The sequence below is a fragment of the Lissotriton helveticus genome, chromosome 4_1, assembly GCF_964261635.1.
Source record: "Lissotriton helveticus chromosome 4_1, aLisHel1.1, whole genome shotgun sequence".
Taxonomy (NCBI): Eukaryota; Metazoa; Chordata; class Amphibia; order Caudata; family Salamandridae; genus Lissotriton; species Lissotriton helveticus.
Genome location: NC_136063.1, coordinates 1,292,989,073 through 1,293,133,251, shown reverse-complemented (window position 1 = coordinate 1,293,133,251; position 144,179 = coordinate 1,292,989,073). Strand labels below are relative to the sequence as shown.

The window sequence follows — 144,179 nt, the reverse complement described above, 5'->3', positions numbered from 1 at the left end:
GGTTGGGGTTAGGGAGAGGGGTGGGTCAGGTTTTGTGTTTTTGTTTACATAGTTTATTTTTGTTAGGGTTATTATTAAATCAATATTTCAAATTTACATACAATGTTGCAAATGTTTTGTGGATGGGGTTACTGTTTTACATCACACTGTTTCCTTGCTGTTGCAGGGCTGCCCATAGCCAGTGTTTGATTTAAATAATTGGCTGTCTTTGTAAGACACTAAAAGATAGATGCGGCACCCCTCACTGATTGAGTTGTCCTACTAGTACTGTCAGTCTCTCTCTTCTAGTCTATGCATTCTTTAACTGGACTCAAAGGGGTGTGAGAATTGATTGAAAACATGTCCATTATTAATTATGCCTCCCCCAAACTCCTCTTACCTTTGCTTGATGTTTAACTTAGGCACAGCGATGGCTGCATGGTGATGATGGTTTCCTTTCCTAACATGCCATAGTTGTGGTGGTGGTAGTAGTAGTAGACACTGGCAGGGCAGCAGCATTTGCAAAAAAAGAAAATGAGACAGTCAGTCGCCTGAGAGAGAATGTTCGAGGAGTAGTAGAATGAAGTTCAGTACAGAACTTACCGCGAAACAATAATATGCAAAAATATTTTAACACAAAACATAACGGTGGTGGGGCTAGCCTACTAAACAGTGTTACAAACTATAGTTGTGTTGAGTCACTTTACTAGGCCTAGAGTACACTCGACACAAGCATAACAGTTAGTGCTGTGTATGAGGATGACAACAAATCCTATCAATGCCGCATTGCCGGCAATTAATGTGGATGTATATGTTCCTTTGGTAAATAAAAATCACCTCTAAAATATACTGCTCATGGGTGGCCAAGCAGAAGAAGAACCTCGCTCTGCCTTGAAATTGAAGTACTGTTGCTTTTGCCACATCTGGCCCAGAGCGCATGTGATAAATTATTGGTGTACATTTAATTTAGTCACACCTCAATAAGTCACACAGCCCGGGGAAAGAGGGTTAGGGTTTGTTGAATGGATGGGAAGGGGTTTGGGGAAAGGTCGCCACTGCCTGCCTGGCAAATGTAGATTTATTGTTAAAGTAAGTGTGCATTGTAATGTTTTCCCAAGTATAGCACAAGGCCCGGCCTGTAATTGTAGATGGGAAAACAAAAAGGATATTGAGAAACAAAATTATAAAAAATGCAGAAGTTATGGTGTAGTGCAACAAGAACACTTTCCAAGGCGGCATGTATGCATCATCTCTATTGTTGTCTGTTTCCAGAATTGACCTTCAACAACAACAGGACAGAGCAGGCCCACAGTGACAGCATGTCGCTTAGCACATCCTCCATTTAGAGTACATTTTTTAAAAGAGTTGGACAAAGCACATATCCAACAACATAGAATTTTACAATTTAAGTGACTACATCATTGCACCACAGTCATTCCACCGCTACACTCGAATCCACTTCTACACAGACATTTAGGTCTGCTGTGGTTGTTGTTGACTTGTTTACCTTTTATGCCACTCATAAAACGTCTTCCTGACTTGTTATTATTCCATCAATCATCTCCTATACTTGTACTGACTGACTGTGCAGATCAGCCTGCAGTAGAAGTACAATTGTGTTATTACCCAACAAGAGTAGAAATATTATTGACTTGAGTCACTCTTTAGTGTGTACAGTAAGACTACTAGTACACTATGACTTCACTTCATGCACAATAAACAACAAAAATACAAACACCAATCACTCAGAGTCAGATGTCCATTGCATGCCATTCATTTTCATTACCATTTACCTGTTCATTCTCATCTTAAGTTAACGGGTCGTCTTTTTAGCCTTCATCATCATGGACGGTGCTGCTGTCATATTCAGTGTGCAGTGGACAGATTGAGTCCTCTTCCTGTATTCAATCAAAAGCAATGCATCAAGCTGCAGTAGAAGTACAAATTTCTTATTAAAAATAGTTGCAAGAAGGGGAAAATTGCCTTGAGTTACATTTAGTGTGAGGAATGAGGATTCGTGCACAATGAAATAACTTCATGCACAACAAACAACAACAAAATCACTCAGTCTACGTCCAATGCATGGCATCATTCATTACCTGTTCCATCTCATTTTCACTTTTCAGTTAAAGGGCAGTCTCTCTCGGCTCAGAAATGAGGATAGCTATAGTAGTCATCATGTTCCACATCTTTTGGAGGGACTAGGAAAGATTTTATTTTGTCTTCTATTTAGCATCATCCAATCATCATCTGTCTTTAGGGCAATGGATTTAGGGAGATTCAGGAGGATGGAGCGGAGGAGTTGGATTTGAAGGACTGTACTGTGAAATGCAGACAGCTGAAACTCGAATATTGAAATAAGAAGAGTAGAAGACGGTGGTGATGGATTTGTTGTGATTCAAAGTTTGTAACCGTAAAGACAGACACACAAATAAAGGAAAATAAGGGAGGAAGACAGTAAGTGCAAGCCTAATTGTCAGGGAAGTATAGCTCGTCCTCAAACTCTGGGGGTTCAACCAGTAGTAGGTAATCATGTAAAACACTACTTCCGTCACCTGAGCCGCTGTCCTCATCTTCCTCCCTTGATTCATGTATTGTGTAATTCGGTAATGAAGTGCTGATTCATTTTGATCATTGCTAACCCCTCCATGTTTTTCGGCGAGAGACTGGTCCTTCTCACTGTTACAATGGAACCAGCAGCACTGAAAACACATTTGGAAGAGACACTTGCGACAGGGCAAGCCAGATAGCTTATTGCCAGCCTGCTGAGCTGTGGCCATTCAGCCCTTTTCCTATACCAATACTGCAATAGGTTTTGATCAATGTACACCTCTGTTGGGTCGTCCAGATAGGCCTGGACCATCCGCTCAATGTTCAGGGGTGCTGCTGCTAATCTTTTTTCGGGATCTTTTCTCTGTGCATCAGCACTGTGCTTAATACCAATGCCTAACTGTAAATACCAATCGTGTAACAATTCTACTGGGCCTAATGATCCAGTTATTGTTGCTGTTGTCGATAGTGATGGTGAGTGTTCTGAGCCAAACGCACTGCCTTCATATAATTAGCAGCCGTTCATTTTCCAACTTACTCGGTGCTTCAGCGATCCAAGTTTTGTAGCGGGCAACATCAATCTCTGAAAAAGGAATTAATGTCTTCAGTGCCAATTTTGCCAGTGGATCCAGAATTGTGGCAGAAATGTAATCGTGTGACAAAATCTTATTTTGCACCCTTGTACTTTCAGCTAAGATACGGGCTAAGCTCTCCACCAAGTCATAGGCTTCTTTTTTTCCTCTACACCTTTGTATGATTCAGACACCTTCTTCAGCTGATGCTCTAGCATTTGCAATAATGGGATAGCTTGGTCCATTGTACAGTCCTCCTTGCTGACTTCACATGTGAAGACCTCAAAAGGACGAAGCATGTCAGTCAGGCATTTAACTTGGCACCATTGGTCCATCTGAAGGGTCATGCCTTTCACAGTAGCATCCAGTCTTTGCATGACATATTCATTGAGTGGCCTGTACTGCTCAAACCAACGATCAAGCATGTAATACGTTGAGTTCCAACGTGTTGCCACCTCCTGGATTAGTGCTTTGGCTGGCATGTTATAGTCACGTTGAATGATCCTCAGCTGCTTCCGAGCTTTAAGTGAATGGCTGAAATGAGTGCATATTCTTCGGAAGGTGGTCAGTGAGTTGCTGACTATGGGCTCTTTTTTCAGAAAGTCTTGAACTATAATGTTTATGCAGTGCGACAAACATGGAACCCTGAAATATGAACCAAGCTCCATGGCCTTAAGTACATTACTGCTATTATCTGTGGCAACAAAACCAATACTAAGCCCTCTTGGGATCAGCCATTCAAAAACCTTGCTGCGAAACTCTTCCAAAATGTTTATAGCAGTATGAGATTTCTCCATGGCGAACATGGCTACAGTTGCATGTTTCTGAGTAGCTTTAAAAATCTCAGCTGTGTCAACAGCACCTCGTTCAGATAGCTTATCTCTAACCCCCACAAAAGAGACCCAGTCTGCAGTGATGCACATGTAATCTGTGGTTTGGCAACTGGTCCACATGTCTGTTGTCAGGTGGATATTGTGAACAGCACTCTGCTGCAAAGCTTGTCCAACCAATTCGAGCGCATCATGATGTAGTGCCGGAACAGCAATTCTTGCGAAATAGTACTGGCTAGGAACCTTCCATTTAGGGCAGATGGCTGACACAAATTCAAGAAACCCACCCCTTCCAAATAATGAAAAAAGGAGAATGTCCAGTGCTAACATTTTAGCCAGCTTTGCATTGTACAACCTTGCCGTTGGGAAGTTGCGTTGGAACTGCTCCTCCAACCTAAGCATGCTCTCAATAGTAGGCTGGATTACTTTCCTTTGTGGTGCTGTTGTTTTCATTAACCCGCTTAGGCTCAACTACGCAGTTTGTTTCATTGCAGTACTCAGTCGCCTTGCTGTCTCAGACTGACTGAGTATGGCTCTTAATGCGGTGCCACTCAGATAATGCTGAGGAGGATGTGGGCGGTACCACCACACTACTGGGGACAGGGTAATAATATCGTCCCATGATTCTTCATGCCCAACTTCAATGGGTTGGGTTTTTTAACTTTGTTTTAAGTGAAGTAGGTGATTCTCCCACACGATAGTGTGGTGTATTCTGAGATGACTTGCTTGGCCTCCGGTACATAGTTTGTACCAAGTTTACCCCGCCGAACACCTTGTCAACAAATTGAGCATATAGCAACGTTCTCCTCCTTGGTGCTAACAGACAAGAAGTACCAAACTGGGAGGAGAAATTTCTGGCACTGCTGGATGTTCCACTTTCAATACTAGATGAACTGGAGGGTGTGCTTGGAATGTGACTCTGTGCAGCTACACTGTGACTTTTACTACCACTACCTACTGAGATGGTTGAGCTGGATGTAGGTCCCTGCCGGGCCTTTGAAAATATGGCAGCTGGAGGTCGTGGTGGTGTAACCTTTGTTGGTGGTATCCGTGCTACATCCTGCTCAGTAGCAGCCTTTCTGGATAGGGTGAGAATGTTGGTCTCCATCCGCTTTGGGGCGGGAGTGATGTGCCTGATGACTGGCTCGTCTTCGTCAACATCCTCCCACTCTTGCACATCTACCTCCATAACTCTAAGTTTTTCTAGAACCTTCCTTTTCAGAAGCATTGTCTTGTGGCATGCATCACTCTCAGACTTAGCTGGTGGCTGCCAAGTGGCATCACGATTATCAGAAGTGGGGCTTGAAGAAGAAGATGATGGACTAAGCCTACTTTTCCTTCCTGGGGGTCTGGAAGACAATAGAACTTTCAAAACAGTGGTTTGCTCCACTTTGTCTGCAGGAAGCTCGATTTCCTGAAATGCCCCTACTTCAGGAGCAACAACTACTACTGTGGACTGTTCTTGCGGCTGCGGCTGAGGCTGTTCTTGCGGCTGCTGCTGTTCTTGCGGCTGCTGCTGTTCATGCGGCTACTGCTGTTCTTGCGGCAGCTGCTGTTGTTGTTGTGGCTGCTGCTGTTCTTGCGGCTGCTGCTGCACACGTATCTGCTGAGTTTCCGCCTGCGTTGATTGTGTACTACTTTGCGATAATGACATTTCAACATCGCTGCTCGTTAGTAGACTGGCTACCTCTGTGACACTCAAGGGCTTGGGCCTAGGTTTGTGAGGTTGGACCGCTGGTGCGGAGATACTGCTCCCAGCTTGGTTCCCGGACAGCGCTGCTGCAGGTGTAATTTTTTTGGTCCCAAAAAAACATTGGCCGGCACACAAGTCGTGGTTAGTGGCACTTCCTTTTTCTGTTCCTTCTTCTCACCGGCAACTTTCTTGGTACTGGGCCTGGTACCTTTCTTTGGGGCCATCTTCATATGTCAGGCAGGACGCAGGTGCACAAGTTGTGATCACACGTGGACGTGATGCACAGCAGGACTTCTGTCTGGCTGGCAGAACAAAGGGTGATGATGTTGACACCTCCTTCTCTAGCTTTTTGTGCACTTAAAAGCAAATAAGCCAGGAGAAGAACATTAGTGAAATGTTGCATTTATTGTTGTGGTTCAGTTACAAACAAACAACAGAAGATATAGTCTAGCTATTTCTGAGACTTTGTCAACAAGGGCTATGTTATACAACTATGTACACACTACACTCTCAGGATGGATAGGAAAGAGAATAAGAACCACCAAAATACAAATGTAATGGAAGTGGGGTGGACCCTATTTGCCATTAAATTATTTGAGCATCACATCATTCATGGAGCTACTGCTGGCAAAGGGGATGGATGGATGGAAGCAGTAAGCCAATAGGAAAACCATGCAGGCCTATATGGCAAAAGCAGGGCACTAATAACTCCCACCACAAAAAACGGCCACCTGCCACATGGACACTCACAAATCACAAGCAACAAGCAGGAGGCCTGGGAAACACCACAACTGACAAAAGGCCTATAAAAGACAGGCAAAGAATGCATGCTAAAGAACACCGCTCTGCCTTTTTAATACAATAAAATGCAAAAACGAAAATACACAGGCCCAAAAAAGGTTTGCAGGGTGCATGCATTGCACATCAACACACACCAGACACACACAACAAAGGCATGTCTTTAAGACACCCAACATCAGAAAGCCCACCCCAATAAAAAACATTTCCCAACTCATTCCAATTCAGCTGTGGCTACCTTCTCTGAGGCTACTGGATGAAAGCAGACCTGTTGGCAGACAAGGCCAGACAAGCTTGCAGGCCTAGTCTTCACAATGGCCACCAGCCAAATGGGCAGGCCCAACAACAGAAAGCCCACCCCCAAAAAAACACATTCCCCAACTCATTCCAATGCCATCCATGCTCTAAATGATGTCTAAATTCAACAGACCACATAGAAACACTTGTTTAATGCAGCTGTGGCTGCCTGCTCTGAGCCTACCGGATGAAAGCAGGCCTGTTGGCAGACAAGACCAGACAAACTTGCAGACCTAGGCTTCAAAATGGCCACCAGCAACATGGCCAGGCCCAACAACAGAAAGCCCACCCCAAAAGAAAACACATTCCCCAACTCAATCCAATGCCATCCATGCTCTGAATCATTTCTAAATTCAACGGACCACACAGAAACACTTGTTTAATGCAGCTGTGGCTGCCTGCTCTGAGCCTACAGGATGAAAGCACGCCTTCAGACAGACAAGGCTAGACAAGCTTGCAGGCCTAGGCTTCAAAATGGCCACCAGCCACATGGCCAGGCCCAACAACAGAAAGCTCACCCCCAAAAAAACACATTCCCAACTCAATCCAATCCCATCCATGCCCTAAATGAAGACTAAATTCAACAGACCACATAGAAAGACTTGTTTAATGCAGCTATGGCTACCTGCTCTGAGCCTACAGGATGAAAGCACGCCTGCAGACAGACAAGGCCAGACAAGCTTGCAGGCCTAGGCTTCAAAATGGCCACCAGCCACATGGCCAGGCCCAACAACAGAAAGCCCACCCCAAACAAACACATTTCCCAACTCAATCCAATGCCAGCCATGCCCTAAATGATGTCTAAATTCAACAGACCACACAGAAACACTTGTGTAATGCAGCTGTGGCTGCCTGCTCTGAGCCTACCGGATGAAAGCAGGCCTGTTGGCAGACAAGACCAGAAAAGCTTGCAGACCTAGGCTTCAAAATGGCCGCCAGCAACATGGCCAGGCCCAACAACAGAAAGCCCACCCCCAAAAAAACACATTCCCCAACTCAATCCAATGCCATCCATGCCCTAAATGAAGACTAAAATCAACCGACCACACAGAAACACTTGTTTAATGCAGCTATGGCTACCTGCTCTGAGCCTACAGGATGAAAGCACGCCTGCAGACAGACAAGGCCAGACAAGCTTTCAGGCCCAGGCTTCAAAATGGCTACCAGCCACATGGCCAGGCCCAACAACAGGAAGCCCTACCCAAACAAACACATTTCCCAACTCAATCCAATGCCATCCATGCCTTAAATGATGTCTAAATTCAACAGACGACACAGAAACACTTGTTTAATGCAGCTGTAGCTACCTGCTCTGAGCCTACAGGATGAAAGCACGCCTGTTGGCAGACAAGGTCAGACAAGCTTGCAGGCCTAGGCTTCAAAATGGCCACCAGCCACATGGCCAGGCCCAACAACATAAAGTCCGCCCCAAAAATAGACACATTTCCCAACTCAATCCAATGCCATCCATGCCCTAAATGATGTCTAAATTTTAACAGACCGCACTGAAACACTTGTTTAATGCAGCTGTGGCTACCTGCTCTGAGCCTGCAGGATGAAAGCACGCCTGTTGGCAGACAAGGCCAGACAAGCTTGCAGGCCTAGGCTTCAAAATGGCAACCAGCCACATGGCCAGGCCCAACAACAGAAAGCCCACCCCAAAAAAACACATTTCCCAACTCAATCCAATGCCAGCCATGCCCTAAATGATGTCTAAATTCAACAGTCCACACTGAAACACTTCTTTAATGCAGCTATGGCTGCCTGCCCTGCTCTGAGCCTAGAGGATGAAAGCACGGCTGTTGGCAGACAAGGTCAGATAAGCTTGCAGGCCTAGGCTTCAAATTGGCCACCAGCCACATGGCCAGGCCCAACAACATAAAGCCCACCCCAAAAAACACACATTTCCCAACTCAATTTAATGCCATCCATGCCCTAAATGATGTCTAAATTCAACAGACCACACAGAAACTCTTGTTTAATGCAGCTGTGGCTACCTGCTCTGAGCCTACAGAATGAAAGCACGCCTGTTGGCAGACAAGGCCAGACAAGCTTGCAGGCCTAGGCTTCAAAATGGCCACCAGCCACATGGCCAGGCCCAACAACAAAAAGCCCACCCCAAAAAAACACATTTTCCAACTCAATCCAATGCCATCCATGCCCTAAATGATGTCTAAATTCAACAGACCACACGGAAACACTTGTTTAATGCAGCTGTGGCTATCTGCTCTGAGCCTACCGGTAGAGAGCAGGCCTGTTGGCAGACAAGGTCAGACAAGCTTGCAGACCTAGGCTTCTAAATGGCACCGGCCACATGGCCAGGCCCAACAACAGAAAGCCCATCCCAAAAAAACACATTTCCCAACTCAAAATGATGTCTAAATTCAACAGACCACTCAGAAACACTTGTTTAATGCAGCTGTGGCTATCTGCTCTGAGCCTACTGGATGAAAGCAGGCCTGTTGTCAGACAAGGTCAGACAAGCTTGCAGGCCTAGGCTTCTAAACGGCCACCAGCCACATGGCCAGGCTCAATAACAGAAAGCCTACCCCCAAAAAAAAACACATTTCCCAACTCAATCCAATGCCATCCATGCCCTAAATGATGTCTAAATTCAACAGACCACAAGGAAAAACTTGTTTAATGCAGCTGTGGCTATCTGCTCTGAGCCTACTGGATGAAAGCAGGCCTGTTGGCAGAGAAGGCCAGACAAGCTTGCAGGCCTAGGCTTCTAAAGGGCCACCAGCCACATGGCCAGGCCCAACAACAGAAAGTTCACACAAAAAACACATTTCCCAACTCAAAATGATGTCTAAATTCAACAGACCACATGAAAACACTTGTTTAATGCAGCTGTGGCTATATGCTTTGAGCTTACTGGATGAAAGCAGGTCTGTTGGCAGACAAAGTCAGACAAGCTTGCAGGCCTAGGCTTCTAAATGGCCACCAGCCACATGGCCAGGCCCAACAACAGAAAGCCTACCCCAAAAGTTTCACAAATAGGTTTCGCCTAGCCGTGATAATACCCTGTGAATTAACGTCTCTCTTCCTCCCCTTCCTTTCAGCCACTCCGTGTTTTCAGTTGTCCCTCTGCAGGCAGGTGAGCAGGAGGGCAGCGGCGGGAGCTTCCCGGACCCGGGCAGCGGAATTTGTTTTCCTGGTCTCCCGGCTGCCGGTTGAGCCCTAAAACTTGGCCGCAGTCTGGCGCAATTCTCCACGATTCTCCCGTGATTGGGCAGTGGCGGGAGCTTCCAGGACCCGGGCAGCGGACTCTGTTTTCCCAGTTACCTGGCTGTCGGCTGCCGGTTGAGCCCTAAACTGGTTTGCCGCAATTCTCCCGCAACTGGTGATCGGACCTTCCCGGTCCACTGAACTATGCCAACGCCAGTGGCAGGATCTTCCTGCCCTATTTTTCCCTACACAGTGGCTGAATTGGGCTGAGGCTGAGTTGTGCGTAAGGAGCGAGGAGCGAGGTGCGAGGTGCAAGGTGTCAAGGAATTCCTCCTACTTACAGCCTTACAGCCCTACACCCTGCAGCAAACTGTAACATCATGGGTGGCTAACTGCAGCACGAACCCAGGACAACGCCTGTGGGACTCTGAGAGCTTGAGGACTTTGAGGGCAGCAGCAGCGACAGGTGGCAGAGGGTAAGTGTGAGGAATCACATTCACTATTAGCGGAGTGCTTGCCCAGCGGCTGACATTGCTTGTGCCCAGCACTCTGTTTCTCCACCCTGTCACTTCACTCCTGTGGTCCTTGAGGGCTGAGAGCTCTGGACTGCATTGGGGCCACATCAGAGTGGGTGTTTGTGGTGTCTTCGGATCAAGCCCCTTCCATGGATGCGGCCCACCATAGCGAGGCTGACACTGCTGTGCCTGGCTTAGAGCAAGCTCCGGATCTGCGAGGCCGCTGCAAGGCGGTGACCTCGGGGGGGGGGGCAGGAAAATCCACAGGGAGAGTGGAAAGCGGAAGCTGGCAAACACCTCCCGCAGCGAGGGACCAAGGAGTTATGTGGCCGTAGAGAGTCATTAGAGCCACCCAGGGACCATGGTGAGGCTCCAGAGGTCATGCACTGTGCATTTTACTGAGGATATTGGGGAAAACAGACGTAAGCAGAGAGCCTATCCAGGTTCTGATAAGCTCTGAAAGTATCTGCATTAACTGTTTTTCCTGTAAGAGCTGTAATAGCTGCACTAACTGGGAGAACTGCAACAATTACAGTTGCAACTGATATTGCAACTGCAACATCTACCAACTACCTTACCTTACCTTACCTTGCCTTTGCTTTTTCCCTATCACTACCATTTAAACCCAACACAAGCTTTGTATTAGACATAGGACACCAACTGTTAGGAAACGAAATAGTTGTATTAACTGTCAGGGAACGACAAAGCCGGACAGCCTAAGAACAGTATGCGGTCAGGCCAGGTTCGAGGAGGTACAATGGCTAAAGGAGGCACAAAGAAGCGAAAGAGAACCTCCAAGATGCTGGAGGTCTCAAGGGATGAACCATCGCCCAAAATGAGGCCGGCAAAACAGAAGGATGCCTCCCTAATTGAATTAAGTGCAGAAGCAAGTATTTCAGGGATGCGAAACTGTGGGCAGCCTCCAAACTCGGAAATAATCAACAAACCAAATGTACTAAAAAAACTGCCAGTCCTCGTTCCAGCCAAAAATATATTGAAAATTCTGCTTTTTAAAGAATGCAGGGGATGCTTTCTTTTCAAACTTGAGAAAAGTACAGGGCCTTCAGTCACCACTTCTGCCAGAACAGCCAGCACAGCCAATACAGGCGATACAATTTACTGGCGCAGATAGAATTAATGATAAAAAGAGAAGTTCTAGCACGATTAATACTATGTCAGCCATCCGCGCATTACAAATTACATCAACTCCACAACATAATAAATCTCGGATGGCACATGACACTAACACCACTGATAAGGAGCAGATAATTGACACTTGATTCATCTAAGTACACAGACCTATGGAAGCGCCAGGAACATTGGGAGTATATATAGAGGAAAAACTAAACCTCAACGACACTGTGGGCAGCAGAAGGTCGACACAAACGATTAACAACACTGTAAACTGCGGCACAATTGATGTACCAATAACAATTGTATTGCAAAGCCCTGACCAAACAACGGCAAGAGAGGAATGGAGAGTATTAGAAAACTCTCAGGTACCTCTAACGCCATCTCTTCATCAGAATGAAAAAACAACAGTACCAACCCCAATGCTAAACACAGCGGGAGCCAAAGAAATAGGGGGGAAGCAAATAATTGACTCTGCTGAAATGATAGAAATCTCTTCATACCTGGGAAAAGAAGAGTGAGAAGATCTTGAGGCCGCCTATTCCTGGGATAAATGCAGGAGCGAGCCCACAGGGACTACTTCAAGAGGGTCACCTGAACGTAACCACGATCAACATAAGGAGGGGGAATGTAAAGGAGAACAAAATGCGACAAAAAATCCAGTAAACCAAGAAGAACCATTAAAATATATAAATCAGGAAAGTGCTTGGCCTAGCTTGCTAAAAACAATGCAACTCTTGGTAGAGGCTCTCCATTACCAATCTGATAAAATGGACACCCAACTGACGCTATTAAATACCTTGGCTGTCTTTGTAGTTGCCATCGATGGGAAGTTCGGTGCATTAAATACACTTCTCCAAAATTAATATGACAACTCGCAAGGTGGAAACTTAAGTTGTGGATGTTGTCCTATTATTGACAAATTGGCCTCTCTCCCAGCAACGTTGAACAACTTGAGCAACCAAATCAAAAAGTCCACGAAGGGCCCAGACGAAGAATCTTTGGAGAGATTTACAGAAGATGAAACATGTGATCCGATAAACACAGTACAACCTAAAGCTAAAAAAAATGGGAGGCCATGGGATAAAGGAAGACCAGGCTCAAACGTCTAGAGATCCAGATGCTAAAGAAATCAAAACACCGGAAGGCCAGTTGCATGAAGAGCTATTGGATGATAAAGTAGATAAACCATTGAACGCAAAACAAAGGCGAGCAAAAAAACGGAAAGGTCGTAATCAAAAAACAAACCTAAATCAAGAAGGATTCAAGCGTCTTTTTGGGACGTCAGAGCCACCAGTACAAAGCGAACTAGGGTCTGGTAAGGATATAAGCAAAGGTGGGTCCCCTGAACGAAATGCAGTAAGTACAAAAACAGTAAAACAGTCAGCCAACAAAGTGAAGGGCGTAACTGAGAAAACGCAAATCCTTGGGAATACAAAGAATGAGGAAGTAGAAGATACGCTTCAGGACGGGACCAACTTGACTTCCCAAGTAACAAAAAAAGGAAAAACACAATCTACTATTGAGCAGAACAAATCACAAAAGAGTGATACTAAAATCTGTCCCACTGCCTACAAAATAACAGTCGGTGAAGGAATCTTGGAACCAAGGCATGAGAACGAAATGGTCCAACGGACACTGACTAAAATGCCGGAAAAAACAAGAGATAATCTTATAGAGGCAACTGACAGCAAACTGTCCTCTATTTTACAAGCGACTACATCTATACATAGGAGAATGATACAAAGAGATGAATCATATGTACCCACAAAAGATTTGAGAATTACTCTAGATGCCCCTGGGCAAGGAGAGAATGGCCAAATGTTAAATTTAAAACGACAACAAACAATTCAACACAAAGAAAGAGATGAAGTAGCAGTGTCCATAAATCAAGAAACCCTGTTAGAAACAAATGGTTGTGAACCTACTCAATCGAACAAATCCAACAAAAGGTCTTGGAGCCCAGGAAACTTAAGAAGCGCGACAAATGCAATATGGTTGAGTCCAGATTATATATCGAAAGGTAGGCACGACATACTGAACAGAGGCAACATCTTACGGCTGCTATCTCACATTCCCTCCTTGGAAGATGTGACATCCGCAGATCTGGTTTCAATCGAATTCATAGCCGATGATGTATTAAGTTGCGAAAAAACTAAAGCAACATGGACAACATCATTAATTGCACATAAAATACTCGCAGAGTCTGAAACTTTCAAAAACTGGGAGATAACATTAACTCCTTACATAGAACCAAGATACCCAGAATTATTCATTCCTGTAGCTACAGAGGGAGCACAGGCTTCTGCAGTATTGGCACAGAATATCAGTACTTAGGGGTGCAGTAGGAACTAGTGAAGTAAGAAATTTGCAACACCACAGTACTATCAGCACTAAAGATGGGGCATCGCCTCCAACAGGACTAAATTACCTAAGATGGATCTTCAGAACAATAAACACCCATGTAAATTGACAAAAAGACTCACACTTGTGATCGACTGAGGACAATCATCTAAGAATATGCTCATGGAATGTCAACGGTCTGGCCTCCAAAATGACTGATTCTGACTTTATCAACTATATAAGGATGTTTGACATTTTGGCATTACAAGAAACACAGCAAGCAGACCCCCTGCACCTTCATGGATTCCTGCATTTTTTTACTGGTGCAATACGGAGGGCGAAATACGACCACCTTCAAGGTGGTTTAGTAACCTATGTTTCAGCCACATGTGTCCATGCGGTCAAAGAAGTTGGACCAACTTCCTCTGATTCAATGGAAGTCAACCTTTACATCTCGCAATAAGAAATAAGCAGTGGGGGAACTAATCTCACCTTGATCAACGCCTATGTCCATCCAAAAAGGAAATCAAAGGCAGCTAAAGAACTATGTTAGTTCTTGGAGGATTGTATACAGGAATTACCATCAACAGATCTTATCATCACCGGGGACTTCAATCTCAATCTTATGGGGATCTCGTCAGATGACGAGAACCTAACTCCAAATTCAGCCTGGGACATACCACTACAAGGGAAATCGCAAATATTGAAACAGACTAAACTGGATAAGCAGATATTACAGAATCTCGAAACTTTTAACATTAGAGAATTCAATGGAACATTTACTGAAGATAACCCCCCAGCTACTAATTTTCATTCAACTAGAATCAATACAACCCTAGACTATACTTTTATCTCCTTATCCTTATTTCAACACATGGTTTCCTTTCAAATAGGAAAAAAAGCAGACAATGATCATTGCCCCCAAGTAACTGTTCTTAATAACATCAAGCCTAAATTCGTGATATCCACGGTACCCAAAGAGTCAGTCCCTACAATTAACTACAAAAGTATCAAATACTCAGTAGCAACCAATGGAAGCACACTGGAAAAGGCTAGTCAGCTTTTCCACTCGAGAACTGGCTGTAGTGAGATTGAGAAATGGGAGCACTTTACTTCAAACACGGCAACCTTCTCTACAAGACCGCAGCAACAGTCGCAATTGGTTTGCAGCAGCATGAAAAATGTTGCACAACAGTATGAAGAGAAGATCAAGAGTCTAAAAAAATCAATCTATCATATGATGAGACAAATACTGTACGATCCTACGGATATTGTACTACATGACCAATTACGGAAATCAAAGGCATTGCTGAAAAAACAAAATGGGAAGCCAACAGATCTGTGGAGGAAAACATATGGGCAAAACTACATGCAGATTCCAAACAGAGTGATGGTACAAGGTTCAGGAGAACCATGAACCAATTTTTAAGACCTATGCATGAGGGAGTTTTCTCTAATATCACCGAAGAAGTCTGGGCATGCTTTCTTAGAAGCCATTTTAATCAGGATGGAGACAGAAGTTGTTAATGTGAACGAAAATTCTGTCATCATAAAATCACTGACATTGCATAGGGCCATAGGTAATTCAGAGCGCCCCGCACCAACCACAAACGAAGGAGAGTCAAGTCTACAAATAATTATCAGGCGCCAAATCAAAAAGGGCAGAAAAGAGGGGGCGCTAGGCCCAAATGGAATTCCGCCCATCCTTTGTAAACAAGATGAAAAAGAATGGGCACTATGGCTCGAGCCATTATTCTTGGAAATAAGGCACTTTAACCCCTTGGGCGCGGCCGCGATTCTGCGCCTGTGTGGCACATTCCGATCTCGGGTGCGGTCATGACGGCCGGGAGCCGTCATCAGCACATGAGCACTGTGTGCCATGACGGCTCCCGGCCTTCATCAGCATGGAAGGGGTTAATATATTACCCGGCTCTTGCTAGGGCTCAATCATCTCTCCCATTTTCAAATCTGGGGTAAAGTCTCCTTCTCAAAATTATTGTCTAGTTGCCCTTATGGATAACGAGGCAAAATATTTCGCAGGAATACTTTTAGTAGAACTGCAGGAATGGGCTACAGAGAAATCCTTAATTCCAGTAAACCAGACCGGGTTCGCCAAATCGGTGGAGACAACCTCCAACATCTTAACAATGGGCATGCTAATAGACAAGGCTGAAACAACTAAAATGCCAATTCACTTTTGTTTTATAGATTATAAGGCTGCATTCGACCACATTAACTGGAACATCTTATGGTCAAAATTAAAGAGATGGGGCATACCAAGACCACTGTTAGACCTGCTGATCAACCTGCACATGGAGACGTGGATCCAGATAAAGTTGGGTGACGGTACACTCCTGTCAAGACGAATAGCAACCAATAAGGGTCTTAAACAGGGCTGTGTCTTAGCTACCGCACTGTTCAATTTGTTTTTAGGGGACCTAATTCCGATCCTCAATAGCTGTAATTCCCATGCTCCAAAACTAGGAGGGTTATTATTACCGTGTCTTCTCTATGCGGACGATATAGTCCTAATCAGCCATACTAAAGTTGGGTTACAACATCTTGTGAATGCAACACAGCAATATTCAGACATAAATGAATTGTCAATAAACTTAGAGAAAACACAGACAATGGCAATCAGTAAGAAAAGGAACAAGTCATTCACCTGGTTTTGGAATAATATTTGCATTGAGGATACAACAGTATATAAGTATCTAGGTGTAAAAATTGATAACAGTGGCCAGTTTACTGTTCAGAAAAGGAGCATCAGAGGCAAAGGAATTGCCACAGCAATTGTTCTAAAAACATTAAACAGCAAACTTACTGGCCCGTCTCTTCTGCCTCTTACACATGTGATACAAGAAAAACTGTTGCCAACAATAACCTACGGGAGGGATATATGATGTTACCACGCATACTTTTACCACGCATACTTTTACCACGCATTTTTTAGCACGCAAATACTATTACAACGCATGCTATTACCACGAGTACCATTACAACGCAATATTGTATAATAAATAGAAATGTACTATTACAACGAATACGATTAATACGCATACAATTACAACGCAAATGGAATATAATTATAATTTTTTTTTTTGTACAATAAACACTGGAACGGGATACAGGGAAAATAGGGGTTTTGGGTGGGGAAGTGTTTTAAAAAATGTTAAAAAAACTACAACGGATTAATCAAAATATTTGTTATTTTAACAAAATTAATACTCAAGTATTAAAATTAATACTCGGGTATTTAATAATTTTAATAGTATTTAATTTAATAATTTAATAATTTATTTCAATTTTTTTTTAAATTAAAGAAGTATAAATAATCAATAATCTAAAATTACAATTTTTTAATTTACAGTTACATTTACAAATTTACATTTTTATTATATTTTGTAAAAAAAATTATGGAACGGGATACAGGGAAAATAGGGGTTTTGGGTGGGTAAGTGTTTTAAAAAATGATAAAAAAACTACAACGTATTAATCAAAAAATTGGTTATTTCAGGAAGATTAATACTCGAGTATTAAAATTAATACTCGAGTATTTAAAATTTTTATATCGCATTTTTAAAATAAATTAAATTTAAAAAAACTACAACGTATTAATGAAATTATTGATTATTTTACCAAAATTTATAGTCGAGTGTAAAAATTAATACTCGAGTATTTAAAAACTTAATACATTGTAATACTTATTTCAACAAAAGCATATACTTTATTTCCAAAACAACGCATGCAGAAGTAAATTAAATAAATTGCTTATTTAAATATTTCGACTTATGAAAAAGAATTATAATAAAGTCAACATATTTCATTATTTACGTTTTGAAAAGCAATCGCCATTTTAAGTAAGTAAATCAAAGATTAGTCCTACAACAATTTCAATGACAATAAATTCATAACACTACTCACAAAATGGATGCCAAAACGGCACGAATAACCCGATTTACGTTTCTTTTAATAAAATTAAAAACTATATGTTTACACAGAAAAAGATTACTTTTACATTTTACATTACAGCGCTGTGTCTATGTAAAAAAACAGAAACATTAACCCTAAACATATAAATACGAGACAGACACCATTTTATGACCAGTTGATCCGCAACTACCAGAGTGAGCAGACGCCAAACCTGACTCTCTGACCTTATCACCTCTTCAAAAGAGAAAACAAAGCTCTGGAGTATAATTTTGCGATTTATAAGTAAGTAAATAAAATAAATACTGACATTTTCATATAATTAAATATTGATATAACCCCAAAATAAAAATGTTTATATATATATATATATATATTATCAATAAAAACGTATATTTTAATAAATATATTATTTATTATTTTTTAAATAACTGGATATTTAAGAAAGCGATATAAAACAATCCCAAGAAATATTTAAATAAGTCACTAAAAATTAATATTAATATTTTAAGGTTAAATATTTTTTCTGAACCTTTTTTTTCCAATAGATGAACAATTGAAAACATTTGCGCAAAGAACTATAGCTACCAAACTGTGCTTTAAAAATTTCCAGGTAAAAATGAAATATTGTTATATATAACTTCGAATCTTGTGAAACGCAAATAAAATTATTAATAAAGATATTTTTCAAATTTTAATCAGGTGAAATTATTTGACAAAAAATACTACTTTTTACAAACATTGAGAATTTCAAGGTCATCACCTTATAAGGTAAAAGAAAATATATATTATTTTATTAACGTTTAATTAAATTCGAGTAGACAGTATTATGGATACTAGTGGATAGTAGTGTTTTCGAGTTAATGATAGAATTAGGGTGATAATGGTATACATGGTAATAATATTATGCATAACTAAATACTATATTAAGGTTTAAATTAGTGTAAATCTAGGAATAGTGTAGGTACTGCCTGTGTTGTACTTGTTCTGTGTGTGAGTGATGCTTGCACTGCTATTGCCTATGCTGTACCTGTTCTATGTGTGAGAGAAGCTTCCACTGCTGTTCCCTGTGCTGTACCTGCTCCGTGTGTGAGGGAAGCTTGCACTTCTGCTGCCTGTGCTGTACCTGCTCCATACGTGAGGGAAGCTTGCACTGTTGCTGCCTGTGCTGTACTTATTCTATGTGTGTTAGAAGCTTGCATTGCTGCTGCCTGTGCTGTACCTGCTCCATGCGTGAGGGAAGCTTGCACTGTTGCTGCCTGTGCTGTACCTATTCTATGTGTGTTGGAAGCTTGCACTGCTGCTGCCTGTGCTGTACCTGCTCCATGCGTGAGGGAAGCTTACACTGTTGCTGGCTGTACTGTACCTATTCTATGTGTGTTGGAAGCTTGCACTACTTCTGTCTGTGCTGTATCTGCTCTGTTTGTGAGGGACGCTTGCATTGCTCCTCCCTGTGCTGTACCTGCTCCGTGTATGAGGGAAGCTTGCACTGCTGCTACCTGTGCTGTACCTGCTCCGTGTGGGAGGGAAGCTTGCCCTTCTCCTCCCTGTGCTGTACCTGCTCCATGTGAGACGGAAGCTTGCACTGCTGCTGCCTGTGCTGTACCTGTCCTATGCGTGAGGGAAGCTTTCACTGCTGCTACCTCTGCTGTACCTGCTAGACGTTGACAGCTGTTGAAAGGGAGAATAGATTTGATTTATTTTTTTATTTACTTTATACGTTTTTATATAGCGCGGACAGTAGGAATAGTGTAGGTATCGTAGAAGTGTTTTAGAGTTGAGGGTGGTGTAAATGTGTGAGTATAGTGGGTATTGTAGTAGTGTTTTATATTTGAGAGTAACAGACACAATGTTTATATCACCAATCAATAAACACAATAATAATAATAATCAACATTTCTCTCACTTATTTTAGAGAAAGCGAACTATATATATTCCTGCCAACCAAAGAAAACAACAAACAAAAGAACAATCTGACCACATTTTTCAACAAAAACAAGCAGCTACCAATAAGGTAAATAAATTCATAAAGTGCTATTGTAGTTAAAGTGCTGGATAGTGTAAAGTTATTAATTACTATTCCAATTTCAGGTAAGTGCTGCATTAGGGAAAGTGCTGGATATTGTAAGGGTATTAATTACTATTCCAACTCCAGGTAAGTGCTGCAGTAGAGAAAGTGCTGGATAGTGTAAGGGTATTAATTACTATTCCAACTCCAGATAAGTGCTACTGTAGTGAAAGTGCTGGATAGTTTAAAGGTATTATTTACTATTCCAACACCAGTTAAGTGCTGCAGTAGAAAAAATGCTGGATAGTGTAAGGGTATTAATTACTATTCCAACTTCAGGTAAGTGCTGCAGTAGGGAAAGTGCTGGATAGTGTAAGGGTATTAATTACTATTCCAACTCTAGATAAGTGCTACTGTAGTGAAAGTGCTGGATAGTTTAAAGGTATTATTTACTATTCCAACACCAGTTAAGTGCTGCAGTAGAGAAAGTGCTGGATAGTGTAAGGGTATTAATTACTATTCCAACTCCAGATAAGTGCTGCAGTAGTGAAAGTGCTGGATAGTTTAAAGGTATTAATTACTATTCCAACACCAGTTAAGTGCTGCAGTAGAGAAAGTGCTGGATAGTGTAAGGGTATTAATTACTATTCCAACACCAGTTAAGTGCTGCATTAGGGAAAGTGCTGGATAGTGTAAGGGTATTGATTACTATTCCAACTCCAGGTAAGTATTGCATTAGAGAAAGTGCTGGATAGTGTAAGGGTATTGATTACTATTCCAACACCAGTTAAGTGCTGCATTAGGGAAAGTGCTGGATAGTGTAAGGGTATTAATTACTATTCCAACTCCAGGTAAGTGCTGCATTAGAGAAAGTGCCGGATAGTGCAAACATGTCAATTTTCCACATATGTACAGTTAAAAGTTTTTCAATTGCAATGAATAATTATTTTTCTGTTCCAAATTACCAGACACAATGTTTATAACACCAATCAAAAAACACAATAATAATAATCAACATTTCTCTCCCTTATTTTAGAGAAATAGAACTATATATAAACCGACAACCAAAGAAAACATCAAACAAAAGAACAATCTGACCACATTTTTCTACAAAAACAAGCAGCTACCAATAAGGTAAATAAATTCATAAAGTGCTATTGTAGTTAAAGTGCTGGATAGTGTAAATTTATTAATTACTATTCCAAATTCAGGTAAGTGCTGCAGTAGGGAAAGTGCTGGATAGTGTAAGGGTATTAATTACTATTCCAACTCCAGGTAAGTGCTGCAGTAGGGAAAGTGCTGGATAGTGTAAGGGTATTAATTACTATTCCAATTCCAGATAAGTGCTGCAGTAGGGAAAGTGCTGGATAGTGTAAGGGTATTAATTACTATTCCAACTCTAGATAAGTGCTGCATTAGGGAAAGTGCTGGATAGTGTAAGGGTATTAATTACTATTCCAACACCAGTTAAGTGCTGCAGTAGAGAAAGTGCTGGATAGTGTAAGGGTATTATTACTATTCCAACTCCAGATAAGTGCTGCAGTAGAGAAAGTGCTGGATAGATTAATGGTATTAATTACTATTCCAACACCAGTTAAGTGCTGTAGTAGAGAAAGTGCTGGATAGTGTAAGGGTATTAATTACTATTCCAACACCATTTAAGTGCTGCATTAGGGAAAGTGCTGGATAGTGTAAGGGTATTAATTACTATTCCAACTCCAAGTAAGTGCTGCATTAGAGAAAGTGCCGGATAGTGCAAACATGTCAATTTTCCACATATGTACAGTTAAAAGTTTTTCAATTGCAATGAATAATTACTTTTCTGTTTCAAATTACCAGACACAATGTTTATAACATCAATCAAAAAACACAATAATAATAATCAACATTTCTCTCTCTTATTTTAGAGACATAAAACTATATATAAACCGACAACCCAAGAAAACATCAAACAAAAGAACAATCTGACCACATTTTTCAACAAAAACAAGCAGCTACCAATAAGGTAAATAAATTCATAAAGTGCTATTATAGTTAAAGTGCTGGATATTGTAAAGTTATTAATTACTATTCCAATTTCAGGTAAGTGCTGCATTAGGGAAAGTGCTGGATAGTGTAAGGGTATTAATTACTATTCCAACTCCAGGTAAGTGCTGCAGTAGGGAAAGTGCTGGATAGTGTAAGGGTATTAATTAATATTCCAACTCCAGGTAAGTGCTGCAGTAGAGAAAGTGCTGGATAGTGTAAGGGTATTAATTACTATTCCAACACCAGTTAAGTGCTGCAGTAGGGAAAGTGCTGGATAGTGTAAGGGTATTAATTACTATTCCAACTCCAGGTAAGTGCAGCATTAGGGAAAGTGCTGGATAGTGTAAGGGTATTAATTACTATTCCAACTCCAGTTAAGTGCTGCATTAGGGAAAGTGCTGGATAGTGTAAGGGTATTAATTACTATTCCAACACCAGTTAAGTGCTGCAGTAGAGAAAGTGCTGGATAGTGTAAGGGTATTAATTACTATTCCAACACCAGTTAAGTGCTGCAGTAGAGAAAGTGCTGGATAGTGTAAGGGTATTCATTGCTATTCCAACTCCAGATAAGTGCTGCAGTAGTGAAAGTGCTGGATAGTTTAAAGGTATTACTTACTATTCCAACACCAGTTAAGTGCTGCATTAGAGAAAGTGCTGGATAGTGTAAGGGTATTAATTACTATTCCAACACCAGTTAAGTGCTGCATTAGGGAAAGTGCTGGATAGTGTAAGCGTATTAATTACTATTCCAACTCCAAGTAAGTGCTGCATTAGAGAAAGTGCCGGATAGTGCAAACATGTCAATTTTCCACATATGTACAGTTAAAAGTTTTTCAATTGCAATGAATAATTACTTTTCTATTTCAAATTACCAGACACAATGTTTATAACACCAATCAAAAAACACAATAATAATAATCAACATTTCTCTCTCTTATTTTAGAGACATAAAACTATATATAAACCGACAACCCAAGAAAACATCAAAGAAAAGAACAATCTGACCACATTTTTCAACAAAAACAAGCAGCTACCAATAAGGTAAATACATTCATAAAGTGCTATTGTAGTTAAAGTGCTGGATAGTGTAAAGTTATTAATTAATATTCCAATTCCAGATAAGTGCTGCAGTAGGGAAAGTGCTGGATAGTGTAAGGGTATTAATTACTATTCCAACACCAGTTAAGTGCTGCAGTAGGGAAAGTGCTGGATAGTGTAAGGGTATTAATTACTATTCCAACACCAGTTAAATGCTGCATTAGGGAAAGTGCTGGATAGTGCAAACATGTCAATTTTTCACATATGTACAGTTAAAAGTTTTTCAATTGCAATGAATAATTACTTTTCTGTTTCAAATTACCAGACACAATGTTTATAACACCAATCAAAAAACACAATATAATAATCAACATTTCTCTCTCTTATTTTAGAGACATAAAACTATATATAAACCGACAACCCAAGAAAACATCAAAGAAAAAAACAATCTGACCACATTTTTCAACAAAAACAAGCAGCTACCAATAAGGTAAATAAATTCATAAAGTGCTATTGTAGTTAAAGTGCTGGATAGTGTAAAGTTATTAATTACTATTCCAATTCCAGATAAGTGCTGCAGTAGGGAAAGTGCTGGATAGTGTAAGGGTATTAATTACGATTCCAACACCAGTTAAGTGCTGCAGAAGGGAAAGTGCTGGATAGTGTAAGGGTATTAATTACTATTCCAACTCCAAGTAAGTGCTGCATTAGAGAAAGTGCCGGATAGTGCAAACATGTCAATTTTTCACATATCTACAGTTAAAAGTTTTTCAATTGCAATGAATAATTACTTTTCTGTTTCAAATTACCAGACACAATGTTTATAACACCAATCAAAAAACACAATAATAATAATCAACATTTCTCTCTCTTATTTTAGAGACATAAAACTATATATAAACCGACAACCCAAGAAAACATCAAACAAAAGAACAATCTGACCACATTTTTCAACAAACACAAGCAGCTACCAATAAGGTAAATACATTCATAAAGTGCTATTGTAGTTAAAGTGCTGGATAGTGTAAAGTTATTAATTACTATTCCAATTTCAGGTAAGTGCTGCATTAGGGAAAGTGCGGGATAGTGTAAGGGTATTAATTACTATTCCAACTCCAGGTAAGTGCTGCAGTAGGGAAAGTGCTGGATAGTGTAAGGGTATTAATTACTATTCCAACATCAGTTAAATTTCTGCTGCAGTAGGGAAAGTGCTGGATAGTGTAAGGGTATTAATTACTATTCCAACTCCAGGTAAGTGCTGCATTAGGGAAAGTGCTGGATATTGTAAGGGTATTAATTACTATTCCAACTCCAGGTAAGTGCAGCATTAGGGAAAGTGCTGGATATTGTAAGGGTATTAATTACTATTCCAACTCCAGTTAAGTGCTGCATTAGGGAAAGTGCTGGATAGTGTAAGGGTATTAATTACTATTCCAACACCAGTTAAGTGCTGCAGCAGGGAAAGTGCTGGATAGTGTAAGGGTATTAATTAATATTCCAACTTCAGGTAAGTGCTGCAGTAGGGAAAGTGCTGGATAGTGTAAGGGTATTAATTACTATTCCAACTCCAGATAAGTGCTGCAGTAGTGAAAGTGCTGGATAGTTTAAAGGTATTAATTACTATTCCAACACCAGTTAAGTGCTGCAGTAGAGAAAGTGCTGGATAGTGTATGGGTATTAATGTCTATTAGTACTCCAAGTAAGTAGTTCAGTAATTAAAGTGCTTAAAGGTGTATATGTATTATATACTATTCCAAATCTGGGAAAGTGCAACATTTAGGAAAGTCTTGAATCCTAAAAATGATTTACTAAGTATTCTAACCCTGGGTAAGTAATGCACTTTTAAAGTTGCAAAATTGTCTCAAGGTATTACTCACTATTCATACTTCTCACAAAATACTGCATTATGAAAGCTGAATCTTTTTAAAAGAATTATAATTTTTATAAATGCTCAAAATTTCACTAAAATTCTTTCTTTTTTTCCCCCTCTAGAACATGTGTACTCATCCAACTGCAAATTTTATTATGTCCAGAAAAGGAAACCGACTATTAAATCATGGAGGGTACATTTATTGTAGGGAAAGAATAAGTTTAACAAGGAATCATTGGAGGTGCGTGAATTACTTTTCAACCCGTTGCAGTGGCAGAGCGGTTACGGTTGATGATATTTAGGCTTTCCTGTTTTCAGTTTCTATTTTTGGTAAATTCTGGTGGGTTTTTTTCAGTGTTTTCAATATCTTAAAAAACAGTTGTTATCAGTGGTTACACATTTTCGCGCAACTAAAAACAACTGAAAAAGTGTTTTTCCGGTGTTTATGGAACGTTTTGCTTTTATTATTGCTTGCTTTCTGCACTGAAAGAACATGGTATATAGACAGTGTACTTATAGTGTATATGAGGTCCAAATAGATTTTTGCTAATTAATCTTATTGTAGTACACCATACAATACTTCTTCGGTGAGTCTTTGGGTCATGTACGCTCGCTCTTTCCTTCCCATGTAAACTTCTGTGAAAAGGCCGTCTCAGCATTCTTAGCCCATTGGGCTGAGAACCATCAGCTAAGGGTCACAGTTGGGATGACTCTTTCTTTGATGCCACATAAAGCACGAAATGATAAATATTTGCGTTTTAGTTCCTGTGCATTAGAAACCAGTGCACCAGAATAGACTAAAAAGTCAATGGCATCCCTCATTAACTCTTAAGATTGTAAAGATGCTTTCTCATACCACCTAACAAGTGGCAAGGATCTACTACAGGGAATCACTTCAGCTCGGGTATCAATTTTGACAGGTCATCACACAATTTTTTTATATACGTAGCTGAATCACTGCAAATACAAACAATATCACTCCAATCTTTGTTGAACTTGGAAATACCCTTTTTTGCAGAGCATCACAAGTGACACTGCAATCCAAGTTTTCCAAAAGTCTGGTGTCATGTTTTCACCACTATCCCAGATGCTTGGTGATATTTATATATACTTGTCACTATACTTTGCATTGAATGTTTAAAGCCCGAGGTGTTGGCAATTCACCTACTATCAATACTGACCCACTAGAAACTATGGTCTGATGTATTAAAGGTTTTTACCCATTCTCTGTGGGTAAATGTGATGACACATATTAGGAAAGATTTGTATGAAACCAGCCATTTTACCTATCGATGAAAGAAACAAATGCAGCCAAAATATCAAATATGAGTTTGATATTTCCTGATTCTCTATAGTTTATAAAATAATTAAACTAGACCTAAAACATGAAATTAAACCCTGCATCTTTAGACCAAAGGCCACAAAACTGAAAAAGTAAAAGGAAGAAGAAACAATATTTTAGTGGCATCCCTAAAGAACAAAACTCAAGCAGAATAATGTTAGCCATTCTTTCTTACTGCTACTTGTATAACAAAGTTACATTGTATTGACCCCATCAGGAAGATAAAAATGACTCTTTCACTCTTTTTCCTTTCTTTGAATGGCATTTAGTTTGTGGTTGTCCAGGTGTTTTTTCAGTGTTTATATCTTTTCACCGGTGAGGGCTATTTTTCTTTCAGTGGGGTTTTATCAGTTATTATAGGTTTAAACCTAAAACCCCACAGCCTAATGATATTATTGTAAGAACAACTGACCATAACCACTCTGCCTCTGCAACGGAGGTTGATGTAAGAGAAACAGTAAATGAGATGAAAGTAATGGCAAGCACCTCCAATGAATCTACAGGAACAATTTTAAGAGAGGTTGCTCAACATGTCCCTACACATATAGCAAGTAATATGCCTACCATCCATAATTTGCGTAGAATAATTCAACGTCAAAAGCAGGCAAGTAATACCCAAACTAATACACCACATACCTTTTCTGACATTGGTGTCGATTCCGATCCGGTAAAAAGCGCTCCGATTTGCAGTTCGGAGCGTTTTTCCCCGTACGAATCGCACCCGTAGGCGTCCCCGTACGATTCAGCAAGTACGATCACAAATAAATGCGTGACTCCGTACGACTCGTAAAAAACACCGTACAAATCGAAAATCCATACGAATTGCAGTCGGCTGACGCACCACGCAGCGTCCGTACGTAAATAGACCGCGCCTTCCGACCCAGGAAGTACGATCCGTGTCGAACACACTCCGTACGGCTCTTTTGCTACGAGAGCTCAAAACTACCGTAAACCCACACTCCGGCAAACCCGGCACCCGGTACACGACAAGCAAGACATGAACGCCATCGTCCGTGTCATCCCTATCCTGTACGCCCACCACCTCGTATATAGAAACCGACGACGGCGCAGAAGGTGAGTACAACAAACTCCAACATACCTGTACGTGTTGCCATACGGGCACATCTCCATTGCACAACTGTCATGTCTGGGTACGTTGCACCACACACTCCCGCACAACACCAGTGTCATACGGAGACGTACCGCACCTACGTCATCGACTTCGGGGTAGGGTACGTCACCGCACCCCACCAGTGTTATACGTGCCGCATGTACGTCATCCAGCTCGGGGTACGGTACGTCACCGCACAACACCAGTGTCATACGGAGACGTACCGCACCTACGTCATCGACTTCGGGGTACGGTACGTCACCGCACCCCACCAGTGTTATACGTGCCGCATGTACGTCATCCAGCTCAGGGTACGGTACGTCACCGCACAACACCAGTGTCATACGGAGACGTACCGCACCTACGTCATCGACTTCGGGGTAGGGTACGTCACCGCACCCCACCAGTGTTATACGTGCCGCATGTACGTCATCCAGCTCGGGGTACGGTACGTCACCGCACAACACCAGTGTCATACGGAGACGTACCGCACCTACGTCATCGACTTTGGGGTACGGTACGTCACCGCACCCCACCAGTGTTATACGTGCCGCATGTACGTCATCCAGCTCGGGGTACGGTACGTCACCGCACAACACCAGTGTCATACGGAGACGTACCGCACCTACGTCATCGACTTCGGGGTACGGTACGTCACCGCACCCCACCAGTGTTATACGTGCCGCATGTACGTCATCCAGCTCGGGGTACGGTACGTCACCGCACAACACCAGTGTCATACGGAGACGTACCGCACCTACGTCATCGACTTCGGGGTAGGGTACGTCACCGCACCCCACCAGTGTTATACGTGCCGCATGTACGTCATCCAGCTCGGGGTACGGTACGTCACCGCACAACACCAGTGTCATACGGAGACGTACCGCACCTACGTCATCGACTTCGGGGTAGGGTACGTCACCGCACCCCACCAGTGTTATACGTGCCGCATGTACGTCATCGAGCTCGATGTACTCATCCAGCTCACCGCACAACACCAGTGCAATAGACGTGTGGGACATACGTCTGCCAAGTAATTGTATGTGTAAGTATGAGAGTGTGTGTCTGAGACCCCCCCCCCTGGCCACCTGTGCCCAGCATCAGAGTGTGTGTATGGCTAAACCCCCCCCACTGGCCACCACTGCCCAGCATCAGAGTGCCCACCACTGCCCCGCATCAGAGTGCCCAGCATCAGAGTGCCCACCACTGCCCAGCATCAGAGTGCCCAGCATCAGAGTGCCCACCACTGCCCCGCATCAGAGTGCCCAGCATCAGAGTGCCCAGCATCAGAGTGCCCACCACTGCCCAGCATCAGAGTGCCCAGCATCAGAGTACCCACCACTGCCCAGCATCAGAGTGCCCAGCATCAGAGTGCCCACCACTGCCCAGCATCAGAGAGCCCAGCATCAGAGTGCCCACCACTGCCCCGCATCAGAGTGCCCAGCATCAGAGTGCCCACCACTGCCCCGCATCAGAGTGCCCAGCATCAGAGTGCCCAGCATCAGAGTGCCCAGCATCAGAGTGCCCACCACTGCCCCGCATCAGAGTGCCCAGCATCAGAGTGCCCAGCATCAGAGTGCCCACCACTGCCCAGCATCAGAGTGCCCAGCATCAGAGTGTCCAGCATCAGAGTGCCCACCACTGCCCAGCATCAGAGTGCCCAGCATCAGAGTGCCCACCACTGCCCCGCATCAGAGTGCCCAGCATCAGAGTGCCCAGCATCAGAGTGCCCACCACTGCCCAGCATCAGAGAGCCCAGCATCAGAGTGCCCACCACTGCCCAGCTCGTACATCATAAACATACCATTGTCAACCTCATTACCCTCAGGAGATAGACACATTTTAGTATACCTAAATGTGAACATCACACCAGCTCCCAGGCACCCAGCAGTCACAGACATCATCACACAAACTACAAATCTGAAAAGCAAAAATTAGCTTTATTCAGCGGAATCACAAAATAAAAGCAAATGAGAGTCCTCGCTCATTAAAGGCCAATGGCCAGTCCAATAGAGTCTCAGCAATAGCTTGTGCCTCCATGGGTGTCATCTCACCCAAACCTGCCTGCACATGGCGTTTAATCAGCTGTGCTGACTACGGGGGCACCATCTGTGGAATCCTCCGGCACCGCATGGACAGGAGAGGGAAGGACAGGTGGAGTGGGTGCAGGTGTAGTGGATTCATCCACACTGGTTGGGGCATCGCCGAAAGTAGATTCAAAAACCTGGCTGCACACCTCAGCCAGGGCGGAAAAACTACCACCTGAACCCGGGGACACATTGGGGGTGGAGGTACAGGGCTGTGAGTCAGTCCTACTGGGTGTGTGGATGTGTGTGTGAGGTGTCTCCCCTCTCCCTGTGGGTGTGCCTACTTGCCCTTGAGACTGTGTGCGTGGAGCTTTGAGCTTCTTATGCTGTGTGTGTGCGCTGGGTGTGTCTGACCTGTGGCGTGTGCGTGTATGCTGTGTAGGTATGTGAGAGGCAGAGGTGGATGGCTCCGAAGGATGGGGGGGGGACAGATGCTGCTGGGTGTACATAGCTGCCGTCAGCGTTGATTCAATGGCAGCCACACTCCGACGCAGATCAGACATGGCTGATGACATGCCCTCCATGAACGACACCACCTGTGTAATCAGTTGTGTATGTCCATGGAGGACAGACAGCATGGATGCCTGACCTACTGCAATCTGCCGGAGTAGGTCCACTGTCTCAGCACTGAGGGCAGCAGGGGACACAGGGGCAGGGGCTGCGGTGCCGGGAACAAAGGAGACACGGGGGCTAGCACGGACCCTAGGCACACCAAGGAGTGGGAGGTTGGAGATGGGACTGGAGGAGGGGAGGGCAGCCAAAGATGTATGAGTGACCATTGCTGCATATTCCCCCCCCTCCTGAGAGTCTGTCTCGGATTCGTCGGCATGGTACGATGTGTCAGTCACATGTCGTGCGGCCTGTAGACTCTCCTCCCACTCTGTGCCACTGCCTCCCTCTGACACCTCCCAGCAGGTGGCACTGTCGGTGTGTCCCTCCGCCTGGTCCGCGCCTCTGTCTCCTCCAGATTCAGATGATGATGCTGTGAGCAAGGAGAAGAATGAAAACATATCAGTCACCTGTACACATCAGACATATCAGCTGCAAATCATATGGCCTCTTTCGTCAACATGGCATGCATCATGAGTCACATGACACATAACTCTTCATAATGACAATTGTACTTGTGGAGAAATGTCAGAGACACACAGCTCAATGTAAGGTAGGAGACAAGGTATAGGCAAGGAAAATACTTGTATGAGAGACACAATCATGATCCACTGCCTGACAACAGGATAGCTGATGATGCATAACAGTTCATTAGCCAACCCTGCCACCCAAATCAAGACCTGGTCATGTTTGATTCGCTTTGACTCTGTGCCACATTAGAAAAGTCCTGGGCAAACTGCCATGTGATGCCATCCTGGGACCTGAAACAAGTCTTCCATCACCTCACACTGCCATCACCGCTTAGTACATCCAAAGTCACATTGTGTGGCAAACCATCAATACTATGTACAAATAACATGCCACAGATGTAGAGAATATGCACACACGCACTGCCCAGTGTGAGTATGCAGAAGTCCAAAATATAGCACATGTACATTGTGCACCTGCAGCTACCACAAGATAATTAGAAAGTGTACCATGGACAAAGGCCACTGAGGCTGACTTGTGCACAAAACACTTGTTGAGACTCAAGAACAGTGCCACAATATGAAGAAGGGCAGACATAGTGCACATGTGGTGCTACATTTAAGGTACGAACAGGTGTCACATACCCCCCTACAACATGAAGATGTGCAAAGGAAGATGCAACTTGAGACACTGCACCATAGGAGTACATGTCAAAAACAAGCATTAGCCAAAGCAAACCTCTACTGTGGAGTAGGGCAAGGCATGTAAAGAAGCAGTTGCTGACAGAGGGACAATCGAATTCCAATGCATGAACTGCCTGTCTGACTACACCACTCAAACTATGGGAGTGTGACCATGCTGTAGAGCTCTTCAGGTACCATTTCTCACACACATGACTACAAACAGACATGTACCTACCCCCTTCGTGCTGCTGTCCCTCCTGCAACTGCCTATGGAGGTCTGGGAACACCACTTCCAGGACCCGGAGCATGTTGGGGGTGAGTTGGCGGCTGCCGCCATGCCGGCGTGGAGCTTCCAGCTTCAGCTGGACTCGGGCGATGCGGCGGCTCCAGCACCGGATGTCCTGCCACCTCTTCTTTATGTTTCGAAGCCTCCTGCGAGGCCCCCCCTCACTCCGGACAGCCCTGGCGATGTCCACCCAGATTTCACCCTTCTCATAGGCAGATACCTGTCACAAATGTAAAGTTACAGAACATCAGTGTACCTGGTGCATGTTCCCAAGACACCCATATGTCCACAAAATACATGATGACAATAGGGCAACGTATGGCACACACATTAGCATCTTTGTCCAGGAGTATGTGGCCTGTGTGCTAACAAAACTGCTTAGCATGACATAGTAAATCTACAGATTACATGAGGGCTGTAAAACACTCTTTGAGCATGACACTCACTGAACAAGATATGCTATATCTGGGTGCAATGCAGCACGTGACATGCTGTCACACACCACACTACAACAAATAACTCTCTTCTAACAACACTGTGCACCCTGGCACTCACTCACAACAACATTGCATCTATCCAGTATTACTACACAGTGGCTATGATGTCACACACACAACAGGTGCACACTCCAAGGTATTGCACACATCACTCACCTGATCCTCTGGTCTCCCATACAGCTTGCTGAAGTTTGGCAGGAGGGCATCCAGAAGGGCCTTGTTCTCACCATCAGTGAATGCAGGTGCCCTCTCCATGTTCAGCTAATCAGGGCCAGAGGATTCAGAGACAGCAGCTGTGGTTAGCACACCAATGTTGTGCAGGCAAGTGCCCTCCCACAGCCACATGCTGCCTTATATCTGTGCTGCAGAGGGTCTGTGAGTCCAAGGAGTAGTGTGTGATAGGCCACCATAATTTGCATCCTATGTTCCATCCAATCACATCACACCTAAGCCCATGACACACATATGCATGGTTTGAAAATAGAGCCAGAGCTGAACAACAACTTTCGCAACATTGTATACTTTTTCCTAACTGAATCTTCCAGGACACCTGTAGGAGTGGAAAAAACTCCGTATCCATGACAACCTGGTTGCATTTGGAACAGTACACTGTTCCCCTAGTTGTTCCCTATGCATTTTTTAAAATCCACACACAAGTACGGTGACATTGCCATTGCCAATGCTACACATTGAATGGTGTAACGATGCGTACACAGGCCCGTACCATTGGGGTACGCTCAGCTCGCGTAGAGCCTAAAGGCGATAGGGAAACGATGCGTACACACGCCCGTACCATTGGGGTACGCTCAGCTCGCGTAGAGCCTAAAGGCGATAGGGAAACGATGCGTACACACGCCCGTACCATTGGGGTACGCTCAGCTCGCGTAGAGCCTAAAGGCGATAGGGAAACGATGCGTACACACGCCCGTACCATTGGGGTACGCTCAGCTCGCGTAGAGCCTAAAGGCGATAGGGAAACGATGCGTACACACGCCCGTACCATTGGGGTACGCTCAGCTCGCGTAGAGCCTAAAGGCGATAGGGAAACGATGCGTACACACGCCCGTACCATTGGGGTACGCTCAGCTCGCGTAGAGCCTAAAGGCGATAGGGAAACGATGCGTACACACGCCCGTACCATTGGGGTACGCTCAGCTCGCGTAGAGCCTAAAGGCGATAGGGAAACGATGCGTACACACGCCCGTACCATTGGGGTACGCTCAGCTCGCGTAGAGCCTAAAGGCGATAGGGAAACGATGCGTACACAGGCCCGTACCATTGGGGTACGCTCAGCTCGCGTAGAGCCTAAAGGCGATAGGGAAACGATGCGTACACAGGCCCGTACCATTGGGGTACGCTCAGCTCGCGTAGAGCCTAAAGGCGATAGGGAAACGATGCGTACACACGCCCGTACCATTGGGGTACGCTCAGCTCGCGTAGAGCCTAAAGGCGATAGGGAAACGATGCGTACACACGCCCGTACCATTGGGGTACGCTCAGCTCGCGTAGAGCCTAAAGGCGATAGGGAAACGATGCGTACACAGGCCCGTACCATTGGGGTACGCTCAGCTCGCGTAGAGCCTAAAGGCGATAGGGAAACGATGCGTACACAGGCCCGTACCATTGGGGTACGCTCAGCTCGCGTAGAGCCTAAAGGCGATAGGGAAACGATGCGTACACACGCCCGTACCATTGGGGTACGCTCAGCTCGCGTAGAGCCTAAAGGCGATAGGGAAACGATGCGTACACAGGCCCGTACCATTGGGGTACGCTCAGCTCGCGTAGAGCCTAAAGGCGATAGGGAAACGATGCGTACACAGGCCCGTACCATTGGGGTACATTGAGTCAGACATGGTCAAGTGAACAATTGTGTAGGCTGCGTTCCTGTCCACCTTCATGTCACCATTGGCAGAGTCACACTAGGAAATCACACAGCAGGGATGTAGTCTACACTCATGTCAACCATGTGGATGCATACATCAGCATGGCACACATACATCAGTATGTGCCAGGTTTGGCAGACATTGAAGAAGCACAGGGATTGTGACCCTGTGCCTCAGTTGATGTGTAAATAGCTTGCACAACATGTCATCATTCATGATGCACATGTGCATCACATGCATTCAACAATTTCAACACGATTAACGTGTGCAACATGTAGCGAGGCACATGAACACTCGAATGGGCCACAATTCAGTACAGGGAACTGCCACATGATGACAGGAACATGCCCACTGTCACAGAGGTGTCATAGCCGCACAGCATGACCCTGTGTGACCACGTCATGTGTGTGCCTTGTGCTACATTGTGCATGCTGTTAGCATATGCCATGAAGAGGTCAGTAAAGTATTACTCACCTCAGAATATCCACACATGTCATCCTGGACATGGCAATTTCCGTAATACCGTACACTTGTGTGTTGGTGTGTAATTCCTCTGGCTCTGCAAGTATCCTTGGCGTTGTGTCTGCCCTGATGACGTTATCTGAGTAGTCATATGTCACCTCTGCGTCCACACGTCAGGTCCTCTGTGTGTTTCTCAACACCAACGCAGGTCTGGTCTAAGTTAAAGCTTACACATTTTGTACCCTAAATCATTGTACTAACACTTCAGAACATTTACCTTTTATTGTCATACTCAAGACCGTGCCAATAGGGATGTCACTTACAAAGCCTGTGAGGAATGAAAAGGCCTCATGTTGGTGAGTGACCCTCACCGTCTGTGTCTCCACGGTTTTCACGTCAGGCACAACAACAAGAGCTGCTCCAATTGCGGGGAGCTGACATATGAATCCATGTGTGATATGTCCCACAAGCCACTTAGACTCCAGCAGTTGGTTCAGCAGCACAATAGCTCATGGTTGGGATGTAGGACCAGTGCATGTGTGTGGGTGTGGAGACATGTGAGCCCCTCATTAGTACATCATTCCCCAGGCGAAACTCGTCAGGTAAACAACAAAAGTCAGAGATGTGTAATTGCATTGACAAATAACCATGATGCAAGTGCAATGCTGCATGGGATTAGGGTGACGGCGACCACACGGCTCCATCAGAATAGCAGCCATCGTAGCCAGCACCACGACCTACGGTCCCAGCCCTGCATGTGACACAGGAGGAGTAAGTGCACTTCCTCATGTCCATGATGTCCCTCACCCCGGCCAGTGACTCCGCATCAGCTTCTGGCCCACCGTACCCGTCAGGGGGCAGTTGCGCCTCAGTTGATATGCCCCTGACGCCATCATTCGCTGAGTGACGGATGCAGGCGGTGCATACGTCCCAGAACCGCTGTGACAGACATGATCGGAATGTTCATCCAGGTCCCCGCTGGTTCAACTCACAACCTCACTGCCAGATCTCCCCCAGGTGTCAGCCGTGGCGCCATTCTGGGGTGGTGCTGGCCCCGATAACACACACTGTACGGCTCCGCCGTGGTAACTGTGTGGCAGAACACCGCTCTTAATGCTGCATGGGAATGTAAACATCAATGAGCTGGCCACACCTCATTACAATTGGCGCAAATGAGTATTGGGAGGGTCAAGAAGACCCACTGGCACGTGAGTGTCAGTCCCAACACCACAGGACAGGTGGACTGGGGGATGCGAGTGTTGTGGACACCTAGCCAGACACAGGTGATGTCTCAACTCAAAATATGTATTTGGATGATTTGGCAACGTTCAGTGTAGTGTTTATGTGGGCGGTTGTAACCATGGCCCTTCATCTCCCTGTTGTTGCGGTGAGGACCAACTAGTCACTCAGGTCCTTCAACTACACTAACGCTACGCTGAGCCTCTGCAGGCCTATCTTGATGAGAGTACTGTATGTATATTTGCAAGCATGTACAGCCACGCAGCATGTTTGTCTGTACATAGGCACGTTGTCAGACCCCCACTGCCCTACCCGGACTGACCATGTTCCCTGTCCTACCACCCCATCCCAGGAAGCATCTGCATGCAGCCCTCAATACCACAGAACACATTCACGTTACCTACGCTGTAGAGGGTATCCAAGAGGTACAGGCACTACGCAAAGATGTCATCATCCTCCCTGACTCTGGGAGTGATGTTTAGCTACTTGACATGCATCTTTGCCTGCTACCCACACTCTCTGTGGGATATGTTTGTGTAACAGCTGCCAGTGTATGCGTTGTAGGTACGGCCAAAACGTGGCCACGCCCTTGTCGGATGCCAATCAACAACACTAGTTTTGTTCCGGTGTGGCCTGGATAGCCACCACTCACTGGTCAGATCGATGACACCCAGGGAGGCTAATTAGTCCTAAGCTATGTATGTATTGAAATGTGACACTTTGCTACTGCCTACTGTTCCTTACAGATATTGGTTCACAAAAGGTAAGTAACTAGTCCTTGAAAGTACTGTGCATCTGCTGTAGGAGCATCTATGTTGTGTCCTTGCTGTGATGGCAGGGTGACTAATGTACACACACCATGCCACGTGTGTAAATGACCCGTTCACATGTGTGATGGCATTACAGACCGTCAGTGACAAATGTAATTATCATGCTGTATGATGATGGTCATGTAATTGTCACTGAAAGTACACACCGCGACATGACTAAGGCTGAACAGTGCAAAAGATTGCACATGTGGTGTGTGTGTATTGCAGTCTGCCCTCTGGGTGTGCAGACAACCTCCTACTGACATTGACATGACGTGTCCCACTGACATGATACATTGTCATGGTCACTTAGACCTGTACATCTGAAGGCTTGTATGCATGTCACATCCATTCCACACACTACAGGTATTTACCTTCGCCAAGGAGGAGTGTGTGGGAGCTGGCATCTGTGTGTATCCCACACCACACTCCAAATTGTCTACATTATTTGAAGAGGTGTTGCTTGTGCCATGTACATTGTTATAGTCTTAGTCAGACAGTTGTAGACATTTCCTTAAAATTGTGTCTTGCAGGGCACCCCCTCTGGAAAGGCCGTTGCCTGACTTGGAAGCCATGAGGGAGCGCAACTGCATCCGTCGATATCGCTTCGGCCGACAGTTGATCAAGGACCTGACGGGCAGGCTTGAGGCTCACCTACAACCACGCCACAGGTATCCAAGTGCACTGACACCCAAGGTGAAGGTGATGGCAGCCCTCCATTTCTTTGCCACAGGTACCTTCCAATTTACCATAGCTGAAGTGGGAGGGATGTCTCAGACCATGTTTAGCCGGGTATTGAGTGATGTTTTGGGAGCAATGTTGCTCCACCTTGATGATTTCATTACATTCCCTACTCAGAAGAGTTGACAGATGTCAAGGGGCAATTCTATGGCCTGGGCCGTATGCCACATGTAATTGGTGCAATTGATGGTACACATGTTACTCTTGTCCCACCACAGGCTCAGGAGCAAGCGTATCGCAACAGGAAACACTACCACTCGATAAATGCCCTGGTGGTGTGTCTTGCCAACATGATTATCTCACATGTTTGTGCACGTTATCCAGGATCGTGCCACGATGCTTTCATCATGAGGCGTAGCAGGGTAACACAGATGATGCTGCAGCTGCACAACCACCGGGCATGTCTAGTTGGTGAGTATACACTGTGAGCTCTGTATGTCAGTATGTCACAACTTCATGATCTGCATCATATGATTCACTCTTGTACATGTTGTCAAATTGCAGGAGACGCTGGATATCCAAACATGCCGTGGCTAATGACTCCGCTACGCAACCCCAGGACAGCTGCAGACCAGCGTTACAACAATGCACATGTGAAGACCAGGCAGGTGATCGAACGGACCTTTGGACTCCTGAAGAGCCGCTTCAGGTGCCTGGACAAGACAGGCGGAGCCCTCCAATACAGCCCACGCAAGGTGTGTGGCATCTTCACCGTGTGCTGCATGCTACACAACATGGCAGTGGAGAAGGCTGTGCCACTCTACCTGGATCCTGATGAGCTGGAACATCCGCCCGTTGAGGATGAAGGCCTTGGCCAGGATGCCAGTGATGAGGAGGGTGAAGATGATATCCGCGGTCACCTCATCCGCAACTTCTTTTCATGATGGTGAGTCCTTTCATCTTTTCAGTAAAAGATGGACTATAGAGTAGCATGGGTAGCATGCGATGTATGCAACAGACTGTAAGCAAGATCAATTGGATGTGTGTTGTGCTGTGTCACATGTTCAGTTGGAATGCTACACACATACGTGCTATGAGTGCACTCGGAATGTACAGGTGTCATACTACATCTGGCTATTCAACTGACATTGACAAAATGACATTATACCGACCGTGACCCCTTGTGTGCCACTCTCATCCACAGCTCGCCCTGCCTGTTGTCCGTTGGGGTACATCGTGGTCATCCTGCTACTGCTCATTATGATTGCAACGTCAGCCACATCAACGGAGCATGCTTGAACACGTGGAGGAGTCAATTTGGGTAAGGACTCATATGAGGCTGTTTAGCATTGGTATGTGTAGAAATGTGTGGTACATGTTCATGTGCATGTGGTGTCATCTTGCATACATGCTACTCCATTATGTACCTCATGACATGTATGGCCACTCCCATGACAGGATAGTCACCCCTTCTGTCATCTGTTGTACTTTGATACTCTGGTGAATGCATCAATGTGTGTAGACATTGCCACAGCAACATTGCACATACCATGGCATGACATTGTGTCAGAGGTCACAACCACGGACTCTGTGGGGGATTGCAGCCTCCCTGTGTGCATTAGAATGTGACTGGATCCTCACCTCCAGCTTGTGGGCCAGTCCAGTGTGATTACCATGAAACCATGTGGTGTTGGTGTTGCCCAGTGTATGTTCCACATCTTAAGACAACTGTCCCGTGAATCAGTTAACATGGATGCATTGCCCCTTGCAGCAGTATATCATGTCACTGTCATGTCGTTACCTCAGTGCAGGTTGAGAATACTGCTACGCCAGCCTTCACAGTGAGTAGCCGTGATGTTTAGATGCACATGATGCCATGTATGTTTAGCATGACAAAGTAAAAAGTGTGAAAGATGCATATGCGAATTTCTGTGTAGCACCAGTGGAGTGCGGTCATTCACATGAATCTCTGGTCGCCGGCACCATGACTGTGCTATGGTAGGGTCTGATTATGTAGCTTGGATGGACATCACTTGCCCTTCATATTTGTTGTACATGCATATCATGTTTAGCATTGTGATGCATACTTGCCACACCAAAACACTGGCTACAGAGTGCCTTCATTGCATGTCGATCATTAACTTCCTCATCATATGTGATACTAACAGCTGTAGTGGATTTGCTCAAGTTAGCTTACAGGGCCCTTATGGCTAACCAATATCACATACAGACTTTAGAGTTAGCGGTAGTTGGATTTCCATATGTTTCCATTTGTTACTGAGGTCTACCTCATCTGTGCCTGGGAATGTGTTTATACTACATAGATCTTTTTGCATGGGTGCTCACTTGTGAGCGTTACACATGACTCTAATGGATGACAGACTGTCCCAGTTTTTATGTGTCTGTGTCACAGCATTGAATCTGATGTGATGGCATGATTCATCATCATTATTTGTCACCAGACAGTACACTTCACAGGTGTGACTGGTACAGTGTAGCTAATGAGGTTTTTGAAGTGTCTGTGACATGAGAATGTTGTCCTAATGCTTAATTGCCTCTGTTTCAGGTCTCCCTCCCAGCAGTTCCCATCCTCTCCTTCCCTCGCCTGATCACCCTTTTGTGTCTGTTGTTTGTACTCAGACCAATGGGCTATTTGGAGGTGGAACCCTTAGAGCATCACACCAGTCTGATGAAGGAAGGTACGGCCACTCGTTGACAGCCTTGTAGGTATTCGTAAAGCGGCATTACAGGTGACATCATGATTAGTGTTATTTGGACTTATTGACAATGCACATGTATGATTGTGATAGCTCCATGGGCTCACAATGTAGATTATCATGTTGTGCATGACGTCTGACTCCGACAGAATATAGTGCCTGCTTGTGGCTCTACACACATGTCCGTCTAATGTGCACATATACTATTTTGAACTTAGTTACCTCATGCTTGTTAGGTGTGTAACTGTGTATTGTCCACACGCATGGGGTGGGTGACGGCTAGAATACTATGTTGTGTGTGAGGTACATGTCTTTGTCGGTGCAGTTTTCCTTTGAACATACTAGCTCTTGTATACACCTGCAGACGCTGTGTGTCTTGTGCCCCACTTGACCGTAAGGGCCCTGATCCACTGACTGTGATGTGTGGTGTTTACTGTGCCATTTAGTTGTCAGTGATCCTGAGTGAGGCAGACACTCCTGCCTTCACATCCACATGTCACTTTGTGCATTGCGGCTGCCCTTGTGTTATGTGTTTGTTTAGCAATTAGTCACACCCCTCCTGCCGTCATTTATTCACTCATTGCTGCAGCTGCATACACAGCCAACATGCAGCGCACACTATCCAGGAACACAGACACCTACAGGATGACCCTCCTTCCATCCATTAATAGAGCATGCTCCGGCCACCCTACACACAGACAACACCAGACATTCACCCTCGTGCTATGAAAATGCTGTGTACTCAGCCATAGCTGCTGCTATGCGTGTGTGTGCAACACATACTGGCACAACTATGCAGATTCACATGACATTGGGTCTACGTACCACCAGGTCATGTGGCGTGTCTAACACACACACACCTTACATAGGCACACTATTGTACAGTGTTAGCTTGTCAACACCACTAGATCCAAAAACTGTTAGCTTACAGTCACGTGCCAGAACACAACATGCTCACACCACTTCAACATTGCTGTCACAGTCAGTCAAGTTGGCACATGGGACACACACCATGACCCTGTCTCTTGGGTGTGGTGTGATTTGGCCGTTCCGGGGTTGGTATTTGTCTGGTGTGTGTTGTTTTTCTGTATGCGTTGCTCCCATTACAGTAGTATAGTACTTGTAGCTCCATAGGGGTAGGTCACCTAATCAGGTGTGCTTGTGTAGAGTGCTCCAGCCCATTGCCCACAGTCTGTCCTGCCACCGTCATCCTGTGCGGCATTAATCACATACACAGTAATGCATCATGCTGATGGTAGCTCACATACCTGAGGACACAGTTGTAGGTACTCCCTACATGGACTACTACTTTTGTGACACTGACATGTACTCCTCAAAGTGACTCTCCTGGGCCTGCCTGTGCTAGCTGTTTGGGATTCAATCCCCCCTCCAGCATTGACTGTCCCACACAGGTGTGTCTTACCATCCATGTATGTAGTTTGTGGAAATGTCTGACCAATGTGTGTCCTCACTCAGATTCTGATCCTAGTGTGTGGATGACTGCTGTTTGTTGTATACCTTGCATTTATTACATTTGCTGACACATATACATGTATGCTGTTTCAAAGATTACTCACCAAATGTGTATGATGTTTACATTATTTATTGGGTGCTCTAGTGCATGAAACGTGAATAGGTGCTGTACAGAAAGGGGGGAAATCCAAAATTCACTGCTGGAGATGAGATGGCTTACTGTTTCAGTCAACAGAGTCCAGCCCACAGTGCCTGACATCATTGGGCAGACTGTGACCAGCAAGTCCTTGTGGGAGAGTCTCATAGGGGATGCTGTTGCACCCAAGGGCTATATGCCAGGTCCAGTGTCCTGGGAGAAGTCCATGGGCCACAGGCCCTCAACGTCTTCGGCGTGGACGACCCGCCTTCCTTGGGGGACCCTCATGTGCAGGCATGGACGGTGCATGGGACGCTACGTCAGAGGGTTCATCCTCCTCCCTCTCCTCCCTCCCTGTGGCTGGTGTTGCACTTTGCCGTGATGTTGCTGGCCTTGTGACACAGGGAGGGGGCTGCATGTTGGCAGCCATCTGACGTAGCACATGGACAATGTCCCTATGCACCATCAAGAGCTGAGCCTGGTGTGCCTCCACCCGTCCATAATGCAGGTCTTGCCTGGCTATTTGCTCTGCCTGCTGTTCTTTGAGCTGGTTGAGGGTCTCCGCAAGCTGGTTTACCTCACTGGTGTCCCGCCGGTATGCCTCAAGGATATTACCGAGTTCAGCCATACCGGTCCCTGCAGCTGACTGCCCAGATTCTCGCCTCCGCCTTGCGCCACTCCCACCACCCTGACCCACATGAGCACGGCCTGCGCTTGTGGGCACATCCGATCGACGGGCCCCCCGAGTGCTGGGAGGGTGGAGGTTGTCACCAACCTCAGGGGCGCCCGACAAAGGGTGTCCCTCATTTTCAGACTGGCTCGATTGTGAATCATGGGCAGGGCTCTGACCTGTCTGCTGGGATGTGGTGGGAATAGGTCCGGTGGTTGGCAGAGATGTAGCTGGTATAGTTGCTGCAGGGGTTTGGGATCCAGAGGAGCCAGGTTGGTTGGGGTCATCCACAGTGCGTTGAGGGACGGCGCTGGCGGTGGGGTCTGGGTCCTGCTGAGCCTGGGACTGGGATCCTTGGCCCCCCTGGCTGGGGGGGCGATCCGCACGTTGCCCTGTGTGTGGGAGAGAGAGAGACACTGTTAGGGCTATATCAAGTGACATGTGGTTTGGTTATCCATTATCAGCATCACTGTTCCACAAGCTATACATAGTTGACATAGTACAGTTGTATATTTAGTGGTAGAAAAAACAATAGTACGATGGGGTATATACATTCTTCCAATCTCTTGACAATGACTGACACAGCCATTGCTGTGTCTTGTGTTGCCGGCACCACACGTGTAAAGCATTTGTAAGTTTCACACAACATCCTGGATGTGGTGAAAATTCGTATGTGTGCGTCAAGCATGCACAGAGTTTAGATGCAGCATGTTGATGTAAGAGACAGAGCATCATTATTTAGCATGTCAGCTACTACTTTGGATGTCTTTTGCTGTTCCATGCTGGCCAAACAATGCCAACACCGCTGGACCTGTACACCCACTTGGAGATCATGGCTTTAGAACTTGGCACTTCTCTGAGACGCATCACCTTGTCAATACCCAGGTCCATGTTGGTACTTATGTACATCCACAAAGGTAATGAGATGGGGCACTAGCTTTTTTAGAGGGCCACAATGGACTGGAACTTCTGTTATGTGCATGTAAGAGTTGTATGCATATTCATATGAGTACGTGTTTTGTTGTGGTACATGGCAATTGGGACAGTGTTGCAATACAACGCCTGTCCCCCGGGGATGAGTTTCTGTAAGGGGTGTGTACAACAGGCCATGCTATTACTTTGTTTGCGAATTGCAAGCGTCCATTGTTCATGTTTTGGCTGTCCCCTCATGTGGCATGCTGCCATTATGTTGGATTTGTGTTTGTGCACAGGATGTGTGACCTTGTCCTGATGTTTGTGTTGGCAATGAGCACAGGAGGGACTTGTGCTGCCTACACATGTGCCCATTGTGTACTATAGAGCTTTCTGAGATGTGTGTCCTGACACAGTACAGTGTTGACAGCAAATGGTGGCTGTCTTACAGGCACATGGCAGATGCTTGCTGGTACTTGTGAGACATCCCTTAACATTCAGCTCTATGGAGTTTGTGAGGCCTGTGCAGTGCTTGTGTGCAACTGTGTGTGTGCCCCAGGGATGTGCGTTGAGGTGACCGAGGGACAAACACTGACTGATGGAGACAGAGGGAGAGGGCGACAGAGGGAGAGGGCGACAGAGGGAGGGGGAGGGAGAGGGCGACAGAGGGCGACAGAGGGAGAGGGCGACAGAGGGAGGAGGAGGGAGAGGGCGACAGAGGGAGACAGAGGGAGAGGGAGACAGAGGGAGAGGGAGACAGAGGGAGGGGGAGGGAGAGGGCGACAGAGGGAGACAGAGGGAGAGGGAGACAGAGGGAGAGGGAGACAGAGGGAGAGGGCGACAGAGGGAGGGGGAGGGAGAGGGCGACAGAGGGCGACAGAGGGAGAGGGCGACAGAGGGAGGGGGAGGGAGAGGGCGACAGAGGGAGACAGAGGGAGAGGGAGACAGAGGGAGAGGGAGACAGAGGGAGGGGGAGGGAGAGGGCGACAGAGGGAGACAGAGGGAGAGGGAGACAGAGGGAGAGGGAGACAGAGGGAGGGGGAGGGAGAGGGCGACAGAGGGAGACAGAGGGAGAGGGAGACAGAGGGAGAGGGAGACAGAGGGAGAGGGCGACAGAGGGAGAGGGCGACAGAGGGAGGGGGAGGGAGAGGGCGACAGAGGGCGACAGAGGGAGAGGGCGACAGAGGGAGGGGGAGGGAGAGGGCGACAGAGGGAGACAGAGGGAGAGGGAGACAGAGGGAGAGGGCGACAGAGGGAGAGGGCGACAGAGGGAGGGGGAGGGAGAGGGCGACAGAGGGCGACAGAGGGAGAGGGCGACAGAGGGAGGGGGAGGGAGAGGGCGACAGAGGGAGACAGAGGGAGAGGGAGACAGAGGGAGAGGGAGACAGAGGGAGGGGGAGGGAGAGGGCGACAGAGGGAGACAGAGGGAGAGGGAGACAGAGGGAGAGGGAGACAGAGGGAGAGGGCCACAGAGGGAGAGGGCGACAGAGGGAGGGGGAGGGAGAGGGAGACAGAGGGAGAGGGCGACAGAGGGAGACAGAGGGAGACAGAGGGAGAGGGCGACAGAGGGAGAGGGCGACAGAGGGCGACAGAGGGAGACAGAGGAAGGGGGAGACAGAGGGAGACAGAGGGAGAGGGAGACAGAGGGAGAGGGCGACAGAGACAGAGGGCGAGACAGGGATGGAGACAGGTAGATTGTGCTTGCTCTCTTGCTACACTGCCTTACTTTGTCACAAAATGATGCATCTCTGAAAGGTGTGTCAGCAAAATGTTAATATTTAGCAGCTGTGGTCTAGTATCTTGTGTGATCTTTACCTATCCCTGTGCATTGGGCATTATGCTTGTGTGTGTCCCTGGGACATATGGCATGAGAGCAGCCTCTTACCCTACACATTGCACCCTATGTGCCTCCCCCTTGCAACTACCACCATTTGGTTGTGTACTGCTTGGAGTCATGGCCACCCACCCCATGCTGCTGGGCACTGTTGTTAGTCTACCCATGTAAGTTGTGTTTTTTGTACACTCACCAGACTCAATGGCTCCTTCTATTCCATGTACTCCCACCGCTGGCAGTAGGACCATGACCTTCTCCTCCCAGGGCTGGTATACAGGAGGTCTGCGGGGACCACCGCCTCCAGTGTGGTGTGCATTGGCGTAATCCTGTGCCATCTTCTTCTTCACCATCCTCCGCAGATCGTACCACCTGGCCTGGCATTCTTCCCTGGTGCGCCTGATGGGTGCAACAGCATTGACCCGGTCTACAATCCTCTCCCACAGGCGTGTTCTTTCTGCCATGCTGGTCTGTCTGACCAATGCGCCAAACAGCTGTGGGTCGACTCTGATGACTTCATCAGTAAGTATCTCCATCTCCGGGTTGGTGAATTTTGGATTCTTGGGTGTGTTCATGGTGTGAGGTGTATGTGATTGAGGGTGTGATGGTGTGTATGGATGAGGGTGTGTGTTTGTGATAGTGAAGGAGGTGGTGTTGGTGTAGATGTGATAGGGTGTATGTGTGAAGGTATGTGGCTGGAATTGTTGGTGTGCTCTGTGTTTCCTCGCAAGCATGGGTATGTTGCAAAGGATGATGGGTTGTATGTGTGGTCCCTTTTATTGGTCAAATGGTGGGTGTGGCTTAATTTGAATTTTTGGTGTGGGTGTTATATGGGGTGGGTGTTGGTTTTGTCCTCTGTTTGGCTGCTTGGCTGTGACCAGGACATTGATTGTCAAAGGTGTGTACACAGGAGATATGTTCAGTGTGGTAGTGCGACTTGTTAGCAAGGTCCTTGTGGTCGTTTTGGTGTTGGCGTTATGTGTGCTTGCAGTACTTGTGCGTGCGAGTGAGTAGTACGGGCCCTTGGCGGGTGGGGGTGTTCGCGTAGGCTTGCCGAGGGGTGTGCGTGTCGTACTTGTGCGTGCGTGTGAGTGGTACGGGCCGTTAGCGGGTGGGGGTGTTCGCGTAGGCTTGGCCGAGGGGTGTGCGTGTCGTACTTGTGCGTGCGAGTGAGTGGTACGGGCCCTTGGCGGGTGGGGGTGTTCGCGTAGGCTTGGCCGAGGGGTGTGCGTGTCGTACTTGTGCGTGCGAGTGAGTGGTACGGGCCCTTGGCGGGTGGGGGTGTTCGCGTAGGCTTGTTGGGGGGGGTGCGTGTCGTACTTGTGCGTGCGAGTGAGTGGTACGGGCCGTTGGCGGGTGGGGGTGTTTGCGTAGGCTTGTTGGGGGGGGGTGTGCGTGTCGTACTTGTGCGTGCGAGTGAGTAGTACGGGCCGTTGGCGGGTGGGGGTGTTCGCGTAGGCTTGTGGGGGGGGGGGTGCGTGTCGTACTTGTGCGTGCGAGTGAGTGGTACGGGCCGTTGGCGGGTGGGGGTGTTCGCGTAGGCTTGGCCGAGGGGTGTGCGTGTCGTACTTGTGCGTGCGAGTGAGTAGTACGGGCCGTTGGCGGGTGGGGGTGTTCGCGTAGGCTTGGCCGAGTGGTGTGCGTGTCGTACTTGTGCGTGTGAGTGAGTAGTACGGGCCCTTGGCGGGTGGGGGTGTTCGCGTAGGCTTGGCCGAGGGGTGTGCGTGTCGTACTTGTGCGTGCGAGTGAGTGGTACGGGCCGTTGGCGGTTGGGGGTGTTCGCGTAGGCTTGTTGGGGGGGGGGTGCATGTCATACTTGTGCGTGCGAGTGAGTGGTACGGGCCGTTGGCGGGTGGGGGTGTTCGCGTAGGCTTGGCCGAGGGGTGTGCGTGTCGTACTTGTGCGTGCGAGTGAGTGGTACGGGCCGTTGGCGGGTGGGGGTGTTCGCGTAGGCTTGGCCGAGGGGTGTGCGTGTCGTACTTGTGCGTGCGAGTGAGTGGTACGGGCCGTTGGCGGGTGGGGGTGTTCGCGTAGGCTTGTTGGGGGGGGGGGGTGCGTGTCGTACTTGTGCGTGCGAGTGAGTGGTACGGGCCGTTGGCGGGTGGGGGTGTTTGCGTAGGCTTGTTGGGGGGGGTGCGTGTCGTACTTGTGCGTGCGAGTGAGTGGTACGGGCCATTGGCGGGTGGGGGTGTTCGCGTAGGCTTGTTGGGGGGGGTGTGTGTCGTACTTGTGCGTGCGAGTGAGTGGTACGGGCCGTTGGCGGGTGGGGGTGTTTGCGTAGGCTTGGCCGAGGGGTGTGCGTGTCGTACTTGTGCGTGCGAGTGAGTGGTACGGGCCGTTGGCGGGTGGGGGTGTTCGCGTAGGCTTGTTGGGGGGGGGGTGCGTGTCGTACTTGTGCGTGCGAGTGAGTGGTATGGGCCGTTGGCGGGTGGGGGTGTTCGCGTAGGCTTGGCCGAGGGGTGTGCGTGTCGTACTTGTGCGTGCGAGTGAGTGGTACGGGCCGTTGGCGGGTGGGGGTGTTCGCGTACGCTTGGCCCAGGGGTGTGCGTGTCGTACTTGTGCGTGCGAGTGAGTAGTACGGGCCCTTGGCGGGTGGGGGTGTTCGCGTAGGCTTGGCCGAGGGGTGTGCGTGTCGTACTTGTGCGTGCGAGTGAGTGGTACGGGCCGTTGGCGGGTGGGGGTGTTCGCGTAGGCTTGTTGGGGGGGGGTGCGTGTCGTACTTGTGCGTGCGAGTGAGTGGTACGGGCCGTTGGCGGGTGGGGGTGTTCGCGTAGGCTTGGCCGAGGGGTGTGCGTGTCGTACTTGTGCGTGCGAGTGAGTGGTACGGGCCGTTGGCGGGTGGGGGTGTTCGCGTAGGCTTGTTGGGGGGGGGGGTGCGTGTCGTACTTGTGCGTGCGAGTGAGTAGTACGGGCCGTTGGCGGGTGGGGGTGTTCGCGTAGGCTTGGCCGAGGGGTGTGCGTGTAGTATGTATTGGTGGAGCTTGCAGTGAGGCGAATGTCCCATACGACTCAATGTTGAAGCGTGAATACTTTGGCCCGTACGTATCTCGCTCAGGCATGTCGTTCCGAATCGGAATAGTGAGTTTGTACGGACTGATTACGAATCGTACGGTGGTCTGGCCGAGGCTTATTCGTACGGGTATACGAATGTCAATCGTACGGATCGTAGCAAATCGTACGGAAATCTACGGTAACGGATCGGAATTCACTGGTCGGACGGTAGTTTCCCATTCGAACGGAATCGGCTACGAATACGAATCGTAAGCCGGATTTTTTTACCGGATCGGAATCGACCCCATAGTTATACCTCATGAACTTACAATATCTTTTTCTGATGAATCTTTCCTTTTACATGACAATGAAAACCCTCAGAAACGTATATTAATATTTAGTACTCCCCGTAACCTTGTAAAACTGGAAAGCAATGAAATTTGGATGATGGATGGGACGTTTAAAAGCACACCCCATCCATTTACCCAAATTTATACAATACATGCTAAAATTAACAATAGTGTAATCCCCCTAGTATATAGTTTGCTGCCTGATAAAACTTCTGCAACATACACAGAATTTTTGTCTGTTATTAAATCCAAAACTCACCAAAGTCCTAGGAAAATAATTATTGATTTTGAATTGAGCATGATCAATGTGATCTCCAAAATGTACACGGATACCCAAATTCAGGGGTGTTTTTTCCATTTTTCCCAGGCATTCTGGCGTAAATTACAAAAAACACCCCTTGTTACAGAATATTCATCAAACAGCAAACTACAAGTTGAATTTAAAAAAAAAATTAACTGCTCTTTGTTTTGTCCCTCCTCAAAGTGTAGACGAATACTACACTGCCATTATAGAATCAGATTAATATTTAAGAAATGAAGAACAATTGGCACCCATTCTAAATTATATGGAAGACACATGGATTGGACACCTAAGCAGATCGGGTCGCAGGAGGAAGCCACGTTTCCATGTGAAGTGGTGGAACTGTTATTCGAGTTGCTTACAGGGAGAGGCTAAAACAAATAATGCCATAGAGGGATGGCATAACTCCTTCAACCATGTAATTGGCAAACACCACCCAAATTTCTACTCTTTTTTGGAAACTTTGAAGAAGGAGCAAAGTTTCCAAGAGATGAGAATTTCTCAAACTCTTACAGGTAAACTAAACTCACGAATTACTCAAAAAACAAAGGAAATGTCTGAACGACTATTGGCATTATTGCAACAGTTTTCGTTGTGCGTGGCTTTGGATTACCTGGAAAATCTTGCTAACATTCTCTCTTTTTAGTTTTTTCCATAACATTACTTTCCTGCTTTGCCCAAAAATTAATTCCTCATAAAATTTGAAATTGGCTTTTATTTAATTAAAAAATTACTTTTTCCAAAAAGAAGTCGGGGTTTTTTTTTTTTTTTTTTACACTCTATAATACAATATATTTGAGTGTTTTTCTACTAATTGGTGAAGAAACCAATTTGTAAAAAGTTTAATATTATTTTTTTACCATTCTGGATTTGTAAAAAAAAGCATTATTGATAAATTCTCTAAACTCTTCTTTGCTTTACTGTACCTCAAAATATTGTTTTATTAAAGCTTCTACAACGACCCTTTTTTTTTGGCAAATGGATAAAAAAAATTAAAATTGTTTTATATTTTTTATGAATTATTAATTTTAAATATCCGATACAAATATTTTCGAAATTTAAAAATACATTTTTTTCATAATTTGCAAAAACTTTATGTTTTCTAACGATTGCAAATATTTTTTTTAAATGTTTCGAAATAACATTTATCAAAATAATTATGAAACATAGCACTCTATATTATTCTGTTGAAATAAAGGCTTGCATATTCTTGTAAAGTATTATCGCATTGCAAAATTATTAAGATGCATAATATTTTACAAATATTTTCTTAAATGATTCACTATTCTAAATCAATTCAAGGTTCACAGACACGTAATCGCAAATTTCAATCTCATTCTGATATTTACATCTCTCAAATGAATCAATCAGAATCGCTGTCCAAAATAAAACCAAGAAGAAGAAACATAACTTTCTATCTACCAACTTTAATCACCAAAATCATCCAAATTCCAACAAAGTTCGCTATATTTTTTTTCCGTTTTCAAAAATTATTAACAAAATGCCCAATCCATTTGCCTAAATCAAAATTAAATCATTTATTCTTTTCCATAGAAGCTTTTTTAAACAATAAATTAACCTTGAATTATTCTCTCTTTTATTTGCCATAATATTTCGGAACATTCAAAAATGCTTTTTTTAAACAAACAATTCAACAAAAATACATGCAGCATAAATATGAAGCATATACATGTAACATAAAAGTACACATCTTTTTACATGTTTAAAATGTTATATACCTTTTTTGTAATGAAATATACATATCGATATATTTCATCATGGAACCCGACTTAGACATATTCTCGATATATGATTAGCGACATGCATTTATCAGTTCGTTAACATCTTTTTTTTAAGAGCAACCTCAACTTATACTTCCCTTACAATAAATGTGTCCCTTTTTAAAAAATTTTACTGTATAATAAAGCTTTAAATGTTTCCTACCTGAACGCAGATCAGCTTCCTGCTGCTTCCTCCAACGATGATCTTCAAAATGGCCGCTTACGCACACGTTAACGTCTTGACGTCATGAATGCCTACAACGAAAAAAAAGGGACTACTTTTTTTAAAGAATATTATTTCTTTGTTGTATTTTTTCATTAATTGTACATGTAGTGCAAAATAATTATAAAATATGTAATAAATATAATAAAAAAAGTACTTTAATATAAAAATATATTTATGAATGAAAAAATGTCAATTACATTTCTGCCTCTGTTGTTTGTATAAATCTATTTATGCTTTATATATTTAATTGTCTACACTTTCTATATATTAACTATCATGTCTCCTTACCTGTTTTCTTGCTTCTTTTCCTTTCTTTTCTCAATCTATCCTCTTCTTTAAATCATCCTATAACTGTATCGCGGGACCCATATGCAATGTCATAGAAATAAATGAAGGACAAATCTTACCATAGAAAAGAGTGTTAAACCGTGGGAACCAAAACTTTCAATATGGTTTTGAGTAATTTATGAATGTTAAATTTACATTACATTTACATTAAATATTGATAAATAATTATTTACATTTTTTAGTAAATTGATAAAATTTTAGACATTAATTTAAAATTAAATTAAAATTACAATTTTCTATTTTTAATATAAATTATTATAAATTAATATGAAAATAGATATAATACCAATAAAATCAAAAAAATTAATATTTCAATATTTTTAAATAAATAAATTTAATTTTAAATAATTAATTCATGTCTATATTAATAAAATTTACATGTAAAAAGAATAACATAATATTGCTCCTTAATTTAATTAACACATTAAATACATTACTATTAATTAAAATATAATATAAAATATTTTATAAATTTAACCTAAATAACAAATATTACTACATACATTAAAAATTCAAATATTATTTATTATTACAGTTTTAAAAATACTTAACAAATAATATTACACATTAAATATATTATTATTGATTTAATTAAAATCAAAAATATTTTTAAAAAACACTGCATTTACATAAAAAAATGCTAAAAAAACTACAAAGTATTATTCAAAATATTGGTTATTTCAGCAAAATTAATACTCGAGCATTAAAATTAATATTATTATTAATATTATTATAATATTATTAATATTAAAATTAATACTCTAGTATTTAATAATTTAATAATTTTATATCAATTTATTAAAATAAATTAAATTATTATTTAAAATTATTTAAAATTAATATTATTATTAATATTAAAATTTATACTCTAGTATTTAATAATTTAATAATTTTATATCAATTTATTAAAATAAATTAAATAATTATAAATATTCAGTGATCCAAAATACATAACAAATATTATTACACATTAAATATATTATTATTTAAAATTAATTTTAAAAAACACTGCATTTACATAAAAAAATGCTAAAAAAACTACAAAGTATTATTCAAAATATTGGTTATTTCAGCAAAATTAATACTCAGGTATTAAAATTAATATTATTATTAATACTAAAATTAATACTCTAGTATTTAATAATTTAATAATTTTATATCAATTTATTAATATAAATTACATAATTATTTAAAATTATTTAAAATTAATATTATTATTAATATTCAGAATTCAGAATTCATTATGTCTTTATTTCGAATAAAATTCATAAAAGACAACATACATAATATAACATTAAAACCATCTTAAGATAAGCCCCCAATATATAAAAAGAAGAACATGTCTCAACCGACATACAGTCATTTCATAATAATTGATTCAAGAGGGTTTTCAATTTCTTTGCACGAATCAGCGATGCCCACCCCAAAAATTTGGCTACACAGATCACAATTATTTCAATACGTATATCACGTAATTTCAACAGGGCTTCACGATTCCCCCCACAATTCAAAGTTTTGCAAATAGGTTTCAACCATTTCAGTCGAGGCGATCGATATGCTGGGCATGCAAAAAACAGATGACCAATACTCTCTACCTGGTCAGGGCAAAAAAAACATTTATTACTTGCCTTCTTTGCCCACTTTGCAGTAAAGGAGTTGATCGGCAAAGTCCCCACCCGAAACTGATGATACAGCTTACGGTCCAGGGTTTTGCAGATCAAGTCCCAATAGGACTCAAGGGACGGTGTTACCTTATGTGTCAGAAAAAGTCCCGTTAAGCTATTGTCTGACGAAAGAGAGATCAGAGTAAATTTCTTTGCAGCCCAAAAATGATCTTTAAATTCTTGTTTAGATGGGAACCTTGAGCATTCAGGATGTAACCATAACTCGGGGAGGCCCATTGAATACAAAACTTGTTTTACTTCCCGAAGCCATGGAATTTTATGAGCACCCCACAACAATATGACCTCCCCCAATTCGTGAGCGAAAAGACTAAGCTCTGGGGTCGTCCAAAGGCGACGCCAGAATGCTGCGAGACGATACTGCGCCATCTCATTCAGAGGTCTACAGCCTAGATCTAAAAGCAGTGGTTTTATTGGTGATGATTGTGGAAGCCCCACCAAATTCCGCAAAAACCTATTCTGTGCTGTAGTTAGTAATGACAAATCTTTGTAACCCCATATGTCCGCTCCATACAGGGTTGCAGCGTTAGCCTTGGCCTCATAAATTTTAACCGCTGGTGTAATGCGTTTGGTCAAGGTTTTTTTTTGTTCCTGCAGTAAACATCCTGTAAGGCGAACAAATTTTAATTTTAAAACCTCCAACTGGGGGCTCCAAGTAAATTGATGGTCAAGAGTCACGCCCAGATAGGTCATGACCTTGACCTGTTCTATCGGGGCACCATTTAATGTAACTGAACTTTTAATTGGTTTGTTTTTATTAAAAAACCATGAATTTGGTTTTATCAACGTTGATCTCTAGGTCATTTTTAGTACAAAACTCAGCAAATTTATTCAAGGCTGCCTGTAGCCCGCTCCGGGTTTTAGAAAGGAGCAGGGTGTCGTCGGCAAATATTATTAATATTAAAATTAATACTCTAGTATTTAATAATTTAGTAATTTTATATCAATTTATTAAAATAAATTTAATAATTATAAATATTCAGTGATCCAAAATACATAACAAATATTATTACACATTAAATATATTATTATTTATTTAATTAAAATTCAGTGAATATTCAGTGATCCTAAATACAATAATTAAATTATTTTAAATAAACACTGTACTGCATTTACATAAAAAATGCGTTGTAAAATACATGCGTTGTAATAGTACATGCGTTGTAAAAGTATGCGTTGTAAATGTATGCGTGGTAAAAGTATTTGCGTGGTAAAAGATGCGTGGTGATGGTATTGCGTGGTAAAAAATGCGTTGTAATAGATGTATACCCTACGGGAGCGACAAACTGAGCGGTATAGATGCCAAGATCCTGGACAACACTGTTACAGCTGCATATAGGATTATTGTTAGCTTGCCTAAACAAACCTATCCGGCTCAAATTAGGCTCGAGTTTGGCGTCCAGAAACAGCTCCTGGTAAGACAGGGGGCATACATAAATGTTTAGGACAAAACATGCAAAACCAAACAAGGAAATTTAAATGATTATTTAAGCAAGGAATTAGTACAACACCCAGCTTCACCGGCCGCAAAGTACCTTAAAAGGAGCCTGTCGAATCTTGGCTTACATGAGCTTTGGGACACTCCCACAAGCCATTTTACGCTTAAAAGATTGGTCAGGAAAACAGTTAAACATCTCTCATGGGTTAAAGATAAGGCATCACTTGCAAAAAGATCTCACGGCTGGATGATCCTAAACACGTATTCCACACAGGCTCCACAGAGCTACCTTGACTTGGGCTACTCAAAAATAGTTAAAGTTGAATTTTTAAAGTACAGGCTGGGTCTGGTACCCTGTATTTTGCACCTTCCGCACTGGTTAAAAGAAAAAGCGGGCTCCCTCTGTTGCTTATGTGGTACGGTGCCTGAGGACATGCTGCATTTGCTGTGTTCCTGTGATAAATTGCTGGAAGAACGAAAGACTCTACCAAAAATACATTTTAATCGACGTGGAATTCGCACACGGAGACAAGAAGTTCTTGCCTGCTTCGCACCCCACGATCCTCAGCTGAATTGTAGTCTTGTGAGGTTCATGAAGGCAGTGGAAAAGAAAATGCCAAGACTTGACTCTTGACTGCCATTCAGACATTCTTCACAGCACACGACTCTCAGCTGAACTGTAGTTTTGAGAAGTTCTTGACGGTAGTGGAAAAGAAAAATGTTAAAGGCTGTCTTTCATATTTGTCTTTTAGATAATTCTCATACTCCACGATCCTCAGTTGAACTGTAGTCTTGTGAAGTTGATGAAGAAATTGCCGAAACTAGATTCTTAATTGTCTTTTAATCAATTTTTACGATAGAACTTATACCTATTCTCGGTCGTTTTAAAAAACTGGGATCCTATGATGTCATTGGAAAGGAAATACTGTGTGTGGTGATAAATTGTTGATGTGTATATAGATGGAATTTAAAGGTTATAGTGATATATTGTTTTTTTACATATAGCTTCAATTTTAAAAGCTTGTGTTGCAATGGTTTTAAATACCTATGCAAATAAACTTTTACCTTACCTTACCTTACCTCACCCCAAAAAACACATTACCCAACTCAATTCAATGTCATCCATGCCCTAAATGATGCTTTAAAATTAAATACATTCAAAAAACACCAAAGGAACAGTTGCTTTATCATGCACCCACCCATGACTAGCTCTGGGCCTACTGACTACTACTACCAACAACATTTTTTTAAAAAAAAGGAATGATAGTTACCAACATTAAATTGTAGTTGCAACAACTGCAGTGCCCCCAATCAAACAGACACAACAACCACTTACTTGTAAAATATCCAATTAAAAAATCTTCAAATCCACTGGCAATGATGCAACAGACAAAATGAGTGATCTTTCCAGCTCAAAATCCAAAGGCAGAATGAGCAGGAGATGGACAAAGCACTGGGAGGAGCCTGCTGGACAGGAACAGGAAGTTGGAGATTCTGTGGCACTTCCTCCCTCTCCCCCATTTAAAAAAAATGGACAGCAAAATGTCAATCTGAGGAGTTTTTTTCATCCAAATCATCATTTGCAGAAGGTTTTATGCTGCTAGATCTGATATTCTTCTCCAGATTGAAAATTTTACATGTTCGAGTTCTCGAACTTCACCTTACTTCTGCCGGATGTCGATGGCGCCTCCATAATGACGTGTTTATGTTCTCTCACTCCCTGTCGCGTTAGATATGACGTGTTCGCGTCCTCACGCTCTCGTGATGGCGAATGACGTGTTCGGGTTCTCTCGCTCCTTGTCGCGTTCGAGATGACGTGTTCGCGTCCTCGCGCTCTCGCTTGCGGTGGAGAATGACGTGTTTGAGATCTCATACTCTCGCGGTGCATGATCGCGAGACGAATGACGTGATCGCAGGCGCGAACTCGCGCGAGATACCGCAAATGGCTACCAACATCTCGTGGAGCATGCAACCAGATCGGGAAAATTTGCCGGCGAACTCGGGGATCCAGGTAAGGCGATCGCGCACTTGAGAACGTATTTTTAAAGCGCAAGCATGAAAAAAATTTCTGTACACTGCGGATCGTGGAAATGTTGGCATTTTCGCGCTCTCCGCAGAACACGAAAATGTCAAATTATCATAATTTCCAGGAGCTGAACGGAATTTGCCGCCCACCCCTAGTCTGCAAATGCCTTTGATACTATTGCTTACAGAGGCCGTTTCTGAGCATGTGTCTTAATCCATATATCCTTCTTTAGCTGCATCGCTGGGTGAGAGAGAGACTCTATTCTTTTATGAACATGCATGTCAGCTGTTTTATGAGTGGCATACTCTATCTAGTACTTTGCATTGAGACCTGCAAGTGCACACATAACTTTTTGAATGCCAAAGGGCATGTCTCATTTCTTAAACACAAAGCCCCATGCTTTGTAGGCAACCTACAGTGTACCTCAGAGGTGACTTGTGTGCCCTAAAACACGGCACTTGATAAACAGCCTTTACTTACCAAGTGAAGCTACAAGTGAGACTGCACAGACAGAGTCTCCACTAGTAGGCCTGACCCATGTTTAAAGTGATATTTGTCTACATGAGTGACGATACTGTGTCACTACTTGCATATATATCTAAGTGAGTGTAGGAGTACACCTGTGGCAGTGTAATGAGATGTTTATGTAAATGTGCCCTTATGTGGTAGTCTGTTTAATACCTAAATGTTTCTCAAAATGTGTATGTAAGTGACTGAACAAAAACCTCAGTGCCTCTATTAGGAAATACAGGGATATGTAGATGCGTCTGCAATAACGTTGATACTGCTGAATACCTGGTCCCACATTTGTAGATCGTGGCCATAGCACACTGATTGATTTTATCATTTTTCCTAATCAATATACAACATGGCTGGAGGAGTTTATTACCCACCCAATCGGGATTATCGATCATCTACCTCAAAGTGTTAATATTTTATTGCCTGATAAAGGTATTGGTTCAGTGGTTCAGAGTTTAACCTGGACCCAAGGCTGTGTGCTGGGACGACAGAATGGATACGCAATATGTTGGGCTAAAAGTGATCCTGAGAGCACGAGTTCTAAGCTAATGCTACAGGCAAAAATCCCAATAACTAAGTGTTTACAGGATGACATCTCCTCCTGTGAGCTACTGAGTGCCTTTTCCCAAGTTACTGGGAGAATTCAAAATATTTTAAAACGCCCATGCAGGAACCAAAATATTTTAAAAAATGGCTGGTTCGATTCGCACTGTACAAAAACATACTCACTAATAAAATCCGCCCTGCATAAACCAGTAAAGGATTAGGAGGAAATTAGGGGGCTTAGGAAGGCCTATAGCTGAGCAAGAAGTAAGCGTAAGAAGGACATTAAGGATCAGGCCTGGACAAATTTGTACGAAGCATCCCTACGGAAGGATTGCTCCCTATTTTGGGAGGCAGTGAAGGCCCCTTTTTTCTCGAATGGCGGGGGAGCAAGGATCGAGGTGGCAATAAGCGAAGATAACTGGGTCAACTTTTTCTCCTCTATCTATAATTCTGGGGGTAAAGACATTGTTGAAGCAAACGACCAAGTAGTACAAAGTGACCACACTAACTGTGTGCCAATTGATATCCATTTTAGGTATGAGGACGTTCGAATGGCCATAAAAGAGAGCAAAGGAGGTAAGACTCCAGGGCCAGACGGGACTCCGATCGACCTGTAAAAATATAAGAACAAGTTATGGTTCCCACTATTGACACGAGTATTGAATGCCAGCTGTAAAATGGGTTTTTATTGAATTTTGGTCAGAGTCCATAATTATTCTCATTTTTAAAAAAGGTGACCTGGAAAACCCGGCATGCTACAGACCTATCTTCCTGCTCGACTCCTTTATGAAAGTAACAGGTAGAGTCATATTGAGTCATATTGAATAGACTACAACAATACTCAGGCCAAGCAAGGCAATCTATTTGCGGTTTTTGTTGACCTTACCGCGGCTTTCGACTGCGTGGATCACAATAGACAATGGCAGCTCCTAGCAGGATTAAAAGTAGAGCCACCCCTTATAATATTTTTGAGACAACTATATGCGGGGGCTTCTGCCAAGGTGAGGTTTGGATTAAAAGGGGAATGTACTAAGTCTTTCAATGTAAAAGAAGGCGTACGAAAAGGCAGCGTACTTGCCCCGTTCCTCTTCAGTCTATACACTAACGAACTGGAGGAGACATTGGTGGCCAGAGTGAGAGACTCGCCGATAGTTAATCACACTAACATCGTCTCACTTTTATATGCAGACAATGCAGTTTTAATGGTCAGAACCCAGCTTGGTCTTCAGAAGGCCCTTAGTACTTATATTGATTTTATGGAGAACAGGGGCTTGAGGCTTAATGTTAAAAAAAACATACATCATGTCTTGTGGTAAGGGAAAGAGTAGGTCTTGTACTCTTGTAGCTGGGGAAGAAAAAATGGAACCCACAAAAACTTTATCCTATCTTGGGATCTTACTAGAGGAATCAGGTACTTGGGGACCAGCAATTAAGAACAGGGCTTTATTATTTAAGAGGTTGACGGCGGCATTGATGATGTTTGCCAAAAAGATGGGCAAGAGGCCACCGGAAATTTTATTGAAAATTTATCAAGCAAAGTGCATCAGTGTGGCTACATATGGAGCAGGGGATGGGGACTTAGTGATATCCTACCAATTTAAATAATAGAGAATGCTTTTTTTAAGATTCATTTTAGCCGTCCCCCAAAGTGTATCTGTTTTTACCTGCCATAGCGAACTGGGGATTCGCTATATTACAGATGTCATAAAAATACAACTGATGCTATTATGGCATAAAGGCTGGATGTCACCTGACCTAGGATTGAACCTGGATATAATTAAAGATTCTATGGGTTTGGATCAGGCGAGAAAGATCCTATGGTTGAAATACATCTGTAATCTTTCTAATGATCTGGGTAGACCAGAATTTTTTAGCAACCCTGATTCCTTACTTAATATCTCTAGAAAAGATCTTAAGGTATTGTGTTTGAACCATTTTGATTCATTACGACTGGGGCTGGAGATAAGTAAAAATTCAGTGATGAAACATCAACTTATTCTGACTTCTGTTACCATCCAGCCCTATCTAGCATGGTGTATAAGGGGTTATGACAGGTATATCTTGACCAGGTTCAGATTTGATTCCTTTTTTCGCCTGGTCACATCCCGAATACTAATGACTGGTCCAGAATGCTTATCAAATGCCCGTGTGATAACCTATCAAATCAATCTTTATTACATATGATCTTTTTTTGTACATTTTACACAATTGAACGGACCAGATGGATTAAACCCTTCTTAAGGCAGGGTTTATGGTGGCAAGGCCGACCGGCCCTTCGATTTTTACAGTCCTTGAATGATGAGTATTGTGTTGGAATCATGTTGTTTTTTTAAAAAAGTAAATTGAGGAAAAGAAAATGTATTAGCTGTTCTTAATTCAAGCACGTCTGTATATTTTTGAATGAATTGTTGCTTTTATGGTTTTATAAAAATTGAAATCGAATAAAGCATTTTCTAAGACTAAGACTGCTGAATACAGAAGGTGTTTCTGAGTATATGTCTAAATCTATAAGTCCTTCTCCAGTGGTTTAACTAGGTGAGAGAAAGGCTCTATACTTTAATGAACATGTATGTCAGTTACTTTATGGGTGGCATACTCTATATAGTATTTGGCATAGAGGCCTGTAAGTGCACAAGTAACTTTTAGAACTAAATAGCACATCTTTTAAACACAAAGAACCATGCTTTAAAGCCTACCTAAGGTGTATCTCAGAGATGACTTGTGTGCACTAAAACGTGCATTTGGCACTTGACTAACAGCTTTTGCATGCATAGTGAAGCTGCAAGTGAGACTGGACAGACAGGGTCTTCCCTAGTAGGCCTGACCCAAGTTGAAAGAACTATTTGTTTGCATGGGTGATAAGATTGTGTCACTACTTGCCTATATTGTAGAGGCAATGTAGGAGTACTCCGGTAGCAATACCATGAGATGTTTAAGTAAATGTGCCAGTGTCTGATGGTGTATTTTAGTACCTCTATGGCTCTCTAAATTGATATGCAAGTTGCTAAACGAATACCTTAGTGCCCGTATTAGAGAATACATGGGAATACACCTGTATATGCAACTGTCTTCGATACTGCTGCATACAGAAGGTATTTCTGAGAATTTGTCTGAATCTATAAGTTGCATCCCGGACGAGGATCCAGACCCCTCCAATGGCATACTGTGACTCCCCAATTTCTACAGGCGATGCCGCCTTTGAAGTGCAGCCAAGGTTTCTCCAGAGAGTGGAGGATGCCATGTCCACTGTCCTGCTTCACATTTGGTGGGAGGATAGGTGGGAAAATTAGTTAGATGAGGACGAGTGTCCACATTCAGCCATCACAACCCCTAAGGTGTGGCAGGTGATGTGCACCCCTATCCTGAAAATCCACCATCTTGCGTTGGTGGGAAAACTAAGTATGGGCGGAAAGCGCGAATTTGTGGTACGCGAATTTGTGTGAAAGCGAATTTGCGATCCGCAAAATCGGCGAATTCGTGCGAATTTCTGGATTTTTTTTGCGTGTCCGCGGGGCTTTTTGCGTGATCGCGGGGCTTTTTGCGTGTTCGCAGGACGCTTGAAGCGCATCGACCGTGAAGTTACCCATGCGGTCGTACATGGGCGCGGCCATCTTGTTCGTGTTGCGTATTTCCGTTTCCGGTCACTATTTTCATGCTTGCGTTGTGTGTGGGGCGCGATTACGTGATCGCGTGCGTTATCGCGCGAACTTACTCACGCGGTCCTCAATGGGTGCGGCCATCTTGTTTTTCATTCATTGCTATGGTACTGGGCATGCTTTTTCAATCCTCCCATAATTTTTCCAATCCTTTTTTTCTTTGAACTTTTTAAAAATCTTTTTTACTCATTATCTATCCCTCTCTTTTTCTACATCTATATTTTGTGTTTTTTTCTACTTTTGGTTACTTTTAAAGCAACTTTTTAAAACTCTTTTCTTTTCTTTACTTATTCCCTATTCTTTCCTATTTTTTTTCCAGCTGTCCAGGACCATGGCAAAGGGAGCCGGGAAGAGCAAGGGGAAGGGTCCCGCACCCCGTACACGGCTCCCATGCGGGCGATTGAGGGGGGAGGATGTAGTGGCCAGGGAGATTTTCACCGCGGTGGAGGTGGTCGCCCCTATACTTTTTGTTCTGCGCCACCTCCCTAAGACCGTGGCAGCAGGAGGCAGGCCCGTTCAAGGGTATGTCCTCCGGGAGCGTCGCCAGCGGTGGGATAAGGTGTGCCGGGCCATGTGTAGGGAGTCGGGGGTCCGGCGCACCTATGACCAAGCGACGCACTGGTGGGCTGACCTCCTCGACCGGGAGCAGCGCCTGCTCGACCTGCTAGACGTGTAGATCCCTGGCCTTGGTGAGTAGCTATTTATTAACTACTTTGTTTTCTTCTGTTCTGTGTTGTATTGCTGATATATGTTTTTCCCGAAGAGCAAGAATGCTGCCTATTCGATTACATTGCAGGTAAAATAATGTTTAAATAGCTTCTGTGATTGCAGGTGCTCGCCTCCCCAGTGCCGTTGCTACTATGCTTACTTCTTTGCAACTTTGTGCTCATTTGGCCTTTACAGAACTGCATAATGCTAGAGAGACTAGAGACTCAAGTCTAGTCCTTCCTTTGTTCTCCTGCTGCCACTAAGAAGAACAGATCGTGTTGGATTGATAGGTTGAGTATATTATGACTTGTTATTAGTAGTAGGACATTGTTTAGTGGTCTGCAATCATGATGACGGACTGTGTCTGTCACGTCGCGTGCTGCTGTGTGCTGGCAGTCGTAGTAGAACATTTTTGTTGTTGGTTTAGTTAGTGATTTATATAACTTTCAAAGTAGACGGTCTGAGAATCCAGCAATACTGTACTAGTATCCTCCTAGTTGACCAGATCAGATAGGTCAATACATGTAGTGCAATTGTTGCTAATTTGTTTCCCCGAGATAATTATAGATTGTGGTCAAATCAAATATTTCAAAAAACAATCATCCATGTTTGTGTTTATTTCATAATCATCAGCACCTCCCAGGGGCAGGAAGACAGCAACACCTCAGACTCCGGCGGAACAGAGTAGGCAGGAGCGGTCCTCTGCAGGCTCTTCTGCTTGCCCCAGTAAGTTGTTATGTTGTTAATATAATTATACTTCCCTAACTTTTACAGCTCCTATTCATTCCAAACTGTTTCCTAATTCTATTTTTCACAAAATAGTCTTTGATCTTCTTGTAGACTGTTTCTACATTCTTATCCTGCCTCTCTACCATCACTCTCTGTGCTACTACTATTTACTAATATTATGAGTCGGTCTGTGTAGGTAGCTAAGCTTGCCCAGTCAGCAAATGGTGTTAAACAAAACTCTGATCCAGCAATAGCTCTAGAGGCACTCAGTGCAGTCCTCTGGGTTGCCCTTGCTGTCTATTCCAGTCTTCTTAATGTTAGTGTTTTGACAATTTCCAACAACAAAATGTCAATGTCCATCAACAATAAGCTAGTAGTTGGCTTTTTGATTTGATAGTAGCACATGCCATACCGCTAGTGTTTCAGGGACTACTCTGCACATACAGAGGTATGGACAAGAGAAATAGGGCATTGTTGATGATAGGTGCAGTTTGACTTTCCACATACCTCAGTCAGAAGTAACTGTGCGGGACTCGGGACCCCTCACCTTGTTGGAACTTCAAGTCCTCCTGGTGATGATGAGGAGTAGTTGGTTCAGTCTGTAATTATATAACTGTTGCACGTTAAAGAGTAAGAATTCATCAGTTGTGCCAAAAAGAGTTGCATGTTATGGCTAAGCATATAAGTTAACAGCCTCCCCAAAACCGTGACTTCTTTTCAGTCCCAATAATTAAAAATTGTTTAACATTTTCTCTTCCATTACGAGACGAAATAGGGGGTGGTGTATGGCATCTAAAAATATGACTTGTATTTTCTAGGCGTTACAACATCGGATGCGGCACTTCCTACCACCAGTACCGGGGCCAGCAGCGCGGAGGGGTCCACTCCAGGGGCGGAAGCAGCGGTGCCACAAGTGCCACCAGGAGGAGCTGAGGGGGATGGTTCAGCAGCTGCGGACGGTGGTAAGTTATTATTATACTCCTTACTTATTGACATTTTAGAGTAGGCTCGCAAAGGAGTGTATGATGTACTGTACAGTAGACAGTACACTACTACTGTTTTTCCGCGGCAAATTCACAATCCGAGAATCTCGCGAAAATTGCCGAAAATTCTCAAACTCTTGAGCGTAACATATTTTTGGCCCATGCTTGCGGCAGGGCCATGCAGACGGTCAAGGCAGGCACCACTGAGTGAAGCAACCTGATGTAGCATACCTAGGTTCTTTGACACAGACAGACAAAGCATATCTAATTGGATGCAGCAAGCCACATAGCCCCAATTTTACATGAACTGCTGTACTCTGTAATCTGCCTGGCATAACATCACTACACTGCCTCGACCATTCCATACCACGACTAGACAGACATGTAGTTCTGCTGTAGTAGTTGCTGTAGACTGATTTACCTGTTTGACACTCACGAATTGGCCATAGTTCTTCCCTAAACCGACGCTGATGATCCATCCATCCCAGTGAGTGACTAAAGAAAAAAGATATAATATTTAATCAATCATCATGGTATATTGGCATACAGTAAGTCCAAGGACATTTTGCATATTGGAAAATGCAACGTAGTGGCCCCTGCAGTTGAAGTACAATTTGAATTAAACAAGGTAAAGAAAAGCAGAGTAGACTTGAGTTACATTTAGTGTGTAAAAGATTAAAATAATAACAGAGGACATATGAATAATTTCATGCACAAAAAACAGCAATTGCTTTCATCAGAGCCAGACAGCCATTGATGTCCACTGCATGCCATCTTCTTCTCATTATTCATTACCTGTTCCACTTTTTGTCCGCATCTTCTTATGAAAGTGCGGGTCGACAGGGCAGCCTCTCCTGTCAATTTCAGAAGTAACTGTCAGCAATCAGCAAGCATGTAGTCAGTAATTCCAGTCCCACTTGAGGGGACTTGTCTACGAGTACGAAGACAAAGTTTCTTAATTCTGGGTAATCCAGCCACCTGCCTAGAGGGAAATGGATAGGGGGAGTCTGGAGGAGGAGGATAGAGGAGCATGATTGAGTTGTGAACTTGTGAACCTCAGGAATGCAGACTGCGGCACTTTCAAATCAATAAGGAAAGAAGATGAAGACAGTGCTGCTGATGGACTTGTTGTGATTAGGTGATTGGAGTTTTGTTGTGGTAAAAGTTGCAAAACAAAGAAAGACACACAGGAATAAAAGTGAATAAGGACGAAAAAAAAGGAAGTCATTTTCAGGCCTTGGTGTCAGGGAATTAGAGCTTGTCCTCAAACTCTATGAATTGAGACGGGAGTAGGTCAGCTAACAGAGAAGAACTTCTGTCACCTAAGTCGGTGTGCTCTTCTTCCAGCGTGCATTCACGTATTTTGTAATCTGGTGGTATGAAGTGCTGATTCATCTTGATCAGTGTTAACCTCTCCACATTTTTGGGTGAGAGGCGGGTCCTTTTTGAAGTTACAATGGCACCAGCAGCACTGAAAACACGTTCAGAAGACACGCTTGCAAGTGGGCAAGACAAATAATTTAGAGCCAGGTTGGTGATCAGTCGCCAATGAGGCCTTTTCAGATACCAATACAGCAATGGGTTCTGATTACCAAAGACCTCTGGTGGGTCATCCAGATAGGCCTGCACCATCGACTCAAGGTTCTTCAGGGTTGCTCCACTTTGCGTACCATCTGTGGCCTTTGCATCACTGGAACGAACAAACCCTTGATGAGTTAGCCAATCCCCTTCCGACAATATTATGGCTGGGCCTCGTGCAGGTGATGATACGGTTGCTGGTGTCGTTAACGGCTGTAAGGGAAAGTGACTCCCTTCGGCCACAGATTCAGAAGTGGAACTTGACGCCGGATGGCCTGCTGATTCAGTTGTACTTCTATAGGAGTCCAGGATTTTAAAGGGACAACTCTGCAGAGCGTACAGGAAACGCGGGAGAGCCCGCATTTTAAACAAGGTCGCCCTGCCAGGGAGGGAGAGTGGGAGGGACCACCAGTGGGCTACGTCACTGTGCAGTCTGCGTAGGGGACCCAACAGGTTGCGATCATGGAAGACCTTGGGGTCCGACGTGACATAAATGCCGAGGTACTTAAATCCATCTGGAGTCACTGCAATGGAAAACCCCCGGGGTAGACGGGGCGGGGGGGCGTGTAGCATGTACAGTGTTGATTTGGTCCAGTTGATCGAGTAGCCCGAGTATTTCCCAAAGTTGGTAAGAACATGGAATAAGCTATTGATAGAGGACCGGGGGGGGAAGCTACATATATCAGGATGTCGTTGGCATAGAGGGAAATCATATCCGTTATATTGTCATTCCATTGGAGGCCTCTAATGGACACGTCCTTTCGGACCCAGTGGGCTAGGGGTTCGAGAATGAGGGCGAACAACAGTGGGGACAGGGGGCATCCCTGTCGGGTGCCCCTGTGGAGGCGAAACCCTCGCGATGTGTGGTTGTTGACCCGGACTTGGCCCAGTAGGTCTGTATACAGGAGTCGCACCCAGCTGATGAAGCTGGGCCCGAAGCCGAATCAAAGCAAGACCTCAAAGAGATAGGGGCCATTCGATCAAGTCGAACGCCATCGTGGCATCAAGGGATAAAATGGAGGCGTCTTGTTGTAGGACAGATTGTCGACTCAATACGTTATTAACCCGTCGTAGGTTTAGTGCCGTGTTACGGCCGGGAGGAAACCGGACTGGTCGTCGTGTATGAGGGAGGGAAGCACGAGAAGAAGGCGGTTTGCCAGGAGCTTAGCCAGGATCTTTGCCTCTGCACTAATCAGGGAAATCGGTCTGTAAGAGCCGCAGTCAGTGGGCGGCTTATTCGGCTTGAGGATGACCGCGATGGAGGCTAGTCGTTGATCAAGCGGTACGGTACCACGTTCGCGGCTTTCTTCGAACATGGTTTTGAGGTGAGGGATAATTCCCGGGACCATGCCCTTCAGGAATTCAATGGGGACCACGTTGGGGCCCATAGCCTTGCCGGAATTAACGGCAAAGAGCGCCATAGTGAGCTCCTCCACCTTAATGTCGGCTTCCAGGGCCTCCTTATCATCGTCTGAGATGGTAGGTAGGCGCATCTCACCCAGAAGTTGTCTGAACTCCTCTGAGGTGTAGCACGTACCAGTGGTATAAATGAGTTCCAGGTGGTCGGCGAAGGCCTCTGCTATGTCTTGCGGGTCCAAAACCTTGAACCCATCCGGTCTTGTTATGGAGGACACCCATATGGACCCTTGGTCTCGCCACTCCAGCCAGGCAAGCATCTTACCCGCACTGTCGCCGAACTCATACACGCCGTGGCGCGTGTGGAGTAATCGAGCTTGCGCCTTTTCCTGTGCCAACTCTTTGTAGGCCATTTGCTGGGCTTGGAGACGGCGAGCCGTGTCTGCAGATGGGGCAGCATTGTGGGACGTTTCGAGGCTAAGGAGGTCGGATTCGGCCTGAAGGATCTGTTCATTGTGTTTATGTAAGTACCCCATCTTAAGCGCCAATGTCTCGCCCTTGACAACTGCTATGTATGCCTCCCAAAGTGTGACAGCGGAGTCTACCGAACTGACGTTCTCCGCGAAATAAAGTTTGGTTCGCTCAATCTGGCTGTCTTTGATGTCCGGGATCTGCATGAGCCAAGGATTAATAATAATGGGACTGCATACAAATTGGCAGTGATAAGTGAAATCCACACTAAGGGGTGAGGGATCAGAGATGCCGCAGGGAAGTCCTTTCGGTCGGATAAAGTATCCAGTGTCCGCAGTGGGACAGAATAAATAGTCAATGCGGGACATGCTGTTGTGTGCATTAGAATAGTGTGTGAAGTACGGTGTGTCCGGATAATGATGACGCCAGATGTCCTCAAGTACCATAGCGTGCGCGAAATCGGACAGGTCTGAGTTCTGCCGATGAGAGCTGCGCTTAGGCCGGCAGTCTAATTTGTCGCACATTGTCGTGTTGAAATCCCCCCCGATTAGGAGTGTGCCAGTGGGGAGGCCTAGCAGTCGGGCGCCTAGCTCCCTGAGGGAGTCGCTGACTAGGGTCAGTGGAAGGTATGCAGAGATAATGTTTAGAGGACGTCCCTCCCAAGTGGTCTCTACTAGTGCTAGGTGGCCCAGAGGGTCAGCCCATGTCTTCGTGTGTGTAAGTGCGAGGTTCTTTTTTACAAGAATCCCCGTGCCACGGGATCCAGAAGTGAACCCCGCGTGTACCAGTAGATTGTAGCCAACTCGCTGTAGAGCATGACAAGTGTTGCCCACTAAGTGCGTCTCCTGCAATAAGACGATGTCAGGGGAGTGGCGCCGTAATTATTGAAGAACTATGCCCAGTTTTATTTTGTGCCCCAACCCGTTAACATTCCATGACAGTATCGTGAGGGTTCTAGAGATGGGCTGCGACATGGTGGTGGATAGCGTGGGATCTGTGGACGGAGAAGTGGAAAAAGGGCCATTCGGGCCACCGGCCTATCGGTACAAGATGGGGTACAGGGTCAGGCGGTTTCCAGTGCTCTCGAGGACTAGGTGATACCCAAGGCGGCCAGCCCGCCACAGTTGGACCCTGAGGGAGAAGTGAAGTGTGACAAGAAAAGACTCTGCTGAAAATACAAATGAAAAGGAAAAGGATAACCAAAACAGAACACCCTAAAACCCCCCTCCCCCCAACCCTTCCCACCTCCCTGCCCCCCTGCCCGCAGACTTGAAATTATCCACTCCCCAACTAGGCAGAGCGCCTGTCACCCTCCCAAACATTGACGGGGTAAGTGAAGAGCCATCAGTGCCCTCGCCCAGGATGAACAGGATGGTAGAGCCTAATGCACCTTTAAGAACAAAAAACATCAGCAAAAATATTCAGACATTACAATACAGAAAGGAACAACCTAGATGATCCATAATGTCCGGACCAGAAAAGGATACTTGGAAACTGTGGGCGGGCGCCAACCAGCGGACCCCCGGCCGGTCTATGGTAGAGGGCCTCCACAAAATAAGGCTGGTCATGGGCCAGGGTCCTGGAATAACAGCAGAAGAGAAACGGACAACCTAAAAAGTTACTGGTCTCCTTGAGTGCCGTCGGTGAACAAGTCCTGACTTTCCAGAAGTGAACTTGGGTCAGTACGTGCAGGTGAACCTCGGCGATGAGGTGGAGCGGACTTCGATGGACGCCATCCTTCTATCCAGTCCCAGACCTCCTCTGGGGACACAAAGAACCAGGTCTTGCCCTCCGACTCCACACCCAGTTTAGTGGGAAACAGCAGGGCGTATTTTATGTCTTTGGCGCGGAGTGCCCTTTTGACTTCAAGGAAACTGCGTCTACGGGCCTGGACTTTCACGGTGAAGTCAGGAAAGAGCAGAATTTGAGCGTTCTCCAGGCGTAGGGGTGGCGCCGTTCATGCCGTTTGAAGGATGACATCACGGTCACGAAAGTTGAATACCCGGGCGTGATGGGGCGGGGGGGCGCCCGGCCTTGGTCTGCCCCCCAGGACTCTGTGTGCCCTTTCTATCGAGAAGTAGTTAGATAGTTGTTTTGGTTGGAGATGTTTCAGTATAAATTCTCGACAAAGAGATCGGCAGCAGGCCCCTCAAGGCGTTCCGGAACCCCCAGGATACGGATGTTGTTGCGTCGTGCGCGTCCTTCATAGTCGTCAAGGAGCTCTCCCATCTGTTGCTGTTGTTTCTGGAGCTGTGCCACTTGTTGCTGGAAGGTGGAGGTGTCGTCTATGAGTGATGTGGTTTTAACCTCTATGTCTCACATTTTGGAGTCCATCTTGCGGAGGTCAGCTCTCAACAGGGTGACCTCTACGTTCACCGAGTCTATCCGAGTTTCCAGCGAAGAGCGGACCTCGGCTATCACCTCCATCATGTCTTCCAGCGTGGGGGTACGAGTCGGCGGGGGAGGGGTCGCGGTTTTAGGTGTAGGTTCTGGGTTCACCTCCTTGGATTCACCCTTAGACCCCCAAGAGAGTTTGTTGATCTGCCTTTGGTTGGAAGGCCTTTTGCCTTTGTTGGAAGCCATCAGGAGGGTCAACTTTCGCTGTGTAGGCCAATGGATCGAAACAAGGCACAGTCATGAAAGAGCGGGCCCTCACACTTCCAGTGCAGGCCACCCGTCAATAACTCCAAGGGGCCGGCGCAACATGAGAGGTTAGGGCTCCAGTAAGGGCAAGAGAAGTGGAGCAGAGCAGTAGCGAGGCACCTGGGAGCGTTAAAGCATCATCCCCCGTGGGGTGGGCGACCAGTTGTGTGTTGAGGCGTCTCCCCGGGAGACAGGCAAATTTATTAAGCCAGGAGAAGAGGGGGGGGAAGCCCCAGGGTCCATGCGATGGTGTATGCCACTGCACGGAGGGGTAGAGCCCCAGCTGGTCGGGCGCGGTTCTGTGGGTCGTGGAACTGGCCCTCCAATGCAAGTAGGGGCCTAGGGTGGGCAGCAGATCACCTCGATCAGGCCTAGTCGTAAGGTAGGCGCCCTCAGGACAAGGAGGGAACCCAATGAAGGCTTGGGTCTATATACTAACTGGCCTAGACCACTCTAAATTGAAACACCAAAACAGATGGCCAGGTAGATTGTTTGGAAGAACCTAATGAAGCACCACTTATCCAAAAAGATCTAAGCGGGCACACTTTTCATTTAGTACTTTTTACTTAGTTCATCATTTTCACAGAAACATTCATATATGTCCGAACATCGACAACTTTTCAGTAGCAAAATTCACATAGAATACAATATTCACAACACAAATTTTACAAACAATATAAATGAGACATATTTACAATTACACCATATATGAAAAAAACACAGACAGAAGATGCCTATATTCACTCAATGCTTGGGGCACCAGTCCTGATATAGAACAAACAAACAAGGGGCCGTTCAGTTTTTTGCTGGCCTGCTTGATTGACTGTGCTGGAACCTTCTAAGTTCAAGGGTCAACTCTCAGGTAGACCTTATCTGAATTTACAGTCCTGATATGCCCTTCCTGAATCTCGTTCCAACACAGAGTCAACGTGTTTCGAACCCGAGTGTTTTTTGGGGGTTCTCCTCAGGACCTGGACTGGAAACTGTCCTGTACTGTGAAATATACAAATAAATACAAAATCGGTGTGAGAACAGCTGATCCCTTTTCCTATTTGACTGACATTTCCCTTCCACCTCAACTTGAAGTACCTAAAATAGAGCCTTGGCGGAGCGACTGTCTTATCTCTCTCAGGGGCACTGTAATTCTGTAATTTCTGTGGGTATACAAAGAGTGTATCAGAAATGCCCAGGGTCGCTACAATATTAATTATTGAGAAGCTCGGGCAACAACAAGCCACTGTACATAATTAAATCTCCTACCTCGCGGTAGAAGTGTCCTCGGATGATTATGATTTTTTAATGATGCCCGGTGCTGTAAATAACAATTGAGCAATGGTTTCATTTCCCTGTATGCGGTGTACATCTGACGCGTGGCTCTGCTGCAACATGGCTTACACATACCTTGCAGATGGAAGTAACTCGATGGAATCGTGGTTGTCAAGATGATGTTCATTCGTAATCCTGCCTGCCGGGTCTGTGAACATGACATGAAGCACACATTTCAGGCGCTGAATCCACCAGCCGTTTTTGCTCGTCACCTGAGTTTAAAGACTGTCACTTACGTTCTGCTTAATGTTTAGCACTCAATGTAACTCTCCGCTCGCAGCTTCCGCGTTCGACGTCAGCACACGGAACAGGGCGTATCCGTTTTTTGAAGGAGCCATTCCGGCGGCATTACTCCCCGGGGCATTTGGTCTTTGTAGTGCAAATGGTACATTCATCCTGTTTGTTTTATCTCTAACTGTATTCGAGGCATCCCAACCTTTTTCTCCGAAGTTTATAAACACGGTGATTTAGCAGCGGGCTCCACAGTTATCTTAGATTGCTCAGTTCAGAAAGTTCATTAAATCCGTTGTTTGTTGTATTGAATTTCAGAATCAAGAAAGCTTCCCTCCGGGATAGTTGCAAATCGGGGTCTCCTCCAGATCCTGGTGCGATTTTGATTGCTGAGAGAATGGTCCATTTAAACTCATTTGGCCATGATTCTTTTCCAGAAAATGAGCCACTAGTGGGGCAGACAACACCTTGTTCTTCAACCTAGACCGGTGCTGGATATTCCTTTGTCTCGCTTCCTGTGTTGTTTTGCCAATGTAAATTGACTGGCACGGGCATATAATGGCATATATAACATATTTGGATTTGCAGTTTGTGAACAGATTGTGTCTCCAAAACGTTTTGCCATCGCTAAACAATGTGCCCTCTACTGTAGTGTCACATGCCAAGCAGGTTCCACACTTGTGGTGTCCTTTCACTGGGCCTGTCCCGAAGATTGTGCTCTGGATAGTTCTTTTGACCAGAGGACGTGTTGACATCATTTTTTTCCCAATGCTGCGGTTCTTCTTTAGTGCAAACAGGGGTTTGCCCACCTGGGGGATGGCGTCCTCCACCAAATGCCAATGATTGCGAATGATTTTCTGCACAGATTGCCTGTGGGGTCCAAATGTGGAAACACATACCATCCGTTCCGTGGGCGGTTTGTATTTCTTTTGCAATAAGTGTTCTCTCGGTGCCCAACGTGCCCTTTTCATTGAGTGTTTGACCAACTTACGTGGATACCCTCTTTCTTGTAGCTTTTGGCACATTGCTTCGCCATGTATCTCAAAATCTTCCACCCTTGAACAATTCCGTCTCACCCTAAGGAATTGTCCGTAGGGGAGGTTGTTTTTCAAACTTGTTGGATGGTAGCTGTGAAAGTGCAAAGCGTTGTTTTTATCTGTTTTCTTCAGGTACAGCGAGGACATCAACCCCTCAGGGGTGTGTTTGATTTCAACATCCAGGAAGGAGAGAGATTTGCAATCATACGACAAGCTGAATTTAATATCAGGGCTGCGAATATTCAGCCATTGATGGAATTCCTCCAAAGACGTGGATGATCCCTCCCAGATGCACCACACGTCATCAATATACCTTAGCCACTGTTTTATGTGTTCATTATATGGGTTGTCATTGTACACATACTTGTCTTCATATTGCGCCATGTACAATATCGCCATATCAGGCGCAAAAGGACAACCCATCGCGGTGCCTTTGATCTGTAGGAACAGTTCATCCTCAAATTGAAAAAAGTTTCTTTTTAACGCCAGTGCAGCCAGGCGTAGGATCAAATCCGTGGGCACTCGATGTGGGCGAGGTCTTCTTTCAAGAAATATCTCCATAGCATCCAAACCATCTTGTTGAGGAATCTGTGTGTATAAGGACGTCCATTGTTACCAGTATCTGGGTTGTAGGATCAAATTGAAACCCCTCCACCTTATTTTTAAATTCCATTGTGTCCCGTAGATGTGACGGAACCTCTGATACACATGGTTTTAAAAACAAATCAATGAATTTGGACACCGGTTCGAAGATTGAGTCACACCCCAAGACTATCGGTCGGCCGGCTGGGATTGAGGCGTCCTTATGGACTTTTGGTAAAAAGTATAAGTGAGGAGTTCGGGTATGTTTTTTCACCAGATATTCTGCTTCCTTTTTGCCAAGGATGCCTCTCTCCTTTGCATCATCCACAATCGATGTAATTTATTGTAGTATCTGGATGGTAGGGTCAGAGGAAATTGGTCGATACCATTCCAAATTTTTCACATGTTTAGTGCCTTCCGTTTTGTATAGATCTTTAGACCAAAGGACCACCGCTCCCCCTTTATCTGCAGGTCGAATAACCGCTTCTCGCTGGTTCCTCAGATTGTCAATGGCCTCCTTATGTTTTTGAGTGATGTTTGCTGGGATGAAGGTACGCTTTCTCTCGATGACATTGAGTGCTGAAAGTACCGCATGTTCTATAGTTAATATTTCTTTAGGCATATTGTGGTTAGAAGGGCAGAACACGGACTTGTTTCTCAATCCTGACACTTCAGTCGAGACTATCTCTGAAGAGTCTCTGAAGAACCACTTCAAACGGATCTTTCTAAAGAATTCAATAACTTCCATTTTGACTTTGGTGAAGTCCATCATGGTGCCAGGGACAAAGGACAATCCTAGTTCAAGTACCTCCATTTCAGCCTTCGTAAGCACCATGTCTGATATATTGATGATTGGAGACTCATTCATGACTTGTAGTGTTGTTTGCACGTTGTCATCTCCCATTGGGGTTTGAACCTCGTGCGTGCTTGTTGCTGGCCCTGACCTAAAAAAGGCCTCTTTATTGCTGGTTTCTGTAGGAGGACCCCTCTCCTGGGTCTGAATCACTTGTAGACTCGGAGGAAGAGGTGTCTGAGTACGTGAGAAACTTCTTCTTAGATCTTCCTTGGTACGTATTCAGGTACCTTGTGTAGTCTGGTCGCGTGTAGAACTCGTCTTTTAAATAAGGATACACTGTCTCCAGATTTAAGGTTTTCTTATCTTTCTCAAACTTAGTAGTCTTGAAATTGATCGTATGATCTTTAAACGTTGCGAGTTCTTTTTCAATTCTCTCCAAGAGTACTTTGGCTTCAGACTCTGTATGATTGTCCTTAATCACCTTTAGTTCTTCCTCTATCTCTTCCTGTTCTTTCTTACAGATGCGTTGGGCAGTCTCAATGGTGTGCACCATCAGGTCCCTGCTGCACTTGGTGCTTATACAGCTAAACCCCTTTCTGTACACTGGATCATCAGTGAAAATCACAGGAACATTTTTCACCTGCAAGCCCCAGGGAATGACACCCGCTCTGAGACTTGCTAGTAAAAAATGACCGTGTAATTCGCTTCTTACGTTTTTCTATTGTAATCTAATTAGCTTATCGCTAATGTTTTGTTGTTTGGCCGAGCTACTCAAATTGATAGAAGGGAAAAGTGTGGAGTCAGATATAGGTTTTTGTATGTGATCCTCACTGAATGACAATGTATCTTTGTCGGACATATCAGATATCAGGGTAGGGTCACCTCCCCTGACCTCAATTAATGTTACACACTATTTAATTTGTTGAAACAACAAGAAGCCTTGCGAGCGAGTACTCGCACTACTAACAGGGAAACCAAAGAAGGCTTGGGTCTATATACTAACTGGCCTAGACCACTCTAAATTGAAACACCAAAACAGATGGCCAGGTAGATTGTTTGGAAGAACCTAATCAAGCAAGGAGGCAGGGGCTGTGTAGAACGACCACCCCTGTTTCTGCGCTGCTCAGGGTCAAGGACGCAGTGGTACAGTTAACATGGGCCCAAAGGGCCTGGAGACGTGGGCCCCCCTGTCGCAGCACGAACTGTTCTCCTTATGGCTGCGTGGAGGTGGTATGTCTGGGCGGCCCCCCCGAGCACCCTCCAGGTGAGCCCCACCCCCGCCGCACTCCGCGGGGGCCAAGGGGAAGCCAGGGAGCAGCCGCGGCAAGGCACTGGAGCGGGGCATCAGGAAGCAGCAGTCAGCAGTTGGGCGGTCCCCAGCAGCAGGCCCAAAGCCGGGGACTCACGTGAAACGGACCCCGGGTGGCAGGGGGGGTCCGTAGGCGGCCACACAAGTCAGCACTCACCGGTGCTAGTGGATCAGGGCCTCCACGGGCCGTCCCCAGTCGCTCCCTCGGGCTACGACGCCACTTGCAGCACGTCTCAGCAGCACCAGGGCAAAAGAATCAGGCCCGGAGCCGGGCTCCGCAGCCAGCGTCGATCATGGTCACCATCTTCAGGTCCGGGGACCGCAGAGAGTAGGGAGCGCATAGCGGCTACCGGGGGCCCAGAGGCGTCCAGAAGACAGGCAATAGAGACCGGGTCATCTCTCAAGTGTTATCCTGCAGTGTGTAGGGGAATCAGGCGCTTCGGCTACGGATCAGGAGCCGATGTTTGAGCGAGGCCGAGGAGCCACCTCAGAGTGTGGCCATTACCTCCGGCTGCAGACCACGCCCCCGGATGTATGTGTGTTTTTAAGCCTTTCATTGTCAACTAGGCGGCTTAATAACCTCTCCGCCAACTGATATGCGCCTTGCTTTTCAGCATCATCTAGGAACGTTGAAGACACCGCCTTCAGTTGGTGCTCTAGCATGCGCAACAATGGGATAGCTTTTCACAAAGAACAGTCCTCCCTGCTGACTTCACGCGTGAAAACCTCAAAAGGACAAAGCATGTCTGTCAGGCTTGCAACTAGCTTCCATTCCTTCAACTCTAGCCTCATGTCTTTCATAGTAGATCCCACTTTATAGACATACTCATTTATTACCCCCCCACTGCTCAGGCAGACGATCAAGCATGTAAAAGGTTAAGTTCCAACGTGTTGCCACCTCCTGGATGAATCCTTTGACTGGCAGTCTGCGTTCATGTTGAATGCTCCTCAGCTGCTTCCGGGCCTTAAAAGAATGGCTAGAGCAACAACATCATCTCAGATATCCAGTATGGGTTCCGCTCAGGACATTCTACCATGGCCCAGTGTTTAAACCTCTATTCCATCATAGGGAAGTACACCATGGCCCGCCCTGGTTCCGTTTACATGGCCTTCATGGACCTCTCATCCGCCTTTGATAGCGTAAATTGGGGAAGGCTGTGGTGGTCCATGGAGGCCATGGGGGTGGAGCGCGCCCTGGTTGAATTCTTGAGGGACCTTCAGAGAGACACTAAGGCCAACATTAGATATTCCAATGACCTGAAGGTATCTAGGAACTTCAACATCGAAAGGGGGTTAGGCAGGGGTGCATATTGGCCCCCTTCCTTTTTAATTTATACATTAATGATTTGGAAGGTTCCTTGCTAGAAACCGGGTCCGATTTTCCGTATGCGGGAAAGCGAGGACTGCCAGTCCTGCTTTATGCGGATGACGCAGTCCTCTTGGCACGAACCCCCAAAGGGCTCCAAACCCTACTCGACGCATTTCACGGTTTTATGGACAAGCGTGACCTGTCCATAAATAACACTAAATCTTACGTGATGCATGTAGGGCCGCGTCTTAAAAGAGAGTACTCCTTTGTGGTGAACGAAGTGAGGGTGCCGAACTGTACAACATTCTCCTATTCGGGCATCCTGCTAGATCATCGGCTTAATTGGGCTGCACTTCTAAACCAAAGAAAGGGTCAGGTAACCAGGGCAAATGCGGCACTTTTTGGCTTTGCTGCCAAAATGGGCAACCGACCAGTGGCAGCAATGCTAAAAATGTATCGGGCCAAGTGCATATCCATAGCAAGCTATGGTAGCGATCTATGGGGATATTGTGGCCTTGAGGGTCTTCAGGTGACAGAAAACAACTTTCTAAAACAACTACTGAGCGTCCCAAAGGGGACCGCGAATCTGTCTGTCCATAAAGAAACCGGCATGCCCTATCTAAGTGATATTTTGGCTTTACGTCCGCTTACTTTTTGGTTGCAATGCTGGCTCAACAAGCACTTAAACCTCACTCATATTATACTTAGAGAGGCCCTGAGTCTTGACCATATGATAAATATTCCCTGGTTCAAATATCTAAAAACCCGTTTCATGAGTTGGGACGCTTGGACTTGTTCTTAAATCCTGAAGGTATTAATAGTTTGTATGTCGCGTTTGTAAAGCATTCCTTCACACAAATTAGGAAAATGGAAAGAGAAGAGAATGAACTGTTGAAACCTAGTGTGAGGACACATTTGATACTCAAAACCACCCTAGATATAGAGCCGTATCTATTGTGGCCGTTGCCCGCTTATGAGCGATTTCAATTAACTAGGTTCAGATTTAACCTTCTTCATTTTTTATTGGCAGTTCCAAGGGGCAGTCATAAAGGGAGTGTGTTGGCATCCTGTGGCTGCGAATCTAAGTCAACAACCAACAACAAAAGAAGGTGGTAGGTCCTGACGAAAGCCGGAGCAATGCTCAAACCGGCTGAAACATGTTGACCATCTCACATCGCCATAATGTTGTCCCATGTTTTTGACAACCAGGCGGGTTTTTATCGTTTTGACACCTAGACATCTTACACTAAATATTCCCTGTTGTTCTAGGTAGCCAATTTTATTCACACATCGTTATCTAAGCACTGCACTTCACCAGTATGATTTGTTTGAGCACTAATTTGGCCAATGTATCGACAGTTACCTCCGCACCGCTACCTCATGGTTTGGACGGTGCCTGAGTCGATTTATAATTCCCAGATGATGAAATTCCGCCAAAAGGGTGGTCAGATGGGAATTTTATTGGCCACTAGTGACTCTTTCAACTCTTTGGTACGCACTCCCCCATTATCCTTTGGTATCATCATGTCGACACACCACCCATGACCTGGTCACCTTCTTTTGTTGTTGGTTTATGAGTAGGGGCATAAGGTGACAGGTCGTTAAATAACACCCCTTGACCCTCCACACACCTGTTTTATTGAAGTTTATGAGCAACCGCTAGGTTGCGGGTCTATATAGATTTGGGATGTAAACACATTCCGTTTACCCCTTAGCTCACCTGAATTAATTGAGGGACCGTGCCTCTGCCTGCCTCGTTCACCAGTCCTTGACCGACTACCTTGGAAGTATTGTTCCATACTTCCTATCGCCATGTTCTGTAGATACCAGCGACTAACTACTAGGTATTTGTCTGAAATATGCTCTTATATCGCTTCTCTAAAAAATTTAAATACAAGGCGTCGTGATAACCTGTTTTACACTTCATTTACAAAACAACACGCATGCGCAGGGATTTCATTTTCTGCCCCGACCGAGGCTACCACCAGAACGCATGCGCATAGGTACCAAAGCTGTCCTTTTGCTGTATGAAGAAACGCTCACTACATTGCTTCCGCGATTATTTAGATAAAAGGTATTTGCCCTCTGTATTCGTTTTGGGATTCAAAAGCTTTCGTGACTAAAATAACCACGTAATCCCTTCATTTTATTTCACGCATGCGCAGGGACACACAGCCCCTCCTGGATAGTATCACCAGATGACCGCATGCGCAGAGAGCTCGGCGCTCTCTCTGTTTGATAGCTTTTTGTTTAATACAACTAAGCGGTCGGTTTTTAGGATAACATGGAAAACACCTAATCCTTTCCTAAAACGCTACATGCACATTGCAGCCCTGGTGAGTACGGACACGCACATTATGGACTGATCCCAGGGGCGGACCCATTTGTCCGCGGTCGTCACTTCCTGTGTCTATACGTACCTAACCGGCTCCGTTATTTAAACCGTGAGGGTTGTCCAGTCGGCACCTCCACTTCCGCTCGATCTGAGCGCGGGGTACCGACGGACAGGTAAGCCCAGTCTGGCCTCATCTAAAGTTATTTCTCGAGCTCTGACTTAATTATGGGCAGAACTAATATAGTCGGGAGGAGTATGTAGTGCGTCCTTAGCCCTCGTATCTGTTCAGGGCTGTCCACACTTTGGCCCCTTCTATTTGAGACCCAGACCAGTTCTGAGTCTGCGGTCTCCCCTTGTATCTATGTAGTATCATTCTGAGTAGCAATCACGAGTTTTAGCTATGACTCATTAGAGAATTTCAGCCAATAATAAACTCATTTCTGCATTGGTTACTATACCCATTTTGAGGGTCACTATGAATCAGATGGAAATGTTGGTCTTGTGCGGGGGGCGAGTTTGGTAAGAGGCACAATGTCCCACACGTTTTTTAGGTTACACGTGTAGAGCCAATTGGCAGGACACAGTGGAACTTGGTACTTACTGTGTCCATTTTCTTCTACACTCTAGAGCGGGGCCTCAGTTTTTCCCGAGCGGTTGCCGGGCGAGGTGAGGCCATCACCCACACAATGCTGGGTGAGTATCATTTGCAGGAAATGCCTCTGAATGATTAAGCTAGTATGCTTTCCCGAAATGCGGGATGCAAATTATTGCCGCATGTGTGTCTTCCTGTATGTTTACTGGGTGGTAGTGGGGTTGTATGTATGCCAGTGAGTAGATTCTTTATATCTTCATTTTGTGTTTTGTTGACAGGGAGAAGAACTCTTACTGTCTCCAGCAGACATTTGGGATCCAAGTTCCTGGTAGATATAATAGTATCCAGATAGCAACTTCATACTCTACGCTTATACATCCTTGTGTGTTTATGTGTATTTTTCTTGCAGTAGCATTTTGTCAATGTAGGTCCTGACGAAAGCCGGAGCAATGCTCAAACCGGCTGAAACATGTTGACCATCTCACATCGCCATAATGTTGTCCCATGTTTTTGACAACCAGGCGGGTTTTTATCGTTTTGACACCTAGACATCTTACACTAAATATTCCCTGTTGTTCTAGGTAGCCAATTTTATTCACACATCGTTATCTAAGCACTGCACTTCACCAGTATGATTTGTTTGAGCACTAATTTTGCCAATGTATCGACAGTTACCTCCGCACCGCTACCTCATGGTTTGGACGGTGCCTGAGTCGATTTATAATTCCCAGATGATGAAATTCCGCCAAAAGGGTGGTCAGATGGGAATTTTATTGGCCACTAGTGACTCTTTCAACTCTTTGGTACGCACTCCCCCATTATCCTTTGGTATCATCATGTCGACACACCACCCATGACCTGGTCACCTTCTTTTGTTGTTGGTTTATGAGTAGGGGCATAAGGTGACAGGTCGTTAAATAACACCCCTTGACCCTCCACACACCTGTTTTATTGAAATGCGAATCTAAGTCTCCACAGGATTTGCTTCACTTCATGTTTTTCTGTAAATATTATGAAATGCCCAGGACTATTTATTTGAAATCTCTTTTAAAAAAGTTACATTTTGTACAAGTACGTCCCGCTCTGTTTTATCTGCAATTGCTTAAACCTGACTGTATTCTGTTTGTGGCCGGTTTCCTGAAATGTGCAATGAACTACAGAAAATGTTTGGACCTTTAAAACTATCGTGTCTTAACGGCTTTTCCTTATGGTCATTTTTGCCTCCTCCCCTTTTTGTAATAATGCCGCCTTTAAATTGTTTTTATCATTGTGAAATACTGTTATCAATTTATTGCTTTTAAGTTATTGAATGTGCTGTATTTTAAAATGTTACTTTTATGGTTTCTATAAAAGAATGCAGAATAAAGTATTTGAACTTGAACTTGAATGGCTGAAATGTGTGCAGATTCTTCGGCAGGTGGTCAGTAACTTGCTGACTGTGATTTCTTTTTTCAAGAAATCTTGCACCACGATGATTTTAACTTGTCTTTAACCCCTGCAAAAGAGACCCAGTGTGCAGTGATGCACATGTAATCAAGGGCTTGGCAACTGGTCCACATGCCTGTTGTCAGGTGGATAGTGTGAACAGCACTCTTCTGAATAGCTGCGCCAATCACCTCCAGCACATCTTGATGTAGTGCTGGAATAGCAACCCTGGCAAAATAGGACCGGCTAGGAACCCTACATTTAGGGCAGACTGTTGCCACAAATTCTAGAAAACCCACCTCTTCCACGAAAGAAAAAGGTAGAAGGTCCAGCGCTAGCATTTTAGCCAGCTTTGCATTAAACAGACGTGCCGTTGGGTGGTTGCGTTCAAATGGCGCATCCGACCAAAACTTTCTGCTAATGGTGGTCTGGACCGTTTTACGTAATGATGATGATGCAGACTTCTTCAAACCAGTTAGGCTCATTGATATACTTTTTCGCATTGGTGTCTCTGCCAGACTCTTATTGTGCCTCATACATGTTGCAGGGGTAGAGGGTGTGGGCGCTTCCACTGCAGTGCTGCTGCCAGGGGTACTGGGTGTACTAGAAAAAATGTCTGTCGCTTCTTCACTTCCCCCCTGCACGATCAGCCCCTCGTCATCATCAGATGCAATATCAATGGATACATTTGAATTTGTTTTTCTTTTGGCTTCCTGGATCTTCCTTAGGTGCGCCTCCCACTCGATAGTGTGGTGTTTTTTGAGATGACCTCTCTGGCCTCCTGTACCATAGTTGGTACCAAGCTTACCCCGACTAACTGGTGTTTTACAAATCGAACAAACAACCATGTTTTCCACCTTTTACTAACACTAAAAAAGTCCCAAACTGGGGACTGGAGATGTCTGCTGGTCGTAGAGGTGCTACTTTCAGTTTCAATGCCAGATGAAGTGGAGGATGGACGTGGCTGAATTGGACTCTGTTGTTCACTTACAGCACCACTACTTGAGGTAATGGAGGTCGAGCTGGATGGAGGTCCCTGCCGGCCCTTCTGATGAGAAAATATGGAAGCTGTAGGTCGTGTTGGTGTTGTAGTTAACTGCATTGGTGGTGGTACCAGTGCCACGCCGCCCACATCCCGCTCAGCAGCCATTCGGCATAGGGTTAAAATGTCTGTCTGCTGCATGCCCGCTGGGGCTAAAGTGACGACTGTGATGACTGGGTCGTCATCAGACTGTTCATCAGCAGCAGAAGACACCACTTCTTGTTCCTCCTCATCACCAATAAGTGGAAGCCTTGCTGGAACCTTCCTTTTAGGCTTAGCTACCTTTGTCAGCTCATGGCGTGCCTCCCCATCAGGCTGCATTTGTGGGTTCTAATCAAGATCAAGATCATCAGAAGGAAGGGTGCTTGAAGAAGAACTTGTAGTAGCCCTCCTTGACCTTTTTCTTGCTGGGGATCTGGAAGACAATGGATCATCCACAGGAGGATTGGCTTCCTCGGATGATACCTCCGCTTGAATTTCGATTTCCTGATGTGCCCCTACTTCTGGAGGAAGAAGCATTGTAGGCAGTTGTGCCGCTCCATGCGTCTCTAGTTGCGCATCTCCATGCGCCTCTCCTTGCGCCTCTCCTTACGCCTCTCCTTGCTCATGTACTTGCGCCTCTCCTTGCGCATGTACTAGCACCTCTCCTTGCCCATGTACTTGCGCTTGTACTAGTTGCACCTGGGGTTGTCGTTGCGGCTGTGGTTGTTGAACACTCGTCTGCTGAGTTACACCCTGCGTTGATTGTATGCTACTTTCTTGCAATGAGCCAACATCACTGGTCGATGGTGATTGAACAACCAAAGTGGCTGCCTCTGCACCACTCATGGACTTGGGCCTAACTTGGTGTGGTGGCACTGAGCCGAATGAATCGGAGGTGCTGCTCCCAGCTTGGTCCCCGGCGGACCCCGCTGCTGCAGGCGTTTTTTTATTCCCGAAAAAAGTGTCTGTGGGCACACCAGTCTCTTTGGTAAGTGGCACCACTTGCTTCTTCTGCTCCTTCTTACTGGCAGTGGCAACTTTCTTTGTAGAGGAGCTACGGCCACCTTTCTTTGGGCCCATCTTCTTCAGATGTCAGAAAAGCAGGCCGCAGTTGCACGAGTTGCAGAGTTGTCTGTGGCCACACGTGATGTCACGTGATGTTGTGCTGCACACACCGCTGCAGGACTTCTTCCTGGCACTGGTGGTTCTCTTGTGCACCTAAAAGCAAAGGAAGCCAGAGGAACATCAGTTAAACACCCCAAAAAGTCGAAAAACACACAAAAATCAACACAATCCAATGCCATCCACGCTCTCAATGATGTTTAAATTCAAGAGGTCCCACACAAAGCCTTGGTCCATGCACCACTCACTATCCCTGGGCATAATGGGTGAAAGCAGGGCAGGCTGGGTGCAGGCCTATGGCTCAAAGCACACTGCCTGGCTTCAAAATGGCCCCTTGTCTCCCAGCCACATGGCCAGACCCTGCCTGGACCAGGCCTCAAAATGGTCCCCATCCATATGGTAGGCACCAACAACACCCCACAAAGTCGAAAAACACACAAAAATCAACACAATCCAATGCCATCCATGCCTTAAAAGATGTTTAAATTCAAGAGGCCCCACACAAAGCATTGGTCCATGCACCACTCACTACCCCTGGGCATAATGGGTGAAAGCAGGGCAGGCTGGGTGCAGGCCTATGGCTCAGAACACACTACCTGGCTTTAAAATGGCCCCTTGTCCCCCAGCCACATGGCCAGGCCCTGCCTGGACCAGGCCTCAAAATGGCCCCCACCCACATGGCCAGGCCCCAACAACCCCCCACAAAGTCGAAAAACACACAAAAATCACCACAATCCAATCCCATCCATGCCCTAAATGATGTTTAAATTCAAGACACCCCACAAGACACCCCACAGAAAGAATTGGTCCATGCACCACTCACTGAGGCTTTACAGGCACCCCAAAATAAAAAAAAATCCATATATAACAGTGAGCTTAAATTCCATGACATAAATGAGATTTAAGTTAAAAAAACTCACAGAAACAGTTGTATCATGCACCCATGACTAACCCTGGGCCTACTGGATACTGTTGCTACCCACAATATATTTTTTTTTAAGTTGTGAAAAAGTTTTAAAATTGTAGTTGCAGCAAATGCAATGCCCCAAACAAATAAAACCAACTTACTTGTAAAATCTCAAATCCAAAAGTGATCCAAACTCTAAAGTCCAAAAAGTCCTCAAATACAAATATCCAGCAGCAGCCACAAAAAGTAATCCTTCCAGCTCCAGATCCAAATCAAAAGTGACCAGGACATGGACAAAGCACTGGGAGGAGCCTGCTGGACAGGAACAGGAAGTTGGAGGCTCTGAGGTACTTCCTTCCTCCCACCCCCCCAAAAATGGACTCATTGCACAAAAAAGTGCAGCCAAATGTCAATCTGAGGAGTTATTTGGATCAAAACCATGATTTTCAGAAGGTTTATGCAGCCTGTGGTGGATTTCTTGTGCAGAATTGCAATTTTTGCAAGTTCGGGAAAGCGAGCTGTTCAAATCTCCCGCCGGAAGTCAGCTGCTGCCGCATCTACGTGTTCGGCATTGTTTACTCCTGCGATCCAAAATGGCGCAGCACACGCAAACCGGGAAAAAAACAACTTGGCGAACACAGAATCACTGTAAGTCAACGCTGCGCGCGCGATATTGTATTTTTCAAGCGCGACCAAGCAAAAAAATCCACCAGCTTGCGAATTTACGGATATTTGGGCAAATTCACGGGATTTGCAGACCGCGAAATTGCCAAAAATCCACAAATTCCGCGAACAGAACAGATTTTACGCCCACGGGGAAATCCACCTATCAATGCTAAGGTAGTGTCCCTTTGCACAGTAAGTGATCACTTAGAGGGTGTAGACACCCTAAAGGTAGGTGGCCCCCCTTCAATACTCCTAAATGTAGTATTTAGGTGGCATCCCTGGATCTTGAACCTAAGATTCCATGGACAAAAAAAGACACGGACAAAGAAGAGCTGGTGTCCGAAAACTGAAGCCCTGCTACAGATAAGATTGGCGCCAAACCCTGCCTGCTGCTTCAATGACACAACAGCTGTAGTTGTGCAGTCTTGTCCTGAACCTGTGAAGACTCCAAGAACCCCAAGAGCTCTTCCAGTCTTCACAAAATCACTGAAGGTATCACTCCCCTGTACACTGCTGGCACTTATCCTGCTGAGTCCGGTTTGCTGATATGCTACTCCCCGACAATTCTGATGCAGCACCCACAGGTAAGTCAGCCCCAGAGTGTCAGATCTGTATCCCCACCAAGTTTTGAAGAATCAGGACCTACCAGAGCCGCACTGTACCAATACTGGGGTACCGGACCCCCTTCAGCAAACAGCGGGTTTAATAGTCCGTTCGGGACTCCAACTACCCCAGAAGCTAGCACCTTTTGATGGATGTCAAGACTTCTGAGACCCACATTGTGAGTGATCCGGCTGTCCAGAGTCGTCTCTCAAAGTTGCGTGCTCCTGAAGCGATTATATCTCGACGCACGGCACCCGGCTGACCTAACTGCTCTGCACATGGCCTGAGTTGGCTCCTGTAATGACCACCCAGTTTGGTTCCTGTGGTACTAAGACATCGCGACCTCCCCCTTGAGTGGAACCCACTGGACATACCTTTAATTCCTCCTGTGCAGTGGCTTTCCAGGTGGTCACCTTTGTCGTAGCACACCTTCTACCATCACTTTCAGCACCCTGCTCTCGGCTGAATCTGGGGTGCTCCGGATCTTCTGCTGCTGGAACTTTGGGCCTGGTCGTGCTATCGACCTGAAATGAGAAGGTGAACATCGTGAAAACATCACCCGATTTTATATTAACTTTTTTGCTTTTTCCCATTGACCTTGATGGTGTGTAATTGCGCACAAAAGTGATATATTTTCCGAAGTCTTAAAAATCGTGTCTTTGAAAGTATTTACTGTAAGTCAAAGTTCTTGGTCTTTAAAATTAAGTAAAAATCAATATAATTTTTGATAAGTCTTACTGCTCGCTCACCCTACCACAAATAGTGCATTAGTATTATCTACTTTTGCCTCTGCAAGCCAATAAGTGACTCACTAGACTCTCTGCACAGTGTACTTCGTTTTAGTTTAGTACACTCTATAGAGTGCCAGCTTCCAACAGGTCTTCCACCTATCAATATACCATTTGAAATGTTGCCAATGTTTTGGCTGTAAATATAGTATGTAGGTACCAAAATGGGATTTATGTGATTTGGGACTCTTGATTCAAGATATACATAGGTCAGACGACACAGAAGACCAAAACCCTCACTCTCCAACACCAACGCAAAATCCACTGCAGGATACCCAGAGCCCCTCCAGTGGAACACTACGAGGAACAAGGCCACATGATGGAGGGTATCAGGTGGCAGGTGGTGAAGGTCCTGAGGCATGGCCCTTGGGGAGGCAATCACATCAACACATTTTTGGAACTTGAATTTAGATTGATTCAACGGGTGTGTCCCACGGATTTTGAACTCAACTCGCAGGATCAGTGGGGATACTTCATTACAAACATGACAAAATGAACACTGTGTTCAATCTGTCATACTGCATTTTGTATTACATAAGAATTGATGTTCACAGAGTTGTTAATCTATGCATCAATCTATTTGCCCTGTGTTCTCTTGGGTCACTTTTGAATGTTCTTGTACGATTCCTGTACTCATGTGCCTATGACCATGGGCCTCTGAATTTTACTGTTGGTGGGGATAAGGACTCAGACTTGATGGTGTAATATGACATTATTTCATTGGCGTGAGCGTTCGAAATTTTGAATTGTCTTGATTTGGACCCCACCACACTTCTTTACTGTTCGTCTCTGGGGTTTGTGACCAACTTTGACGCTTTTGGAACACATGCATGAGTGATGGCATGCCTTCACACACTCACTTTTCCCCCTCTCTTACAGGCATGCTAATTATAAGACTGTTCGGGCATTACATGTTACTCCTTGGGAACTTAGTACTGAGGTACACAATACCAAGAGAGCCACATGCGGTCCAGAGTGAGTGATATGCCACACACACGTGGAGCAGTGTATTTTGGCTGCACGCTTTCATGATTGATTACGCCACATGTATGTTCCTTATGGCCTCATGTATTAGTGACTTAAAATAATTAATAAAGTGTAGTGCACTTGAAACTATATAGAAAGTGCATTGATCGGGTAACCTAAATATTTTTGTGTGTATGCACATTAATGTTTCTTTTACAGTAACAACGAGTAGCAGTTTTCATATATATATAGCACAAGTGTGGTTTGAATAGCATTGTTATTCCTTATGTATCATATATCTGTACAAGTGTGGTTTGAATAGCATTATTATTCTTTATGAATCTACGTATTCATTTAAATAGTATTTTGCATCTATTGTATCATGGGAAAAGTATGTTTTGGAATAGCGTTCTGCATTTATAATACAACAGTCTATGTTTCTGTAATCATGTAGTTACAATGTATATTGAGATGCTTGGTATAGTGAAATTAACGAAAGGCCTTAAGCATTTGGATTTTACAATGTTGTAACATTCAACATGAATGTTTGCCTCGGGTGCAATGTTTTTCTGTTCTCTGTAGGTGCAGTGGAATGAACTAATCACTGGAGAAAGGCACATTGTGTGAACAAAATAGGGAAGCTCAAAGGAGTACTCTTGGTGAGGACGATAAGACTAACGAGCAAAGGGAAGACTCCTGTTTGTGCGGATAGAGGAGACAGATGGAATCCAAAGTCATTCTGAATATGTGGATCAAAGAAGGGAATTGTGAGTGTTGCTGCCAAGTAGTTTTATTAATGAGGCCTTTGATATGGGATTCTAGAGGGTTTTTTCTGTGGGTATAACTTGCGAACACACTCTAGCTTTGTTCATATTCCTTTCAAACTTGGTCAGGTACAGACCTCTTGGCACCTTTCTTCTGCAGAAGTTCTGCTATATTGACACCCTTATACTTTATTGAATCTAATTAGCGTATTCACTTAGCATTAATTAGTGTAGGTTAGTTAAGGAGAATTAGTATTCCCTCATGCTTCATAGACAGGAGGATCGAAACTTTCAATCTAATTATCTAACCTTATTTCTAATCCTTTGTACTGTGGCTACTGAATTCCTCATTTGCTTTCTGTTATTGAGGATACATTCTGTGCGCCGATGTGGCTATCTGTTGGTAATCCTGTATTTTATAACTATGTTTCTAAGACTGATTTATAATTTTTTAGCTTTGAATGTGTAATAAATCTTTAATTAATTCTATTTATTGACTTTTCAGCATTACTGTGTGGGCAAATAGGCGACACTGTAATTGTTACTCGAAATTGATCCTAGCTCCATTTGTTCATCAGGCTCCCAGGACAGTATAATTTCCAGGAGAAAGGTAAAGGAGGCCAGACTACTGTGCATTGTCATACCATCTGCAGCTCTGACATCATCACACTACACTATGGGGATTTAGCACCCGCCCTGCACACGCAGCATGAGCCGCGCGGATTTGAGTCAGGTTACCGTCACTCTGTGGGTAAACTTTGGGTGATTAGCTGTGCACACGGGACACTCTTTAGGTCGAGCCTTCGCAGCGCGCATGCGCTGCAAAGGAAAACAACCTTTTCCGAGCGCTTAGGCTTTTCAGCCAAGCACGTGCACACGTTCCATTGCCTTCAATGGCAGCGCATGCACGTCAGGATATTCACTCGCGGGAGCGCGTGGCCCATCTGGTCGCAATTATCACTCCCGTGAATGAATCCCTCCCCCCTGCTGCTTTCGCGCATGCGTCTCTTTAACTTTAGTGCGCGCGTCTCTTCAACTTGCCGGGTCGCGCTTGTTTTAGCTTGTCTCGGGACGTGTGTCTCCGCTGTCAATGCTTGTTGAGCTTCCCGCGGCAGCACTGTAAACACATGTTGCAGGACTGTGGCTCGGATCGGAGGCGCTTTAATTCCACACTGGATACTAGGCGCTACACACGTTACATAGTAATCACTAAGCATAAAGGGAAATCTCATGGCTGAATCCGTTTTGCATCTCTCAGCCCAGGTAATTCTGCCACTTTAATTATCTATTTCCCAAAAAGTGACCTTACTCTCCGAGCATGCGCAGTAAGACGCGACAAATCACAGGCATGCGCAGTGAAACATGTCACTTCTTGTCTGGGCTTGCCTAGTGTTATAAACTACTTGGTCTATTGATCTTCCATTAGTGACCCCTAGTAAGACACAGCTCCTAACTTGTGAGCATGCGCAGTGATACATGACACTTTTCTCCCGGACATGCGCAGAAAGTAGCTCTCGGGAAGTAGTAGTAGATACCTCTGTGCTCAGCAAGGAGAGGGTTTCGTGCACTTCCAGGCTCCTCTCTCTAATCGCTTTTTCCAGCTGGTTTAAACATTGCACTTGTTTCTTAGCACAGGTGACACTCAAAATGCTCTTTAGTGACAGCAGAGGCATGACGCAAAATGATGCCCCGTGAACCCCTACCCCCACCCCCTACTGCAGAATGACAAGAGGCCCCTAGCCTCACATAGTTCACTAATATGTATTTTCCTTGGGCTGTATGGGGCCCCCAGTAAGTTTTAAGGCACTTGACGGCCTGGTGCCCTTCCCCACCCCCCTGCAAGGGCCTGCATTGCACCCCTGACTGATAGCCACTATTGTATGTCCAGGGTGCATCTTTGTTTGCGTTGCCTTTTTTCAGTTATTTCAACACTTTGGCTCCCTCATTGTGTTGAGGTCCACAATGCCTCACAGGCACTGCTGGGCCTGCATTATGTCTGTGAGTGATAGATCCTTGCATTGTACGTCCAGGGTGCACCTTTGTCTCCCCTTGTGCTTTTTATTTTATTTTCCCACTGTTTGTAGGTTTTGGGCGCCCTAAATGGCTGGGGGCCACCTCGCCCCACAGGTTCTGCTAGGCCTGCATTATGTACACCTCTGATCTTTGTATTGCAACGGTCAGGGTGCTTCTTTGTGTTGTGTCGTTCTTTTTTCAGTTACTTCAACACCATTTCCCAACTTGCTTTGATAGTGTTGATTGAGAGTGTGTTAAATACTGTATTAATTTTAGGGAAGCGAACTTGCCAGTTTTTAACATCCGTGTTCCACAAATAAATGGGCGTGCTGCAAGTTTATGCAATGCCCTTATGAATTCAGTGGACGTTTGAAAGAGTGCTGTGCTGTAGCAATCAGTCGATGTTTATTTGGCTCACCCAAGGTGTGCCTCTAGCATTCGATGTTGTAACCAGCGCTCAGTGTAGCCCTTGTCTGTCAGTGCTCATCACTGGGACTCATTCTAGAGGGCCAGGTGCTCTGTTGTGTTTTGTGAATGGGAGAGAACTGAAAAGTGCCATATCTACTACAACATGGAGCTCTTCAGCTCTCTCTCTGTGCACATTCATTTTTTTTATTCTGAAAATATCACCATCCATGGATTAATTAGATTTAACTAAGGCAGGAATTAGACTATTTGTAGATCGGAAACCGAGGTTCTGGAAAACTGTCAAAGCATAAATAATCTCAAACTCTTCTGAGAACATTTGAAAAGCAAAAGAACACCAGCACAAGTATTATTCCGGCATGAGTTCCGCCTGCAACCCACCAGAACATCAAACGGTGGATGCACGTGACATTAGAGAGGATAGTTTAATCTAACCTCAACCATCCAGTATTACCTCATCCATTCACAGTTAATACACCCGAAACAAACCAGAACTTCAAAACACACATTTTTAAAAAGGAACAAATGTTTCTTTTGAGCCTAAGCATTCCCTAAAAAGTGCTCTCGGTCAAAAGGTTTGCTTGCTTGACTGACTGTATTTGTTACTTCGTGTTATTTGTTGACAGGTTTTTGTAGGATAAACGTCAATTTTGTATTGCTTCCTGTGGGTTGAATTTACATTGTGTTTAGCTTTCTTTCGATTGTTCTTGTTGTATGAGACATAACATTTTGTCTAATTTGCATTTCTCTCAGATCAAATTTTATACACCGTTCATCTTTTAAAGAGGACTTTTTGGAGCTTGCAGAAAACACGCATATTTCCAGCAATCAAGATGTACACACAGAAACTGACAGATGCAATACAAAGATGTTTTCTCTTTTTGTAAAAGCGGCACTTTCTTGCCCCGTTTAGTTTCTCTTTTTTCCGCCATTTTAACTATGTATCTCAAAATTAGGACATTCTGTATAAAGGTAAATATACTGTCACCCGCAGCATTTCTCCTCTTTGCACCATCAAATGATGGGGAAGAGGGAGGGAGCAAGATCGTTATCATGTCAAATCTCTCCCATTCTAAACAGTTCCCTTAAGTCTTACCTGGTCCCCCTCCATTTCAAATGAAACTACGCTTAAGGTCAGGCTGATCTCGAAAAACCCAAGCTGACCCATGTCAGTTGTCTGATTTGAAACCAGTCCCAATGTTAGCTGCAAGGCAGAATTGAGGGAAGCGTCCCACTTAGTTTCTTCCTTTAGAAAATTGTATCTGTGACCCTAGTCAACAGGACTGCAGCAGGGTCTGTCCTGCTAGCAGCTGCTGATGACTTTGGAATGGCAGTGTCGGAGCCCTAGTACTAGGAGACCTATCAATGGAGTTCAACACCATTGACCTCACCATATTCTTGGAGTGTCTAGAGGAAGATGTTGGCATGGTGGGCTCGGCCATGGCTTTGCTACACACCTTCGTTTTAACAAGTTCCAACAAAGATTGGTTGCATTTCTTCCAGCCCCTATTGCTTCATATGGCTATGCTTTTTTTTGAATTTACTTAATATATATGTTGAGCCTTTGGCTCCACTCGTCCACTCTCTTCGACACGCTTTTCAATGTACATAGGTAACAGAGAGTTGATCATCGGTGAGGGTGGCTCCAAATCAAAGGCGTAGTCCTCCCAACAGTCTCTGATGTGGATGTGAGCCGTCTGGCTTAAGCTAAGTGAGGGGCCTGAGATCATGGTGGTGACATACGCTTGCGCCATCAAAAATTACCGGCCTAACAAATGTGGGCCTTCCCCTCCCCTGGTGAGCCAGCATGTTATCTAACATTCAGATCTGATGCACACTTTTCCCTTACAATTCAAATATCGATTCTGGTGTCGACCTGCGCCTTTTATATGGTATGTTACCTTTATAACGCAACTTTTACAACGCACTACCATTACAACGAAACTTTTACAACGCAAAAACTATTACAATGCATGTATTTACAACGCATGTTTTTACAACGTAGGTACCTTTACAACGCATACCATTACAACGTAAGTATTGGTAAGTATATAATTATAATTAAAATGTTATATGTTTTTTTTTTTTTTAAGGGGTATATTTTAGGGGTGGGCGGGCAGCTACGCTCCGTCCACGGAGCATGCGTAGTGCCGTCTGCTACGCATTTTGCGGTGCGGGCGTAGTAGCCGGCACTACGCATGCTCCGTGGACGAGCGTAGCTGGCCCGCCACCCGCCTCCCTCCCGCCCTCAGTAAATACCCCCTTCAATGTTTAAATAAGTTTAAAACCACTTACCTGGTCCGCACGCGTCCCGGGGCTCCCTCGTCTTTTTCAGTGCGCGTCTTGAACCCTAATGCGCATGCGCGGGCGGCCACGCATGCGCATTAGGGTTCAAGACGCGGGCACTGAAAGAGACGAGGGAGCCCCGGGACGCGCGCGTACCAGTAAGTGGTTTTAAACTTATTTAAACATTGAAGGGGGTATTTACTGAGGGCGGGAGGGAGGCGGGTGGTGCGTAGTGGGGCTACGCGAAGTGTGCAGGTGGGCGTAGTTTCTCGCCCACTTTGCGTAGCTTCGCGAAGCCCCACTACGCTCACTACGCCCAGGGTTAGTATATTTAGGGTTCAGGGTCAGTTTTGGGTTTTTGGGTAAAGGGGTATTTTTAGGGTTCAGTGTGAGTTTTACGTTTTTGTGTAAAGGGGTATTTTTAGGGTTCAGGGTCAGTTTTCAGTTTTTGGGTAAAGGGGTATTTTTAGGGTTCAGGGTCCGTTTTAGGTTTTTGGGTAAAGGGGTATTTTTAGGGTTCAGGGTCAGTTTTGGGTTTTTGGGTAAAGGGGTATTTTTAGGGTTCAGGGTCAGTTTTGGGTTTTTGGGTAAAGGGGTATTTTTAGGGTTCAGGGTCAGTTTTAGGTTTTTGGGTAAAGGGGTATTTTTTGGGTTCAGGGTCAGTTTTGGGTTTTTGGGTAAAGGGGTATTTTTAGGGTTCAGGGTCAGTTTGGGGTTTTTGGGTAAAGGGGTATTTTTAGGGTTCAGGGTCAGTTTTGGGTTTTTGGGTAAAGGGGTATTTTTAGGGTTCAGGGTCAGTTTTGGGTTTTTGGGTAAAGGGGTATTTTTAGGGTTCAGGGTCAGTTTTGGGTTTTTGGGTAAAGGGGTAGTTTTAGGGTTCAGGGTCAGTTTTGGGTTTTTGGATAAAGGGGTATTTTTAGGGTTCAGGGTCAGTTTTGGGTTTTTGGGTAAAGAGGTATTTTTAGGGTTCAGGGTCAGTTTGGGGTTTTTGGGTAAAGGGGTATTTTTAGGGTTCAGGGTCAGTTTTGGTTTTTTGGGTAAAGGGGTATTTTTAGGGTTCAGGGTAAGTTTTGGGTTTTTGGGTAAAGGGGTATTTTTAGGGTTCAGGGTCAGTTTTGGGTTTTTGGATAAAGGGGTAGTTTTAGGGTTCAGGGTCAGTTTTGGGTTTTTGGGGTACAGGGGTACAGGGTAAAAATAAAGTAAAATTAAATTTAAATTAAATTAAGTAAATTAAATTAAATTAAATTAAATTACATTACATTACATTACATTAAATTATATTAATTTCAATTAATTTACAATTAAAAAATGTATATATACTTACCAATACTTACGTTGTAATGGTATGCGTTGTAAAGGTACCTGCGTTGTAAAAACATCCGTTGTAAATACATGCGTTGTAATAGTATTTGCGTTGTAAAAATTTCGTTGTAAAGGTATGCGTTGTAAAAGTATGCGTTATAACGTCATACATCCCTTTTATATGCATAGCTTCAGCAAAACCCTCCTGTAGCTTAATTATGAGGAAAAAGGATAGCATCAGCAACAGCTGTCGGTGTTGTTGGATCCATCTGGACAATGTCAATTCTCTGTGTCCAGCTGATTGTCAAAGCCTCGCTTGCCAGTCTTTAGTGACCCATTTTGAAATCTCTTTATTGGCTCAATTTCTGGGAATGTCTCATCTTTAAAATCATGTGGATTCAACTCATAGTGAACTTCTGTTCCTTTCCTAATTTTATTACAAGCAGGATTCAGCAGTGTGCGCCAAGTCACAATCTCAGATGCCAAACACGGCTCTCATGATCATTGCTTGATTTAGGAACTTCTGCATTGGAGTTCGACGTATCCTTGTCCAAGCCCTGAAAGTATAGAACACTTTACCTTACACCCTTTGGCACACTCCCTTACTGCTAACATTTAGCTGTACATAAAAACATTCCTCTTAACCAAGCTGTCATTTGGGCTCATATGTTTTATTCTCCCTATTTCCAAGAAGGTATATTGGTTTATGAGCACTCAATCTCAGACTGGCTCTTGATAACAGACTGTTAACGTCAATAGAGATGTTCATCACCTTAACATGCTACGTGTTGGGCAGTTTACAGAAGCTCTGCTGGTTTTCTATTCTGCGTATATGCATAGACATGTTCAGTGTAATTATGAATCTTTATGGACGAGGCTAATATAATTATATGGCACTGCTTAATGGAGGCAGTCATACCTAAGCTACCAAGTGGTTGTTAAAGGCAACACCTAGTGGAAGTGCCTACAGTTTTATTGTGGCACAAACTCAGTTCCTTTAAATTATTTTGATTGTTAAATTTATACCCTTTTGAATACGTTATACCAGCACAAATATTGACCAATTTGCATAAAACAAGAAATGTTATCAAACCAATGGAAAAGGACATTGCAAAATAACCTTTGCCTGCATTTCTTGTCAGTAGCACAGCAGATGGAGGAAAGTTTCGTGACCATGCTGCGGTGATATTTCAGGCCTGTTGTAAACATATAAGGGAACAAATAGCTTTACATTTATTTTCTATCACTATGACGTCACCACATGGACAGTAGAGCCATTTGCATTGGCAACAAAGCACCAAGTAAAAACATGTATAAAACGTGTGGGTGCATCAGAAGCATTGGATAATGATGAAACGTTGCTGTCAAATTAATTGTCTAAAAGGTACAGTCAGGTCCTGTTCGGAGAGCTACTGGCAGGCAGGGGCCACTGGGCCACAGCCATGAGCGCTGAGGTTATTGCCCACACACTCCCAGATTCCATCCTACTATGGCTCTGCAACCCTTTCCACACTTGAATCTCAGGGGTAGATAGCGAGCAGTCAGAGGCATCTCAAGGATGTTAGTGCGGGGATACATGCATAGGCTCAGTACTCAACAGCACACCCAGGAGCATAATCAGATAATTGCCCAGCACAGTGCTCTACTTTTGAAAAAAGTCAAGTACTTCATTTTATATAAATGCACACTATTACAACCCACAACAAGCATTGGCATAGCCAATAGGCCTCGCCTTTGGGACCTTATTAGTGTTTAGCCATGCAACAGTTGTTGTTGCACCAAGGATATTGTGCTGCATAACTAAATACTTATAAGGTCCCAAAAGCGAGACCTATTGGCTATGCCAATGCTTGTTTATCTTTGGTGTAGTTTTTCTGAAGTACTATACATTGCTCCTCGTATATTCAGGTGGCCTTATTGATTTCTGTACTTGTGGTGGTGATTTTATGAGCACATCATTTAATCGTGTATACTTTGTGACATGGGCCAGTTCCTATCCCACTAAAAGTTTGCTACTTTTGCCTGCAGGCGTGTTTGCATGGGAAACGACATGTATCTCCTTTGTGTAAGTCCACCAGTATGTTTTTGATTAATCTTTTTATGACACAGAACCCTTCACAGGGTCTTTGAGTTTTATGCTTTCACAATTCAATGTGCTCAGACGTGAGTCCCTTGCTCATTTTGCCACTGGATTCAAGCAAGCCCGGCTGAAGACGGCTGCAATGCCAGAAACCGGTCCTGGGAAGCTTGTTTCCGGTCCAGGGAAGGCATGGCTTGGCAGTTCGGGCTGGACTGTTCCCATGAGGCACAGGGTCAGACTGATTTGCATATGGCCATGTCTGAACTGGGGTGGCAGAGTGGGCTAAAGAATGGTGATGGATTAAACCCAGATCAGTTGACTGGGGGTGAGTGCTTGTATTGTCAACGCTCCGTCCATCATTTCCTTTGGTTTTGCTTTGTTCACCATAAGTTGGCAGGGTATGCTCAGACGTGAGTCCCTTGCTCATTTTGCCACTGGATTCAAGCAAGCCCGGCTGAAGAAGGCTGCAATGCCAGAAACCGGTCCTGGGAAGCTTGTTTCCGGTCCAAGGAAGGCATGGCTTGGCAGTTCGGGCTGGACTGTTCCCATGAGGCACAGGGTCAGACTGATTTGCATATGGCCATGTCTGAACTGGGGTGGCAGAGTGGGCTAAAGAATGGTGATGGATTAAACCCAGATCAGTTGACTGGGGGTGAGTGCTTGTATTGTCAACGCTCCGTCCATCATTTCCTTTGGTTTTGCTTTGTTCGCCATAAGTTGGCAGGGTATGCTCAGACGTGAGTCCCTTGCTCATTTTGCCACTGGATTCAAGCAAGCCCGGCTGAAGACGGCTGCAATGCCAGAAACCTGTCCTGGGAAGCTTATTTCCGGTCCAGGGAAGGCATGGCTTGGCAGTTCGGGCTGGACTGTTCCCATGAGGCACAGGGTCAGACTGATTTGCATATGGCCATGTCTGAACTGGGGTGGCAGAGTGGGCTAAAGAATGGTGATGGATTAAACCCAGATGAGTTGACTGGGGGTGAGTGCTTGTATTGTCAATGCTCCGTCCATCATTTCCTTTGGTTGTACATTACAGCATGCCACCCAATTTGTTGTTGCTTGCACCTGAACCTTATATATGTTTCCTCACTGGTTTGGTTTACTTCACCTGTTTTAAAAAAAATATATTTCATGTATTCACTCTTATGGGATAATTCATTTACAGATTTTGAAAGACACCTTCATGTGTCTGTAGGATCCAGATTGTTCAGGCTAGGTAAGACTAATTTGTACATAGTCTTCTCAAAGACTGACTAATAAGTTAGAGCAGAATCAAATCTTAGAACACTCACAGAATGGTTTTACACCTTCCCACAATATTGAATCTTCCCTCCTGGCAGGAACTGAGAACCAACACAGCGCTACTGACACTACAAACTCCGAGGCACTGAATATTGTAGACTTAAGTGCTCTGTTTGATACAGTCTCACATGTGGTGCTGCTTCGCCGACTTCGTGAACTGGTAATTTGGGGAAAAACCTTGACTTGGCTTCCTTCCTTCTTAAAGGACTGGTCTGTTCAAGTGATATCTCCCGCCACTGCTTCAACTCAACGAGCACTGGTTCATGGAGTCCTCTAGGGCTTGGCATTAAGCCCTACCCTTTTCAATATCTATGTCATACTGCTAGCTGAGGTTGTAAAATCGTACAGGATCCCATTGGTGTCTTATGCTGACAATACCCAAATAATTTTCTCCCTGTCTGCGGAGGTGGTAGACTGCTGTGACAATTAAAATAATTGCGTAACAGCTGATGCCCGCTGGATACACGACAACTGCTTAACGCTAAATTCTAAAACCACTGAGATCCTCCTGTTGGGCGGTATATCCACCTGTGACCATTAGTGGCCAGATTCATTAGGGTCCCCTCCTGAACTCGAATCTGTGGTAAAAAACCTAGGTTTAAGGATGGATGATTTGCTATCTTTTGAAATGCAAGTCAGAACTCTAGCCAGGTCATGTTTTTTGGGTATTTTGAGACATCTTAAACCCATTATGGGATTCTTTACGCAACACATTTGTCAACTGATTTTGCAATCTATAATTATATCCATTTCGATTATTGCAATATTCTTTATCTGGGCAATAAAAAGTCAGTCCTAAATCAGCTGCAGGTTGAACAAAACTCAGCTGCTAAACTACTTTTCTCTCTCCCTAAATCCTGCTCGCCTGCCTGTATTTTTGGCAATCTTCACTGGTTGCCTATCCAAAAGCGCATTCAGTTTAAAGCTCAATCTATCTCTTTCAAAACCTTCTATAAGCAAGGGGGACCAGTCTAGCTGCCTGATACAACAATATCTGCCTACCAGATCAATACACTCAGTAGACCATTACCTGGCACATATATCCCAGTTCAGAAGAGCCAGAATAGAAGGACATTCTTTTGGAGTCCAAACCCCAACCATATGGAAATCCATGCCTCTTAGGCTTAAGAAAGATCCAGAATCATTGAGTTTTCGGAAACAGTTGAAGACCTGGCTGCTATCATCCTAGGATACATTAATTCTGCTCCTTAGTATTTCATTTTTTCTGCCATTCTTTGTCATCTTTCTGATTAGCGCAGGAAAGTCCATTTTTTTTAGCACTTGTGTGTAGGAAAGTAGGATCTGCTTCTTATGGTTACCCCCACCTTTTGCTTGATGTTGCACTGTTTGTGACTAGTCTGACTGGGATCCTGCTAATCAGGACCCCAGTCTTTCTCCTTCAAATTGTCACTTGTACTTTGGTCAACTCCAGATTGGATACTGGGTTACCCTTATAAGTACCTAGTATATGGTACCCATGTACCCAGGGCATAGGTACTCCAGAGGCCTTCCATGGGCTGAAGCATGTATTATGCCACCCATGAGAGGCCTTGAGAAATGGAAGTACAGGTCTGCTACTGCAAACTGTGTGAGCTGGTGCTTGCACAACTTACTTTAGATATAGGTCCACTATATCTATAGGTCACTATACTTAAAACGTGTAAGTCACCCCTATAGCAGGCCTTATCAATCCTGAAGGCAGGGTGCTGGGTTTTAGGTGAGAGAGTGCACCTGCATTAGCAGAGCCTCTCTACAGCCTTCGGAGACCATTCTCCTGAGTTGTCTGTGACTCAGCCAGACATATAGGTAGAGGTGCATTATAACCTCGCTGTAAATGCTATCTCGAAAATGACTGCATAGAACCATATCATGTTTGGTATCAAATACCTTGGAATCATACCTCAACATCAGTAACTGGTGTGGGAGGTATGATTCCACCCTTCTGAAGCAAGCTTTGTGGGGTCACTGGTCTATCTTGTGCCAGTCTTCTCAACCCGATCAACACAAAATGGATGCTGCCCACAAGAGACACATTTCTGCCCTCCTGGTGCTGAGTCAAGCTCAAGCAGAGGAAGGCAGCACAATAGGCATCCTGTCACAGGGAGGTGTGACCACCTCCCAGACACGATTTAGTGTATTAGGACTGGGTGGGTGCACTCTGAGAGTGCCTTAAAGTCTGCACCTTGGGCACATTTGATGCCCCTGTGCATAGTCCAGCTCAAACCAGTTCTGGGAGCCATTGGCTCCTGCTCAGGTGCGAAATCGTACAAAGGACATGGAAGTAACCTCCCCTCTGTCCTGCCCTTCCCCTAGGAGGGTCCCCTGAATCTGTCCAACCCTCTCCCGTGGGTACCAAAGGGCTTACCTGGCTGTAAGACTTTAGATTTTAAGTGGACAAGAATGAACAAGAAGAAACCACTGACCTTCGACCGTCTGGACACTCTGGACTTCGCTAGATTTCGACTGGGCCCGACTTCGTCCCCCTCTCCATCCAAAGCTTTGTCTGTGCCTTGCTCCATGCAGGCTTTGTGCAGGACCTGTGGTGCACTAAGGACAACTGAAGAAACTTCTTTGGAGTGAAGGAGTCACTCCCATGCATTTGCAGGCACCTCAATGCAACTGAATGGTCTGGTGCTCCTGAGCTCCTGCGGACTCTGAAGATTTCAGCAACACAAGAGATGTGTTCCAAAGGTCCCTGAGGTTGATCTGCCCCCAGCAAGTTTGAGGCCAGTATCCCTCGTTGGGACTGCATAACCCGCACCCCTGTTCACCTCGTCCGTTTGCAGTTGCATATGCTTGTTGGCAATTCACAAGCTTGTGAATTGGACTCTGTGTATGCCTGACCGTGAGCAGTATTTGCACCAAAGAACTCCAGCCTCCTCGCACCGAGTGCTCCATGCGCTCGTACTTTGTAATCTTGCTCAAGGTCCCCTCGCGAGTTTTGGTCATTCGGCCTGTGGGTCCTCCTCAGGGTCATCTTGATTTCTATTGGGCTTTCCTGGTTGCTCCAGATGAGCCCTGACTCCCCATTGCTTCGTGATTCCCCTGGACCTTGCTGGTCCACACCGTAACCTGCTTGACCTACCTGCGTGATTTGCTTTTGCCAAGGCTTGTTGGTGCTCCAGCTGGACACCGACCCCTCAGCACTCGACATCCTTCGTGGGAACGCTTGCATTTGGCTCCTGGTTGTCATTGACATCTCCTGATCATCGTGGCTGCAGAGTCAAGAATCCCTTCTTCATACCTGAAGCACCCGAAATTGGTGGGCATTCGTCTAACGAGCCCCTGGTCACTCTGAAGTGACCCTGACTCCGTCCCCTCTGCTTTCAGATTCCTTCCTACCAGAATCCATGCTTGGATTCCCCTGTACCCTTTTCACCTTCACGGCAGCAGTACTTCTTCACAGCCCCCATTGAGAACGACAGTGGTTTCCAAGACCATTCTAGACCTAGGCACCCACCTCTTTTGCGATAGGTAACTCGAGTACTAAGGTATCCACGGGTGGGGTAGCTCTCCAACCTCTCAAGTTCCAGAGGGTTTGCTCGAAGTCCTCTTAGAAGGGTCTTTAAACTGTAAAATTGCAACTGTGCCTTCCCCGTAGAATTGTACGGAGCCTGCGGTTGTGTTAGCACACTGCACCTGTCTTCCATGGCGTCCCTATCTACTCACCTTGGGTGGTTCCTTGGGGTCCCAGCGATTCTACATGCTCTAGACCTTGCCTTGACCCGAGTCGTGGTTGTTATACCACTATTTTAGGATATGGTTTGGTCTCCCCCTGGAGCCCACTGTATAGTGTGCTACTTACAACTGTTCTATTGATCTCGTATTGTGTGCTTTGTGTTCTATCCTCATGTAGAGGGTAGTCGAGAGTGTTATATTAATGAATACATATTTTTATATATCTACTGTGTGGTTCTCCTTTCATTTGATTAATTCAGGTGGTAAAATTACGGTAAAACAAACTGCTTTACATTCCTTCAGGATTAAGCCTGAAGGCTGCTCTGCACAGCTACACTAGGATAGCTTTCTAAAGGTTTCTTTGATCTCATACATCATAAGGATCTTTTGGACTGGTGCAAGGTGCCCACTTTAATTAGTGGACATCATATACCAGGCCAACTTCTCACATTGTGTGCAGTGGATTGATTAACGGAAAACCACTACAGTATTAGGCACATATAATAATTAAAGTCTAGAATAAGTAAGTTCTACTGAACTTAGGGTTGGGAAGTTAAGGGTCTAGCACACCCTTCCTCCAATCTAAGAGAGTTTAGTTCCCATTAGGTTAAGTAGGTGCATACACCATACCACACTAGTTATGTTTTCTAAACGAGAAGCCAGGGGCTCTCCGCCTTCTAGGTACAATGGTTTTGGATTCCAGGATTAAAAGCCATGTGTGTTGCTAGGAAGCTGAAGGCAGGGAAAAATGCCACCACCCAAGGTCCCATTGAGGTGTTACTCTTAGATGACCTTAGGAAGACCCCAGGGTCAGATGAGGTAGAAAGACTAGGGGGGACAGGGAATGAGGACACGACAGAAGGTGAAACCTTTTTTGACCTAGACTCAAACACTGTACAGTAGAATCAAGATGATCCCAACCTGGACAACTCAGATATTCAGGAAGAGGATGGAGAAGGCCCCAGTGGCTCTCTCTTTACTCCTCACGGAAGAGTGCAGAGTTTACCAAGGAGATCTAGATCTCCCTCAGTAGAATCTAACCTTTCAGGACAGTCTATAGGGACCTCCATATCTCAAAGAGAGATAACTCTTATGACAGACAGTGCCAATTTCTAGAGCTTGAGAAAGTGAAGCTTAGGCTCAAGCAAGAGCAATTGCCCCTAGATTAGGAATCCCCAGAACTCCAGAAGGCTAGGATAAGATTGGGCCTAGAGTCCCATGGTGGCAGCAACAGTGTCCCTAGGATTAAGGAGTATACGTATGATCATAGGAACCTGAGCAAGATAGTCCCTCCCTACCATGGTGTGGATTACATCCACAAATGGATAACTACTTTGGAGAGGGCCTGTAAAGTACAGAGGGTCCCTCAAGAGCAGTGGACAGCTATCTTGTGAATCTCATTTGCTGACAAAGGTAGAGATAAGCTCCTCACTGTTAGAGAACATGATGCTGACAACTATTCAGGCCCGAAGAGTGCTCTCATTGATGGGTTTGGCCTAACCAATGAACAGTACAGGATTAAGTTCAGAGACACCCAGAAGACATAGACTCAGGACTGGGTAGACTTTGTAGATTGTGGTACTAAGGCTCTGGAAGGCTGGTTACTTGGCAGCAAAGTGAATGATTTCAAGGGATTGTACAATTTCATTATGAGGGAGCAGATGCTTAATTATTGCCAACATCATTTGTTTAATCAGTACCTGGTTGACTCTGATCTGACTTAACTCCCCAACAAATTGGGAAAAAAGGCAGATATGTGGGTCAGAAGCAGGGTGAAGCAGAAAAACAAGACCACAGGTGGTGACCAGAAGAAGCAAGATGCTAAACCTTCAGATAAGGGTGGGGAGAAGGATAAAGACCAGAAGTCTTCATCAGGGCTGCAAAAACCTGCATCTTGGGGGGGGGGGGTCACAGTCTAACAAAGGTAAAGGCAAACAGAAACCTTGGTGCTTCCTGTGTGAGGAGAAAACCCATTGGACAAGAGATGCCAAATGTTCAAGGATCAACCTACCACCACCACTGCCCCAAAGGCAACTGTTCCCCCTAGTTCAGCTCCAAGTGGTGGTACAGGAAACAAGGGTATAGTTGGGGTAATCTTGGGCTCTGAGATGGGTTCTGGCCTAGTCAGAACTCCACCTCAGGATGTTCTAGTCTGTGAAGGAGGCATGGATATTGCCTCCCTGTTTTTAAGCCCCAGTAATCTGGGCAAATACAGGCAACAGCCTTTAATCAATGGTAAGGAAGCCATGGCATATAGGGACACAGTAGCAAGTGTCACAATGGTGACAAAAGATCTTGTGGGCCCTGACCAGATCATACTTGGTGAGATATACCAAGTGACCAATGCTAACAATGTCAGGACTGACCATTCCTTGGCATTTATTAATTTCAGCTGGGGAGGAGTAACTGGCCCTAAGAAGGTTGTGGTTAGCTCATACTTCCTTGTGGAATGCTTGTTGGGCAATGATTTGGAAACTTCAGCCCGGGCTGAAGTGGAAATCAGGAGACATGCAGCAATGTTGGGCATCTCTGCAGATGTGTTTGCTGTGACTAGGTCACAGGCCAAACTGTTGTCAACTGAACAGGCCCTGGATCCTGGAAAAATGGACCATGTGCCTTCCAAGAGAAGGAGCAGTAGGGGTAAGGCAGTGTATCCCCACCTGACTCAGAGTAAGGATCAGTCTCCTGAGGGAGATGATCCCAGTCCCTGTGAAGGGACTGTCTCAGAGCAACTTGAACCTGATCAGGTTGAGTTCTTGGGGACTAGAGGCCCTTCCAGGGCAGATCTGAGTCAGAAGCAGCACAGCTGCCACTCTCTTGAACCCCTCACACAGGAAGCTGTTGCTGAGGCTACTGGGACTGCTAATGGGACCCACGGGAGCTACTGGGATGAAGGACTCCTTTACTCAGAGGGTATAGACCCCAGACCTGGTGCCACCAGGAGGTTGGTCATACCTCTGAAGTTTAGGGGATTCCTACAGACATTGCCACAATATCCTTTTAGCAGGACAACTAGGCCAAAGTAAGACATAGGACAGGCTTGTCCCTCACTTTCACTGGCCTCACATGTCAGAGGACACAAAGGAGTTTTGTAGCTACTGTACCACCTGTCAAGCCAGTGGTAAGTCAGGTAGAACCACAAAGGTCCCCCTTATACAACTACCTGTGGTGGGGGTTCCCTTTGAGACGGTTGGGAGTGACATAATTGTTCCCATGGACCCTCCAATTGCATCTGGGCACATATATATACTAGTGGTGGTGGACCATGCCACTAGGTATCCAGAGGCAATACCCCTTAGAACACCACAGCTCCTGTGGTGGCCAGGGCCCTCCTGGGAATTTTTTCCAGTGTGGGTTTCCCTAAGGAGGTCTTAACTGACAGAGGTGCAACCTTCATATCTAGTTACATTACTGCTATGTGGAAGGCGTGTGGAGTAAATTACAAATTTATCACACCCTATCACCCACAATGCAATGGGTTAGTTGAAAGGTTCAATACAACCCTAAAGGGCATGGTCATGGACCTCCTAGAAAAGCTTAGGCTAAAATGGGATGTCCTGTTGCCCTGCCTTCCCTTTGCCTACGGAGAGGTCCCACAGAAAGGGATTGGCTACAGCCCTTTTGAACTTCTGTTAGGGCATCCAGTTCCATTGTGTTTAATGAAGGAGGGATGGGAGTTTCCTCTCAAACCCCCTAAGCAAGACATAGTGGACTATGTACTTGGTTTCCGCTCCAGGGTGGCTGAGTACATGAAGAAGGCAGGTAAAAACCTTAAGGCTAGTCAAGAATTATAGAAAGCTTGGCATGACCAAAAGGCTGTACTGACTGTGTATCAGCCTTAACAGAAGGGATGGGTGTTGGAGCCTGAGATCCCAGCAGCTCTCCAGGACAAGTGAAGTGGACGCCATATCATTCTTGAGCAGAAGAGAAAAGTCACCTGCCTGGTGGTCCTTGGAACTCCCAGGAGCCCCCACAGGGTGCTCCATGTGAACAGGCTCATGCCACATGTTGACAGGGCAGACATGGGCTTGCTCATTGCTACTGATGAGGGACAGGAGGAAGAGAGTGACACACTGCCAGACCTCCTCTCACAGAACCCTGATGATGGCTCAGTTGATGGTGTAGCCACTGAGTAGGAACAGGCTGATTGTAGGAAGGTCCTCAATCAGTACAGACATATGTTTTCCATGACTCCTGGTCAGACCACTTAGTGTACCCATGTTGTGGACACAGGTGAAAGTCTGCTTGTTACAAATAAGATTTACAGGCAACCTGGCCATGTTGGGACTGCATCAGGACTGAGGCCCAAATGATGCTGGAATTGGGAGTCATTGAACCCTCAGATAGCCCTTGGGCTAGTCCAGGGGTCCTGGTAGCCAAGCCTCATACCCAGGGTGGTAAAAGAGAAATTAGGTTTTGTGTGGACTACAGGGGGCTCAATGCAGTCACTAGGACTGATGCTCCCCCTATTTCAAGGGCAGAGTTCATTATTACTTTGACATCAGCCAAGTTATTGAGCACATTTGACCTTACTGCTGGGTATTGGCAAAGCAGACTTGCTGAGGATGCCAAACCCAAGACAGCATTTTCAACCCCTAGTGGGCATTACCAATTTATTGTGATGCCCTGTGGTTTGAAAAATGCACCTTTTACATTTCAAATGTTGGTGAATAAAGTTCTAAAAGGTCTGGAATACTATTAGTGCTGCTTATCTTGATGATATTGGTGTCTTTATTTCCACCTGGGAGGATCACCTGGTCCACCTAAGAAACGTTCGGAAGGCCCTGCAAAAGGCAGGCCTCACTATCAAGGCCACTAATTGCCAGATAGGGCAGAGTAAGGTTGTGTACCTCGGCCACCTTGTGGGTGGAGGTCAGGTTCAACCATTGCAGAGAAACATCCAGACCATCATGTACTGGGTTGCTCCAACTACCCAGACTGAGGTCAGAGCTTTCTTGGGCCTGACTAGGTATTACAGGCAGTTTGTTAAGGGATATAGATCTATGGTGACCTCCTTGAATGATCTGACCTCTAAAAGAATGCCTGAGACAGTTCACTGGACAGTTAGCTGTCAGAAGGCATTTGATGACCTGAAGCAGGCCATGTTCACTGCTCCCATTCTGCAAAATCATGCCTATTCCAAACAATTCATTGTTCAAACTGATCCATCTGAGTTGTGGGTAGGGGCTGTGGTATCACAACTGAATGAAGAGGGTCAGGATCAGCCAGTAGCTTTTATAAGCAGAAGGCTGTCCCTAGAGAGAAACATTGGTCAGCTATTGCGAGGGAAGCCTTTGCTGTGGTTTGGGCTCTGAAAAAGCTGAGGCCATACTTGTTTGGCACTCACTTCATTGTTCATTGTTCATAACCCCTCGTATGGCTAAAACTGATGAAGGGTGAACCCCCCAAACTTGAGGTAGTCCATTTCTGTTCAGGGGATGGACTATACAGTGGAACATAGACCTGGGAGTAACCATGACAATGCAGTTGGACTCTCCAGATATTTCCACTTAGAAAATGAAGACTCAACTGGCCAAGGTTAGTCTTATCTCCTTTCGTTTGGAAGGGTTGTGTAGGAAAGTAGGATCTGCTCCTTATTGTTACCCACACTTTTTGTTTGATATTGCACTGTTTTTGAGTAGTCTGACTGGGATCCTGCTAATCAGGACCCTTGGGGTGAAGGAGTCACTCCCCTACATTTGCAGGCACCTCAATGCAACAGATTGGTCTGCTGCTCCTGAGCTTCTGCCATCTCTGAAGACTTCAGCAACACAGGAGGTGGGTTACAAAAGTCCCTGAGGTTGATATGCCCTCTCAGCAAGTTTGAGACTAGTATCCCTCGTGGGGACTGCATAACCGGAACCCTTATGTACCGTGTCCATTTGCAGTTGCATATGCTTGTTGATGATTTCGTAGCTTGTGCATTGGACTCCCTGTATTTCTGATCCTGTGCAGTATTTGCACCAAATCACTCCAGCCTCCTTGCACCGAGTACTCCGTGGGCTGGTACTTTGTGATCTCGCTTGAGGTCCCCTCGTGACTCTTGGTAATTCGGCCTGTGGGTCCTCCTGAGGGTCATCTTGATTTCAATTGGTCTTTCCTGGTTGCTCCAGATGTGCCTTGACTCCCCATTGTTTGGGGAGTCCCCTGGACGTTGCTGGTCCACACCGTAACCTATTTGACCTTCCTGCGTGGGTTGCTTTTGCCAATGCTTGTTGGTACTCCAGCCATACACCGGCCCCTCAGTACTCAACATCCTTTGTGGTACAGATTGCATCTGGCTCCTGGTCATCATTGACATCTCCTGGTCCTCGTGGCTGCAGGGTCAAGCATCCCTTCTTCATACCTGTAACACCCGACATCGGTGGGCATTCGTCTACCGAGCCCCTAGGCACTCTGAAGTGACCCAGACTCTGTATCCTCTTCTTTCTGGTTCCTTCCTTCCAGAATTCAGGCTTGGATTCCCCCGGACCCTTTTCACCTTCATGGCAGCAGTACTTCTTCACAGCCTTCCATTGAGAACGACAGCGGTTTTCGATAGACCTATGCACCCGGCTCCTCTGGGAAAGGTAACTTTGGTACTATGGTATCCATGAGTGGGGTGGCTCTCCAACCTGTTAAGTTCCAAAGGGTTTTCTCAAAGTCCTCCTAGAAGAGTCCTTAAACAGTAAAACTGCAACTGCGACTTCCCCATAGAATTGTACGGAGCTCGCGGTCGTGTTAGCACACTGCACCCGTCCTCTGTGGGGTCCCTATCTACTCACCTTGGGTGGTTCCTTGGGGTCCCAGCTATTCTACGTGCTCCAGACCTTGTCTTGACCCGAATTGTGGTTGTTATACCACTATTTTAGAAGTTGGTCAACCCCTGGAGCCCACTGTGTATTATGCTACTTAGAACGGTGCTATTGATCTCGTATTGTGTGCTTTGTGTTACATCCTCGTGTAGAGTATAGTAGAAAGTGTTATATTAATAAATACATATTTTTATATAACTACTCTGTGGTTCTCCTTTCATTTGATTAACTCAGGCGGTGAAACACTGGTAAAACAAGCTGTGTTACATTCCTTCAAGACTGAGCCTGAAGGCGGCTCTCCACAGTTACCACTGGGATAGCTCCCTAAACATTATCTTTGACCTCATACATCATGAGGGTCGTTTGGACTGGTGCAAGGGACCCACTTTAATTAGTGGACATAATATACCAGGCCAACTTCTCACAGTGTGTGCTTTAGAAATCTTCATATCATAGCATATCATGAAGCATTAGGTGTGTAAAGTTGGGTGTGACTGACAGTCACTGTACTCTACTTTATAGGTCGCTTCCTGTCCATTTTCCTTATGAAGACCTTGTTTAATTCTTCTTGAGGGGGTCAAAACAGATACACTTTGTGGGTCCACCCATAGCCCTCATTGTTGGACTTTTCAAACCCAAATGCCTATATCATTGGGTTTGTAATTGATGTATTCAGGTATCCTATGTGCGGGACCCAATGTGGATAATGTAAATGTATATTCTGTCTTGCGACATGTTTGTCTTGTTCTATGGCTCACTATATTGCACTTTGCACTGCATCGTCACTTGGAGCACTCACAATTGATTACTTTGGATGATCTGTTTATTTCCTTATCTATTCTTCTTCAAGTATAAATTTCATATCATCATTCATGCCAGTTTTTGTTCCTTTTCCATTACTGTCTTTGTTGACCTAGGGTCAAAAACATTGTTTGAATGATTCCTGGGAGAACATTTATCTAAAAGCACTTTCTTGCCCCATGTTCTTACGAATACAGGGTTGCTCAGATTTAGGTAACTTGGGGCCCGATGTAGGTCGGTCGGTAACGGCCGAAAATCGGTATTTTCGGCCGTTACCGATCGGAATTGAGCCATCGGGATGTAGGAGGCCGAAATCCAACAAAATCGGTGAAATTACCGAATCGGAAAGTCACCGATTCGGTAAAATCCCGAATCGGAAAAAATAAGGAATCAGAAAAATATCCGATTCGGTAGAATACCGAATCGGAGATTTTTCAGAATCCTTATTTTTTCCGAATCGGTATTCGACTGAATCGGAGATTTTACAGAATCGTGAACGTACCGATTCGGTATAATTATCGAATCGGTGATAATCCGATTCGTTGTGAAAAGCTGAAGATTGAGATGTAGGTAAGCACTGAAATACCGAATTTGCTTCAAATTCGGTATTTCAGATTCGGTAATTACCATGGATTGGAATCAGGTGGTAACCAGGTGCAACCTATAAAAAAGGACCCAAAATGCAGTTCTACTTGCAACATGGCAGCTTTCTATGTCATAGCAAGACGGCTACGGCTACAGCAGGAAGGAGAGAGGGAATGGCAGAGAGAGGAGCAGGTGTACAGACAGAGGATCACCCTGTCCATGCTCACTGATGCAGAGATCCTACAGAGGTACAGGCTGGACCCAGAGACCATCAGAGACCTCATTAGGGATCTCAAACCCCTGTTGCAGCACCCCACCCCAAGGGCACACGCAATCCCTGTGCATGTGGAGGTGCTATGCTGCCTACACCTGCTGGCGTCTGGCAGCTATCAAAGTGTAGTTGCTGTGGCAGGAGGGGTGACCCAGAGCAGCCTGTCAAGGTTCTTCCACAAGTTCCTTGACGCCATGATCCAGAGGATGGACCAGTACATTTCCTTCCCTGCAACCCATGCAGAACTGGTACAGACTAAAGCTGACTTCTACCAGATGGCAGGATTCCCCCACATCATTGGCTGCATAGACGGCACACACATTCCGATTTGCCCCCCTGCTGACACGGAATACGTATACCGCAATCGGAAGTCACGGCACACCATAAATGTCCAGGTGATTTGCAATGCCAAGGGTGTCATCACTGACCTGGTGGCGAAGTTTCCGGGGAGTACCCACGACTCCTATATCTTCCAGAATAGCGGAATTTATGCACGGCTGATGGCAGGGGAATTTGGTGAAGGATACCTCCTAGGTAAGACACAGTGTCAGACCCCCATAACGTAAATAGCAGTATGAAGTACATGTATGCATGTGAGTAATGTCACCCCTTTTCCTTCTAGGCGACAGTGCATATGCCCTCCGCTCGTTCATTCTCACCCCCTACCTGAACCCCTCAACACCCAGCCAAAGGAGGTATAACCGTGCCCACAAAAGCACGAGGAATGTAGTGGAAAGGACCTTTGGCATCTGGAAGAGCAGGTTCAGATGCCTGCACAAGAGCGGAGGTGCTAGACAATATACCCCCATCACCTGCTGCAAAATAATTGCTGTCTGTGCAATGTTGCACAACCTTGCAGTCAGGAAAGGCACTGAGGTTGAGTTGTCCGACTACGAGGACCCTGACGATGACAATGCTGTGCCACTACCACTACCTGCTGGAGTGTCTGCACCAAGTGACGGCAGATACAGGCGTGAGGAGATAACAGCCAACTATTTCTGAGTGAGTACAGATGCACAGACAGGTCAATGTATGTTTTCAAAAAAGAAATTTAATAATGTTGCAACAACGTTACTGCACTGATGTGCAACAAAAAAAAAGTAAACAAGATGTGGTCAAATGTCAATTGTCCGGGTTGCCTCACCCGCCCTGGCAGTCTTATTTCTTGCTGCGCTTAGCAGCCCCACTAGGATGTGGCTCACCCCCTTCTGTATGACCAGCAGCCTCAGCTGAGCGCCTGCTGCTCCGGCGTGGCTCAGACACTGCGCTGGCCGGGCTGCTGCTGTCCCCAGCCTCGCCCAGGCCCAGGGCGGGATTAACAACTGTGTTGGATATCAGTAATGTCTCCATTGCGTTGGTAATGCGGGCCATGCCCCTAGTCACCTCTGCCATGTTCTGGGTGAGGTTGCCCTCCATGTTTGCCCCACGTTGGCATAGCTGGGCGGTTGCAGCAGCAAGGCGGTTCATAGACCTATTCAGCATGCGGGCATCCCTGCGGCGACAGTGCTCGTGTTCATCCATTTTATTGCAGAGCTGGGTGATGGCAGTGGTCATTCGCCCTATACCTGTTGCAATGTCCTTGTTGCTATCAACAAATGTTTTGAATCCCTGTGCCATCACCCCCATCTGCAGGTTGTGCAGCCGCAACTGGCGATGGCAGGCCAAGATTGATTTTGCCTGCATTCTCTGGATTCTGACCATACTGCCCTCCAGCCCTCGGAACACGCTGCCCTCCTGTGCTGGATGTGCACTGCTGGATGCACGTGGCCTCCGGGGATTGCTGCTGCCCTGCTGTGTGTGCTGGGGTGACACAGGTGTTACAGGGTTTTGTGCTGGAGCCTGACCCGCTGCTCCCTCCATGAGGTTTAATGGTGCAACACTTCTCCTCCTGGCAGGAGATGTGGCCGGTGCAGGGTGGGTCTGTGGTGGTGAGTTCTCCGGGGAGAAATGCAATGGGGGCGTCTGAGACAGAGACAGTCTGGGGGAGTGTGGTAATGTTAGGGAATGTCCAGTGTCTTCCTCATTGCCCAGGGCGCTGCTGTTGTCCTCCTCCTGTACATGTACACTGGTGCTTGGCACTGCCACCGCACTGGCTGATGGTGCTGGAGCTGGTGCTTGAGTAGCTGCTGCTCCCCCACCTGATGGTGCCCCTAGGTATAAAGAGGCATTTGTCAACTGATTGCTAATGTATTACATTGACTACTATTAAAACATTGCACATCTCATTACTAATACTTTGATGCAGTATTACAGTTCTTTTTATTACGCTTCTGCAGTGGCATTTTAGGGTACTTTTGCTGACTGCATTTAGCATGATGCATTGATCATGTCTGTTGCTAGCAGTACTGGGCTGGGGTTTGGCTGTGCACTGGGTCTAAAGGGGAGATGTCTGGTATGGTGTGTGAAGTTGCGCATGCTTCTTACCTGTAGCTGTAGCTCGGGATGTGCTATCCAGGTCCCCAATTCCCACAACACTCGCACGCTCAATGGTATTCGCCACAAGTTCCTCCATCTCAGTGAGGGGTGGCGCCCGGTTCTTGCCTCCACCAGTTAGTCCAGCCTGCTTGTGCAGCTCGGCAAGTTTCCGTTTAGTGACGCCGCGGATGTCGTAGAACCTCTTTTTGAGGTCGTCCAGGCTCCTGTGGGTGACACCGACAGCGTTTACTCTTTCCCCAATTTCAATCCACAGCTTCCTCTTAGTGCTCTCTGGAACAGTGAGGGACAGCCTTCCATACAGCTGGCTGTGTACCCTCACCACCTCCTCCACCAACACTTGCAGCTCCATGGTGCTGAATTTGCTCTTCCGCTTGCGCTCTGCCTTCTGCCTCTCAGAGCTGCTTGCCATGTTTTACAGGGATCTGGATACTGCTGCTCACTGTGGGTGCTCAGCTCAGGCTGCCTCTCCAGAAAGTTCTGATGAGTTGCACCTGCCTGGCTTGCCACACCCTGTGGGGGAGGGTGCTTCCACCTCATTGGCTGATGGCTTTAGTTTCAGTTTCCTTGCTCGACAAATCGGCATTTACCGATTCGGTAATTGCCGATTCGGAATATACCGATTCGGTAAGTGCCGAATCGGTAAATGCCGATTCGGTATTTATAATGCATTCCTATTGGCCTTTTGGCCCAAGGGGTGTATTGCTATTACCGATTCGGTATTTTCCGATTCGGTGGGGGCAGATTCTGTTTATACCGAATCGGAACTTGCCGAATCGGTACGTATCGACTCACGATACCGATTGCTACCGATTCGGAAAATTTCTGATTTTTTTTATCTACATATCATTTACCGATTTTGAAATACCGATTCGGTACGATTCGGTATTTTAAAATCGGTAAATGCGTTTTACCTACATCGGGCCCTAACTGTGTAAAAGGAAGACAGCTCTCTCATAAAGAGAGTAATCTAAATCTCCTACTTTGCTCTGCTCTATTCTAAATTTTAATCAGGTCTGTATTGGTATGCATTCTGAACTGTAATCTGCTCTGAACTAGCTTAAAATCACACTATTCGAACGTTTGCCACACCTACACACAGTTCCAATAAAATGCTCTGATCAGGTAGAGTGAAAAGATACAATCTTAAGCTCATTAGCTTCTAAGGATCCTCCACAATACACTTTTTCTCTGGGCCCTTCAAGCTTACATTTATCTGCAACAAAAGAAGATACATTGGATAGCCTGTAATCTGCAGGTATCTTCTTGGATTGGATACCAATTATAATATTCTGCAATCATTAAAGCAAAAAGAAAACATTTCTTCTCATGAGTGGTAAGAAACAGAACATTGTGTATGGTAGTATTAGAAATTCTGCTTTCCTAAATATAATCTGCATGTGTGTCACAAGCAAGATGGCAACATATTTTACCATTTTAAAATGCAGGCCTCCAATAGCTGTGACCTAAACGTGAATAATACACAGTAAATATATTTGCATGTTTAATGAATGCAAAACCATTTAATATGAACATCCTTTCACCCACTGATGTCTAAATCGTGATGATTGAGAACTGCAAATCACCTAAAACAGTGAGAATGTAGCTTGTCATCGGCGAAAAAGTTATAGGGGCATATTCACAAGGAGTTATTGCTGCGTAAGCGGCACTTTTCTGCCGCTAATGCGAAAATATTTTTATTGCCGTGTAACCAAAGTGTAACCAAAGTGCTTTTAGATAAATGTTCTCCCAGGAATCATTCAAACAATGTTTTTTGACCGTAGGTCAACAAAGACAGTAATGGGAAAGGAACAAAAACTGGCATGAATGATGATATGAAATTTATACTTGAAGAAGAAAATGGTAAAGGTTCCAACTTTTCTACATGCAAAAGTGGATATGTTGCATCCTTCATGGACATGAATTGTTGCTTTACAGTCAAATTAAAGGGTAAAAATAAAGATGAGGTATTCATGTTAATCCCATGGAAGTATCCCAGATTTTAACGTTTGCAAAGTCCAAGATAATTGCATTATTGAGCGCAATTGATTTTGCCCATGGAACAAAAAGGAAACATCATCTTGGACAATATCCACAACAGATGAAACAATATTATCTAATGTGTAAATCCTAGAAGAAAGAGTATTAATGCTATTATCAATGACAGCAAGCCCCTTTTCTAAGTTAGCTTCATCAATAGCCCTTAATCTAGAAGCTGCTTCAATTTGAGACAATTTCCAAACCTCATTGTAAATAGCATATATCCATCTTTTGGACCTGCCTCCTACAGGGCCTTTTACAAAGTCATTCAAATCAACATCGTCAGTCGATTGTGATAAATGTTGTTTAACTGAAGATAAGGTGGAATGTTTGAGCCAATTTTGACATAATTTGCCTACTGAATAGGTAGTAACAGAATGGGAATTATCAAAACGTGGATCCACCCTAACCTGTGTATAGCCTGGGGCTAGACCCAGAAAGCGTTGTTGGCATGATTCTGAACTTTTTTGCCAAAGCAACCAACCTCGGAATCCAAACTTGAAATATTGAAGGAGGTATTAGTATGTAGTGACTGTAAGTCATCATTAGACATGTCAGTGTGATTATCCCAAGTAGGATAAGCACCCAGATCAGGAATGGCAGGGGCATTCAGTTGTTTAAAGTAGCCAATCCTAAGCAAGTGGTTTGAAAAATAGTCGAATTTAAAAACAACATGTGCTCTGGGATAAGGCATGCGCGATGTAAGGCCTCAGTGCCTTGTACCTGCCAGGTTTTAGAACCCCAAACAGATTTAAGATCAATGGTATCTTTCCACGGATCATAACCACCTATGGCCAATTGGTCCATTAAGAATTTTGAGTATAATAACTTAGAGTGTGTTAGTCTAACTTTGGAAGACGATATTGTAGTAGTTCTAAAATAAAAAGCTTCAGTATTGGATTGGTTTGACTAAAATCAGTGAAATATGCAAATCTGTTCAACAGAGTTTTCGAACTGCCTTCAGTGGGAATTGGACAATGTTCCCATTGTGTATAATTAACTATATTCCTAAATGTATTTGCCTTATGTAGGAAATGATTGGCATAGTATTGATAGCAGAAGAGGTCTGCATAATTAGCAGAATCTAAGTACAAATCTTCAGCATCAAAGGCAGCATAATATTTCAAATCAGAAAAAAGAGCTTCTACTGCTTGGACATCCCAATTATCAGAGCAAATGTTTTGTTTTACAACATCTCCCATAGAAACAAGAAGTACATTAGGGACATTTATCACCTCTGTGGGGCCATGAATCTGAAACTGCACAGCATCCCACACAATCCCATATAAAATAGGTCAAGCAGTTATATTAACAAAAGTCTGGTCCCTTTTCATTCTGTGTGATGAGGAGAGTGGTGCCAAAGTTCCATTTATGAAACTTATTGTAGATCTTTCGGTAGATAATGTTCAATAATAAAACGAAAAAAGAAAATCACAAATCCAATAGACATGAATAGAAAAACAGAGATGAGCACCAACCAGATGTAAGTCCAAGGCACTATTAAAAAAATGCCTTTTAAACCATACAGAAAAATGTGAAATGTTTGATAGGGCTCTTGATCTGGTAGAGCTAGAGTCAAATGAAAAATGTGACAGGTCAGCTGGACTTGTTTGCACACCAGGTAACAACAGAGGTAATACTTAATATCTTCATTGTGATCAACAGTCGGTGGATTCAAAAATGGATTAGTAATTGTTGCATCTCAATGGCAATGTTAGGCCTGTTCTTATTTGCCTGGGCTAAAACAGAATTTCTCAGCATCGCAGGAGTCATACTAAGAAGAATCGGCCATTCCCTGTAGTTTGACATTGTCGATGGAGATATACCTGTTATCCTTGTGACCAGAAAGTTGAGGTAAAATAACTGTTCTTGTGCCCTCCACACCAAGCACTGGAACTGGAGCTTGATAAGAGGGACAAAATTCTTTCTTGTTGTCCACCTTCTCACGGACCAGATCTCCAACTCGAGGTAGCCAGCATCAGATGTGGAGGACAAATGTTCATTTGCAATACTGTCACGAGTCTCCTGTAGTTTCTGTAACACAGCAGAATGATTATGTACTTCAAAGGGTGCGTTCAACGCCGCCATGTCTAGACCATCAAGGTCCAGGACAAACATCTTTATGCCAAAGAGCATTTTGTATGGGGTCCGCCTACCCAGAGACCTTCTCGGGAGATTATTAAGTGCACGTTGAACGCTATACAAATGGGCCAGTCAGTTCCTGCAAGTGCCTAAGACCCTAGCTGTCAAGGATCGCTTTAAGTCACGGTTCATTTGCTCCACAACAGAATTACCCTCAGGTCGGTATGGAGACGGAAATTTGACTTGGACCCCCAAAGTTCCCACGCCTTAGAGGTGAACGCTGGACCCTGGTCAGAATGGAAGGTACCACATGCAAAAATTCCCACAAAGACACACAAATCCCTGATGATAGCTTGAGCATCAGCGCTAGGTTGTGGCCAGACCCATAGAAAGCGTGTTCACAAATCCACTGCAACTAAGATGAACTTATACGCAGTATTACAAGAGAAAGGACCACAGTGATCCAAATAAACACACCCAAGTGCTTTAATAGATATGTACAACTGTGTCTGGTATGGACGCTCAGCAGTTGAAGGTTTAATCTGCTGGCAAATGTCACAAGAAAGGACATAATCACACGTTTCTTTAAACAGTTCACGCCACCAGTAACGTTGCTGCAATATAGTGACAGTTGCCGAAACGCCGGCACGCGCCGAGGCCATGCCCTCATGAGCGGCTGTTATCAATGCTTGTCTGCGGTCTCACATATGGAACTTTATCAGGACTTAACTGATAAGAGTACTTCGAAGGGAAACCTCTAGGATAATTATCTCCCTTCTCAGTCGCAGCAATAGCTGCCAAGATGTCATCATCAATCTTACTATTAGATCTTGTAACTGCTGCCACTAAGTATGTCGCCACTGCTGTCTTAGCTGCTTCATCAGCAAGACTGTTACCAACAGAATGTACCCCTACACGCTGGTGACCTAAAGTATGAATTACATTCACGAGAGGCAGACGTTCTTTTAGTTCTGCCACTCAAACCCAACGCATGTTGTGTTTTATTGTGCTAACTTTGGAATCACGATATTCGTTCTGAGACCGAAAGAATAGATTGTCATTAAAAGACTGCACACAGTAGTAAGAGTCACTTACAATCAAAGTAGTCACACAAGGATCAGCAAACTGTAGTGCAAGCACCAGAGCACGTAGCTCTGGCAACTCAGCAGTACAGTCCCCTAATGATTGCGTATGCACGACATCAGACTTGAATTCTCCATTCACAATGGTACCAACCACTATTGTGCAGGCAGCTGAATAAGTGTGCTTAGAATACGTCGCCAGTTGCGCCGAACCGTGGTTGTAAATGATACAATGGTAATCCTCAAGCGGACGCATGGACACAAGAGCAGGATGAACAAATTCATACTGCAAGAACTCCTGAGTCTGCAATGAGGGATCAAAGATAAACGTGACATCCGGAGAAGTCAGTGAAGTTGCCAATTGTATCCAACGGGAATGTAAAGCTTTTGAATTGTGTACACTGGCTCTCGTCACTGCCTCAAGGGCTGGACATGGTGTAAAAACCAACAAGAGTTTTCCCTGTGACAGTGCTCGTTCCTTCAGAATAGCTATCTGAACCACTGTTAAATCTTTTTCGACAGTAGAAAAGCGCATTTCAGCCGAAGTGTACAAGTGTGACTTGTAAGCAATAGGGACAGTGTCCCTTCCTTCATTAAACGTCAGGTAAGTGAAATACACTGACCTTGCACAATTCTTATTACCAGGTTTGTGTGGTTATCACGTGTCAGTATGTATTTAGATTCAAGATCAGACTGCAAAGTTTGCAGTATAACTGAATGTTCAGGAAGCCAGCTTGATTTGGTAAAAGTAGGTTGCATCAAGGCATTAAGTGGTTTCATAGACTGGGCATAATTGGGAGTGTAAGTACGCCCGAAATTCAAGAAACCCAGTAATTATTGCAATTTTGTCAGAGTTGTCGGAGCACGTAAACGTGCACATTTCTCCAGAAAGTGAGGTGCTAAACCTCTACCTTCGTTGTTGAGCTCGTAGCCCAGAAACAAAACTGTGCACTCTGCAATATGAGATTTTGCTAAGTTAAATTTGTAACCAAAATCCTCAAACATCACAATGATGCGGTCACCATGACACAGATGCGGCCATAATTAATCGTCTGTGAAATAAATATCATCAACATACGAGAATGCATCTGGGTCTATGCCATCCAACAATGAGACGACACAGGCGGCAAAGATACCTGGGCTATTCTTGTATCCCATAGCTAACCTTTTGAACTGTTTTTGTTTACCGCCAGAAGTAAATGCTGTCACTGACTACTAAGAGGGGACAGGTTATGACTAAAAAAAGCCATTGGAAATGTCAAGTGAGGTTTTAAATTGTTTTCTCACGAGACTATCGAGCAGAGCGGAACTGTGAACTGTGGGTATTCTGTACTGCACATGTACGACCAGGAGAGTTCAAATGCCGATAATCCAAAACCAGGCGGTACAACCCATCAGGCTTGGTCACAGTGAAAAGAGGATTGTTTATAAGTGACACACATGTTTCAATTGCACCTTGATACTCGAAGTGCTCAAGGATTTCTGCCACTGGAGTTTTCGCTTCCTGCCGCATGGGATATTGGGGTTGTGGCTGTGGCATAGATTGCAATGGAATCTCATGATTGGGTGAAAGTTTATCTCAAACCATCTGAGTACGGTACAAACGCTGGTGCAAGCACCTGAACCCACTCTTCTGCAAAGTTCTGTGCTTGCTCCTTGGGCACAGTGTGCGTGAAAATAGGGAGGATTACCTCCTCCCCTCTCGGAGCAGCCAAAACCAAAGGCGGGGGTCAGTCTGCCTCAGTTAACAAAATGTCATATGTAGAAGTCAGTTTTTCCCAGTTTTATTACCCGTTGTATGTCACCTTCAATTAAAAGAACTATGTCATGTACTTTGTCAGGGGGAGCCACTCTAGTGTCAGCTGTTTCTACTGTAACAAACGTGTTAGTTGCTGTCGCCTTCAGATATGGACGCAGTGCTTGCTGCACTATTGTAACCTCCGCTGGCTGTCCAGCAGCGTGAGTGCCCATGTCAGGTTCTGAAGCTGTGTTCTCACTGTCTGTGGCATACCTCGCTGTTAATGCAGCAACCTTCCTTTTCTGAAATGGAGGTCTTTGATGTGGAAAGTCGTCCTACTCGCCTTTGCTCCCTGTTGGGTGGGGCTTCTCACGTCCGTGTGGGGTGCCCCGTCCTTTGCCACGTTCTCCTCCACCGGCTGGTGAGCCTGATGTTTCCTGTGGTCCTATAAGCCTCCGCAATTATTTTCGGTAACCTCTGGGGTTTCTTGGCATCGGGGCCAAGGCGCAGAGCATTAGACATGTGAAAGTTCACTGCATCCCCCTTGACATTGGCAAGGATCAGATCAGAAACTACGTCAAACACTCCAACAAGTCTCATTCCTAACTCGACTGCCACCTCCGGTCCGTGTTGATTCTGAACTTGCTTGATCACGGAGGGCAGTACAGTCATAGACGGAGTAGCACTTCGAATACACCGCTGCAAATATCTTACCCCATGTATCACAATCGATTACACCAGGCATTAAGGGTCATATGTATCAAACAAATTTTTAGTCGCAAACACTGCGAATTGCAAAAAACAGCGTTTACGACAACAAATGTGCTATTGCCAATGTATGAAGCACAATCACATCGCAAAATGAGAAATCGCTAAAATAGCGATTTCTTACGTTGCGAGACCCAGAATTCTGCGATTTCCCTAGCGATTCCTTAATTTGCGATTTCCTTAGTTAGCAAAAATCACAAATGGGGAAATCGCAAATTAAGAAATCGCAATGGAATGTATGAAAAAATCGCAGTTTGCAAATTCACGAAATTCGTAATTTAGAGAATCGCAATTAACACCAAGTAGGAGCAGGTGGTAACCAGGTGCAAACTATATAAGGAGTCCCACAATGCAACGGATTTTTTCCACAATGGCTGGGCTTCACGTGATAGACAATAGACAGGAGGCTGCGATTCCGAGCTGCTGCACAGAGGAGGAGACGCCAGGGGAGGATATTCTGTGAGCGCATTACCATCTTCCAGCACACTGAGGAGGACATCCATACACACAACAGGCTGGATGAAGAGAGCATCCTTGATTTAATTGATGAACTTAAACCCTTCCTTGAACATCCCACAAGTAGGACACACTCCATCCCCACCCACATGCAGGCCCTGTGCTCACTGCACCTCTAGGCATCTGGAAGTTTCCAGAGGGTGAATGCCTCAGTAGGAGGGGTGTCACAGAGTGCACTTTTGTGTTTTTTCCATGCGTTCCTTGATGCCATGGTACAGAGGCCGCCTCACCACATTCACTTCCCTAGTACCCCACAGGCACTAGACCAGACCAAGCAGGACTTCTATCAAATAGAACAATTTCCCCACTTCATAGGATGCATAGATAGGACACATCTTGCAATATCCCCCCACTCCCTGAATGAGTACGTGTTCAGGAATCGCAAATCCTACCATTCCCTGAACATACAGGTGGTGTGTGATGCCAAACACATCATCACGGACATTGTTGCTAAATACCGTGGCAACACGCACAACTCTTTCATCTTCCGTCACAGTGGGATACACCGTCAACTCACAAGTGGGGAGTTTGGTGAGGGATATCTACTAGGTAAATGCATTTGAACAGAGGCCACACTTGTTAAGGATAGCATGTGCAGGACAGTGTTTAACCATATTCCTCCCAGCCCACAGGTGACAGTGCGTATGCGGCCCGTGACTTCATACTGACGCCCTACCTTAATCCAGCCAACCCAGCGGAGCAGCGGTACAACAGTGCCCACATAGCAACCAGAGGCACTATTGAGAGGACATTTGGGATACTCAAGAGCAGATTCAGATGCCTACACAAGAGTGGAGGGGCACTACAATACAGCCCACACACCTATTGCAAGATAGTGGTAGTATGTGCCATGCTGCACAACATCGCCACCAGGAAAGGGACACCGGTGGAGCTCAGTGAATCTGACTCAGCAGATGTGGAGGGGCCAGCTCCAGGATGCATGCCAGCCGGTGTAGTTGGTGCAGCTGCTGGGCGCCAGACGCGAGATGAGATTACACACAACTATTTCTAGGTAGGAAAATATGACACAATGCTAGATGTCACTTGTGAGACTGTGTTTTATTCCTTAACATCAGGAATAATGATGTCACACAGCCTGAGTGACACACAATGTCTCTCCAAATGTCCAGCACATGTTCCTGCACAATGCAAGTCTCTTATCAGGAGCAAGTGTCCATGTGAAGTGGGTAGCTGCACCCATCCTGTGGTCCCATTTACTTCACCTCAAATGCGGCGCTGTCGGGAGGACGCCCCTGTTTGGGGTTGCACAGTGCCCTCCTCACTTGGGCCACTAGGCCTACTGGTACGGCCACTATGGCGCCTATCCATGGTGGGTGGGGGGGTGGCGCTGCTCCTTCCTAATAGGGCATCCTCATCAGTGGGAGTTAGGACTCCTGGTCCAGTTGTGCGAACTGCCCGCAGCTCATCCATAGCCGATGTAATTTGGAGCAGGGCCCTTGCAACGTGCTGGTTGTTGTGCGACACCTCGTGCTGCATGCAAATGCTGCGCCTTGATAAAACATTGGTGGCAGAGGACAGGTGGTTCACCGCCCGTGTGTACAGGTCTAGGCGCTTCATCTCCCTGCACCTAGCAGCATGGTCGCCTTGAGTTATGCCCCTGAAGCCTGCCCTGACTTCCCTTTGTAACGACTTTATACTTTTGGATTGCAGGCACTGTACCTGCATCATGTGCAGCTCCAGTCCGCCAAACACAGACTCATCCCCTGGGTCTGCAGCACTGCTGGAAGCACGGGACCTGCGCCTGGTCGGGACTACTGGTATCGGATCTGCACGTGGACGGTGTTGTGGCTCTGGCTGTGTAATGTCAGTGTGGACATCGCCATTAGTGTCCTCGATCTCGTCCTCCAATGGGGGTAGTGGTGGCAAAACATTCCTCCTGCGGCGCTTTGGAGGGTTCACTGGGCTAGCCTCCTCCTCTGTTTCATCCTCCTGCCCTGCCGCTTGTCTGGTAGGGGAATCGCCCTGTCTCCCACTGCCTGTTGCACGTGTTCCAGATGGTGCTGTGGACGTAAAAGCACACATTTATTTACTGTTCTGACTTGCACTTGACAATTTTTGAAATATCACTTGTAGCGTTACATGTATCTTGTTTTTGCCTTTCCTGATGTGCACATACTATTGGGGATTGGCTGGGTGTAGAAGCACCACTGTAATCTGCATGTGACTACATCTCCCATAATGCATTGTAGTGTGTGCTTGTGTACCTGCACTGGACTACTAGTTTTGTCCTGCCCCTGGGTCGCTGCTGGGTGCGTGGGGGTAGTTTGGGGGGTCAGGGGTGTGATGGCATGCTTCTTACCTTGTCCTGGTACCAGGGGGTCGGAGCTGTCCACGTCCACCACGCCCATGACACTTTCTGGAAGTAGGGTTCCCTCCACCAGTTCCTCTAAAGGTGTTAAGTCAGTGGCAGTGGAGGTCCCTCCACCAGTCTTCCTGGTTTGCTTCAACCTGGCAGCCACCTTCTCCTTGGAGCGCTGGCGCATATCGTACCAGCGCTTCCTTAAGTCTTCCACACTTCTGTGTGTTACCCCAACACCATTCGCTTTCTGCTGGATTTCTGCCCATATGCGCCGCTTGCGTGTCTCAGGCACCCTGAGTGATTTTTTTCCAAAAAGGTGCTCATGGCTTGTAACCATTTCTTGAATGAGCACCTCCAGCTCAGCTTCTGAAAACTTTTGCTTCCTCTTCCTCTAGTTTACCCCCTGCTGCTGCTGCTGGGTGTCCTGGCTGGGCATGTCTCCTGTGTCTTGCATTCTTTTCTCCACTGCAGAGTTCCCTCTCCACCACTCCTTCTCTCTGTCTGTGCTTCAGAAACTCAGGTGCAGCATGGGTAGTCACACTTCCTGGTTGTGATGTCATCAGGCTGCACCTGGATTTTTGATTCTCAGATTTGCGAAATTCGCAAATTTGCGATTTTTTCCGTTAATGAATCGCTATTTCGGATATTGCAATGAAAATAGCGATTTTTAGAGAATTGCAATTTTTTTGCGATTTCTTACATACATACCGATTTGCGATTTTGATTTTGCGATTCGCGAAAAATTGCAAATTCAGAATCGCAAAACGGGACCTCGATACATATGGCCCTAAGTCTTTCTGCAAACTAATTGTGAGGATCCTTTGTTTCTCCACAGGTGTTGTATTCGGAAACACTGCTTCCAGTTGGTCAAATTTCTCAGCAAGCCAATAAGTCATATCGTCCTTATCTTGGGGGCGCTTGCCCATAACCGAATTAACCATGGCAGGACTAATTTTCATCCGGGCCGGTCCAATTGGATGCGCAGCAACCCCAGGTGCCCCCACCTGGAGGTTGCGGGTAACATATTGTACTAGAGCCCTATGCACCTCAATCACAGAGGCATATAGTTGCCGCAATTTGGCAATAGTGACTCGTAAATAGTTAGGATGTGGCGTGAAACTGGCCAAGACTGGCCAAGGGGCCCCAGGAATTGACAAGGGACACAACTGATCCGGAGTCACTGAGTGGGGGAGGGCGCTATTAAGCCAAATAAGATGCTGCCATGCAGAAATCGGAATCTCTAGTGTCCTATATGGAACGTTATTCGCTGGCATCGCAGTGTGAGTATATGTATGGAACGTGTTATCATCCTCATTTACAGCAGGAAGCGTAACCCAAGAGTAGAAAAGCTCAAAAGGGAACGCTGCATCAGCACTCACAACAAGGATAACCGCCATACCATCGTCAGGTACCTCAAACGTAACATGATGCCGCCTAAGTGGTGCGCGACTATGCTGAGCTATGTCAATATCACCCATAAAGACCCAGAGAAGAAAAACAATCTACATGTAATGTAGCACAAAAAGGGTAGTAATTCAATAAATGAGAACCTTTTTAAAGTTCAAGCTTGAATGAACCTATAATTAATCGATATAGGTAGGCTAAACCACCACAACTGTCTTCCGGAAACAGAAGTGAGAGTGTTGTTGTGGACTAAGAGAAGCACTAACTACCAAATAGTCTCTTAAGTAAGACCAAACGTTAGGTGCGCAATGTTGCGGGGATTCTGTGTATGCACAGAACTGTGCATAGGAAACCAGGACCTCAGTGACTTGTGGTGTACCAGAAACTTACCCCAGTACCCAGAACTCCTATCCGCCTAGCATCAGTGTCTCATTCGTTCTCCGTCCTACTGCAAAGCTACCAATGATTAGACAAACCAGAACAAGCGACTAAGAATACTCTCAGGAATGATGGGAATCAAGAACACTCTTTCGTTTGTATTTCTCATACGAGTCCACAACGTGAGTAATCATGGACACAGTAAAGTTTAAAATATTTATTTCAACTACGTGCTCTAAGATGCAGTATTTTGGCTAACATAAGCAGGCATACAATTAGAAATAATACAATCAGCATTGTTACATTTCCATAAAACACAAGGGGAGAAAACATATTATACTGATAGTGGAAACAGGTCATATAGCGCCTTGTGTACTACCCTCTCCTTGATGGAAGCTAAGTTTTATAATAATAGTAGAAGGTTTCTAGGTTTTAACGGGGAGCCCCATACCTCAAAGATCAGCTTAGGTGAATCACATCAAAGGATCAGCCAGCTCTCTTGTAGAAGAAAAGGTTTGTCTCCAAGTGCCTCCAAACATGGCTTCAGTGTAATATTAAAGGCACTCAAATTTCAGCTTTTTGCAGCTGGATGCATGTTATGTCTAGAACGTGGGCCGATCACATTGAATCAACAGCATACATTGTTATTCAACCTTGACGCTGTGAGCACAAGCTGTACAGACAGAGGATGCAGTGTAAGTCAGACCGTTCTCATGTGAAGAAAATCAAGCAAGTTAACTTACAACAACCGATACATGTAGTGTTGTGTGCAAAAGCAGCAAAGTGGCAAAAAATGGCATTTAAACTACTAACACGGTTATGCTAACCTAGCAATGTGTGCAGGTAGACATCGGCCATCACCACAACTGCACACCAATGTTGTAGCCAAGTTCCCAGGGAGTGTGCATGATTCCTACATCTTTCGCCAGTCCATCATCAACCAGCGCTTTCAGGATGGCACATATGGAAATGCACTGCTTGTTGGTAAGTACTAACTGAACACACCCCACACCTCAACTCCACAATCATGGAACTCACAAATGTGAGAATGCACACATTCCAAACTAACATACAATATGTCAATCAACATGCCCACCTACCAGACACAACAGCACAAATAACTGTGGCAACTGGTGCTAGCCATGTAGACAAACCATCCCCAAAGGCCTCACCACTCTGCCACACATTTGCAAATGTGGGGATAGGTGGGGACCAAGTATGTGCGATGGAGGGACTTGACCAATGAGGAAAGTTTGTACACAAGGCCGAGTGTGGCGGTGGACAATCAAGATTGTGTTGGACAATCTGGAGATTGCAGAGCACAGACATGTCCATTTGGGCATATAGTGAGTTTCTGTAGTCCATCCTTATGGCAATGACTGTATGGGTGACTGTCCTACCTGACAGGGGAGACCATGTAAAGGTCACATGGAGGATGCAGAGTCTGTAGAAGCAGCTGCAGGCCACTGTGTAGACCTTTCTTTCTTTCACACGCCAACACTCCTTGAGGCTTCTACTTCCTATAAATTACTAAAACCTGAACTTTTTGCATTATGGAACCATAACGATTTCTTCTTTCCGAGAAATTACCTGAATTCCCTGTGTTAAGACTGACAAGAAGCTTTATAAAGAACTTTGACTAAGCCCTGAAGAAGTCCGGTTACGAACGAAACACGTTGGCTATTGTTTTTTAATCATCATTTGTGAATAAAAGAATCCTTTCTGACGAAGAAAACTTGACTTATGAATTCTTGGGAGAACATCGATAAGAACAATTGAACTTTATGAATATACACTGCTGAAATTGCATTGACTTTGTATTTACATTTGAAGAGTGCGGGGTCACTTTTGTGCAAATTTGTTCGGTAAGCCAAGTTGCTTGGCTCTCCAATATTGGGACTCAGGGGATTGTGTCCCAGATCACCAGCAGCTCTACCTTTTTCCACTTATATGGACTTTCTTAACAGTGCGGGCATAGTAGCCTCAATCCCCTTCTTTGTGGTTTGATCACTGTGTAGACCTGTTTGTTCATGGAGAGGGAGGAGTCGAGTACGATGCCTAGGTGCCTAGAGTTGACGGGGCTGCCGAAGGCGGTGGCCTACCAGATGTTGTCACATGCTGATGGGGTGGTCACGAGGATGAGGGCTTATGTCTCCTCTTTATAGAGTACCTCACAACTGTTGATCATCCATGTTGCAACTTTCTGCAATCCTCCCTGGAAGCCCAGTATGGTTTATGTGGGTGCCTTGGTGAGGGAGAGTATGAGCTTGGTGTCCTTGTAGGTGGTGATGTCTAATGGTTCCCTTCATATGGCCCCAGTTCTTCTCCAGGCATCTGCAGATGAACCTGTCATCTTAGATGTTGTGGTGACCGAGGTGGCACTCATTGCACGCTGTATGTTGGAGTAGCATAGTGGGGCAAGTGTGTATGCGCAGTTGGAGATACATGTGTGGAAATCCCAGTCAGCACTGTTGGCGTTGGCTGCAGTGGTGTGGGTGTTGCTGTTGATGTTGGAGTGTACCAGCTCCTCTGTGACTCAGCACCAGTAATTTTGTGTTGTGCCATCTGTGGGTTTTGGTGTTTTGGGGTTTCTCGATGAGGAAGTGTATGCAGTGGTGATCACACCATGGATGTTGATGAAGTGGACGCAGTTTCCACATGCGAAGATGGTGTCAAGGGTGTGCCCTGCCTTGCGGCTCAGTGTGGTGAAGAGTTGGGTCAGTCTGATGTCAGGAGGCATTTGCCAGAGGGTAATGGATTTGGAGTTGTTGTGCTATGTGAGGTGGAGGTTTTGCTCAGGAATGAGTACAACATCCACGGAGTAGATGACATATCATGTGATGATGTTCATGGTGTCGGCAAAGCATTCCTGCCCTTTGTGTGCCTTGCAGGTGAGGGTGCCACTGACTGTTTCTTTGTGGCAGGTCTGTATCTGAAAGTGCAGGTGTTCGGTGGTGGGGAAGGTCTGGCGGACGCGGCAGTAGCAGAACTGAACGTGAGCCGTGTCTGGTGTGGCTTATTGGCAGCTTAATGTTCTCCTGTCATTGACTGCGAGGAGGGCGGATGAGTGGTAATGCTAGATGTTAGGAGAGCCAGGGTCCCTGCTGATGTTCGTGTTAGGCTTGCGGACATGCGCAGATGGGCTTCATATTGGAGCGCTGTCGGAGTGCCGATGATGCAATTGCGCAGCGCACACAATGAAATAGTGTTTGGGGGAGGGACTAGCAGCTGTGAGGCAATGTAATTAGCATTGATGCTGGTCATTTGTCAGAATCTACACATGGCTAACATGATTTCCAAAGTAGCACAAATCACACACCACAAAACTATTAACACTGCCAACACAGCATGCATAACCACTAATGGACACATCTCTCCATTACATGTTAAAGGTGATCAAGGAAATGCACTCTCCCCATGGCTGATGACACTTCTCCGAGCCACTAACACCCAGGCCCAGAGGCCGTATAATTTGGCCCTCGGACACACCTGGGCCATTGTGGAGCACACATTTGGCATGCTAAAGTCACAATTCCGGTGCATTGACATCACAGGTGGCAGACTGTTGTACAGCCCAGAAATAGTGTGCAAGATAATCATAGCATGTTGTGTGTTGCACAATATATGTGTACGTTCCAATGTCCCATGGTTCCAAGTTCCAGATGCAACGGACAATTCACAGGTTAATAAGGAAGATGAGGCTGGTGCAGCACACCCCACAGTTTCTGCAGCAGGAACTGCTCGAAGGAACCGAATCATAAACAATTTCTTGACCAAAGCACGTCACATCATGACAGTCCTTAGCACTTATATATCAGTGCAAAATGACTCCAAATACAGTTTGTGCAAATAAAAAACGCAACACATATACCCTATGTGCATGTTTCTCCTCTGCATAAGTACATCACTCTGACAAGTGTAAGTTTAACATAAAGTGGTAATAATATCACAATTGTAATTTGATGGTGGGTATGTCTCCTCTGTACAGAGAGTTGCTTTTTAGGGTGTCATTTGTGCAAAACTCGACTTTGTAGGGTGTCAATTGTTGTACTTAATTCAACTTTTTAGCGTGTCATATGGGCTAAAATATGACATTTAGGGTGTCATTTGTGGTCAACTATGAATTGTAGGGTGTCATTTGTGGTTAACTATGAATTTTAAGGTGTCAATTGGGGCAAAATATTGAACTTCACGGTGTCATTTTGGGCTAAACAAGCTCTTCATGGTGTTTTTTGGGGTCTAACATGGAATTTTATCTAAGACTGTTCATCTGTGTAAGAACTTGCGCATAGCGTGCAAAATCTGCCTGCATTAACGTCAACGCAATGTTTTTTTCATACTCGCGATGGAAAATCCATTGCTAAACACATTGAACAATACGAATTATTACCCCTAAGCCTATTTGCATGCAGATTTTCGCCGCTTGGTCAAAAAACAGGCCGCAAACACACAGGAAGTGGTGTCTGCATGCTTCCTGTTTCCTGGAAGAGTGCTGTGCACTTTTACTTTCTCTTTTGAGCGCATTGCTGGTGATTGTGGAGAGTGTTGGAGGTGTTTGGTGTTGTGTGGTGCAGATTGGGGATTTAAAGAGTGTTGCTGTGTCCTGTGTCCTGTGTCCTGTGTCCTGTCGAAAGTGTTTCTGTGAAGTGTGGTGCACTTGTTTTTCTGTGTCCGTTGGTCTCTTGTCCTCAATATTGTTGGGTACTTGTCTTAGGGTAGTTAACTTTCTTTGTAGTTGTTGGAGCTATCATATTGGGTTTCTTTCCTTTTGGGAGTGGATTTAGGTGTGTGCAGGGAGATGGTGGGTGTGGTCAGGGAGGGCAGGATGTCAGAGGGGGCATTGGGGGGCTCCATCTGGCTCGTCAAGTTTTTCCTGTCCTTGATGGTGGAGAGGGGAGGCCAGATCCTCTCCGGATATGGCTTCAGTGTGCGGAAGGTCAAGTGGGAGCATGTGCGGGCGCAGATGCAGCGGGTATTTGGTGTGGACCAGACTGTGTGCCAACAGAAGCACCGCTAGCAGGATTGCCAGTGCCGTGAGGGTGACCTGTTGGACCACCTGGGAGTCCTGGGAGTCATTGTTGGCCTACAGTGTGGTAAGTTCTACCTCTAAATGTAAATATTAACACTGTAACGCAAACCCATGAATGCCATGTGGGACACACTGTTGTCCATGTGCAAAAATGTGGCATAGTGAGGCGGGAGACATCATGCGTTCATGCCTAACGTTGGCACATCAGCAACACAACGCTGCTTCATATTGACAAGCATAGGGTGCAGGCTTGTGTCACCCATTGCGATGGCACAACACTTAGCACTGTAGTGCCAAGGCTGGCCCCCTTGCTCAATACTGCGTGTATGACAATGATTGTTTGCATACAGGGAGGGTTACTGTACATAAACAACCCAAGGCATTGTTTCTGGGACCTGTGTGCTGCACAAAAGGAAGTGTAAAAATGCTGTCCTCATCATTATTTGGTACTTTTGCAATGCTGCCCTTGTACATAGGCTCTGTGTGACAATGTATGCAATATGAACAATTGATCAAAGGAAATAGGACATCTCCAGAGTGTCATATACCACCATCATCTGTGAAACAGCCTTGTGCGATCTGCAGCAATGCTATTGTACACAGAGCATGTGTTACATCACTTTGCATGTACAAATGGAGCCTTGTGAAGGTGTCACACAACTAGTATGTGCAAGTTTGCTAGCATCATTGTCTTGTTTGGCCCAACTCAGTATTCACAGGTCTCATGTGAATGGCAGGCAAAGTAGACCCAATCATGTAGCCAATATGAAATGAAACAGTACAGTTACAGAGCAATGTCAGTTATGGTGATGATTTGAATGATGAATATGACCCGTGTGATTTTACGTCTGATACCACCACACATTTCTTTTCATCTCTCATAGCTGGACGACTTCTCATCACCCAGGGAGAGATCAACAGCTTCAAGGACCCATACGCCACTGGTGTGTTCGGCCATCATATGTTGGCATAGTGCAATTTCATGTATGTCAGGGTCAAATGAAAGATGTTGTAGTATGCAGTATGGGTGTATATCAAATGTACCTTGCCTACAGTGTGATGATGTATTGTGGAAGACAGAAGTGTGTACAAATATGTAAGTGTATTTAGAGCAATGCATTTGTTTTCCAGGTGTAAGTTTGCACATCACCTGTCAGAGATACACATGCAAATTTGATCTATGGGTTCTGTCACAACAGCACATGCATGTGGGGTACAGAGCATACAGATAGACATGTAAGTGGTGTTGCTGATGAGTATGAGCAGACATGGCATGCTTGTACATCCTTGACTGAGATGACAGTACAAGTGGGCCTGATCATGCACAAGGAGGCAATGGTTTTCACGCCGTGCGTGCTCAGACACTGGTCGGCAGTGTGATTTCGTAGGTATGCTGCATACCAGCTTAACTGAAGTAGCACTGCATAGCTTTGAGCCAAGCATATCAATGGCACATTCCCCAAACACCTAGAAAAGATGGCCCTATTAATCTCATTGGCATGTTTGGCTACTGCAATGGTGTTGTCAAGCTGTCTCCTTGGGGTCATTCCCTGGTCGACTCAGGCTCAGGTGTACTCCTGGGTGGCGTTACAATGGGGAATGCATTGTAACAGTTTGCGTAGTAGAAGCCTGCGTTATTAACTTTTCAACAGAGTGATCATAGCGGATCTAAGACATGCATGATTGACAAATTTGTGGAAACAATGTTTCCCCCTCTCAGCAGCAATGTGTCACCTATTGTGAAGTAGTGGTAGAGTGAGGGCCAGCGCCTCATGTACAAGTAAGTGTTCAGCCACCTGCCGTGTTTCCATGTGTGCTGCATGATGCAGCACAGATGTAAGTATAAGTAGGGCTGCTACAGGATTGCTGCTGTGCAGGTAGGGTAACTTTCCTACACATTAACTAGCCCCCCTTCACACAGACAACCTTGCATTCTTGTGCAAGAGTGCCTGTGTTTGCACTGACTTGATGCACTGCACACAGTGGCTTGGGGACATGCAGGGCAGCACATGAGAATTGTACACATGATGCAGCACTGTGTTAAGGGAGATGATGAGGGTGGTGCTACACATGAAGGGCTAATGCCTCCTCCCTCCCATTCCTTGTACATGTCACCCTCAGTCAGGGTATGTAATAGCACCATCATTTGACACGGACAGTCTCATTTGATTGTGACAGTACATGTCCCATGCCATGCACTGTCATGTCAGTCTCCCCAGCATGTAGTCACTGATCCTGGATTCTACATTTCACTGTACAGGTCACTCTCTGACTTCACATTGTCATGCTACAGTGTAGGCTCCATGTTTTGGTGACCTTGTGTTTCAGATTTGAATGGAGAACATTTTGTCATTTCTCTAATGTTACAGACAGCATGACGCCAGAGGAGTCCCATGCCTTCCGCGTGGGGAAGGACTGGTACCTCCACATAAAGAAGTCCGCTAAAGGGTACCACAACCAGGCATGGAGGTAAACAGGATGACCGGGCAGCAGGAAGTTGAAAGTCGGGGCCCGAGGATATAAGACATGGGAGTAAGAGTTGCACAGAGGCCATCCCAGGCTCCTAGGAGTCGGTCATGGGTCCCAGCATGGACAGGTAGTTACCCATCCTCCCCAACACCACATCCCCAAGGGACAATGTCACCTGCACCTGCTGATCAGGTGGGGCTGTTCACTGTGTGGGACCTGAGAAAATTGATGGACAATAATGTGATACTGGCAGAACTACAGAGGGAAATGGCAGAGCTTGAAAGGCACCTGATGGACATTAAGTCAGCCCTGGGTCTCCCATGAAGACTGGATATGTTGAGCCCCATCTCCCTCTTCTCCCTTACCCAAATGTTTCATCTTGTCTTTTAGATAGTGTTAGGTAAGTATTGTAAGTGTTAGGTAGTGTAGTTGTAGTGTAGGTATAGTTAGTGTTAGATTTTAAGGTAGTTTTAGATATTTACTATTGTATAGTATTTGGGGATGGTTCCTTTTCCTTTGGGTGGGGGGCTGACGTCTTTGTTATTAAACAAATGTAAAAAAAACAACAAAAAAAAAACATATATATATATATATATATATATGTTTGTGTGTGTGTGTGTGTGTAGGTTAACTGTGTATTTAATTTATGTATAGCTTATATGTCTTTGTCCTGCCTCACGATGTGCCTTAAGGGTGGGAGGGGGGTTGATGCCTTAGATATGTTGTTGTGTATTTAGGATTAATTAGGGTAGATAGTTTAGGTAATTGACCACTTTTTTTCTAGTTAGTTTAGATTATATTAGTATTAGTAGTGATTAGTGTTAGTTTAGGGTAGCTAATTTTTGTACTGCAATAATAAATGGTTACTAGTTTGATTTCTGTTGCACTTATATCTGGGGTGATTCTGTGGAGTGTGGCTTTTTACCTTGTATACAACTCATACAATCACTGGTCAGCAGTGGGAGGAAATGCAGGGCGGTGACATGGGGAGGGGGAGGTTTTAGGGTGGGGCTAGTAATGTATGAATTATGGAGTTTTACAGGTAAGTAAACATTTAAATAAATTAAATGAATTTCGTTGCGCGCACTGCATCGCATTTTGGGATGCAGTGTACTCAACGAAATTCGTTGACCCCACGTGTGGTGTATGAGTTGGACAGGATTTGATGGATGTGGATTTACTAAGGCCTATTAGTGGTGTTCAGGCCCTGTCTCCGCTCCCCTCCCATCAGATGCAAATGGCAGGGTAGTGTGTGTTTGTGTTATTGCCATGCAGATGGTCACATGGATGATACATGCTGTTGTGGTTTAGCATATTGAATGTCCGGCTTTGCGTGTGGATAATAAGGACCATGACTACGTATTTTTCACTGACACTGTTGACTTACCAATAAGATAGGTTTACATGCACATAATGGTGTAATGAGCAAATCACACCAGAACTGATGTGGAATGCAGCTTTCTGTACGGCAGATGTGTACACTTGATAGTGGAGGAGTGCTATTTGACCTAAGGGGTGATGGTGCCATTTAGCATATTGCCAATAATTGGTGCGACTTTGTGATCCTTGCTTGTTGTTATACGTACTATTCATACATCTATATAGGGACATTATAGTTCTGTAAGTATGGCACACGGACAAGTCATGTGGTACAATATACCGGCTGTGAGTATAACTCCGCCTAAGCCCATGGGATGGACAGACCATTATTTAATTGACTTTAAGCTTGACATCCCTCAGCCTTTCAGGCCAGACAGGGAGAGCCTGGTCCTTAAGAGGCCCTGGCACAAATTGAAATCAGAAGATCTTCAAGTGGTCCTGGGCGCTTTCCCCTTAAGAAATCTGGTTGATCCGGAGGTGGCCTATAGTGCCTTTTGTAAATGGATTTTAGGAGGTCTGGACACTCTGGGCCCGATTCACAGAACTAACTTAAGACAAAATCCTAAACTTACTACCATTTTCGTATTCACAGAAGGCACTTACTCATTTTGGTATTCACAGAAAACACTTACTCTTTTCGGTATTCACAGAAGTTAGGAGTCCTAACTTTAGGACTCCTAAGTGCCTTCTGTGAATACCGAAAGTCTTAAAATTAGGATTTTTCTCAGTTGAGTAGTAGTAAAGTTAGGACTCCTAACTTTAGGACTCCTAAATGCCTTCTGCGAATACCGAAAGTCTTAAAATTATGATTTTTCTCAATTTAGTAGTAGTAAAGTTAGGAGTCCTAACTTTCGGACTCCTAAATGCCTTCTGTGAATACCGAAAGTCTTAAAATTAGGATTTTTCTTAATTTAGTAGTAGTAAAGTTGAGCAAAATCCTAATTTTTAGACTTTCGGTATTCACAGAAGGCATTTAGGAGTCTGAAAGTTAGGAGTCCTAACTTTACTACTACTAAATTGAGAAAAATCCTATTTTTAAGACTTTCGGTATTCACAGAAGGAATTTAGGAGTCTGAAAGTTAGGAGTCCTAACTTTACTACTACTAAATTGAGAGAAATCCTAATTTTAAGACTTTCGGTATTCACAGAAGGCATTTAGGAGTCTGAAAGTTAGGAGTCCTAACTTTACTACTACTAAATTGAGAAAAATCCTATTTTTAAGACTTTCGGTATTCACAGAAGGCATTTAGGAGTTCTAAAGTTAGGAGTCCTAACTTTACTACTACTAAATTGAGAGAAATCCTAATTTTAAGACTTTCAGTATTCACAGAAGGCATTTAGGAGTCTGAAAGTTAAGAGTCCTAAGTTTACTACTACTAAATTGAGAAAAATCCTATTTTTAAGACTTTTGGTATTCACAGAAGGCATTTAGGAGTTCTAAAGTTAGGAGTCCTAACTTTACTACTACTAAATTGAGAGAAATCCTAACTTTAAGACTTTCGGTATTCACAGGAGGCATTTAGGAGTCCTAAAGTTAGGACTCCTAACTTCTGTGAATACCGAAATGAGTAAGTGCCTTCTGTGAATACCAAAATGAGTAAGTGCCTTCTGTGAATTCCAAAATGGTAGTAAGTTTAGGATTTTGTCTTAAGTTAGTTCTGTGAATCGGGCCCCATCATTCCAGCCAAATGGTCAAAGGGGTGTACGTCTAATTCTAGCCATTGGAATAGTGAGTCACTGAGAGCTATGAGGAAGGAATGTAAGAGGGCAGAGCGGATATGGAGAAGGGAGTACAATAGCGGAGACAAAATAGTATACTTGACTAAAATAAAGCGGTACCATAAAGCTATTTGCTCTGCACGTGCTGCATTTTATGCGGAAGAGATTAAAAACAGCTCTAACCCTACCAAATGTATTTTTAAAATTGTAAATGAACTTAAGAGTGACAGAGTCACCTCTACTATTATAACATCTGCTCAGCAATGCGAGGAACTTGCTACCTTTTTCATTGAAAAAGTACAAAAAATGTATCAATCTTTCCCGCAGCATCCTCAATCCTCATCTGCCCCTGATGGGGCAAAGGCTGAGGGCCCTACTCTGGCTCTAATCCCGGAGATGTCTAGCGAAGACCTCACTAGGTTATGTGGCAAAATCAAATCGGGGTCCCCGCTAGATCCTATGAAACCAGCACAATTTATCAAATCACTTGTGCTTTTCCAACAGCCGCTAGGCGAGATAATCAACCTGTCCTTCTCCATGGCCATTGTTCCAGAGACCGGGAAGCAGGCCTGGGTCTCTCCTATCATTAAGAAACCCACGTTGGACCCTTCAAAACGGAGAATTTCAGACCTATTTCTCTCCTCCCGTGGGTGGCGAAGATTGCTGAGGATCATGTGAATAATGTGTTATCTCAATACATGAGCCTCCATAATATTCTGGATCCATCTCAGAATGGCTTTAGACCTGGCCATAGTACCGAATCTGCCCTACTAGCCACATCTGAACATCTGCGATCGATCTTAGATGCCGGTCAGAGTGCAGCGCTGATCCTGCTGGATCTCAGCGCTGCCTTTGATACGGTATCACATGCCATTCTTTTACATCGCCTAGAGGCAATAGGGATTACTGAACCTGCATTGGAATGGTTTAGGTCATTTCTGAGGGACAGATCCTTCCAGGTATCGGCCCCGCCATTTCTTTCCCAAGCACATTCCATAGGCCAGGTGGTTCCGCAAGGCTCAGCGCTAAGCCCGTCTCTGTTCAATCTGTATGTCCAGCCACTGTCGGCTGTGGCAAAGAACTGGGACCTAACGATGGTATCATATGCCGATGATACCCAGCTTGTGATCACTCTAGCTGAGAGGCCATCTACATCGGCCACTAGGTTCAGAGACGGGCTGACAGCTGTGGCCCAATGGATGGCAGATAATTGTCTTCAGCTTAATGCGACCAAGACTATGGTCCTGCTGTTGGGGAAAAATACAGCCCTCTGGAATGACCATTGGTGGCCAGCATCCTTAGGGACTATGCCAATACCTAAGACCTTAGTTAAGAACTTTGGAGTTTGGATGGACTCCTCGCTTAGCTTTCAGACCCCCACTAAGCGAGTGGCTTCCACATGTATGGGCTTGTTAAGAGGCCTCAATCCTCTTTTGAAGTTCTTTGAACCAGCAGTACGACAGCTTATTGTTCAATCTACCATCTTATCTCGATTGGACTACGCTAGTGTGCTACTCCTAGGGGCCAATAAATCCGAGATTCAACGACTCCAACAAGTCCAAAATCTGACAGCTAGGATTTTGGTGGGACTTCCCCGCCGATGTCAGATCTACCATCAGGGGGTTACATTGGCTTCCAATTTGTGCCTGGATTCAGTTTAAAGCTCTGTGTCTGGTGTTTAAGATTGTCAAACTTGGGAGCCCAGAACTTCTATGTACCCTTCTGACCCCATATGTCCCTCACCGTAACCTGAGCTCGCTAGGACAACACCTGGTGACGGTACCACAGATTAAACTCTGCCGCATCGGTGGTCGTTCATTTAGATTCATGGCAGCCAAGCTATGGAACTCCTTGCCGGCCCATATCCGGGGACTGGAGGACGTGTTAGTCTTCAGGAAAGCAATTAAAACCCTCCTTTTCCCTTTAACATAACCTTTGGATGTTGTTTGGTGAGCTCTCAGGGGATCTTGTTCCAGTTAGATTTGTTAGCGCCGGGACCCCTCTTTGCTGGGGCAGCTGCGCGCTTTAAAAAACACTTAACATAACATAACATAACATATTTGGGTGACACATTCCTGAAATGCATTGTTGTGTGCATATCCCCCCTGCTCATTGTATTACATCACATTTTGAATCAAGTCTGCTGATATTGGGGGGCGTGTCTTTGCCGGCTGCAAGATGGCCGCACCTTGCGTGGGCTCTGCCGGCCAAGCCTTCAATTCTTCATATTCCAGCAGACCTCCTGTTCATCGCTGCATGTAACCCTGCCATCGCTGCTCACCTTCATTTGGGGCACCTTTTGAGCCGTCCAGTGAGGTCCTCCGACCCAGCTGTGCTTGGTTGATGTGCCTCCGGAGCCCCGGGACTTTGTTCCTGCTTGTGCATCTGGGACTGGCCTGCGCTGTCTGCTCTACGCCGCCTGGAGGCCGGACTTCCTAACCTACACTCTGCAGCCACAACTTGGGCATTTTCGCCAGTGAGTCTTGCTGCTGGTGGGGTGATCTGCGGCGGTCTAGGGAGGGCACTGACCGTACTGCCCGGCCGACCCTGGTTGGGTTCCTCGCGTAAATTTCAGCCTCCGGACCATTGGCCTGGGTGACGTGGGCGATGCGTTCCCCACGTCTCCCTGTTGCAGGCTGTTTACCTCAGGGGGTGGATTACTCACCCCCAGCTATGCTGGCCTGCTGCTGCTGTGCCTCCAGCTGCTCCATCTCTATACCTCCCACCTGGGCGTCCACCAGCTTTCCACTGAGACTCACCACGAAGGCCCGCGACCGGAGGCCCTGCCATCTTGCCTCTCACGGCCTGCAACTCACCCTCTGCTCCAGCTTGACTCATGTGTGTTCTGGTAGCTGCCTATGTTCCTGGCTGAGTCCCGTGACCCTTTGCTGCTGCCTGGGCTTTCAGCCCTGCTCCCCTCTGGGCTTCTTCCTTTGCAGCCATTCCTCCTCGCACCGCCAGCGTGGTTGGTCTGCCTCCACCGTCTTGATCGCCTGCCCAGGCCCTCCCTGCGCATCGAGAGAACTTCTTTGCCATTGTCCTTTGTCCTCCTGCAAGCCAGGGTCAGCTGTGGTGCCCACGTTTGACCGCAGCTTTGGACTGCTGCCCTTCTTGACCTGCACGTTACACCTGTGCGGCCATCGGCACTTGGGCTCCTTTGTCAGACCCCTGGCTGCTTCTTGAATTGTGTTCCACCTGGGAGGGTGACTGTGTTGCGGCTGGGTGTTTGCAAGCCTCCCACGAGGCTCTGATCTGTGGCTCACACCGTTACACATGCGGTCCAGGTTTTGCACTTGTAGTGCTCTGGCCTCGGAGGGTTCTGTTTGCCCCCCATACATCCCCGCTGCTCCTGCCTCTCCTGGCCGCACTCCACACCTGGACTTCCTAAACAGTGTGGGGGACCCTGCCGCTGATCTCATCTTCCAGCCCTCCCTCCTGTAGTGGAGATCCTAAGACCACTCTGTTATTGTGCTGGGCGCTATCTCCCCTCGATGCCCCTTGCTCCCGGTAGCCGCCATGGGTATGGCTGACCCCAAACAGCCCCAGCTCACTTTCGACCAACAGAAACAGATGCGCCAGGAGGGCACCATTGTCGACGGGGGCGGCCAGCCTTCCCCACAGAAATGACTGCCCCACGTGAAGACAAACTCATAGCCATTATGTTAGAGGTCAAGTCGGGGGTGTCGGTATCGCCACCCAACTTGAACAATTGACCTCCTACCTGGACGTGGTGAAGTCCAGGATGGACTTGCATGACAATTGCTTACTTCACGTCGAGTCAAGAGTGTCTGATGCAGAGGATTCTGCCACCCAGGATTGCCAAAAACTACTCCAAATGGACAAAATCCTAGAACTCATTCGCTCCAAGAACAAAGATTTGGAGGCACGCTCTCATAGGAGCAACCTCCACATTACCGGGGTGCCGGAGTTCACAAATATTTCCAAGATGGAGGATTATGTGGAGCAGCTGCTGCGCGAACTGTTTGGAGACTCACTCTCTCAGGTCTTCATCGTGGAGAGAGCACTCCGTTCCCTCAGCACTCGCCCTGCCCCTGGCGTACCTGCTCATCCGATCATCGCAAAGATTCTAAATTTCCGTGACCGTGATGCTTTCCTTCGGGTTGCCAGGGAGAGGGGTGAGATCCGGCATCAGGGTAACACTATGTCTTTCTACCCTGACTGCACCATGGCTGAGCAAGATGCCCGCAGCAAATTCTTGCCAGCAAAACGCATTTTGCAAAAATATGATCTATCTTACTTTTTAGCCTATCCGGCTAAGTTGCGGGTCAGGCAGGGATCCAAAACCCTGATATTCCTGGACCCAAAGGGAGCCCTCGCTTTTGCTAAACAGCTGGATTGCTCCCACCGCACCACTCCAGCTAGTTCTCAGGAACCGGTTACAGCTAACATGAGTGACAATAACTGAAGTGTATCTTTTAATTGCTCTTGGCTTCATGTTTTCATTTACATGGCTTTACTGCACAATGTTGGCTTTATTCTCATTGCTTCCCCTTGATCGACTAATTGAATGTTATACATTATTGCATCTTTGTACTTGGCTTGTTGGCTAGTTTTCTGGATATATTGCGATGCTTTTCCTGTAGTCTGCTGATAGTTTTAGCTTGGCCACCCTGCTTATCTGGCAGGGGTGTTTGCTAGGTGCTGCCATGCCCCCACGGGATGATTCCCATCTCCGTTATTGATTTTCCCCTTTCCAGTTGGGGTCCCCTGGGGAAGCTGTGGGTTGCTGCACGACCTGTTTGGGGGGTTGGTGTGGGTGGTGAGTGTGTGGGATCTGGGTTGATGCGTCCTCCTTTTGAGGTGCTTTTTTGGTTGTATGTAATTCTCCTGCCTTCGCAATGCAAGATTAATGTTCTCGCACTGCATTTTGTGTGGTGGGTTTGTTTGGGTTGGGGGTGTGGGGTTCTCCGGGGTTTCTTGTTCTTTTTAGCATCTTTCATATCTCTTCAGTATGCATCGCTTCACTGCTAGGTCTGGTCACGGTATCGTGTTTCTACAATGCACCTCACTCTTCCTCAGGTTGGTACTCTTTGGTCCGGCATTGCCTGCCTCTCCCTTTTTATGCCTACTTGTGGTTCCCCCATAGCTCTGTCATCCACATTTGCAGGTACTTGCTTGCTCCATTGCATGCTCCATGTGAGCGCTCCGTCTCTTCTCCTTCCAGGTATGCTTGCCCATTCACAAACACCTGCTTTTGGCCATGGTTGTACTCACTGCCCTGCGCCCCATTCTTCCTTGTTCTAACATAGTATGACTGACACCATATGCTGGACTTGGAATATCCATGGTCTTATCAACCACCGCAAGGCCAGGCTTATTTGCTTCCACCTACTTCGGCATAAAGCCAACATTTGCCCTTTACAAGAAACCCACCTGTTACCTGCGACCTCTACTAGACTTCAGTCGCGATATTGGGGTGAATCGCACTCCTTCTACTCCTCCTATTCACGGGAGTGTCCATTTTGATAAGGAGGTGGCTTCCATGGCATACAACTCAGGTACTTACTGACCCTGTTGGATGTTATGTTCTTTTACATGGCTCCCTACTGTCCCAACCTATGACGATAGTGGCTGTGTACGGCCCTAACTCGGACGACCCGGATTTCTTCACTCATATATGGCATCTGATCTTGTCTCTGGGCCCTCAGCACTGATCTGGGTAAGGGGGATTTTAACGTTACACTTTCTGCAGTCTTGGACCGCTCTGGGCCCTACTCTTCTCACCCTCGCTCCACTGCTATTCTTCAGTTAATACCCACCGAAAACTCGCTATATGATGCATGGCGTCACATGTGGCTCGAGGCCTGCGAGGGGCTTGCATCACCGGTGCCTGGGCCTGCTGATCCAATATTGATCTTTGGATTACCTCCTCCGAAGTCCTCACTTGGCTTACCTCCGCTAACTATATGGCACACACTTTTTTAGGTCTCGTCCTTTACCATTCCGAAAGAATGGGAAATGGCGAGAATTCAAGTGCTCGAACTGATTGTCAAACCACTGCATTTTTTCGTGGCGTTTTCTTCAAGTGCACGTGGCCACAGGCACGCGCTTTTGGCCCATACACTTTCATGGCCATCTGTTCCTCAATGTCCCTCCCACCCTTTGTTTGATCTTGCCGCGAATTCAGGCTAATGGCCCTCCCCCCTCCCCCAGCACAGAGCGCGCATTGCGGCCGCACAGCACATCAAAGGGCTTCTCCCAGCGTGTGCTGTGCGGCTTCTCCTCCCCTAATTATGTGGCCGGCCGTACTTGTGTTTCCCGGCCGCTTCCCGGCCGCTCTTGTATTTAATTAGTAGCAGCAGCATTTCTCCTGCGCCAGGCCACATCAAAGGCTCTGTGCCACTTTCACCCACACAGCAACACTTACAGACACGCAACGCCACTCACACCCACGCAAGCCCACTATCATCCACGCAACACCACACTCACCCACGCAACGCCACTCACCCAAGCAACACCACTCACACACGCAACGCCACTCACACACGCAACGCCACTCACACACGCAACGCCACTCACACACGCAACGCCACTCACACACGCAACGCCACTCACACACGCAACGCCACTCACTCACACCCACGCAAGCCCACTATCATCCACGCAACACCACACTCACCCACGCAACGCCACTCACCCAAGCAACACCACTCACCCACGCAACGCCACTCACCCAAGCAACACCACTCACACACGCAACGCCACTCACACACGCAACGCCACTCACACATGCAACGCCACTCACACACGCAACGCCACTCACACATGCAACGCCACTCACACACGCAATGCCACTCACACACGCAACGCCACTCACACACGCAACGCCACTCACACAAGCAACGCCACTCACACATGCAACGCCACTCACACACGCAACGTCACTCACACACGCAACGCCACTCACACACGCAATGCCACTCACACACGCAACGCCACTCACTCACGCAACGCCACTCACACACGCAACGCCACTCACACATGCAACGCCACTCACACACGCAACGCCACTCACACACGCAACGCCACTCACACATGCAACGCCACTCACACACGCAACGCCACTCACACATTGTGTGTGCAGATTGTGGGTGCAGATTGTGGGTGCAGATTGTGGGTGCAGATTCAGAGTGCAGATTCAGAGTGCAGATTTAGAGTGCAGATTGTGGGTGCAGATTGTGGGTGCAGATTGTGGGTGCAGATTGTGGGTGCAGATTCAGAGTGCAGATTGTGGGTGCAGATTGTGGGTGCAGATTGTGGGTGCAGATTGTGGGTGCAGATTGTGGGTGCAGATTCAGAGTGCAGATTCAGAGTGCAGATTCAGAGTGCAGATTCAGAGTGCAGATTCAGGGTGCAGATTCAGGGTGCAGATTCAGGGTGCAGATTCAGGGTGCAGATTCAGGGTGCAGATTCAGGGTGCAGATTGTGGGTGCAGATTGTGGGTGCAGATTGTGGGTGCAGATTGTGGGTGCAGATTGTGGGGGCAGATTGTGGGTGCAGATTGTGCTTGCAGATTGTGGGTGCAGATTGTGGGTGCAGATTGTGGGTGCAGATTCAGAGTGCAGATTCAGAGTGCAGATTCAGAGTGCAGATTCAGAGTGCAGATTCAGAGTGCAGATTCAGGGTGCAGATTGTGGGTGCAGATTGTGGGTGCAGATTGTGGGTGCAGATTCAGCAGCACCACCACCATTGCAATGCAATAGGTCTCGTTTTAACGCAAATTTAAGCTATAGGCCTTGTAAATGACAAAGCCTTTTATTTATGTTCCAAAAACCAGAACGCAAAAATAAAGGGCATTATCATTTACAATGCTAATAGTTCAGACTCGCGTTATTGCGGACCTATTGCATTTCCAATGCTTGTCTGATCTTTCCCCAGTCCAGCTTCGTCTTTGCCTTCCTTACTTCCCACAGCTGGCCTTCACTTGGCTGCTTCTCCCGAATGCTCTCTGTGATTCGGTCTTCCGTGACGAGATCCAAACCGCGATCTTTAACTATTTTGGCTCTGTAGACTCTGCATCCACTCTGCAGGAAGGTTTTAAGACTGTGATCCGCTCCAAGTGTATCTCTAAACAATCTGGTATCCTTCGCTCTATTCGCACCACTTTAGACAAACTAGAATCGGAGATTAAGGCTCTGGACGCCGCTCATGCAACTCACCCCAGCTCTGAGACTCTCCCTCGCCTACATGAAAAACATACAGAATTTGCTGAGGATGCTAACAGGGAACTCTCCTACCTTGGTAGAGAGGCCCGTGCTTGCCACTTTGGTAAGGTGCGATCGGCCTGGCAAGACCCTGGCCAAACTCCTTTGTCCCCCTTGTGCAGCTACTTATGTCGCGGCACTCCGGGATGGTGGCCTCACTAGAACCACTTCCTCTGAGGAAAATAAGACCAGATTTTTGGTCCACTGCTCGCAACTCTACAGCGCGGGCTCCACCCCTTCGCGCGAGGATTTTAACCAATATTTTGACACCCTGGCGCTGGTTTGGCTCGAGGACTATCACCGTAAATTCTTGGATGAGCCCCTCTCTAAGGAAGAAATACTCGCTGCCATAAATAGTTTACCTACTTATAAGCCCCTGGTTTAGATGGCCTCCCCGCCTTGTTCTATAAGACTTTTGCTTCGCTTCTTGAGCCACATCTGGCCTCCATGTATAATGACTCCTTTTGACAATGGCCTCCTCCCGCAATCGCTCCGTGAGGCATAGATAACGCTTCTACTTAAGCTGGACAAACCTTTTGATTGCCGCTATTCAAATCGCCGCCTCTCTCTAATTAATATGGACAATAAAATGTTTGCTAAGTTGTTGGCCTCCCGTCTTCTCCTCCTCATGCCCTTCATCGCTCTTTCTGACCAGTCAGGTTTCATCCCAGGCCAGGCTACATTTTACAACCTCCGGAGCATATTCTCGCTCCTTCATCAGATGAATCCTAGCCTCCCTGCAGTGGCTGCTCTACTCGATGCCTCTAAGGCATTTGACACACTGGAGTGGCCCTTTTTATTCTTTCTCCTACCGCGCCTCGGCTTCAGCCACATCTTCATTCGTAAGATCACTCCTCTACACTCGTCCTTCCGCCCGCCTTTGAATCAATGGTCAAAATTCCGAAAGTCAAAGGGAAATCCCTGGGGAACACTATTTAAGCTTTCGTACCAAATCGGCCACACACAACTCTAGTCTCATTGGCCAAGTGGCCGTGTTCTAAGAAATATAGTAATTTCCACAATCAAATTGAGTCGTTTACAATCTATTTTAATGAAAATTTTGTACATGAACAATATATAGGTGCTAGAGAGCCATATTTAAAACATTTCTTTTATAGAAACAATCAATAAAAACACAATAGATCACAATAAATCACAATAATTGTATCACAATGTACAACTCCACATTAGGATTTAAAATCAAAATTGGACAATAATATAAAGCAAAACACATAAAAGCATTTCAACATTTCAGCAACTCATACATACAAATAATAAAAAATGAACCTAATGATCTAAACCCCCTTAGTTTTAGTGTGGTCACTTAATCTATTTGCCACTATTTTTCACTGGATCCAAAAAGGCTTCTACAACTTATACATCAAATCAAATCAAACAACAGTAACAAAATTTCATGTACATCCGTTGTTTACTAGGCCCTGGTTGGATTCTCCGTATTTACAAAAAATGCGTCGACGCGTTTCGGTGCAGGACAACTGGTAAGTTAGCACCTTCTTCAGGACTTCTTTGATCGGGGTTTCTCACTTGAAAATATAGTGACTCGCACCCTCTCCCGTCTGTGTTGAGGGTGATGAGAGTAAAGCTATCCAAGAAGTTTTAGTTGACTTCCTCCCTGTCGCATCTCAGGGGTCCCATATGGTATATCTCTATTTTGTGGGCGGAAATCCTTGTATTCGGTTAGTTTTTCCTTTTATTTCATATTATTGGAAGATTAGGTTCAGTATCTTAAAAACTTTTAAAACCCTCCAAGAACGGGCATAGCTTTTACGTGATCCTCCTGAGAGCTGGATGTGTTCTCTTGTCTGGTAGGGCCGCGTCTCTGCCTCGTTCGAAACACTCTCGAAACAATTCCGATCCTATTCAGAAGGAACGTGGCACCCAGCTGGGGTGCCCGATCTCCCCCATGCTCTTCACCATTGCGATGGAACCTCTCGCTGCCAGACTCCGGCAGTACCATACCCAGAGGGGCATCAGTTTTTCAGCCCGCGCCCTCTTGGTCTCCATGTATGCGGATGATATTACATTGTATGTCCACCATCCCCAAGAATACCTCAGTCCCCTAGTTTGCAAGATAATACGGTTTGGTGGACTCTCCGGCATACAGGTGAATTGGAGTAAGTCAGTACGGTTCCCGCTCACTGATGCCACCAAGCCATTTACCCTGGACTTTCCTTTCGTATGGGCCACTGGCCCCACTCGCTATATGGGTATTTGGCTGAGAAGGGACTTAGATGACCTCTGGCAGGCCAACTTTGGACGCGCGGTGGTCTGGCT

The 144,179-nt window shown here is 45.4% G+C and overlaps 1 long non-coding RNA gene across 1 annotated transcript; it reads left to right on the top strand.

Annotated features, from left to right (window-relative positions):
* The first annotated feature begins 108,570 nt into the window (after positions 1-108,570).
* On the top strand, positions 108,571-110,104 carry LOC144827496 (uncharacterized). Its single transcript, XR_013610211.1, has 3 exons — positions 108,571-108,835; positions 108,924-109,303; positions 109,934-110,104. It is a non-coding gene; the product is annotated as an uncharacterized LOC144827496 (long non-coding RNA).
* The last annotated feature ends 34,075 nt before the right edge of the window (positions 110,105-144,179 follow it).